General features: G+C 39.6%; 13 protein-coding genes across 24 annotated transcripts in view; 7 read left to right on the forward strand and 6 right to left on the reverse strand.

The window, feature by feature from the left end:
- The window catches only part of os9 (OS9 endoplasmic reticulum lectin), a 17227-nt gene extending 12788 nt beyond the window's left edge, over window positions 1-4439 (reverse strand). Inside the window, exons 1-2 of the mRNA XM_039796377.1 lie at window positions 4249-4439; window positions 3629-3811 (exon numbers count right to left, since the gene is read on the reverse strand). Coding sequence (XP_039652311.1) covers window positions 3629-3811; window positions 4249-4398 — 333 coding nt within the window. The 5' untranslated portion in view covers window positions 4399-4439. The remainder of the gene's footprint in view (window positions 1-3628; window positions 3812-4248) is intronic.
- Window positions 4440-5991: 1552 nt separating this feature from the next.
- On the forward strand, window positions 5992-23708 carry b4galnt1b (beta-1,4-N-acetyl-galactosaminyl transferase 1b). 4 transcript variants are annotated; one of them, XM_039798865.1, is made up of 12 exons: window positions 5992-6055; window positions 13291-13386; window positions 14688-14910; window positions 15025-15201; window positions 16138-16244; window positions 17193-17230; window positions 17326-17506; window positions 18602-18694; window positions 18832-19019; window positions 19107-19247; window positions 19426-19663; window positions 21469-23708. In XM_039798865.1, the coding sequence occupies exons 3-12, from the start codon at window positions 14696-14698 to the stop codon at window positions 21684-21686; spliced, it is 1596 nt and encodes a 531-aa protein (XP_039654799.1). In that variant the 5' UTR covers window positions 5992-6055; window positions 13291-13386; window positions 14688-14695; the 3' UTR covers window positions 21687-23708. The 4 variants fall into 4 exon arrangements, with proteins under 4 accessions (XP_039654799.1, XP_039654796.1, XP_039654798.1 ...); XM_039798862.1 differs by lacking the exon at window positions 5992-6055 and adding an exon at window positions 10266-10492; XM_039798864.1 differs by lacking the exon at window positions 5992-6055 and adding an exon at window positions 11820-11916.
- A 3027-nt stretch (window positions 23709-26735) lies between these two features.
- Window positions 26736-47424, reverse strand: arhgef25b (Rho guanine nucleotide exchange factor (GEF) 25b). Its single transcript, XM_039796823.1, has 16 exons — window positions 46936-47424; window positions 39067-39389; window positions 38876-38974; window positions 35875-36002; window positions 35476-35542; window positions 35204-35307; window positions 34127-34196; window positions 32720-32809; window positions 32528-32620; window positions 32158-32208; window positions 31736-31813; window positions 31444-31635; window positions 31182-31362; window positions 30886-31091; window positions 30653-30785; window positions 26736-27696 (listed from the first exon to the last, which is right to left on the reverse strand). Exons 1-16 carry the CDS (start codon window positions 47027-47029, stop codon window positions 27602-27604), a joined length of 2004 nt encoding a protein of 667 aa, XP_039652757.1. The 5' UTR covers window positions 47030-47424; the 3' UTR covers window positions 26736-27601.
- A 5001-nt stretch (window positions 47425-52425) lies between these two features.
- ankrd33ab (ankyrin repeat domain 33Ab) lies at window positions 52426-57368 on the forward strand. 2 transcript variants are annotated; one of them, XM_039796826.1, is made up of 5 exons: window positions 52426-52697; window positions 53549-53857; window positions 53967-54096; window positions 54342-54482; window positions 55528-57368. In XM_039796826.1, the coding sequence occupies exons 2-5, from the start codon at window positions 53594-53596 to the stop codon at window positions 56355-56357; spliced, it is 1365 nt and encodes a 454-aa protein (XP_039652760.1). In that variant the 5' UTR covers window positions 52426-52697; window positions 53549-53593; the 3' UTR covers window positions 56358-57368. The 2 variants fall into 2 exon arrangements, with proteins under 2 accessions (XP_039652760.1, XP_039652761.1); XM_039796827.1 differs by lacking the exon at window positions 52426-52697 and having other exon boundaries at window positions 53230-53857.
- Window positions 57369-58185: 817 nt separating this feature from the next.
- LOC120556934 (activin receptor type-1B-like) lies at window positions 58186-67737 on the forward strand. Of its 2 annotated transcripts, none has more exons than XM_039796824.1 (9): window positions 58186-58384; window positions 60849-61103; window positions 61669-61935; window positions 62074-62304; window positions 62452-62619; window positions 63280-63436; window positions 63886-64010; window positions 64136-64266; window positions 65155-67737. In XM_039796824.1, exons 1-9 carry the CDS (start codon window positions 58318-58320, stop codon window positions 65278-65280), a joined length of 1527 nt encoding a protein of 508 aa, XP_039652758.1. In that variant the 5' UTR covers window positions 58186-58317; the 3' UTR covers window positions 65281-67737. The 2 variants fall into 2 exon arrangements, with proteins under 2 accessions (XP_039652758.1, XP_039652759.1); XM_039796825.1 differs by having other exon boundaries at window positions 58187-58384; window positions 60849-61094.
- Window positions 67738-68278: 541 nt separating this feature from the next.
- Window positions 68279-75801, reverse strand: prkag1 (protein kinase, AMP-activated, gamma 1 non-catalytic subunit). Of its 2 annotated transcripts, none has more exons than XM_039796829.1 (13): window positions 75658-75801; window positions 73899-73950; window positions 73704-73804; window positions 72831-72912; window positions 72680-72738; window positions 72404-72449; window positions 72254-72308; window positions 71752-71878; window positions 71333-71498; window positions 71194-71231; window positions 70646-70792; window positions 70154-70253; window positions 68279-69968 (listed from the first exon to the last, which is right to left on the reverse strand). In XM_039796829.1, exons 1-13 carry the CDS (start codon window positions 75664-75666, stop codon window positions 69958-69960), a joined length of 993 nt encoding a protein of 330 aa, XP_039652763.1. In that variant the 5' UTR covers window positions 75667-75801; the 3' UTR covers window positions 68279-69957. The 2 variants fall into 2 exon arrangements, with proteins under 2 accessions (XP_039652763.1, XP_039652762.1); XM_039796828.1 differs by having other exon boundaries at window positions 73704-73822.
- A 272-nt stretch (window positions 75802-76073) lies between these two features.
- rhebl1 (Ras homolog, mTORC1 binding like 1) lies at window positions 76074-81518 on the reverse strand. The gene is made up of 8 exons (XM_039798914.1): window positions 81107-81518; window positions 79597-79668; window positions 79413-79480; window positions 78971-79053; window positions 78491-78547; window positions 78347-78394; window positions 77946-78027; window positions 76074-77844 (listed from the first exon to the last, which is right to left on the reverse strand). Exons 1-8 carry the CDS (start codon window positions 81156-81158, stop codon window positions 77752-77754), a joined length of 555 nt encoding a protein of 184 aa, XP_039654848.1. The 5' UTR covers window positions 81159-81518; the 3' UTR covers window positions 76074-77751.
- A 4281-nt stretch (window positions 81519-85799) lies between these two features.
- On the forward strand, window positions 85800-93574 carry LOC120557571 (zinc finger protein Eos-like). Of its 4 annotated transcripts, none has more exons than XM_039798051.1 (8): window positions 85800-85923; window positions 87096-87153; window positions 87251-87355; window positions 87667-87921; window positions 88204-88371; window positions 88468-88617; window positions 88921-89052; window positions 89601-93574. In XM_039798051.1, the coding sequence occupies exons 2-8, from the start codon at window positions 87114-87116 to the stop codon at window positions 90485-90487; spliced, it is 1737 nt and encodes a 578-aa protein (XP_039653985.1). In that variant the 5' UTR covers window positions 85800-85923; window positions 87096-87113; the 3' UTR covers window positions 90488-93574. The 4 variants fall into 4 exon arrangements, with proteins under 4 accessions (XP_039653985.1, XP_039653987.1, XP_039653986.1 ...); XM_039798052.1 differs by lacking the exon at window positions 85800-85923 and adding an exon at window positions 86014-86623; XM_039798053.1 differs by lacking the exons at window positions 85800-85923; window positions 88921-89052 and having other exon boundaries at window positions 86011-87153.
- A 56-nt stretch (window positions 93575-93630) lies between these two features.
- Window positions 93631-95551, reverse strand: LOC120557572 (40S ribosomal protein S26). 2 transcript variants are annotated; one of them, XM_039798057.1, is made up of 4 exons: window positions 95443-95551; window positions 94252-94429; window positions 94017-94147; window positions 93631-93725 (listed from the first exon to the last, which is right to left on the reverse strand). In XM_039798057.1, exons 1-4 carry the CDS (start codon window positions 95443-95445, stop codon window positions 93690-93692), a joined length of 348 nt encoding a protein of 115 aa, XP_039653991.1. In that variant the 5' UTR covers window positions 95446-95551; the 3' UTR covers window positions 93631-93689. The 2 variants fall into 2 exon arrangements, with proteins under 2 accessions (XP_039653991.1, XP_039653990.1); XM_039798056.1 differs by lacking the exon at window positions 95443-95551 and adding an exon at window positions 95150-95191.
- Window positions 95552-97293: 1742 nt separating this feature from the next.
- fkbp11 (FKBP prolyl isomerase 11) lies at window positions 97294-101257 on the reverse strand. The gene is made up of 6 exons (XM_039796396.1): window positions 100873-101257; window positions 100692-100754; window positions 98586-98673; window positions 98409-98442; window positions 98182-98252; window positions 97294-97543 (listed from the first exon to the last, which is right to left on the reverse strand). The coding sequence occupies exons 1-6, from the start codon at window positions 100996-100998 to the stop codon at window positions 97335-97337; spliced, it is 591 nt and encodes a 196-aa protein (XP_039652330.1). The 5' UTR covers window positions 100999-101257; the 3' UTR covers window positions 97294-97334.
- A 4263-nt stretch (window positions 101258-105520) lies between these two features.
- Window positions 105521-110663, forward strand: arf3b (ADP-ribosylation factor 3b). Of its 2 annotated transcripts, none has more exons than XM_039798848.1 (5): window positions 105521-105611; window positions 107275-107527; window positions 107636-107746; window positions 107849-107973; window positions 108518-110663. In XM_039798848.1, the coding sequence occupies exons 2-5, from the start codon at window positions 107380-107382 to the stop codon at window positions 108677-108679; spliced, it is 546 nt and encodes a 181-aa protein (XP_039654782.1). In that variant the 5' UTR covers window positions 105521-105611; window positions 107275-107379; the 3' UTR covers window positions 108680-110663. The 2 variants fall into 2 exon arrangements, with proteins under 2 accessions (XP_039654782.1, XP_039654783.1); XM_039798849.1 differs by lacking the exon at window positions 105521-105611 and adding an exon at window positions 106793-107084.
- A 2929-nt stretch (window positions 110664-113592) lies between these two features.
- Window positions 113593-133704, forward strand: erbb3a (erb-b2 receptor tyrosine kinase 3a). The gene is given in 29 exon segments (XM_039798378.1): window positions 113593-113950; window positions 120749-120906; window positions 121639-121825; window positions 122155-122280; window positions 122407-122472; window positions 122982-123100; window positions 123373-123514; window positions 124481-124594; window positions 125064-125181; window positions 125305-125378; window positions 125483-125573; window positions 125754-125771; window positions 126586-126803; window positions 126914-127046; window positions 127197-127290; window positions 127858-128012; window positions 128106-128159; window positions 128260-128401; window positions 128484-128569; window positions 128571-128721; window positions 129202-129387; window positions 129501-129656; window positions 129833-129908; window positions 130022-130168; window positions 130891-130988; window positions 131135-131329; window positions 131435-131503; window positions 131690-131951; window positions 132629-133704. Coding segments are annotated over 29 exon segments (4302 nt in total). The 5' UTR covers window positions 113593-113862; the 3' UTR covers window positions 133408-133704.
- Window positions 133705-137302: 3598 nt separating this feature from the next.
- pa2g4a (proliferation-associated 2G4, a) overlaps window positions 137303-141326 on the forward strand; it is a 10120-nt gene continuing 6096 nt past the window's right edge. The window contains exons 1-7 of the mRNA XM_039797315.1: window positions 137303-137515; window positions 138753-138881; window positions 139074-139179; window positions 140019-140088; window positions 140212-140304; window positions 140606-140669; window positions 140841-140919. Of these exons, the coding sequence (XP_039653249.1) occupies window positions 137434-137515; window positions 138753-138881; window positions 139074-139179; window positions 140019-140088; window positions 140212-140304; window positions 140606-140669; window positions 140841-140919 (623 nt within the window). The 5' untranslated portion in view covers window positions 137303-137433. The remainder of the gene's footprint in view (window positions 137516-138752; window positions 138882-139073; window positions 139180-140018; window positions 140089-140211; window positions 140305-140605; window positions 140670-140840; window positions 140920-141326) is intronic.

The following is a 141326-nucleotide window of genomic DNA, read 5'->3' on the forward strand; positions in this document are numbered from 1 at the left end:
ATGGATGTGCACAATATCCAAAATATTTACACTGCAAAGTTAAGTAATACAGACATACTAGCTTTCACACTGCAGCAAGGTTATAATGGTTAACGAAAACGAACGAAATAACGAAAACTAGATGGGAAAAAACATTGTCGTTAACTGAAATAAAAATAAAAACGAGGCATTACAAAAAAACGCTAACTAAACTAAAACTGTAATGTCTGTTTGCAAAACTAACTAAAATGAAATAAAATTATCGAGTAAATGTAAATGTCCATTTCCGTCTTTGTCAGTGTCTTTCACAGAGCAAATAACATATCTTTCAGAGTTGACATTTCCGACCTGTTTTATTCAGTCTATGCCGTAGACATATAGTTTCCGACTGGGAACCCAGAGAAACCGAGCTAATATAACCCCGGTACAGGGCATGGATGTGTGGGGCCAGGGCCAGACAGCATGACGGAGACAACCGCAGGACAGAGAACACCACAGGAGGGCTTTCACCGGCGACCCGATAGCTGCTGGTTAGTAAATAAGCATAACACCAAAAGCGTGAGGAAGCGTGGGTTAATATGTGTGTTGATACTGGGATGTCTAGCTACACAACTGTGGGAGTCGACTGACTTCAAAAAGTTCAAAACACCTGTTTATGTCTGTCTTCTTTAGTCTGTTGGCTATTTAGGTTTTTTCCTGGCACCGTTACTAACACATTTTGCACTTACTGCTGCGTCTTGTGTAGACTGTTTACATACAGTATCTCACAAAAGTGTTTTTTACATTTTAGTAAATATTTCATTATATCTTTTAATGGGACAACACTGAAGAAATTACACTTTGCTACAATAAAGTATTAAGTGTACAGCTTGTATAACAGTGTAAATGGACTGTCCCCTCAAAATAACTCAACACACAGCCATTAATATTGTTATGTTATACAAGCTGTACACAGTGTAATTTCTTCAGTGTTGTCCCATTAAAAGATATAATGAAATATTTACAAACATGTGAGGGGTGTACTCACTTTTGTGAGATACTGTATTTGTGCTCATCATCATATGTACATTTTATGTACTGGTGTTATTGTTGAATACATTGTGAATACATATTTCTAAAATTGTATGATGTTTTTGTTGAGTTATTATTACACAATACTTTTTTCTGACCTTTGTGAATCTTGCCCTCAATGAATAACCCATATTAGAAAAAAGACTAAAACTAAGACTAAAACTAATAAAAACTTAACTAAAACTAAGCATTTTCAAAAAATAAAAACTAAACTAAACTAGCAAAACCGCTTTAAAAACTAATTAAAACTAAACTGAATTTGAAAACAAAAAGTCAAAACGAAAAAAAAATAAAAACTAATGAAAAATGCTAAACTATAATAACCTTGCACTGCAGTGAATATTAAGTCACATACAGCATAGTCTATATCCACGAAGTTCCACTTCCGGGATTGCTCTCGTTCTGCCAGAAATTCCAACTGGTGTCACTCTTTTCGGATGTCCGTTTTCGGATGACACATTGCCTTCCGCTTTCTTTGTGTTGTAATTTTAAACTCTGGTCGATTTATGAGGACTATGTTTAATTGATCCTCAGATACAGTACAGGCCAAAAGTGTGGACACACCTTCTCATTCAATTTGTTTTCTTTATTTTCATGACTATTTAAATTGTAGATTCTCACTGAAGGCATCTAAACTATGAATTAACACATATGGAATTATGTACTTAACAAAAAAGTGTGAAACACGTCTTATATTTTAGATTCTTCAAAGTAGCCACCCTTTGCTCTGATTAATGCTTTGCACACTCTTGGCATTCTCTTGATGAGCTTCAAGAGGTAGTCACCTGAAATAGTTTTCCAACTGTCTTGAAGGAGTTCCCAGAGATGCTTAGCACTTGTTGGCCCTTTTGCCTTCACTCTGCGGTCCAGCTCACCCCAAACCATCTTGATTGGGTTCAGGTCCGGTGACTGTGGAGGCCAGGTCATCTGGCGCAGCACTCCATCACTCTCCTTCTTGGTCAAATAGCCCTTACACAGCCTGGAGGTGTGTTTGGGGTCATTGTCCTGTTGAAAAATAAATGATGGTCCAACTAAACGCAAACCGGATGGGATGGCATGTCGCTGCAGGATGCTGTGGTAGCCATGCTGGTTCAGTATGCCTTCAATTTTGAATAAATCCCCAACAGTGGCACCAGCAAAGCACCCCCACACCATCACACCTCCTCCTCCATGCTTCACGGTGGGAACCAGGCATGTAGAATCCATCCGTTCGCCTTTTCTGCGTCGCACAAAGACACGGTGGTTGGAACGAAAGATCTCAAATTTGGACTCATCAGACCAAAGCACAGATTTCCATTGGTCTAATGTCCCTTCCTTGTATTTCTTGGCCCAAACAAATCTCTTCTGCTTGTTGCCTCTCCTTAGCAGTGGTTTCCTAGCAGCTACTTGACCATGAAGGCCTGATTTGCGCAGTCTCCTCTTAACAGTTGTTCTAGAGATGTGTCTGCTGCTAGAACTCTGTGTGGCATTAATCTGGTCTCTAATCTGAGCTGCTGTTAACTTGCGATTTCTGAGGCTGGTGACTCGGATGAACTTATCCTCAGTAGCAGAGGTGACTCTTGGTCTTCCTTTCCTGGGGCGGTCCTCATGTGAGCCAGTTTCGTTGCAGCGCTTGATGGTTTTTGCGACTGCACTGGGGACACATTCAAAGTTTTCGCAATTTTCCAGACTGACTGACCTTCATTTGTTAAAGTAATGATGGCCACTCGTTTCTCTTTACTTAGCTGATTGGTTCTTGCCATAATATGAATTCTAACAGTTGTCCAATAGGGCTGTCGGCTGTGTATCAACCTGACTTCTGCACAACACAACAGATGGTCCCAACCCCATTAATAAGGGAACAAATTCCACTAATTAACCCTGACAAGGCACACCTGTGAAGTGAAAACCATTTCAGGTGACTACCTCATGAAGCTCATTGAGAGAACACCAAGGGTTTGCAGCGCTATCAAAAAAGCAAAGGGTGTCTACTTTGAAGAATCTAAAATATAAGTAATGTTTTCAGTTATTTCACACTTTCTTGTTAAGTACATAATTCCATATGTGTTAATTCATAGTTTTGATGCCTTCAGTGAGAATCTACAATGTAAATAGTCATGAAAATAAAGGAAACGCATTGAATGAGAAGGTGTGTCCAAACTTTTGGCCTGTACTGTATATGCAGGGTAAATTCAGACAGCTAGCTATTGGACTATCTGTCCAATCTGACTTTTCTGTTGAACGTACACATGTTCCACCAAAACAAGTTCCTTCCCGAGGCTATTTTGCAATGGCTCCGTGCGTTGCTTAGCACCACCATGGCTCCCCTCAGTGCTTAGCACCGCCCAAGACGATTGTGATAGGTTTAAAGAAATAACAATAAACGAGAGCACGTTTTTCTCCCATCCCGGAATGCTGTGGGGACTAGCCACACCCTCCTCCGCAGCGCTGTGGAGAAAGGTCTGGCAATGTGAGACTACTTCAGTGTGATACAGTTTGTATTAAAATATTACCTTGGATGGATAACAGTTTTAGTTAGTTTCTAAACAGCATAAGCATTTGACCATTGGATCCCACAATTAAGCAGTTGAGAACTAACCTTCACTAGACACTGAGCATTGTGCATTGGACTGAGTAGGTCTGGGATGTCAGGCCCGGTGTACCCTTGTGAGTCAGGCTCAGAGGCAGGGTCCTGATGAAACCGGACGGCCTGGGCTGGAAGTCGACACTCATACAGCTGCTTGTACTTACTGGACACCATCATAACCTCCTCTGTCTTGGTCTAAAGGAGAAAGACTGTCATGACAGCTGTAGCATCTGGAAGTGTGACAATGCCATACACGACTAGTATAGTACTTGAGTATTTTCAGTCTATTAACTAGCTGGTTTTGCTACTGTCTTCGTGGTTAGTTATTTGCAATCTAACGAAGTTTCAACTAGCTAAGTGGAAGTGAGGAAGCTGAGGTTGTGTTGTGACAGCTGTCAAGAATTGCTGCGTAGGTCACGTGGAAATCAGTTTAGCTTTGACGCTTCTTTCGTGTAATTTGCAAGCCAATTGTATGGTTACATTTTTAAATTAGATTTCTAAACTAACTAACTGACAGTATACTTATTACTCGCGTCAGTAACATTAAAGGAAGATATTGCACGCTAGCTAAGTGTAGCCTACTTTCTAGCTAGCAAGCTAACCGTTAGCTTCCCCCAAACACCTTCACTCACCTGCCCCAACATGACGGGATCTGGGAGAATTTGAATCCCATATTTCATCTCATTCAGCTCCTCTAAATTCAAGAAGGCTGGAATACAGAGGGGGCATATCAACAAGAAAGCGTACAATCTTTTTAGCCACCGTAACAAGGAAGCAGCCATGATTGACTCCCCTTGGCTTGTCTGACATCAACAAAACACAGAACGCCTGACCTGGTAGCAGTTGATTGGTCCATGTGAGAAGCGCTGCTCTGTCATTGGCTGATTTTTGTGTCTATCAACGCTTTAACATTTCTGGATAAAGATCCTCAGGCACAGAGTGAATGGGCGGCGCCTACATTGTGACATTAAAAAAGTAATAATTAAACGACGCACAGGTCGGCTGTCAACGTTTTCCTTAAAATAAACCAAAATAAACTCACACATTGGTCCAGAGCCATTGGGCATCGATAGGGCTGGATGAGGCGTATCACAAATTTGCCCAAATTACAATCATGCAGATTATTTTCTACTTTTTTCACCACACTACTGTTTTCTAGATTTATAAAGTCCACATTTTAAGTAGTATATGTATAAACGTATTCACCACTCATTGATACCCTGAAAAATCAACTCCTTCTGTGTGGTACTTTTGTCAAAATTTATTGTATTTGCATAATAAACATGTAGTAGCCTACTTACACATTCTCAAACTTGATACCAGAATATTAGGGGCCATCTGGGACATTACTCACAATTACATAAAAACAGCCTCTGTTTTATGCCAGTTTTTCTGAGATAATAACTCATGAGGTATGACTAATGAATTCAGGAAAACAGGCATATTTATTTGTTCTCAAGTAAATATGATATATAGATTGCAGGGGGAAAAAGGAGCTTTTATGAAGACAAAAGTGAATACAGACATGAGGAATCAGCAGGGAGAATGGGAAGACTGTGGTTTCTCAGATGGCCCCTCATACCAGACAGAGACATACACCAACCACTTTAAGCCTATGCACAGACGCCCACACCCACCCATCTACTCTCTCTCTCTCTCTCTCTCTCTCTCTCTCTCTCTCTCTCTCTCTCTCTCTCTCTCTCTCTCTCTCACTCACACTCACTCACACACACACACACACACACCCATGGCACATTGGTGAGTTATGTTTATAATATAAATGTCTGATGATGGAACGTAATTGCAAAATAGCTTCATGAATTTTCTGAAACCGTGTTATAGTTCATACACTGTTATCCCAAATGAGTTTCTAGTAAAGTCAATTGACTTTACTAGATATTTGCGTGAAAACCCGTTGCCTTAAACCGTCTAAGTTTTTATACAAGGTGAAACTTAACAGGTCAAGTTGTATCATCACAGATTGGTAAATTGATGCAGTGGACAAATTAAGTTTACATTAGTAGTCATTACTAAAAATCATTAGTAGCCTAAACTTACTTCACTTTTGTTCAATATAATTAATATGAAATATGCTGTACTTATCAAAACTATATAAAGATATCATCCTCTTAAATATATGTTTTTTCTTTGTTACAGAATAGTTTTAAGAACAATGTATTCTGTACATTAATTCCATTAAAACAGAAACAAGAACAATTGAAATTCCGTGATTTTCCAACGTTCTCTGCATGAATGTGATTAGCCATACACTACCTCACTCACGGATGTATTAAGAGAACGCCTCACTGCCCAGACCCCATCAGTCCCCACCCTGAACTTACCGTTGGACACGCCTCGGCATGAGACGGGACGGCTTAACATGGGACGCTCCAGGCTGCAGCCATACCCGCCTCCAATGACTGAGATACGGAGATACGGGTAAGTTCATGGGCGTCAGTTTGGTTTGAAATGTGCTGGGGACAGATATGCACATTTGGAACCTACATTTCCAGAAGTGCTGGGTACAATGACGCATTCATTTTTTTTTCTCTTTCGCGCAAGTCATGTTTGAAAGACGCTGTCCTGTAGCTTACTAATGAATAAAAACGTGGTTTAATGTACGTAAACAATGATCAGTGATTACCAAATTTTTCTCTCATATTGCTCCTTATAACCACTGAAAACTGTCAAAAAATCGAACCCAAAGTCCAATTATTATGGACGTTATCTGATGCGTTTCTGCTTCACATTTTCAGCAGGGCAGCGGAGCTGCTGTGGGTTGACTCCCACCGGTTCTCATAGGCTTTATACAGTCTACTATGGTCATAACGTGAACAAGCTTAACGTGGTTTAATGTACCTAAACAACGATCAATCATCACCACATTTCTGGTTAGATTTTTTTGACAGTTTTCTGTGGTCATGAGGAGCAATATGAGAGAGAAATTTGGTACAAGCTTTTTCCTCGCCATAGGCGCCAATGAAGAAGAAAATGTTTATCGTTGGATTTCGGTTTAGTTCATTTGACAGGCTTAAGTGATCATTACAAGATATGGTCATGATAAATTTGGTGATCGTTGATCGTTGTTTAGGTAGGCTACATTAAACCACGTTAAGCTTTTTCACGTTAAGCAGAATGTCCCGACAGGCATGCTTGTGATAGGTGCGTGCAGCAGCGCAGCAGCAGAGCGGCTGTATGTGCCTGCCCTGTGGGGATAGAGATTGTTGTGGATTTTTTGGCATCTGTCGCTCAAGAATTATATGTGTTATGGACTTTTTTTTTTTTTACAGTTTTTTCCAATTGCTAAAACACACTTTTGCAAACTAGTGTGGTTTTATCAAAATACTTAACACAATTCACAAAACCACACACCCAAACTGCTAAATATCTCATATATCTTGCAGAATGAAGCACTGCAACCAAAACTACATATAACATTATCAAATTCAAACTTTTGCACCACATGACACACACTTCATTCATATTACCAGATTTTTGTCTAACCAACTACACACTGTTGGCCATAATGAAAAGCACTCTCATCTTTAGAATGCTTTGCCATAATACTAAAATAGTTAAAATTGTAGAAAATTCGTCAGATTGTTCACATGCACAGACCTTATCATGGTCATTGCACAGACATTATCATGGTCATTGCATTTCTGTGCGTGATTTTTATTTTTATTCTTATGTATGTGTGATATATGTGTGTATATGTGTTTGTTGTGTTACAGTAAGGTTGTCTAAGCTACAGGATCCTAAAATTTCCTTCGGGATGAATAAAGTATCTATCTATCTATCTATCTAAATATTTGCAGATACACACACATGCTGTTGAAACATTTATGTTTTTATTTTTCACCAAATAAGTCAGTGCAACATATGCACAGCAGATATATTTACATAGGACTGAACAGAAATATGTTCACAACAAACAGTAAACTGAAAAAGAAAATTGCAGACAAAATATATAGAAAAAAAAGAGGTGCTCACATGTGGTCTTTTTATAGTGCTTACTTTATGATTGAAATGGTAACAATAAAGCATTGAGGTGATTGGCCTGGTGGCGCATATGTTGGCCAATAAGCTCATGTAGTGTCATTTTGAATGGCAGTGTTTAGAAATGGCAAACATGTGACTTTATGTCAGATTGTTGTGTCTTATGCAGAGAACCGTGTTCAGTGCATTTAAAAAGGGCCATTTCGAATTGCAAAATGTGTGTAAAGCAGAAAATGTGTTTAGACTTTTGGAGACTTGAGAAGAGGTTTTGCTCTCTGTGTGTCAGTTTAAATAATTGTGCTATGCATGTCATTTTAGTGTGTTAAGTACGGTGGCCCTGAAGTGCAAATCACAACGGCAAATAGGAAAACACTTCAACAAATCATAAAGCACAACGGCAAATAGGAAAACAAAACGGCAAATATGAAAACACTTCAACAAATCATAAAGCAAAACGGGAAATAGGAAAAAAAACTGGCAAATATGAAAACACTTCAACAAATCACAAAACACAACGGCAAATATGAAAACAAAATGGCAAATAGGAAAACACTTCAACAAATCACAAAACACAACGGCAAATATGAAAACAAAATGGCAAATAGGAAAACACTTCAACAAATCACAAAATTGCTGATTGCACAAGTATCATTTAAATGTAAGTATATTTAGTGTTTGCAGTACATGTGTTATCGCAGTTAATGTGTTACATCAATGTAAAGCTTAACGCTTTAATGCTGTTATAATTAGGTCGATACACCCCGAGCTAACGTTAAGCTAACTGAACCTATCAACTAGCTAACATTTAGGATGTTAGCTAGCTGGGTTGCCATCTTTTATGCCATTTGTGTTCGTAAAGTTTAATTTCCAGTGGCATTTTCATCTATTTTTATAAGCCGTTACTGTATATGCGTAACGTTAGCAGAGATTTAGAAATCGGTGTGTTTATCAGTTGTAGCTGCAGGATGGTTAGTGTTATTCGGGGCACAGGGAAAGTAAAAATAAAAAGCCATTTTGTACCAGTACAAAGGCTTAAAATATCACCAAACTTCAACAGTAGCATAATGAGGGTCCCTGAAAGGGCTAAGATGGAGCGAGAGTAGTCAATGCCGCAACACAGCCTCGTACTTACTTAATATTACTTAATATACTTCAACTGGTGGTGTACCTGCGGACATTGTGAAGCTATGGCCACCGGACAGGAGTGTCTGTGTTGCATGGAGTGGGACCTGTTACCTACTAGCTACTACTGGTAGCTCTCTCTCTCGTAGCGCTTTCATGGAGCTCCCGCATGTTAATATGTTAACAGAAGCATTTGTAAGTGTACAGACAGTTTATTGAACGAAGAGCTGCGGAAGCTCCATGAAAGGGCTAAGAGAGAGAGAGAGAGAGAGCTACCAGTAGTAGCTAGTAGGTAAGTACAGCCCTGTTTATCAGGGGAAATCTTCAGACTGTACAAAACACTCTTGGGTGTTGCGACGCAACAGGTCCCACTCCATGCAACACAGACACTCCTGTCCGGTGGCCATAGCTTCACAATGTCCGCAGGTACGCCACCAGTTCCCCAAAGTACGAGGCTGTGTTGCGGCATTGACTACTCTCGCTCTATCTTAGCCCTTTCACGGAGCTCCCGCAGCTCTTCATTCAATAAACTGTCTGTACACTTACAAAGTTCTCAATGCTTCTGTTAACATGTAGGGACCCTCATTATGCTACCGTTGAAGTTTGGTGATATTTTGAGCCTTTTTACTGGTACAAAATAGCGATTTATTTTTACTTTCCCTGTGCCCCGAATAACACTAACCATCCTGCAGCTACAACTGATAAACACACCGATTTCTAAATCTCTGCTAACGTTACGCATATAAAGTAACGGCTTATAAAAACAGATGAAAATGCCACCGGACATTAAACTTTACGAACACAAATGGCTTAAAGACAGCAACCCAGCTAGCTAACAGCCTAAATGTTAGCTAGTTGATAGGTTCAGTTAGCTTAAGGTGTATCGACCTAATTATAACAGTAATTTGTACCAGAATTAAAGCATTAAGCTTTACATTGATGTAACACATTAACTGTGATAACACATGTACTGCAAACACTAAATATACTTACATTTAAATGATACTTGTGCCATCAGCGATGCCGCTCCAACCATGGATGTCCATCTTAGGTCCGCCATTGTTTTTTTTAATGAGCCGGCAAAGCCGCGCGCATAGGATTGTGGGTGATTTGGGAGCGTGAAATCAGGAGGGTCCGTCCTCTCCTAGATAGGCCCTACTAACTATTTGCCATTGTGCTTTATGATTTGTTGAAGTGTTTTCCTATTTGCCGTTGTGTTTTCATATTTGCCGTCGTGTTTTCCTATTTGTTGTCGTGTTTTCCTATTTGCTGTCGTGATTTGCACTTCAGGGCCACCGTATTTAGCAACTGGAAAAAAACTGTAACATTCTAGTTATCTCTGCTTAATATGATCTGTGCACTGTAAGGCTGATTATTACAAACAACTAATGATTTCGTAATGAATATGTTTTTTAATAAAACATGAAATAATAGGCTACGTAGTGACCACTAAAAAGTTTAATTACAACTAAATCTGGGTTTACAGTGTATGCAGTTCATGAAGTAGGCCTATGTTGGCGTCGCATGTCAGAGCTGAGTGTTGTGTTGAGGTGCGGTGCTGCTGCTGCTACAGGGGGAGCGTCCGTCCACAGCCTGCAGTGCTGCGATGTGCGGCCGCCTTATTTGTCTCCTGGCAGCTCCATTTTCCACATCTAATTCCATTTGCAAGTCCACAGAGGAATACACTAATTAAGGGGGGCTACCTCCGTGCAGGCGGGAGGTGAAACAGCCTACACTGTGCGTCTTTGAACTGAGGTGAGCTCCCTGTTCTTATTTGTCTGGAATATTAATAGCCCTTATGTATTCTGCACGTCATTTTTATGGCATTTCTAGCTCTGACTAAACACTTTACGGTTTCTTTACGTTTCTTCTCTCTAAAACGAGAAGAAACGAGAATGGTGAACACTATCGGAGCCAAATAATTTTCGATAAAATGCCTGAATTTGAACTGCGGTCAAGACAGCCGACACTCAGATCTCCGTGATCACATCAGCCGACGCTGAAATTGTAGTGCACTCATATACTAGTAATTTTGGTAAATGCCTTTAAATGGAGCGGATCGACGGTCTTAGCAAAGTTAGCGACAAGAAAAACATGGGACTACTTTCGATTTTCAAAATAAGGTGTTAAGAAAGTTTATATATAAAGTACACCAAAATAAGATTATTGGATTATATTAACAATAAATAAAAACATTTTTTTACTGTATACATTTTTAGATTTTACAAAGTAATTGTCCCACATTTCTACTCTAAAATGACTTAAAATCTGAAATTGTAGGTGCAATAAAACGACGTTGCTCCATAATTCCAGAAAATGACTGATATATTTGATTACAGGACATCTTTGACTACACCCTTACTGAAAATCAAACATTTTTACTGTATAATTGTGGAGATTTTATCAAGTTAATGTCCAACATTTATACTGGAAAATTACTTCAAATCTGAAAGACCTTGCTCCATAATTCCAGACAATGACATGATATATTTGATAAAAGGACATGAGAGAGTAGCGTGCTGCAGATAATTGCAAAAAGCAACTTTTGTTAGCGACTGTGATGAACAAAGAAGGATAACTGTCATCCCAACATGCAAGTATTCTGTAGTATATGCCGGTGACTTTTTATAGCACCTCCAGTCTCATATTATTAGTTATTTCACGGTAGAGGTATGGGATTTTACTTTGAAAAATATCCATATTTATACAGTAAAATTGTTTGATTTTCGGTATGGGTGTAGTCAAAGATGTCCTGTACTCAAATATATCAGTCATTGTCTGGACTTATGGAGCAAAGTCTTTTTATATGACCTCCAGTTTCATATTATTAGTCATTTAACGGTAGAGGTATGGGACAATTACTTTGTAAAATCTCAAAATGTATACAGTAAAATGTTTTTATTTCTTGCAAATATAACCCAATAATCGTATTTTTATGTACTTTATATATACGCTTTCTGAAAACCTTATTTTGAAAACCGAAAGTAGTTCCATATGTATCTTACCGCTAACTTTGCTAAAACCGTCGATCTGCGCAATTTACTGTACCAAAAGTACTAGTGTATGAGTGCACTACAATTTCAGCGTCGGCTGATATGACCACGGAGATCTGAGTGTCGGCTGGCTTGACCGCAGTTGAATACAATAGATTTTCGTTTTGGAGAATATGTCTTTCTCATGTAAGGAATGTAATCGAAAGAAACATCAAGCTTTGAGTGCATGATTTTTTTTTCTTCTGCAGTCTTATTCACGACAAGGTAGGCTAGCCTAGGCCTGTCTAAAAGATCGTATTATCTATCACTCGCACTTAGGGAGGGTCCCACAGAGCTCTGCCTATGTCTGTACACAGCTCTCCTTATCTCCTCATAGGCTTGTTTTAGGTTAATTAAAAACAGCAGGGCAACTAATAGCTACCCTTTCGTTCAGATTCGCTGTGGACATTTTCTCATGATTTAGATCATCTCGCTCACCTCTCAGACCAGTTAGCCTACTGTAGTAATAATGGTTCCACCATCTAAGCTAATCATCATGCACAATATAAAGTAGCCTATTATCAGGGCTATAGCACTGCCACTATAAGGACTGTGGGATTGACTTAGCAAGCTTAACAGAACACAGTTCATACTTAATGTAAAAAAAAGAAGATAATTATACTCCTCCTTTACTTTATATTCTTCCTGTTAGGTTTGTATTAGCCTACCTTATGTTATAGCCTGAGCTGAGTAATTATTCAATATTATGTTTATCTGATCTCGGATATGATCATGTCATGCTATCTTTTTACAACAATCTGTTATTAAATGGTTTGTTTTAACCACTAAATTGTTAAAAGCTGCACATTTGAATAGTTTTGTGATGCATAATAATGGATTTGTATGCTTTTACATATTTTGTTATTTCATGCTCGTGCATTTCTCTGTTTGATGTTGCATGTGTTTGTTAGAGCTAAGATAATTAAAGATTATTAGTATACTGTGGCATACAGTTTATCTAGGATAGAGAAGGCTGAACCTAAAGGTCTGATTGTAAAGTGAATACAGTAGGCCTACAATTTTCTTCTGTTATTGGATGAACATTTCAGTCCTAATTCGTTGTGTACTCAAAATCTATTTTCAAGATGTAGTTTTGGAGAGACATCTATCTTATTTGATCTTATACAGACAGGACCACATCCAAATGCCACTCTCTTTTGAGTCTGCAACTGTGAAGGAAGTGACACTAGTGAGTTTGGTAAATATAAGTTAGGCTATATAATGCACATATGGTGTATCTGACATCAAAAGTGCTTTTAAAGCAGCACTTTGAGAAACCAGTTCCTTTGAGAGATGTTTAACTGCACACCACAACAGCCCAGCTAATAGGCTGCTTAGCGCTGGTTCTATCCTATTGATTTTTTTTTCTATCTTACCACAATAAAGCTAAATTGGTCGCCCCCTGCAGGATTTCCCCTGGGTGCTGTAGCACGCAAGCAGCTGATGAAGCGTATGGATGCTCGACTATGTTTTTTACCCTATATTTTATGATTCATTTGGCTTATTTCTTTTTGTTTCCAGATGGGGAAGGTGCTAACTCATTTCTATCTACATTGTTTCTGGAGATGCAAGTGCTTACTGAGGATGTCCTTTTACTGACTGGATAGAGGCATTTAGGTAAATTTCCTACTTATTAAACACATGTGTAGGTCTGGAAATAAAGAGAAGTTAAGGAAGTTTCTAATTGGGTATAAGATTTTAATTCCACAAACCATATATACATTTTTTTTTCAAAGATCAACTTTTTTTTTTTTATGCAAACACACAGAACAGAAACAGAAAAATACAAAATGAACAAGAACAAAAACCCTCACTCACCCCCCACCCTCTGCGGTCTCAAGGAAAAAAACGCCAACAACAACCAATAAACAAACAGAAATCACACCTTGCCTAGTCACTCTCCTCTAGTTCTTGTGGCGCTGAGGTCATTAAGCCTGGTATTTGTGCTGCTGCCCTTTCCCATAGGTAGAGAGCTCAAGCATAACTATATCCAGAAAGTATGCCAACCACTGTTTTATACAAAGCGAAAGCCAGCTGAGCTTTCACGCTGAGCTATCATTTTCTTAGTTGCAGTTGAGCCGGCTAGCCAAATTTTCCTCTGTCTCCCAAGCAGGTTTAATTTAGAGTCGTCGTTAAGTAACAAAACAATCGGGTCAGTAGGAATTCGACTAATCCTTTAACAGGAAAATCAACAAACCATTTAATGACTGGATGTGCCTCAAGACTGTTCCCCCATGGCACTCCATAACATGATCTTAAGCGAAGATAAAAGAAAAAGGATGTCCTGGGGATCTCAAAACTAGCTCTCAAGTCTTCAAAACTCAACATATCTTTCTCAATGAATAGCTGGTCTAAAGTATAAATACATCTGTCACTCTGTAAGATCTTTGCCCTTTTTGGGTATGACAATATACATTTTTTTTAACACTTATTTTAGGTGTTTGTAATAACTTGTAGCCTCAGATGGCAATTCCACATAGACAGTTACAGGAAGATGTCTGTGTGGACAGAACAATTTTGGTCATGAATGGTGCAAGCATAATTAATTAGCATTGTTATTACATTTACGTCACAGCAAAACAAACAGGAGTATATATTGAGAGATTGTAATGAAAACATCCCTTTCCTTAGGGTTGTACCTTTAACATCTTTCCATAGCTGAGAAAGAAAAACAATGGGAAATTTTGACAAAATTGAATATGATGGCTTTATGAATTGTTTGAAACCGACTTAGTGTTCCGGTTAGGACACTAGCGCAGCTCTAGAGCCTATGAGGAGGTAAGGTGAGCTGTGGACATGTGGATCTAGTACATCATATTAGCTTCAGCTGAATTTTAAAGTGGATCTCTCCATGGCAAGTGTGGACAGTAGGTATAATTACAACAATCAGTCTTTCAACATACATGTGTCTACGTCAGGTTTCAGGATGCGCTCCCTGAGAAAGACGGTGTTGCTCGCCATCCTAGTGTCTGTGGTAGTGGTACTGGCCCTCCTCCATTCGTGGCCCACTCGGGCTTACACCACAGTGGATGTGTGGCAGCGACAGGGGCCAATAGTAGAGAGGCATCTGGAGGAGAGGCTCCCAGAACCAGACCACCGATTAGGCAACATCCCGTTTCACGTGAGGGACAATGTGGCAAGGTAATTCATTTTTTTTAACCTGTTTATTTATTCCATCTATAAACTCCTCAGCACAACAGAGCTCAGCTAAAACCTGATTTCCTCACATTCATGTGTCTCCGATGATCCGTCCAGCTTGTTGGCACGTAACGGATGCGTATGTGAGGGTGAGAGTGGAGGAGTAAACCTGCCCTTCGCCCAACTTCTGTTCCCGCGGGTGTCAGCTCACCCGCTGCACACCGCCTTTGAGGCCTCTGAGCTGGAGGAAATGAAGAGGAGACGGGCCAAAGAGTACAAGAGTTTCCAGGAGAGGTAAGCGTCACCGTAAAACAAAGTTGTCAAATGTTGTTACCAGAAGAGATAATGATGGAATGTTATCTATCTAATTGGTGAAGTATTTAATGAAGCACTACTAGAAGGACAATCACTGAATATCATTTTAATGTGGCTTTATTTGATTAAATCCAGATTCAGTCATCTCTGGCTCAAGATCGCAACCATTCTGTCTCTCTCTCTGACATGGAGAAAATCACTGATACTCTCTTATCAACTGTCTCATACTATCTTTTGGTGCCACTCAGGAGTCATTATTCCATCGCAAAAAAATAGATCAAAATGGAAAAATCATATTAGTCATTTTCTTTTCAATTTCTTTTTCTTTCCTATACTGGATCCCCTTGATACCTTTTTAACATTGAAAGGTTTTTCTGCACAATATTTGTTTACACCCAAGAATACAATCACAAGGTGACAAAGTTATTAATAGCTGCTATTGAATTATCTCTGATGTTTGTGGTTTCAAAGAGCAAAACTCACTGGAAGCGTATTTGTCCACTTATTCCATTCCTGTCTACTGTATGTATGTGTTGCAATAATTATGTATCAAGGAATGGACAGAATCACTGAAATTGTCTGTTTACGGTACTTGCAAGTAGAGTCAATTGTACAGCACTCACAGCAAAGTACAGAAAAATGACTGACCAAAGCCTTCTACAACAGCTTTTTCTATCAGCGAAAATGAAGACATTATAGAAAAGAAGATGTTGTCTCCAACAAGGTCAGGAAGTAGCTCCCAGGATTTATCTTGTGAGAACGTCAGCAGCATTTAGGCTTTATTTCATGCAAACAGTTTAATATTTAACAGAAACAAGAAGAGCTGTTTAGTTTTTCTAACAGCTTGTGAAAGTATGTTGTCTGTAGGCTGCAGTATAAATCTTCCTGATGTTGGTCCCCCCTCCCCCCCCTCAGGTCACAGACACCTACAGATGTTCTCATTATTGCAGAGGCTAACAATCCCTTACAGTATCCAACACAGGGGGTTGAGGTACGACCCCTGAGAACAATCATCATCCCAGGTAAGACATCAGATAGAGTGGGACACGCGTTTAAACAAGACTTATTTGTTAAATTAGATTGTTTTCCAACATTTACAACTGGATGTTGGGGTAGCACATTGCTGCTGTATTAGATTAAAGGTCCCATGCCATAAACATTTCACTTAATGAGGTTTTTTAACATTAATATGTGTTCCCCCAGCCTGCCTATGGTCCCCCAGTGGCTAGAAATGGTGATAGGTGTAAACCGAGCCCTGGGTATCCTGCTCTGCCTTTGAGAAAATGAAAGCTCAGATGGGCCGATCTGGAATCTTGCTCCTTATGAGGTCATAAGGAGCAAGGTTACCTCCCCTTTCTCTGCTTTGCCCGCCCAGAGAATTTGGCCCACCTCATGGCTTTCAAACGAGAAAAGTGGCAGTTGGTCAAGGCCACACCCCCACCCTCCACCTTGCCACTCCCACTCTCCTCCTCAATAGCTACAGACACAGAAATGGCACATCCTAAGGAAAGCTCATTGTGGGACTGGCTCTAGTGGCTGTAATTCTGCACCAAGGCTGAATTTCAGGAAAGAGACTTCAGATACAGTATTAGGGGACCACTAAGGTCTATATAAAAGCATTCAAAGAGCACCATGTCATGGGACCTTTAAATTATTTAATTAAGGCATTGGCTGCTACAGCTAATAGATCATCAAGCTACTTCTTGATCCAACCTAGAACTGGCTCATGTGGCTTCTATCAGTTTGGTGTAGAAAAAGTCACACTGGATTTCACTTATCTGAATGAGATAAAGAGCATTTTAACATGTTTAGCAGAAAAAAAAAGACAAGCCAATGCTTAAAAAGTAAGTAACATACTTACATAGAAAGCATATATTTATTTTAATTTCTGCTGACAGGAAGTGGATTAAATTGATCCCAATGGGTCTAGTAGCGTATAAGTCTGTTAATTGTTATCATTATGCTTTCAGGCTTGGCCTTACACAGCCTTCCCAGAGAACACTACTCAGTAAGTCTTTCAATAGGTCTGTCTTTACTTTTACATATTTTAGATATTTGCTGGGCTTTTATCCCACCTATCCCTTTCTTTCCATCTCGCTGCAGATAAACATCACTGCCACGCTGGGAACGCTAAACGTGGCAGCAGAGGTGGACGGGATGAAAATCAAAGGTGATGGCGAGATGCACATGAGTCTGTCAAGCGGCCTCCTGCCCAACCTAAACCGACAGCTGCAGTTTGTCACCTACACAAACACACTGTTCCACCCCAACACAGCAGACACAGGTGAGGCCTCACACTAAAATCAGCTTTTCTTTGTCTCATTTTCTCTCTGGACTTTCTTATTCTTATTTTGTCTTTCTTTTAATTTGTACCCAAACCATTTCTGTTCTTTTCATGTACAGAATCAAGTGCTATGTAATCTGGGATTAGATTTAAAGCGATAGTTTGGAGTTTTGGGAAACAGGCTTATTTTACGGGTATAGAGTTAGATCAGTAGATCGATACCACTCTTACATCTGTACAGTAAATATAAAGCTACAGCCAGCAGCTGGTTAGCTTACACACTCATGTGTCACTACATATACCGGTCCACATTAATTCCTTTGTCGGATTGTCATTGTGTGCTATGTGGTGTTTTGTTGCCTGTTACCTGCCTGCCGAATTTACTACCTATTTAGGCTCTTACCACATGTAAACTTTATCTTCATTAAATCACTGAAATAATTATGCTGCCTCCTCAACTCTCTGCATTTGGGTCCAATCCCTGTCCCTGTATTCCCTGCACCATGACATTTAACTCTCCGCCAGAAGGCGGTTAAGCATATTTCCCAAAATGTCAAATAATTGCTTTAAAGATGTGATTCAGAGATTTAAATGATATCACCTAAAAGAAAACAGATACTTTGTTTTTTGGTCTTCTTCTTTTTGTCCTTTAATGTCTCCACATCTGCAGTTGGTCACCACATAGAGATAATCATCAAGGAGGATTTTTGGTGCCTGCTCTGCTGCGACCGCACTCTCCGTATCTATACTTGCAGAGATTTATTTCTTTGTGTAGAGCTGGGCAGCCAATCAGAAGGCCGTCTAATACTGTAATACAGCCTGCTTGTTTTGCTTAAAATTAATGATCACTAACTACAGTGACAAAACCTGAGGACAGGCCATGACCAAAGACCAAATTTACTGCTCTAAATTGTCTGTCAACCTGTTACACTCTTCAGCATGAATCTTTTTGTGGATGGTACTAAAATATGACATTCAGTATGTATAGATGTCTTACATCAAACAGCATATTAACAACTGTGGAGCCATTAGCCACAGTTAGATCCTATTACACTAATCAAATTTATTAAAAGTAGTTTTTGTTGTGTCTTTTAGTGCAGTTGGAGACAGAGGGGCATCAAGCCAGCTTCAGTATTAAGATTCGTCACGGTGTAACACCCAAACTGTATAACACAGGATCCAAAGGAGGTAAAACACAACACTATTAACCATGCCGTCATTCAACCACTGAACAATAAGCCTTTTATTTTAAATTTGTTATCATTTGCTTAAAATAAAAAAAGATAACTTTCCTCTAATGGTTCTTTGATCTTACTTCTCTGCAGAGTACAACATCAGTGCCCTCGTAACCATAGCTACAAAGACTTTCCTGCGTTATGATAAGCTTCAAGATCTTATCAACAGCGTGAGAAGATACTATCCAACCGTCACTATAGTAATCGCTGATGACAGCGAAAACCCCCAAACCATTTCGGGGCCTTACATCGAACATTACATCATGCCTTTTGGAAAGGTAGTGGGAAGTGCCAGACACATACTGAAGTATTTTAATTTCACATTGATGCTCTTTGGTATTCAAGCTCTGCGACATGTGTCATAGGGTTGGTTTGCCGGACGAAACCTGGCAGTCTCTCAGGTGACCACAAAGTACGTGCTGTGGGTGGATGATGACTTCATCTTCACAGCCAACACCAAGCTGGAAAAACTGGTGGATGTTTTAGAGAGAACCACTCTGGATCTGGTGAGGGATAAACCATTTGTTTTAAATGTCTGGTGTTTTTGCTGTCAGTGACATCAGTGTGTGTGTGTGTGTGTCTGTGTGTATATATATATATGTGTGTGTGTGTGTGTGTGTGTGTGTGTGTGTGTGTGTGTGTGTGTGTGTGTGTGTGTGTGTGTGTGTGTGTGTGTGTGTCCAGGTGGGTGGTGCAGTGCGGGAGGCCACAGGTTACACTGCCACCTACAGACAGACCATCTCCATTGAGTCAGGGGAGGAGGATGGTGACTGTTTACACATGAGGAGAGGATTTCATCACGTCATCCAAGGCTTCCCCAACTGTGTTGTGACTGATGGGGTCATCAACTTCTTCCTAGCTCGCACCGACAAAGTCCAGCAGGTCGGCTTTGACCCGCGCCTCGCAAGGGTAGCTCACCTGGGTGAGTACAGTGAAATCATTATTTTCATTTAATACAGTTAAGATGGGAGCGCTGATATGACTATATACAATGTAATATACAAATGTTTTAGCATTCCATGTTTATGACAATGAACTTAAGACATTTTCTTAATGCACACACACATAGAGAAGAAACATGATGGCGAATACACACATACTGTATCAGAGCAGGATGTGAAAGAAGCAATACCTGTGTCCCAATTCCACACTACTGCACGTACTGATTGTATACAGTAGGTATGTATTTTAAAAGTTTTCTTCATTCTGGTACTTTGTACTAAGAGGAAATTATACAATATGTGAAATTATGGATTTTAGTCAAACTGGCTTCACAGGTTTGGAAAGCCACTGCAGATTAAATTTACAGTACCAAGACAATTGTAATTGTTTTATTTTCATATTTTTAGCTGTTTGCAGCTCCATGAATTGTTTTGTGAATTTATTTTGGCACCATAGTTTCCATCAAAAACCTTAAACACCTTTAAAAAAAAATCAAGCAGTTAATTATGCAAACGTACATCTTTGATCATTTTCAATTTTGTCTTATTCAGTGTGTACGTCTTGCATTGCTAGTGCAACTTCAAAACCCACTTGGAATTTACTGAAAATTCAGTTTACTTGGCACATGCAAGATTCAAAAAGAGATGTTCTGTAGAGCTCCACTTAGGATCTGAAAAATGTAATGATGGAAAACAATTAGAACCAGCTGCATAATCATCAACGCTCGCTTTACAACAAAGTGTTTTAGTAATTTATGTTTTAAAGATTCATATCTTATGTTAGTTATTGAGATAGTATCATATACCAAGATAATTGAATAAATTATAATTTATTATATTATAAATAATTATTAAATGAAATTATACTGTGAAATTCTCTAATTAGCACATCCCAGAATCAGTGCGCTACTATAATTAAACTAAATGCATGCATTAAATAAAGTGTTTTTCAATTTAGTCCTTTAATATCCAGTTTCACACTTCTCCCCCCTTAGCTTTTAGGTTGTAAAAATCTTCCTATTTCCCCCTGTCTTCATGTTTTTATGGCTGCAATGTTCCAGCCAATTTTTATTCTGTATATATACTATAAATGACATATCTGGTGCCTTTGAAAACATTCCACATGAAACCTTTAATGACTCTAACCCAGTGAGCCCCTATTATGCTTTTGGGGATTTTTTCCCCCCATCTTTCAGTGTGTTATATAGTTTTTTGTGTATGTAATAGATGTATAAAGTACAAGAAAGCATATTTCTAATGGAGTTTCTATCCCACAGACAGCACTTTTTCTCAACTGCCTAAAAATGCCTCGCCCACATTCCTGTTTAAAAATTCCAAATAGTGACGTCACTGATTGAGAAAGCCAGCCCAGTTTTTCACATGTGCTGCCCATAGGTACACAGCCTGCCCAGTGGCGTGTTTGAATTTAGTTGACCAATCACAACGGGCCAGCTGACCAATTAGAGCAGACTGGGCTTTTCGGGAAGGGGGGCCAAGAGCTCAGACAGAATGTATCAGACAAAGGAGCTGCAACAATGGGCAGTATTAGAAACATAATATGTTTTTTAAACATCAAAACATGTAAACCTATTCTAGTAGACCCTTAGAGTAAAAATATGACGTTAAAAAGGAGTATAATAGGGGCTCTTTAAAATGAGTTGACTGGATGTGTGTATTTGTGTTATTCTTTTGAGTTGCTGTAACAAAGGAATTTCTCCAGTGTGGGATTAATAAAGTCTATCTTATCTTATTTGGCTCAATCATTTTGTTTGCGTTTATTTTGCAGAGTTTTTCATTGATGGCCTGGGTTCTCTCCACGTGGGCTCTTGTGATGACGTCATTGTCAACCATGCAACCAAAATAAAACTTCCCTGGGTCAGCCAATCAGAGAGTGACAAGACTTACGCCAAGTTTCGTTACCCGCCAGCCTCCTCCGACGCCACACACACGAAAAACGGCCTCCTGTTCTTCAAGAACCGATTTCAGTGTTTAACTCATAATTAGTTCCTCTTTACCCTGAGGGTTCCTCTGCTCCTCCTGAGTTGCCAAAGAAGTTCTCCTCTGCCCCGTTCCGTCAGATAAGATTTTAGACACACACTTTGGTTTGCCTTTTCTTGAAAATCTTCACAAGAGGTTTCAGGCTTCAACATAGAGATGTTACATTAGAGCAGTTTTTAGCATGTTTATTTGGTCAGTGCTAAAAAATAAAGTCCTGATACACTGTAAATATCCAGAAGCTGGATATGACCATCCATGCTCTCTAGAGAGTAGAGAATCAGCTGTAATAACAAACACAGACCTAGTTAAATGACTAATGCAAGGCTGTTTGTTTGTCAAATCTTATCTGGCTTTACATCCTTGAGTTGTTCTAACAGAGACTGAGCTTTGGGTAAACCAAACAGGTAGCATCTTTACAGTCTGACTCACTTCATTGTCATTCTAGGCTAACGTGAGCAGAGGTTCATGTGTCCACCTTCAATTTGCACTATCCAAAAACAAGACTGAGCTTGAAAAAGCAATAGTGACATCTAAGAGCCTGAGGACAAGGGGGAACTTTCCAGACAGTAACAATCCTGTAGACACAGCGCAGTATACTTTTCACAAATGCCACATGAAGAACGCATTCAGAACTTTTCCACCTGTGGTACCTGCGCTCTGTGACTGACTGGTCGTGCCAAAGGTTCGGCTGCTGGCTTTTGGGCGTTTTTATCACTTTGTGTCTTTGGTTTTGCTACCCCTCTTTAGCCAGAATGTGCCATTTGTGAGCGATCAATTACATCTGAGCAGGACAAACTTGCGATCCCATCACATCTGGTGTAGCCTGATCTGGGAGCAGCCTTGTTTTTGTCTTTCACTTTCAACAAACATCTCAAGAAGAGCAGCTCTTCTGTCCAGTGCACACTGATGAATAACAGTGATTCATTACATGCTCCCTAAAAACAAAAGTTGAATCAACCAAAGTGCATGTTTATTTTCCCTCATTATAAGAGAAGAAATGAGGAAAAAAAACAGGACATTGAGACAGAATTAATGAAAGTTTGGTGATAAATTAACATCTTAAAAAAAGTGAGTAGTCAGAGCATGAGAGGAAAACTGAGAGAGACAAAGTAAATGAGACATGGTGAGACGGTGACGTTTTTATACTGACTGTTTGGAGAGTTACTGTATGTCCGACTCATGCCTCAAGTGATGATGCTGTTGTTTTATACCATCGCCTTTAGATGGCACCCTTGTATCATACTATTGTTTCCTAATAGGGTTTTAAAGCTAAGTTAGGCTATTTTCTGGAAAAGGCCAAAAACAAACAAACACCATAATTGTAAAATACGGCCCTCCTCTTGCAGCTCTCTGCATCTGCATTTGTAGAACAGCCAATAGGAGCGCCCTCTCTCTGAAATGACCTGTCATTGGCCAATGTCTTCTGTCACAGGCTAGATTTTCTAAAGCCTGCAAAAAGAGCCAAGAGGAGGTGCAAAAGTCTATTTACTGCTCAGTCTACTTGAATTACGATATGCTCAAAGGGTATTTTGGAAGTTTTGCCCAATGATGCCAATAAAACAGTTGGTATTATTAGCAAAGAGGGGGCAGAGATGTATTAGCTGATGATTTTTTTTAAATCTTGAGAAGAATATTTTAAAACAATTTTATGTGATGTTTCTTTCCATTATGGAGTCTTCTTTTTGTTCACCTAAATGCAACATTCACTCTGTTCACCTCTGTAGACAGGGGTCAGAATGAAACTTCATCATTGACAGTATTTTAAAAGGCTTTTGTGTAGTTGTGTGTTCAAAAATGTGTCTCATGTTAGGAATTGTAACCAACAACTGAGATCTTTAGCTGAGCTGAAAACCTTTATTTTAAAACCAGTGATATTTATTGTGTTATTTATTGTGTTAACAGAAATTTTACTTGCCTGCTTCACCCAAAAACCACTGGTGTCAGTTGAATGATCACAGCAGTATGAAACTTTTTCAATTTATTTCAGTTGTTGACATATTAAAATGTCTGTGGAACACCTGTCTTTAATTGGCCCAAAATATGTTGTGCGGTTGGGATGGGGGTGATTTTTTCAGAGTCAAAGTTCAAATGCAGGTTATTTTTGCTGTGAGGCAACAGCTGTAACTACCGAACCACAATGATGCTCCTTAGTACACTATAATATAAAAAAACATTCAAAGGATATGAGAATTTTAGAAAATTTACAAGGACTGCATAGTATCAATGTTGGGCAATGCACAGAAGGCAACACATATTGTGTGTTAGAGAGCAGACGTGATTTAGAAGATGTAGGAGTTGTTAATAAAGCTGGGTGCATGTAAGCCTACACTACAGTATGGTGTGTAAATGAAGGTCTTTGGGACATAATGTTTCATACAGTCAGATATCCAACCACCACAGTGGCATTGGCTATACAGAGGATCCAAACAGCAATCTTCTGTTTGTTGTAATGTAGAACAGCAGACAGGTGTCGGAACTGGTGCCTCACTTTCTGGTGTTTGCTTTCTTGTTGTTTAAAAAATTAAAAGAAAAAAAGCCATCCTGCCTGGTAATTGCACTGTTCAACCACAACTCACCTTACATTTTATTAAAGCTTTCTACAAAAACAAATATTCATGATATAAAATGTTATATTAATAAATTAAGGAATTATCAAATTGACATTTTGATTCACCAAATTATAGACACAAGCATGAGTGTCTTCAATCTCTCCACTAGAGGATGCTGTATACCAACAGGTTCTCCGTTACGGAGTTGATCTAGTGCAAAGATCAGATTTTTTTGCAACATTTTAAAACAAAAATTAAAAAAGATTTGGCTAAGCCACTCTTGTTTTCTTCAAATACAAAACACATTTCATAATATACAATTAGCCTTTCGCCAAGCCCCGCCCCCCTTAGTTACTGTTGCTACGTCCGACAAACAAATGGTCAAACACGACCAGCGCGACAGATTGCCATGACGGGAGGAGGTATACCCGTGCGTCTCAGTGACCTTTTTTGGAGCAATACCTCCGCGATATCCTCCAGATCGAGGCAAAGGGGGTTACAGTATGCAGTAGAGGGATGTATTCAAATGTTCGACTTTGTTGTAAACTGACGAAAAATAAAGTTGGGGAGCTCAAAGACCCAACACACCAGCAGCTAATGTAGCTAGCATTAGCTAGCTAACATGTTAACTAATGTTGGCTAAAGCTAAAGGGCTCGTTAAACTTAGCTAGCTTAGAGAGGAGGTTAACTTTGGTCCAATTTGTATTCTTGCCTCTAGTTAGTAGATCTAGACAACACGGTAACTAGTTAGCTGTTAGCCTTACCTTTGAGCAGACGTATTTATGCTTTGTAATGTTCAACACATTTGTCCACACGGTTTTATCCATCGTAGGCACCGCTCACGTTGGCCCTCATTTATGAAACGTTTTCTCTTGAACGTGAACGATTTATTTGTACCATTGACCGAGTTATTTCGGCTTGTTTTTCCAGCCCCTCTGCTGTCAGGAGACCGGGTCCAGCACGGGGGCGGAGGACACGAGCTCTCCCGCAGCTGTTGCCTCGTTCTGACTCATGAAAAAAACGAGTAAAATAAAAGACACTGCATGTGCATAAACTCAGCTACTGTGTGTTTATTTAAATATAAGTACACCTACATGTAGGCCTAAGAGACTGCAATATAAGCCTGTATATTACTATTAGGACTATAGAATAGCTACATGTGTCAAGGATGTAGGCTATAAACTTCAGCTGGAGTCCGATTTACTACGGCAACACGGTTGACCGCATGATCTCTTTTCATTCCGCATTCTTTCTACAGCCTTTAATACCAGTTTTCAGGCTGCCAAATAGTAAACACGTTAGTACAAATGAATCCTCCAGACAATCTCTCGGGGTATCTAGTGTCCGATTTACAAACGCCGTGGGCGCACCGCTTCACCATCTTGCTTGTTTGTCGGACCTGCTCACATAGTAACGGTTGCTATGATGTGTGATTGGACAATGGCCGTTTTGGGGGAGGGGCCGGCGAGAGGTCAATTGACTGTATAAAGACAGCTGAGGCAAAGAAAGCCATGAGGACACCCTGTACAATAAGGTAATTGGGGTGTGGCAGTACCTCGGTCCAAGGGAACCAGCTCGGGTCGTGGGTTCAAATCCACGTGCGGACCAAGAACAGAGTGTGGAATGGTAGCTGGAGAGGTGCCAGTTCACCTCCTGGGCACTGCCAAGGTGCCATTGAGCAAGGCACTGAACCCCCAGCTGCTCAGGGTGCCTGTCATGGGCAGCCCCCTCACTTTGACATCTTTCCATTAGTGCGTGTATAGGGCTTGGGCATATGTGTGTATTTCTGTGTGTAATAACTAACAACAGAGTGAAACTTTTTTTTATTTTCCCTAGCAGGATCAATAAAGTATGTCTTAATCTTAAAGTGGCTGCTAACGTGGCTTCTGACACAGATTATGGTCAGAAAATTGACTTAAAAAAAGAGCAGCAGGCTGGAGAGGAGAATCTTGTTTAAAAAACATTTTCATGGTTTGCTGCAGTGACTTCTGCTGTCACTGTACAATTCATATCATCCAAAGTAGCCTAAATGTTTTAATGCATCTATTTATATTAACAGTACCCTGGGAAGATGAAAGGATTACTGAACAGTCCCAAGGGGCCCCTGGACCAATGCCTCTGTTTGAGGTGACTGTTACCATTTCTTGTTTGAATCAAACAACAAAGAGGCACAAATGACCACAGAGAGACAAAAGTGACCACAAAGAGATACAGAATGACTACAAAGAGGTGAAAAACAACACAAGATGCAAAAAGTTGCACGACTACCAAAAAATGCTAATCAGCTACCTAGAGACGCAGAACTAAGAGATCCACAGCGACTACAAAGAAACGCAAAACAACCACATCTTGCTCCCATGTAGGAGGGTTGGGGGTCCTTTGACATGTCTGTGCCCAGGGACACATTGTCTCACCCAACATCTCATGCAACACACTGCTAGCTCTGAAATATTTTTAGAAGTTTTTTTTTTTTTCTTCAAAAATGATGACAAATATCTGAAAAGCATTTCCCTTTCTGTGTGTATCAGGACACAATAAGTCAAAGAGCTTTATTGATATGATCACATATGAGATTATTTACATTCAATATGACAGTGACCGGTGAGCACCTTTGTCTTCCCTTTGTCCTTTTTCTGCTTGATTAGGATGTGTGCCCTGTGTGAGTTTGCAAATGTGTTTGGTTCAGATAACAGTAAAACAAGGGTTAAAATAGCCCACCAAAGGGAAAACAGCTATTTTCTCAAGGAACACACGGTGTTTGCAGGGAACACACAGACATACACAACTTGTATGGATTCAGACTCCACAGTGAAGCTGGAATCTGCAATCACTCAGTGATTTCAAGGATGCAGACATTTGAGAACACAGAGTATGACTGCATAAAGGGATTTGAGATTAGCGTTCTCAGGGGAAATAAAGTGTAATTGGTCCTTTATGAAAATATTATGATCTACAAAAATATTCATCCATGAATTCTAATGAAAAAAGTAAGAAATGTATACATATACGTACAATATGAAGTACAGTCTCTGTGGTTCTTCAAAACTGCATTTTCACACATTTCACCATCTGTAGATGTGTGCATGTGCAAATATGTATGCGCACACACACACACACACACACACACACACACACACACACACACACACAAACCAATATGATTATACAAGATCAAATCCAGATTAGGCTAAACCATGGTGGTATTTGAATGATATTTGTGGGGAAATTAAGGGCAAAATGTGAAGAACGGAGACACTGAGCTCTTGATGACATCTGTACAGGAGTGAAACAAACAATGCTGACAGATCATGCTGACTCAGTTGAGGCACTCCTACTGCAGAAAAGTAAAGTGAGTTTATTTGTCATCGTAGTTCATTTTACTGCTCGATCTCCTTCAGGTGATCCAGGTTGTTTGGTCGATGGGCACCCACGTTTAATGTGGGTTCCTGGAAACTGGAAGTCACACCCTGAGGGGAAAAAAGCAACTAATTAAATGTTTTTAATACTTGTGTGGTTTATATGTGCAACTTCAAATAGTAGACAGAACGTTCCTATTTTATATTTCCAATGTTACACAAACAGTTAATGGTAATGGCACACAACTCCTCATAAGAAATTCATCATTCTGTCCTTTTGGGTGGCCTAAAAGTAAATGAAATGTTGTATATTACTTTGTGAATTAACAAAATAAATTTGAAATACAGTACAGGCCAAAAGTTTGGACACACCTTCTCATTCAATGCGTTTCCTTTTTATTTTCATGACTATTCACATTGTAGATTCTCACTGAAGGCATCAAAACTATGAATGAACACATATGGAATTATGTACTTAACAAAAAAGTGTGAAATAACTGAAAACATGTCTTATATTTTAGATTCTTTAAAGTAGCCACCCTTTGCTTTTTTATTAATAAGGGAAAAAATTCCACTAATTAACCCTGACAAAGCACACCTGTGAAGGTAAAACCATTTCAGGTGACTACCTCATGAAGCTCATTGAGAGAACACCAAGGGTTTGCAGAGTTATCAAAAAAAGCAAAGGGTGGCTACTTTGAGGAATCTAAAATATAAGACATGTTTTCAGTTATTTTACACTTTTTTGTTAAGTACATAATTCCATATGTGTTCATTCATAGTTTTGATGCCTTTTGGCCTGTACTGTACATTAGCTAAGCTTTCAGATAAAATCATGATGTGATTCATTGGGTAATCACATCACCCAATATTAACATTAACAATCTTGACTATACGCTGCGCCAGTGCCCGGAGTTGAAAATCAACACTGGTTTAGCTGCGTCATCCTCCCCAGCTCCACCCTCTTGTCCAAATATGGTCACGTCCGGTAAAAAAAAAAAAAAAAGATGGCGAAGGCCAAATGGCAAACTCGTGGTTTACAAGAACAGCAGTCCACTTGGCTGGGTTGGGTCAGTGGGTAGAGCGGGCGGACACATACACTGAGAGGCTTATGCCATGACGCAGAGGTCCAGGGTTCGAGTCCCACCTGTGACGATTTCCTGCATGTGTTCACCCTTTCTCACCTCCCTGTCCTATCAAATAAAGGCGGAAAAACCCCAAAAATAATCTTAAAAAAAAGAAAGAAACGGCAGTCCACAATTGAATGGGTGACGTCACTGCTGCTATGTCCGGTATTGTTTTTTACAGTCTACGGTAAAATCCCATCCCACAAAAAACTGACTGGGTTTCCTTATTTCACAGGTTTTGACAATCCAGATACCCAAATATATAAGCACTGAAAATATGGGGTTTTCATGATATGTCCTCTTTAAATAATTTTTGTTTGGGGAAGCCACTTAAGGGAAGCAGAACTCACTGTTAACACATTGACATATTTTTAACAAAGTTATTACAGCTAACATGTTAGCAAACATTTGCTCATTTATACATTGAGCAGCTACGAAGCAACATAATCATTCATTTGGAGTTGAGTTTCTGTCCACCTGACAATTGTGAATCCATTTTAACTTTCCTTTAGCTCTGTTTTTGTCTCTAACAACTCCTGAGGGAAATATCTGACTCTTTAGTCTTAGTCTTAGCTCTTAGCTACTAAATGCCCCCACATGTTCACCAGCTAGTCGCTAACTGTGTCTTCTGTTTGGTGCTGAGCAGGTACAGTGAGGTTTTTAGAGATTTGTTCCCTGAAAACAGCCGCCTGTCGTTGCTTGAAACTAGGCTGATGAGAGCAGTGAGAGGGAACCAAAAACAGTAAAGTTGTGGGGTGTAAAACCAAAACAATGAACTGAAGGACACCAAAAAGCTCCATAGAGCTGAGGAAAACTGTGAGATGGAAATGATTTGGGCCAATTGATCAAGTGTTAAAATACTGATTAGTGCAGCTTTAAAAAGTATGTATAAGTTACAGAAATGTTGTGCTTCTCTAATTCTGACATGAACCACACGAAAAACCTCATAATTGGTATTGGATTTTACAGAAATAACATTATGGAGCTGTTACATAAAATGTCATGTGCAGAAACAGATGTTAACTAAGAAAAGCCAGAGGGATTAGCACCATAGGAAACCTGTCTGTACTCCTGCACCTAGAGCAGGATGTAAACACTGCTGATCCAAAAACACCAAGACGGACAACAATAGGACGAGAGCGACTTTGTAGAATCAGGCCAGATAAGCACATCTAATATGTGATCAAACCATTTCCTTCTCCTGGTGGAAGTCTGAGAGAATGAGATAAAACAGCAGGTCAGTGAGTTTTTCCATAAACTGGATGACTGAATAACGCTGGCTACAGATTAGGTCGACCTGGTTTGTAAATCCACGCAGAAACAACAACAGGATATTTGACAAAGGCAACCAGAGAGTAATTTCCCCTCATCGTCAGTGATCACGACAACAAACTGCCTCAGGCTGCTGACATAGAGATAACATCTCTATCTGATCCACCCAATGTAAAAACCAATGTTCATAATAATAATAATACATTTTATTTATATAGTGCTTTTCATAATATTTAAAGACACTTTACAGAGTTAAAAAAGAAAAAACACAAAAAATATAAAACATAAACATTAAAAGCATCTCTAAAAGGTGAGTTTTGACTTGTGATTTGCACAAGGACAGATCGGTGAGTTCTCGGATGTGATTGGGGCAGAACCGTTGGCAATGAGAGTCATTTTTGTATTAGTCTAACATTGTTTCATTAGGAAAACTCTACATTTTATACATTTAACCTTCACTGTATTTGGGTAGCAAAAGAAATCTTGGACATGGATATCTTTAAACATGGGTAAATAAAACCAAAAACTATCCTCATTACTTACCAGCCAGTAAGGGAAAAGTGTTTTTTGTAATTTGGGTGAACTAACCTTTTAAATTGTGATGTTACTACTTCTACATACAAATTGGGATACACCTTTCACCGCTGTGTGAAGTAAGACTGATGTACCTGCATGCTGTGCTGGCTGCAGGCCATTGGCTGTCCGGCGGGCGTGTCTCACCTCTGTGCACAAACTGAGCTGGTGGGGGGGAGAAAGTGGAGGGAGAGCTGTTCGAGGTGTCGCAGCACAGGGATTAGAAAGCTAGAGAGAGATAGAAGATAAATCAAAGAAAGAGAATGTCAGAGAAGGAGAAATGTATTAATGTACATAAATGTGCAAGGGAGCGTTGCTGCACACTCACCACTTTCAAGACCGGGCTGTGGTGTGGTGGATGCAGAGAGGGCAGGGAGGTGTTGCAAGAGAGCAGGCAGGGCTTCTGGCGTCGGTCCATGGATGCAGAGGAGTGAGGTCGCAGGCCAGATGCTGACGCAGTTGGAGACTTCACGTTCCTGCCCAGGCTGTTTGATTTGCTTTCCCTGCGTTGGTACTCTATTGGAGACTGAAGGGCTCCAGTGGACAGGAAGAGATGTCACATTACTCAAACGCACCAAACTCTTAAAACTGTGGTTTTATTGAAGAAACACTAAGCTCTGGTACCATTAAGGAAGTTCCTCTGACTCTCCAAAATCTGGACCACGTCATCAAACCAAGCTTGCTGTATTTCCAGAGATGATGCCTGCATGATGAAGCGCGTCACACTGCCATTAGTCCCGCGGGAGGTCAGAACCAGAGAGCATAGATCATTCTCAGAGTGCTCCTCCACGCCCAAACAGCTGACCTGAAGCACACAGGAGACTTGTTAAACATTAAGAAAAAAACACTAAACCAAAGATGTTTTAAAACGCAGTGTCATTCGCACCTTGATGCTGTTCTTAAAAGTGTACCCTGGCAAAGAGAAGCCCTTTTTCTTATCAATTGGCTCACTGAAGATGACCAGCTGCTCAAACAGAAAGACCCTCCTCTCCTTCGCTTTGGACGGTAAGCCGCTTTCCTGCTCGCTGACAGAGAAGGTATCCTGCTGGAGCAACTTCCCCTGAGCCGTTATTTTCCCCTGAAACAGTGTGTTCGTCACAAACATTGCCATAGACTGTAAGTCACCCTGGATATGCATTTCATCTGTGATGATGGAAAGGAAATAATCAGTATCTCACCTCAAAACCTTGGAGCCTGCCCACATTCATCATATCATTACAGCGTTTTGGCACAAAACACATCACCTCCACCGCCCCCTGATGAGAGAAATTGGATGGAGGAGAATCAGTTGAAGTCAAAACACAATTTTGTGTTATACAGACTCACAATAGCACTTTACACATTCAATTGCCAGTTCATTAGATACACCTAGCTGAAACTACTGCAGTCTAATACAAACCCCCCGCAATAAATCCTAATTTCAAGACGTTTGAAAGAACAGTTCAACAGTTCAATAAAAACTGAACCTTATAACCTTCATGAAGGTAGGATTAATTGCAGGACTGTTGTATTAGACTGCATTAGTTTTAGCTACTGTAGGTGTACCTAATGAACTGGCAGCTCACTGTATATGTATTCACATTAAGTAATAAGCTCATACCTGCAGCTCCTCAACATCCCTTCCAGCTTTGCTGTAGTACTTCAGGAAGTCCTGGGGTTTAACAGTCAAAGAGAGGTTCATTTAGAGTTTTAATAATTTTCAATAAAAAGGAAACAATACCCTCGTAATAAAAAACAAAGGAGGAAACGCTACTTGGATGCGACCTTGATGTGAAGAGCCTTTTATTATAGTGTCTACATGATTATAAATAAGACAAAGGCTATTGACTGCACACAGGTCTTCCTCAGAATTCGTGGGAAGACCGAAGCAGTTTGCCTTTTCAATTCCTCTCTCGCGGACATTGATTATATCTTTAATGTTGTGTAACAGTGCCATGCATGCAGATACACAATCATGTTAAACTGCAAACCTTCAGCAGTAGCTGATACTTCATGATCCTCTGAACAGGTTTGATAAGCAGATCATTGAGCTGCAGCCTGTGACCCAACTGCTGCCTGAGATCCTGTCAGGTCACAGAAAAAGAGAGAACGTGTCCTCAGTAAAAAATAAAAATCATTAAATAGCTCCAATAAAATTGACACTAGTACAACAGTTTACTCACCTCAAAGTAGGTCTCGATGTACTCAGAGACAATGTGTTCTGATTTTGGTTTGTTCTGACAGTAAACCACATACATGTGAAGACGTCGTTCCTGGAAAAAAAAGAATTAAAGAGAGAGAGAGAGAGAGAGAGCTCACGTGACAATTATTCCAAATAATTTGTGTGTGAGGGACAGTGACGAACGGACAGAGGAAGAATTAAGCCTCTGAGCTACTCTGACTCTTAGTTTCCTCTCGGTTTTCTTGTGTTCCCATTTCCTTCATGAGTTTTTTTGGGGGGGGTTTTGTTAAACCAGTGCAGGACCTTTGCCTCATTAAATAGTTCCAGTGGCTGACAAAGAATAGTTTAATTTGCCGTGGATTAATTGCCGTGCTACACTACACTGAGTGAAGTGGATAGAGGAGCTGAGCTGGAAAAGCTGCACCAAATCAAAATATTTTTCAGATTTTCTCCAGTAGTTTATTTTTCTGCTGTAACGACACTATATACTGATACCGATATGTAAAATGCCAATAAAATGTATATACTACCCTTTTTATGTTTTACAACATTGAATCCACGTGATCAGTATGTTTCAATTTATTCTCTTGTATATGTTTGTAATTCCTTCCATTCTCAATTTGTAGAGATCTGTTTTCACTTTGATATTAAATAGTTTTCTCAAAGTTCAGTTTTAACAACATAACATCATGACTTCGCGTAAACATACATGCCCACTTTCTTCAGCCAAGTGGCGTGTTATCTGTACGCATTTTGAACTATCCGCGTTTATGTCTACACCGTATACAGCGGACGCCAAGTGGCGTGTTATCGCGTAAACATACACGCCACTTTCTAAAGCCAAGTGGCGTGTTATCTGTACGCATTTTGAGCGCCATATACAGCAGACGGGTTGGGTTTAGTAAAAGAAGAAAGCGACGGTTGAGTTTACGAAATGTGACACGCGGGACACGATCCCCGGTCTCCTGGGTGAAAGTCCTTTGTTTGACCCATCCACCACCCAACCAACCACCCTACGCGGATTTTCACCTTTTCATACTACTCGCTACGCCGTAAATTAACACGCAATCTCAAGGTAATGTAAGTCAATGGAGGCCAAACGGCATTGATAAACACGCTAAAAATGGAATACAAATTGGCGTGTCATACATACGCCACTTCAGGAGATCAGTCTGGTTTTAAACAACCACATATAAAAAACAAGGAGGGTGTGAATACTTTTTATAGATCTCTGAGATCTGTAATTCCAGCTCATTTTCACACATTGCGCGGTTTCTGCAGAGCATCTTTAACGCTGATTGTCAGCTTTGAGAGCTGATGATTGGAAAACTGTTTATTCTGCAGCTGCACCTGCAGATGCAAGATCAAGACACATATGGATGGTGGTAACTCACTGATGTAGACTCACATGTTTGATGAAGAGCTGGGCCAGGCGGTCAGGATCACCCACACATTTCTCCAGCTCTCCCAGCAAATAACTGTGTGAAACAAAGCAGAGAAAGTCAGGCAGAAACAGTCATCCATCCACATACACACACACACACACACACACACACACACACACACACACACACACACACACACACACACACACACACACACACACACACACACACACACACACACACAGGGTATTTTTCCGAAAATTAGATGAATCAGATCCCGGGAATAGCTTTTTTTTTTTTTTTTTTTTTAAACCCAAGTAATGTATCGATATCATTCAAATATGCGTTCCCAAATCCCAAACTGACATTTTTATATATTATTTATATCATTATTAGGGCAAAAGAACACAGTTTATGTCCATCATCAATTGTCTTCATAAAATCTAGGCAACTCTTATAAAACCAATATTTTACAGAACTTCATTATAAAAACTAACAAAATCTGCTAAAGTAAACCATTGAATGATTCCTAAACCATTCTGTTAAACGAAATCCATTCTGTGACTGTTGAGATTTGTAAACGGCTGCAAATGGGAATAATCACTCGAAGTTAACCAAATATTTCTTTATTAGGGCAGGGCAGGCATTTCTCTTTTAAACACAAGTTCAACTAAATTAAAGAAAACGACCCACAGAAATGTACAACTGTGCACTGCAAAAAGACAGGGCCATATCCTATGTAAAACTGAATTGGGGGGAAAAAATGCCTAAACACAATATCAGCATTGCATTGAACTCGTGACAACTTAGGCTACATATTTCTTTTAGTTTACAATGCATTCTCACACTGCCCTTCTTTCTTTTTCTTCTGGAAGTGTGCTTTCAAGAAGCAGAGAGCGTCGATAGACTCTGCGCTCAGGCGGTTTCGGATTTTCGTGACAAATTGGCCGCAGATAGAAAAACGCTCTCTCTGCCTCCACGGATGTAGCCTACTGCTGCGTAATGAATTTAGTGAGCCTGTATTACCGTTGCTACGGTACGGCTCCGTCGCCTGCATCAACGTTACCGTATGACAACAATAGACGCGCACTCTGACTCACTTCTTATGCCAGTCGTAGATCTGGTGGATGTTTCCAAACACAATCCTATCCTTCCCTTTTAGGTCCTCTGGAACTACCTGATTGGCCATGGTGCCCATGTAGCCCTATACACACACACACACACACACACACACACGTGTCACTAATCAAATCAGAGTTTTGGATAGTCAGTTTAAGACGTGAATGTTGCAGAGTGTTATTGATAAAGGGAGCTCGGTAATGTCTAAATGTCATAAGCAGATTATTTACTAAAGACTGGAAAAGAGACATACCTGCACTATGAGTCCAAGATCTTCCACATACAACCTTTCTGTCTCTATCAGCTCTGTCAGCACATATCTGAGATAGAGATTTTGAAAACGGCAAACAAAGGACATTAAGAAATAGAAATGTACATTTTGACAAAATAGCCAAATTTTGGAAATATGCTTATTCGCGTTCTTGCTGATAGTTATGCCTATAGTCCACATGTACATGGGTATTTTTGTAAACAGTGTTTTCCTGTCTTCGTTCTCAAAGAAAATCCCATCCACACAAGCACTGTTTTGAAAATATCTCTGTCCAAAACGAAAGGGGTATCAATCTTCTTATCTAACTTTATGAAAAAAAGTGAATAAGAATGTTTCCCCAAAATGTCAAACTACTCCGTTAATGTAGAGGTCAACACCTACATGCTCTTTTCTAAGGCAATGTTTCTCTCCTCTTCGCTGTCCACTGTAGCAGACCACTGGCTGGCTGAGTCATCAGTCACAGTGCAGCCATCTTCCCCTTGGAGAGTGTGGATGCTGGACTTTTGACTCTAAAACACACAAACAAGACAGTACAGCTTTTGGTAAGCATCACTGTAACATATTATGTGAGAGGAGACAGACAGATCCTGTTCTGTAGGGCAGTGAGCCAGTGAAAAGTAAATTTTCTCTAGTACAGTTCTGAAGTATAATTTTGAGGTACTTTACTTAGTATTTCCATTTACTCCACTACATTTATTTGATAGCTATAATTACTAGGTACTCCTCAGATTAACATTTTTATTAGAGTTGTTATCAGTTTTACTATTGAAAGATTTGCCCTGTAAACCTCTTAGATGGTTTTTATTTTGAGGTTAAGAAGTAAAGTCACCCATTATTTAACAAGTAAAGCAACAAACTTAAATCATAAAGCTCCATCTACAGCAGCCCCTGACCCAGCCAGCACACATCTGTAGAAATATATACTGTAAAGATGAGAGGGTCCTGATTCTGGGGAACACATCAGTAGAACAATTGTATGCTCCACTCTGCTCTCCCCAAATCCCAAGTAACCTGAGAGTAATAATAACTTTTTAATGTCTCTTCTTGCTGCTCAGGAGACTGTTGGGCAGATACATTTGGAAAAGTAGAATGTGGCCTGACAGATGATGTGAATAATGAGCAACATTTTGTACAATTTGTCCAGTCAGCTTATAAAGGTTGGGGTAATTGACCACAGTATGGAAAGTTGTTATATAACAACTATCACTCCACACTTAAAAGCAGTATAATCTAATGTGAATCTGACTGCAATCCTCTTGACAAACTGTAGTCTCACCACATGTTGTGCTCTGCCTCGGCGCACTAGATGATAATCCTTCTGCTGTTTATTTTCCTCATTCTTTTTTGCTCTCTCACTCTGTCTGAGTCGACTGTTCCTTGTCTTTACCCAGCACACATCCTGCCTATGAGAAACATCTCAGGCTTATTCAAACTCCATGTCCACTCTGGTTCTGATCAACTAGTCAGAAGCCATTAAAAATAAGCTTAGCTTGCTTGTTGCTCTAAATGTTTCATTGCCTCTTACAGTAATTTCTCATCAGCTTGAACTCCATTAGCTTCTCTGAAAACGGCGAGGAGGTTAAAGGAATAATTCGGCATTTTGGGAAATATGCTTATCTGCTTTTATGCCGAGAGTTAGATTAGAAGATTGATACCACTCTCATGTCTCTGGGGTTGTAGCTGGAGCCAGCATCCGGTTAGCTTAGCTTAGCTTAACGACTGGAAACAGAGGGAAACGGCTAGCCTGGCTCTGTCAACAAAATCTGCCTACCAGCATCTCTGAAGCTCACTAATTAACATGTTATATCTCTTTGTTTAATCCGTTAAATGACAATTTACACTTTACAATGGGTTATGTGTTGAGCTATGTGCCAGAGACTCCAGGAAGTTACTACTCCCAGGCAATAAATAGTCAGTCATATAACTCCTTGTTAAAGAGTGACTTGTCATTTTTACACTTCGGTTTTTGTAGAGATTAGACAGAGCCAGGCTAGCTGTTTCCTTTTCTAAGCTAAACTGACTGGCCACTTGGTGTAGCTTTATATTTACCATACAAACGTGAGATTGGTGTCAATCTTCTCACCTGACTCCAAAGCAAATAAGCATATTTCCCAGAATGTCAATTTATTCATTTATAGAGATGATTAGGCTTCTATTTACCCTGACCTGGGCAGGACAACATTGAAGGGTTGAGAAGCTGAAGTAAACATAAAGATGCAGGGCTCTATATGTCTCAAAGGGCCATTGGACTGAGAAAGGCTAAAAGTGAGGTCAGTCATTTATCAAGCAGAACAATGTGAAACAATACCTACAGGAACTGGACCAGTTGACAGCCAAGGAAGGAAGGAGACCAAGAACTACAAGTTCATGTCGAGCTGTAGGTGTAGGTAAACCCATTCCAATCCTACAGCCAACGGCAGTATTTATGTTCACATACGGCCGGTGACCCTGGAGCTCCCCTAGGCTAATTAGCTCTCTATTGCTCAGGCTTCTTGGGTGTCATGACAGTACCCTCCTCACCCCCAACCCTGACCCTGTTTTAGCCTTTTACAGACTGCTTTGCTAGTTAATTACTTCCAGATGTCGTCTAGAAAAGCCCACAGAATTGATTCCACTACACAGGGCCTTTCAAATAGTATTCACTACATTGTAGGGTTATCAGAAGTCGTAAGTGCTTGTGTGTTTGTGTGTGTGCATAAACACAAAATATGCAGTAAAAGTATATGCTATTCACTTAGTCGAATGATGTGTGCAAATAAAAAGCCTTTCACATGCTAATACAACTGTACAGGATGTAGAGAGATGTGCACGTTTATAATTCATAGATGCAGTGAGAGTTGTATCGACATTTAGGTGTATGTGTTTCTGTCATTTATACATTATTAACTCATGAGACCTGCATTACTAAAGGGGTTGATGATGAGAGAGGTTCTACTGAAAGTATTACAATAACTGTAAGGGGAGTGAAGAATCCAGTGGTGGGAGCACTTTCGACTTTTAGTTTGCATTATTTATTGTTCATTTGTTTCTCTCAACTACTTTGTATTTTTATTGTCCCATCAGAAAAAAATATAAATTTTATACACTGTGTCATTTCATACCATTGCAGTAATAACCTGTACTATATGTTCCCCAACTTTCTTTGCACCGCAAAAAAAAATTTTTTTATGTTCTTGTAGACCGGATGACCAAGGTAAAAAAACTAACTTTTTCTACTTTCTTTGTTCATATGATTCAGTTTTCTAGTTCTTTAGTTCTTATATTCTAATACATCTTCATTTCAGGATTCATCAATCTTCAATCAATTAATCAATCAATCAATCAATCAATCAATCAATCAATCAGATTCACTGACAACTGTACTTTATCTACTGAGACAGACCTGTTTGTCTGTGCCTTGCAGGAGGTCAGATAAGTAGCTGTGACAGGGCGGCTGTGTAGGAGAAGGAGTTGCTGGACTCAACAGACTGTCTTTCAACACCTGTAGAACACAAACACAACAACCGTTACAAACAAGAACATAAAATGTTTCCTCAGGAGGTATAAATGTAGCCGTCTGTCTTTAGGTCTCACCGTGTCTCCTGACGAGAGGATGGCGTAGTTGTTGTGCGGTTCCAGAGGCCTAGGCTGAGTTTCATTGTGGGAAAAGAGCAATGGCGGTTGCCTCCTGTCTGACTTCCACATCTGCTTCTCGACTTTTCCCGCTCCTCCTCTGGCATCAGAGCTCAGCTTGCGGACGGGATTGGTGAGCCATTTCTTGAGGGCACTGACAGGGTGCCGTGATCCTCCAGACGAGGAGTGTGAGCAGGGGCTGGAACTGCCTGGGGCCTGGTGGGGCACAGGGCCCACTGATGGGGTGATACTGACGGTACTGCCTGCCACAGAGTAAGACTCTGCTGTAGAGAGAAAAAAAGAAAGAAAGACAGAAAAGGATTGGGTTAACATACAGCAACTAATTGTGGGGTACATCCTCTCAGGTCAGACGCTGCAGACAGATTTCTGCACAAAAATGTTGGTCAATTTCCTGTGTTAAGCCCTAACTGTAACTTTAGTAGCTGCAGCTACTGTACCAACCGGTCCTAAATCATTATAAACACATCTGTTCTCACGAGGAAGGACTCATAAGTTTAAGCAGAATTTATATAATGCATTTGTTAGACACTGTCTAAAAAAGAAAGTGCATTTAAACCAAAAATGTGATGACACCAACCAAAGGTCCATCACTGCGCTTTATACATTCTATGGCTTTTACTAAGCTGTGTAGAAGCAATACTGGACAATAGGCAGTACTGGACAATAGATAATAATAAATTAAATCTAAACTGAACATGGAAAGTCTTCTTTTTAATGCATTGACACAAACATAATTTGCATTTGCAGAGGTGCACCTCATGTTGTGACATGCAGACAACATGACATGAGTCGTTCGGCATTTTTTATTTATTTAAAAAGAACGCAATGCTGCCTGAACCTATATAGGGGTGGATATTGAACCACCAACCTCTCAACAATAAGATTTAAAGAATGCAAACTGGAATGATTTTATCCTGTCCTTAGTCACAACTAAACACGTCACATATGCAATGAACTGCCCTCATTCTACAACACTGGCACTGACACCCTTTTACGCCACAGCTGGATTTTTTTTTACAGCTTTAAGTCTCTTGACTATGGAAACTGGTACATAATCCTCTACCACACTGTTTAATCAAGCACCCTAACATTAACATTTCACTCTGTTCTGCTGATCGTAGCAAAGTGGAATCTTTCAGGAGCCTCATTTTGTCGTTTTGGACTCCTTCCAGAAGCCACTATTCCCTGTCAGCACATTTATGTAAGCTGTAATCATAATAACAAGCTTTCAAGAAGGCAGTGGAAATCTGGGTCAGCCATTTGCCAAAACTGCCTGATACTGCAATTAAACAAGATGCCATATTGACAGTGAAATACTAAATAATGGGTTTTTCTTCATGCTTCATTTCAGTTCTCCTTTTATTTCACGGGGACCAGCAAATCTTCAATAATTGCAATAAAATACACAAATATTACGTTTACTGTTCACAACATTGGTGATGATCATGTGTGATGATTTTTTTTTCAAATACGTACTGTATAGTTATAATGTTAATATAAAAATAAAAGAGTCTACAGCCATGTTAGCGGCTATGTGAAGCTCCATTACCAGTGCATATCAAAATGGCAATGCTGAATGTTAAGCAGGTGTGAGGTTTAGCATGTTCACCATTTTAGTCGAGCGTGGCTAACATTTGGTACTTAGCATTAAACACAAAGTACAGCATTAGTTTTGCAGATGTTAAGTTATAAACTAAAGTACTGGACAAACTCAAGTTATATAACGACCAAATGACTCATAGCAACGGCCCCGGTCCTTCCTTTCTAGCACCCTGGCATAAGCTTTCCCAGGGAAGCTGAGCAGTGTGATACTCCGATAATTGGAGCACACCCTCAGGTCCCCCTTTTTAGAAATGGGAACCACCACCCCAGTCTGCCGGGCACTGTCCCTGATCTCTGCGCAACATAGAAGATGCGTGTCAGCCAAGACAGACCAACAACATCCCTGCAATTAACCATAAACTGTCAGAAAGTCTGTAATTTAACTATAAAATTTATTTCTGACACCATAGCCTCAACTATGTGACTCAAATAAGACCATACCAGAACAAATTCTTAAGAATCAGGTTGGTGCAAACATCCACATGCCCACATACATACACACACACATACTGTATGTCACGTTGAGCAGAGGCAGGCATCTGGTCTCTTTGTTTTTCATCTATCAAGATCAGACCATTAACAACCACCTTACCATCTGTTGAAATGATGCAAAAAGTGCACCCTACTGCAGGGTTTTCGACAAACACATCAGCCTTTCCTATGAACTGACCCTTAATGGTCCGTAATGGTCATTGTGACATCCAAACCACTGCAGAGCTTAGCGACTCAGCTTGTCATGTTTGTTTGAGGCGCTTGTTATGTGTCATTTTCCCACAGAGCAACAGCTGGCCCACTATCCGGTCCGCAGGGAGTGTCAGCAGTCAGCCTGCAAGCATGCATGCTGTGAATGCATCCTCGCATGCAGGCTTTATGGACATCCAAATTATATTAAACATTGTCCTCTTGTATAAACGTTCTGTCTATGAAAATAGTAAATACTGGATGTTAAATTTTAAGAAAAACATTTTCTATGACCATTCACATTTATCACTGGGGCAGATTTGTGTAATTTGTCATGGAGGTGGTTTCATGTGCCACACAAATTAATTGATTAATTAATTAATGGCTGGATTAAGGTTGGGTGGGGTTTGATTCTCTTGGCTACCCCAGTGGCTCGGACAACACATCTACCCAGATGGAAAGAGATGGCAGTAAATGGGACCAAAATATTAGTGAAGGGTCAGTCTCTCCAACAGTAATCCTGTCTGTTGGATTATTACCTGCCTGGCAGCTCGGTGTCAGCAAATTGCACTACACTGTGGCTCACAACAGTTTCACATGTGAGAGTGGAATTAACAGACCAATAATAAAGCTGTGATGACACACCTATTCTAGACATGCAGGTGAGGAGAGATATACGTTTCTTAACTGTTACCTTTAAAACAATCCCGTTTAAGCTTGTTGTAGTCGTCAAAACCACAGTCTTTCTTACTAAAAAGTGACTTAGTATGACCTGCTCTCTCTGAGTATGCTAATTTTTAAGTAGTATGATTTAAAATGTTAGGTTCTTTAATAGTAAAGTGGCAGTTTGTCTGTTTGAGTAAAACGTTGTAGTAGTCCATCATCAATACGATGTGAGATGTAATATAATCTGTAATTTGTACAATCTCTGAATTGATGGGTAATTAGTAACCACTTAAATGATACTTTTGAATGACAACCAAAAAGTTTGACTTTGGTTTTCACAGTATTGTTAAAGGCAAGGTGGTATATTTACTGTTACAGCTACAATACAAAATCCTTCCACAAAAATAAACCTACAATATTTTATAATGTTAGGTGTATAAAGAGAAGAAACATTAGAGAAGCGATTTTACATCATGGAAGTCTCTCTCCCTCTCTCTATTAAAGCAGATGGCTAGGAGACAGTTAACTACATCTTCCCCCACTAAACCCCATAAATGGTCATGGTCAGCAACAGCAGGAATTATTGAGATGCTTCTCAAGCTTCAAACATAATAACGACACTTCACCAAGTCTAAGCATGACTAAAGCTTTACACATGTTACGTGCCAGGCCTTCATTTGTGTGTGTATGGCAGCTGAATATGTTTGTGCTTCATATTCTGTGCGTGCTTATCAGTGCTGATGTATGAAATTGTCTTTATTGGAATCAAATAGTCATTTTGGGGTTAAAAGGCCTGCTTCACTTCCTGTTGGAATACTGCCAAGAAAAATACTTTTCAGTCCAAACCGCTGTCACTAAAACTACAAATCAGTCACTTTCATGTCGTCTGCATCCACTCACTCCTAAACAGAGTTGATTCACAGTTTATCAATCCAGGAAAGTGATAGATTAATAGAATTTAAAATGCACACGAACATCAATGTGTCATCTTCTTTGCTCCACATTAAACTAATGAGTGGTTTCATTCCTAAACATGAGGATGGACTTTTAACATGTAGGAAAATGCTACATTACAGTTGCTGTCACCCTTTTAAAAGCCTCGGGAAACGGGTTGGTCACATACAAATGCAGAATGGAGCTCAGGGTTAAAGCAGAATATGATCAGCTGATCTCCCTGTGCATCAACTACTCACCTTTACACAGAGTATCTATCCAACTCCCACTCCATACATTCAAATGCTCCTGCTAACAGCTTCTACTTATCAGTCATTGGACTGTACCTTAATTAACTTTAAAACATTCGATCAGTTTTGCTGTCGCTAACTGCTAAGGCTACTTGCTACCCACTGGCCAGCTACCACAGCTGCATCATAAAATGGTTCAGTAAGTAATATCAAACTGAGATACACCAGGCACTAGAACACACATTTCATCATCTATGTTGCCATATGTCTACAGGTACCAATATAAGTGTATAAGTGTTTGTTCACTCTTTTTGTTCTTTGCTCTTAGCGTCTGTGACCTGAGCCATTATAACGGTGATTGTATTTGCTGGTAAACGGGAATAATTCTGATTAATGTCCCTTCACATCCTGTGTGTTGACAACTGACCCAGTTACAGTTTTCACAGTGTTGCAGGACATCTACTCCTCATGCCACCACATTCTTTTTCCCACAGCGCTGCAGGCTGCTGATGTGGCTTCTCATTTGTACATTGTCGCCATCCCTCATAGTTTTTGTTTGCTGCTAATCAAAAACCTCTCAGGCTCCTATGAAAACAGTTGCCTGCTGTGGCTGGAAACGATCTCCACACCAAAACAATAAGCTGAAAGATGCTAAAATCTCTGTAGAGCTGAGGGGAACTGCAGAGTTGGGTTATATTCTCTGTGAGTTAATTTCCACTAAAAACACTTTCAAATAAGTGATCATTTGATCTATTGTTGATATAAAAAAAACATTTGATTATAGCAGCAGTTTCTATTATTTTAGTTTACATTTTAATGTTTTGCTCTCCCTGTTTGATGCATTATGTAAAGCACTTCGAATTGCCTTTGCTCTAGAAATAAATTTGGGGAGGAGGTGACTGAGTTCTCAGTGTCTGACACTTTAGAGACATTAGACTCATGTCTTATTGTCTAATTGTGTGCTTTAATGATCAGGCAGTCCTGTGGTTCAGCGACAGTAATCCAGAAAAACACACAACCAACAAGTGCAAGATGGCTGAGCCTACAGATAAACTTCTGTATTTGTAGGTGATCAGTGGTACTAAACACTGTTGTCCTTGTTAGTCATCATATTTACTTCTTCACATACTGGCAATGATGATTTCACACACACTGGTGGACTAATGGACTGTTAGTCATGGCAGTTTCTGAGGAACAGTGATGCATGTGTTATGAGACAGTGAGACTGTTGGCAGGACTTTTAAGTACATAGTAATAAGTAAGCAATTCTATCTTATTAGATAAGTAAGTTCAACCAAACATACTTTATCTGGAGGCGTTTCCCTGCCTTTATAAATAACTGTTGGACATTGTGCTAAACGAAATAAAACACTCAGGACCCTATGTTGCACTCAGCGCAATTGCCTTTGTACACCGACGCATGTATCATTCCTATTTTGCACCCGACGCACAGCGGACTTTTCCCTCCACAGACGCACGTCGGTAAATTAGGGAATGTATTTGCGCTCCTGGGGGCGGTTCAGCGAAAAGAGGAGGCGTGTTCCGGCGCAAACGTTACTTGGTGCTATTCTGCAGTTTCAGAAAACAATTCCGCCACTGACCAGGAAAAACCTGGTCTAAAGTCAGTGCTGCTAGTCTAAAGTCAGTAGCGCGTTATTCAGATGCTATTTTAGGGGCGAATGCTCGGCCATAATGTAGCGTGTGCACAACGCGCATACACTTCTCTCATCTAAATGGATGCAGCAGTTCCCATTTTTGCAAACCATACATAATTACAAAGGAAAATATTACTGAAAATGCGCTTCAGGTGTTTGGATATATCAGGAGGCACTTTACAGTACAATCCTCAAAAATTCGCAGCATTCTTTGTGGCTTGTTGTGATTTACACAACATTTCTGTGAATCATGGATGTGTTGATGACATAAATGAGGAAATATTAGAGGACTTAAGGAGACGTGATGTTGAACTACGGCGGGATCTGGTCCGGGAGTAATGCGCGATGTCCTCCTGGTGGAGCGGGTGGACGGAGATGGAGTGGGGGGAAGAGGAAGGGGCACAACAGGTGCAGGTGGTGCGTTTGGAGGTACGCTCCATGGCTGTAGCAATCCTCTCCAGACTTGAGGAGATGCGCCCGAGGGGCCGCAGCAACATCGCCACCCGGCCAAGACGGGCATTTATTACTTTGCCGCATCTCGCATCGGCAGCTCCCGCTGGCGTGCGCCAGGTAAATCCGCCGTCATAATAGCAATCCGCCATGGAACAAGCGCGCCTGCTCTTAAAGGGAATGTGAGATGACGCTCTGATTGGTTTATTGCACGTTACGCCCAAACCACACCTAGCTACTTCAGACCAACCCATTTTAGATTTGCGTCATTTATCCCGCCGGTATAATAGCAACGTTTCATACTTGCGTTTCAGATCGTTAAAATAGGGCCCTCAATGAGAGAGATTGCACAATGAACGAGTTATAAGAAGGAAGTCTTCAGGGGAGGTAGAGGGAGACCAAAAAGCCCCAATAAAACAGGGGAGAAAGCCCTAAACCAAACAAGAACACTTGAAAATGTAAGAAAATGGCTCTGCAACAAAACTATTCCTGCAACCACAATAACAGAAAAAGTATGAAAGAAGAGAAAAACTGATTAGATGAAAAAAGAACTTGGCTGTAACTAGGCTTTCTATAAACACAAAGCAAACTCACCCACAGACTCACAAACACACAGAATGGGTATTTTTAGAGTCAGATGGAAAGAAAACACCTTGTATAGCAGCAATACTGAAAGAAAGAAAAGTGTCTGAGATGTTCTATTCACGAGATGTTCTATTCAACATTGCGATCAAAGGTGAGAAAGCAAGGCAACTAAATCTCAAGGCTGTTTTTATTTTTTATATATTTAACACATCTATTTGCAGGGCCTGTCAGAGAAGTGCAGCTAAGAGCTGTTCTGTAATCACCACCGGAGCAACTAGAACAACAGAGGATTTAAGGGTCGGGGCAGTAATGGGACGTGTTTATGTGGGTCTACCTATGTGCATGTCCAAAAGTTTGTGTACGTCCAGCTGCCTTTGCTCTGAAGCAGATTCACTGTAATTGTAGGGGTACAAAACCTAAGAAAATCCCACTGTTTTTATCTGCCATCAAAAATCCATCTGATATGAAAACTAACGCTACACAGGAACAAAGGCATAAAAGAGAAAGGTCTTTACTAATGTAAGCTAATGTTTCATTTTTTACGCCGTCACATATGGAGCCCCAAAATTAACATTTACTAAATGTAGTAAAAAGTCAACAGACTTTTAAAAATATAACAATATTGTTGATTAAATAATTTTAAAAAGAGTGTAACAAGAAGTATAAGGCTTTCTTATTTCCCTTCAACCTCCAATATGTTGATAATAAAAGAAGAAACTCTTGCTTTACCACAATTAGGGCAGAGTGCTTACATAAAAGGAAAAGTCAGGATAACACAATAAAGCCCTACTCTGTATGACTTATTTCTATTGTGGTCTCAGGGAATGGGGAGTAATTATTTCCAGTCATGCAGATTGATGTATATGACATATAAGTAACATCCAAGTGCATCTCCTACAGGACAAAACTTTTTATACAAGCAATAAAAATAGCTGTTTCATATAAGTAAAAACGTCACTTCACAGTCAACTACAGCATCTACGTACCTCTAACTTGAACAAAGCAGCAGCCACATTTGCTGAGCAGTTTTCTGAACAGGTGCTGACACCCACACCCTCGCTGGTGGTGACCCCCTCTCATGATGATCCACTCCTGCTGCTAGTCTCAAGACTATCAGAAGCAGACATCATGCTGGAGGGACATACACACACACACACACACACACACACACAAACACACAAACGCACACACACACACACACACACAAACACACAAACGCACACACACTATTCCTTCGGTAATACAAGGAGGAGATGGGAGAAAAAGTGTAGAGAGCGCTCCACAGTCATAGTCCAAATCTGCATAGATACCCCTGAGACAAGACGAAAAAATTCTGTTTCCATCCCATGATTTGAAGAATAACAGCAAAAAAAACACCAGAGAGACAGCACTCTCCTCCACTCTCAAGCCTCTCTGTGTGGTCAGATAGTGGCCAAAGATTATGAGATGGACCAAAAATAAGTGAGGGAGCGATAGAGAGGCAGGGAATGGGAGGGGCTGTGATGAGGGAGGGGGTGGTGGCTAACATGCTGCACTGCTATGCCATCATCTGTTTCCCAGTCCCACCGCCTCTAATTCCTCTCCACTCTCTTTCTGCTCCCTCTCCCCTCTCTCTTCACACCTCCCTCATCAGCTTCTCTTCTCAGTGTTTGCTCTGTGGCTGTGGGACCTTTAGTACACTGACAAACATGGCTTTTTCATATGAAATAAGCAAACGGTTTGACTTTCTCTTCGCCCATACAACAAAGACAACAACAAATTTAAATGAAATGTTATTGCATGCATTTACACACTGTACATGCCATCACAAGCCATCACACACTGTACATGCCTGCTGCAGATGTGCAAACATCTGCAGTAGGCAGTTAGTTTTTCTTCTTAATCTTTCCTTTTTGCTTGTGATACACTGGATAATCCCTTTTTATTTGACCTAGCCACCAACAACAAATTAACAAATGCAAATTGTACTGAAGGGTTACCCAGACATACTGTAGTTTTAGATAAAATTCAAAAATCATATATGTTATTTTAGAAGAGGTAAAAAAAACTCCCCTCCTAATCAATAAGGTAGTCTCTTTTGTCAACACAGGTACCAAAGCATTTCCTCTGCTGTGGAAAAACCAACATGTGGAAATATCCCACACACAGCAAACTGAGCTGGCAGGATGGAGGCAGACCGATTTAATCTCAAAGCCAAGATTAAGCATTCACGACTAGATGATCTTCTGAGCGCAGCTGTCCAGGCTCGTGGCAGCCGGCAGTGTGATTCAAGGAGATTTATGCATAAACTCATACGAACCCAAACATGGACAAAGTCAGTGAAGAAGAAAAAAAGACAGGAAGAGAAGAATCTGTCTCTAACACAGCTGCTGTGTCTTACACATATTTTAGACAACTTGACACACGCATGCACGCACGCATGCACGCACGCACGCACGCGCGCACACACGCGCACACACACGCGCACACACACACACACACACACACACACAGATAAGCACACATTCGCGTCACTAGACCAACACAACCCTGGAATCTCAATCCACTGAGGACAGATTACAGCTATAAAAATATCAAAATGCTCTTGCTCTTTTGGCCGTCGAGTTAAGCCTTTAAAAACTGTGCTGACACATGATCCATGTGAGCTGTAAAGCACTGATCTCTCCACAATGTAGGATTATTTTATCTGAATGCTTGTGTATATGTGCATGCACACTACTAATTAGCCAATATTTAATCATCAGGATAAAGTAGTGTGTGTTTTTTGTTTGTTGTTGCATTTAGTATTTAAAATCAGAAATGGTATCTATGATGTTTTGTGTGCAAAGTAAAACATTTTCAAAGTCTGATGGTAACGCTGCTCTTCCTTTTCATCAGATAGCTCCACACTATGGGTGATATAAGAGGTGCACACAACAGTAAACAACCATATTTCTTCAAAGTCACTGAAGACACGAGTACAGCAGATAGAGCCATGGTTACCTTTGCATCCTGCAGCCACACTGGACTTCCTGGCACACTTGAACTGCGTCTGGATGTCCTGATTGTTTTCATCCAATAACAGTTTCTCCGGGCTGGTGTCTGAAACCTTACACAAAAGACAGATTAAACAAGTTAAAGTTAAATTTTTAAAAAGTGTCCTCTTTAGCAAAGCCATTTATTTGTTGTTGTATTTAATTTGATTTGACTGTGTGACAGATTTAGGAGTGTTGGTAATAAGTAAGTAAACTTTATTTTTTAAGCGACTTTCAAAACCAGGGTTACAAGGAGCTCTACAGTACAACATTGAATACAAATAGAAAGTTCAAATTGTGAGATAACAATATAAAAAGAAACAAAAACAAAATAACAATAAAACTACAAAATAAAAGCAAACATAAAAGTTAAACACTCAAACAATCGAAATTGCACAGGGGGTCAACCCATTCCAGGACGAAGTGCTTTTGGAACAGGTGAGTTTTTAACAGCTTCTTAACACCATCCACTGACTCTGCATTTTTTTATAACTTGGGGAAGACGGTTCCAGAGGGTGGGAGCTACCGCTGTGAAGGCACGGTCACCTTTTGATTTAAGCCTAGATTTCGGGACAGCCAAAAGACCTGGGTCAGAAGACCTCAGTGATCTCGCCGTGGCCAGGGGACACAATAATTCAGAAATATAAAGTGGGGCCAGTCCGTGTACAGTAGTGCTTCTTAGGTAATCCAAAGAATTTTAAAAATCAATTCTGCATTTTATAGGTAACCGATAGATTAGCCAACCCTATGTCAAGTATTAGTTAAAAGACTAGGCGTAACAGAACAGAAAGAGTGATTGAGCTAATTATACCACTTTTCCACTCTATTTCACCTCTCTCTCCACCCCTCTCTCTTTCCTATTTCTGCATCAGCTTAAGTGGTTTCTAATCTTATCTGAGGAATTTCCCTGAGAGGACTAAACTGATGGGGAGAGTACAGGACAACATGAAATCCACAGCCAAAGAAGTCTGATTCTGTCTGAAGGCTAACAACATTTTAAAAGTGACTTCTAATCTATAAAACACTTAAAAACCAGGGCCCACACTGCTAAGAATTGACTTAAGACAAAAAAAAAATCTTGGCTCAAAGCTGCGCTTTAAAGTTAGTTATCAAGCATCTCAGTCGTAATTTAAGTGAAGTGTAGGACTATATCTTAAGTGTCAGTCTTAGCGATGATTCAGGACACTTTGCTGTACCACAAATGGGATTTTGGATGACAACATAGGCACGGATCAATCACTAGATAGATTTCCTTATTTAAGAATATTCTCAAATAAATTCACATTGAATGGTGAAATTCCTAAGAGGAGTTTACATTCAACACACATTTGACAATAACGATTTTTCAAAAGAATACATTATGATATACACATTGGAAATGAAAGATAAACCCGTTTTCCACCATGTCTCAATTACAAATTTTAAACCGGTGTGCTGTTTACTGACCTGCCTATAGCCTAGATTGTACGATATTGTATGCCTGCTCTGTCCAAATGATACCGATTGATTAACTGCTCGTCATCAAACACTTCAAAAACATTCTTCCTCTCCTGAAAGATTGGCGTATGTCTCTGTCTCCTCAATGCTATCTCAAGCCCCAACTGGCAACTCCTAACCACTTGAGAGACCTCTGGAGCTGTCTGTCTTAAATAACTGGGAGAGTAAGAGTGATTCTTAGCTTTAAGAAACTTGCTTTTATCCTTAAGTTTGAAAGTACGAGTAAATTTCATGTATTCACACCACTTACTTTGGCCACATAAACAGTAGCAAAATTGTGTCAGCACATGACAAGAGCACTATTACAGTTTTACATGAAAGAATATTGTCAATAAAAAAAAACTACACTTTATTAAACTGTATAGAGGGAAATATTTGACTAAAGCAAGATCTGACATAAACAAAAGCATACAGAATCTTCTTACTTTCAGGTGTGTTCTTCTTGTTCTGTGTTCTGGGTCTTACACCATTACATTTCACACAATTACAGCATGTATGTGAATAATAAAGAGGAGCCCAAGTTGATATATGCTAGCTTTTAGCATTGAGATTTGTTATTTCCATCACTTCACTTGTACCAAAGACACTCACTTTATCAACCCTGTATCCTAGAAGTTGTTCAGTCCTCCTATGCACTTTGCCAGTCTTCATTTTGCATCGCTTTCTCTTCCGTTTTTCCGAATGTGGCGTCCTTTCTGTTCACCTAAATATTTTCAAATGTAGTCTTCTCCCCTCATTTAAGCATCCTTGCCCGTTCCTTTGATTTTTATTTAATCAAAAGACAGAAAACAAGTTGAAAAGCTTCAGAAGAAGTCATTCTGCCTGACGTCCAACACAAGGATAAAAGTAGACAATCGACTATGCTTTGCTTCAGGTATTTTTCTCCTCCAGGCAGATGAGGACAACTGCTCAATTATAGTGGGATAAGAGAGGGGTCAATCTGTCTAGGCAGGTCCAGCCACGTCCCACAGGTCCCACAATTTCAGCCTGTGATCATTCCCAAAGCAGGAGTGTTAACTAACTCAAATATCTTCAGAAAAACTTAAAGTGCTTTATTATTGTTATTGAGTAGATCATACTGCCTATATGATTCCCTTGTTTTATTTTTATTATTCCTGTTTCATTAACTTACAGCTGTTATTCCAGTTTCTACACTCAGCCATGTCTGCACTACAAGTCCTGCAGTAAGACCAAACATATATTCAAATCCTCTGAGAATTCACTTCATATAGCGCAGATGCATTTCAGATTTAAATTAAGTTTATGCAGTTTGAACATTCCTAATATTTAGGACACATGTATAACGGCTCATCAGTTTTCACTCTGTTATGACCAAATTATAAAGTCTGAGATTAGAGCCTGTGAACTGGGTGAGAGATCCCCATCCTGTGGTAAATCTGAGAAACATCACTCAGCCTCGGGTCGACTGCCACTGCTGTTCTGTGAAATGACTTTTGTTGAGTCTGGAATCTGTCCCATCTGTTCAGAGCAGGTCGGTCACCCCTGATGGGATTTGATCATCCGTTAGTCAGTCTTAACTATTCATTATATTCCTCTGGCTTAAGCATCTTACAGTCGACATTTAAGACATTTACAATTGGATTAATTACTTATTTAGGGACGGAATACAAAACACTGTATGTGTTTTTTGTGCTTTAATAAGGGATTTTTTGCATAAATGCATATTTATTCATATTTAATAGAAGATGACGTGTGATTGTTATTCAAGTTTTCTATCCATGTTCTTCTGTTAATGTTCTCATTTGTTTTTTGAGTTTCCCATCTTGATTTGTTCCCTTTCATCAAATGTACCTGTGATTTTCCAAAAAGGGTATCAAAATTAAGACAAAAAGAGAGGAAAAATGGCATCTAACTTCAAGAAACTCTCCTTAGTCTAGCCAGATAAAAAACAAACAAGTATAAGCACGTAGTAGGGGCGACGCTGGTAACCCTTTCCATAAGCTGGTGTAAGTAGGATGAGCTAAGGACAGGAGCTGAGAAGCTGTGAAGACTGTGCAAAGACTCCTCCTCTCAGTTTTATAACATTGCGACAATATGTGGGATGGAAATGGGTAAAGTCCCTCTATTTACAGGCCCAGGAGGAAACTGTGATCTGTCGGCTGCTCTGAAGATACAGTAGGAGTGTTGGAAGAAGTCAGAAGTCATCCAACAAGAAGTCCAGAGCTGTGACATATGTGGATACATTTACATTTACAGCTGATTGATTACACTTTATGGTGAGTGTGTATACTTTATGTTGATACATCAGTTAGTTTGATCAAATAGATAGTTCTTACATTCTGTACTGATGAAGGATGCTAAAGATCTGCCTCTGAGTTTTCCCTTCTTTACTTTGGTTTCATGAACTGTGGTTGCACATTGGTCTGTGACATAAAAAATTTAGCAGCAGAAGTGCTTTCTTGTGCTATGAAAATAACTGGAAACCACTGCTTGTGATCCACTTTAGACATTTTTTATATTCCCAAATTGCAATTCTGTTGCTTTGATTTCAGTTTTAGGAACACTTGAGTATAAGTGTAAACATGTGCATGTGATTAAATACATGCTACATTTCAGTATACATTTGTTGAAATAGTCATGTTGGCTTCATAAAGCAGTAATAGAGCCAAAGCATGTGTGACTGAGGTTATTCTGAGGTGGGTTGTTCCTCATTTAGCCCTCCTGTTAGTTTAGCAGGGCTTTCAGATGCTGATCCAGTTACTCAACAGTAAAGGCACACTGAGCTCATACAACCACACCCACTCCATGACTCACAGATAACACACTCATAATGCCTGACTGACAGACTCATGTTTTCACTTTGTCAATCTGGCAATAAGCAAACTTTTGATCTTTCAGGGTGGCAGATCTAAAGCCTTTTATATACAGCATGTTGTGATGTTGTGAACAGCCTTGAAGAGATGATTTTAACTTGGCATTACGTTAATTACAGAGAGCTTTCCAGGGAGGAAACAAATTCATCCTTTCTGAGTTTCCATCTCTAGAACACACATGATTGCACCTGTGTTGCTATAGACAACATCCAGTAGTTTCTGACGACTAGGTTCTATTTTGGATTTTCTTGTAGATGTAGCCAAAGGACACAGCACCGTCTCACCTGTTCTACCGTTGAATGATGGCCACTGCAGCGAAGGACCCACACCTGGGCTCAGGCCCTGATGAGGACGACATGTCTCTGTCGGGGGACGAGTCCGATTCAGACAGCATCCTCTCTGATGACTCGGTGCTTCCAGACTACACGCCGGAGATAACAGACGGGCAAGCGGCATTAACACTGTATCGAGCATGTGCCCATAATGAATCCGTCGCTCTGCGGAAAGTTCTGGAGAGAGGGGTTACAAAAGAGGAGGTCACAGAGCTGGACATCAATGGCTGGGTGAGAGTTTCATTCATAATGGTGATAATTCAGCACATGTAAATCCTAGCTCATAATGTCTAAAACACTCCCACGGTCATTGATCCTTACCGTTGACTATTACCAACAGAATGGCTTGATGGTGGCTTGCTGCAACGGTTTCGTGGACATTGTATATGGGCTTCACACCTGTCCCTTTATAGACATAAATCATCAGGACAATGAAGGCAACACTGCTCTGATGATTGCATCCCAAGCAGGTAAGTCGTACCTACACAACAAACATTACCAAAACAAAACAAAGGTCAAGTTCAGAGGATAAAACAGTAAAGTACAACACAATTACGGTGTAAACAGACAGTAGCAAATATCATATACAGTACTATGTGACTTATATAGACTGAAAACTTTGATCTTGATGTAAACAGTCCAAACAGCCGGCTTTCAAATGTTACACATTTTCTGACGCACTGCTCATCTCTGAGTTCTGTGTTTTTATCTGCAGGTCATGTCAACACAGTCATGTATCTCCTAAACTACTATCCTGGTATAGACACTGAAATAAAGGATTGTCGAGGTTTCACAGCCCTCATCAAAGCTGCTATGACCGGCCGCAATGACGTCGTGGCTGCCCTGGTTATGGCTGGTATGGTTTTTTTTTTTATGTTTGTTTGCTTGATTTCCCATTTATTGTCATTTAGTCTTAGTCATTATTGCACAATGTATGCACTTTCTGGAAAATTACATATTATGACCTTGCTGGCATCATTCTAATATATCACAAAAATGAGACCTGAAGAGGTAATTTTATATTGTATTATATATTAGTTTATATATTAAATGTTTATATATTCATATATTTCTATGTTACAACACTCTCAAACCTATTGCATATTTACATATACATATACAATAATATTCAGTTGACTGAACTCTCAGGACTCCAGGCATTCAAAGGCCCAACTTTTATAAACACAATTTTTTGTCTTCATCCACCAAACAAACTTTGACTTTTGACAATGTTGCACTCATACAGGAGCTACTGTTCTCTGATATTATCAGTATATAACAGTAACAGTATATATTATTTTTTTTTAAACACACCTGACAGTAGCTCATTAACCAGGACTCTTACAGCTCTAAATAAACAGTTACAGCACTGGTGATTAGAATAGCTGAGCCCACAGTTTATCTGTCCATATTTGAAGTCAGCTAACTCCTTTCGCGAGTGAGCGTGCCAGTAACGGCATACCGGTTTAAGGGATCATTCTGAGGACATTATCGCATCTTAACACACCCTCCAGTAACCTCGACTTAGTAGTAGTGCAGGCTGGTTGTAGATTAGCCACTTGCAGAGTTATTTGAAGACTGCACGTTTCCAATCTAAAATCTCTGCTAGTCATAAATCTTTGTTTAACATTGCAAATAATGATTTTTTTCTTGATTGAATGTATATATTTTTATTTTTATATTTTTTTGTTAGTTGATTAATCCTTTAGTCCGTGAAATGTTTAAAAGCACAGGAAAAAAATTGCATTCACAATTTCTCAGAGCCCACAGTGATGTCCTCCATTTGCTTGTTTTGATTGATAGAATAATCGTACAGCTCTGCATTGCAGCTAGCGCTGGACGATATGATCTGCATCATAGATGTTCTTATGATTTCTTTGCTCTACCATCTTTATTTCCAGGGGCTGACATACATGCAGTAGACTCCACAAAAGGAAAATGTGCTCGGGACTGGGCGCTGAAAACAGGTCGCTATGAGACCCTTTGTCATCTCCGCCGCCTTAATAAGCGGCCAAAAGCTGTGCAGTTCTGTGAAAGTTATATCCCTGAGTGGCCTGAGCTCAAAGAGAGGGTAGCCAAGGCCACAGCTGGGAAAAGTACCACAGAAAAAATCACCCAGCGGATCAAAAACGGATTCGGATTCAGATTTCCTCATGACCCCGAGGACAACGGAGCCTTGGACCACATGGTGCGCATGACCACCAGTGTCCACAGTCCCCTCATTTCAACTGGATGCCGTCCACTCTGCCCTACAAGCCCTCCTGAAGTGGGGAAGAGGCGCATGGCTGTGCCAGAGCTGATGAAGAAACACACAGATAAGGAATTAGAAGAGAGCTCAGTGTGTCACAGCAACGGCTCAGTATCAAACATCAATCTCACAGTTCACTCTGCAGAGTCAATCTCTACAACGTGCTGTGCGGAGACTGGGCGGCGAAGCAGCATCCTCTCATTGGCTTCCACTAAAGTTACTACTACATTCATTCCACGCAGTATGGCGAGAAGGAACAGCATATTCCCCTCTGGCTGCATCCCCAAGATCGACATCAGCAGGCCTTCAGATGCAACGCCAAAGAAAGAAAAGAAGAAGAAGAAGAAGAAGAAGAAGGAAAAGGGTTTCCTGGAACCACCCAAGTGGAGGTACAAGGAGATCAAAGATGAGAAAAAGAAAGCTGAGAAAGAAAAAGAGAAAAGGGAGAAAAGTAAAGAAAAAGACAAGAAGGCCAAAAACTGAGCGTTTGAAAAAAAGGGGTGTTCTGCTGTACGAATCATCCCTTTTTAAAACAAAATGCTTTTTGTGTACAACTCAGGGCTTGAAACTTCCAAACCAAATATCTTGGAAATATTCAACAAATATAGAACCTATGACATAAAGGTGAAATAGGTAAGAGAGGAGATTTCTTTTCTTCCTAAAATTGAACGACAGAGGACTTCAAACGAGCACTGCAGAGCCTCTTTGGGAGGAGTTTGAAGCTTTTAGCCTCTAATTTGTGTTGAGACAAGTATATTTTGAGTTAGGATAGAAACAAAGTTTATTTTTCCATAAATATATACAAAATGTATAAAATCCCATTTTTGTATTTAAAAAAGGCTTTTTTATGATTATGATACAATGCATAAAAAACATATTTACTGATTCAGTTTCACATGTGCTAAATCATTTCTGGGATCTACCTCATCATTCACATAAAGACCAGGCAGGCAGGCACAAACTGTATAGTACCTGCATATCTGTTGTATGTAAATATAGAAACACATAGCTACGTCATAGCTCATTTGTGTTGTTATGTAATATTGTTTTATGTGTTGTGTATTTCTGTAAATAGCTAGCCAAAAACCAATTGTAAATACCATACAGTATGGCAAACATGCATCACAATGTGTTTATTAAAGGTAATTCTAGTTTATATTGCCATTTTCTGCCAATAACATATTCATATATATCCTGATTTTATTAACTCTAATTAGAAATTACAAATAAATATAGGACAGTGAAGGTTTCAATTCAATCAATTTATTTATTCATTGGTGTTGCACTAGTCAATATTTTTATATTAACAATGGATCGAATGATGTAATGTGATGAACCCACAAGGAGTTACCACCAAATTCAGCACGTATAACATTTAACAGCTAAAGAGCCAGACATATTTCTCATGGGTTTGTGGAGAACAAACCAGAGCTGAAAGAAAAGTGAATATTGGATTTTCCCATGAATGCTAATAAACTTTATAAGGTGATAATACCTGTATGTCCATGTTTTATTTTCAGCTTGTTCTGCTGCCCTGATTGACCGAAAATAAAAATAAATTGGAGATTGCAGAATTAATGTTCAAAGGCTGAAGGCAGGTCAGACCAAAGACCATAACTGAAGACAACAATCCCCTGTCATAGAGTATGATACATGTGCATCATATTTGCAGAAACAGCCTTTCCTCCATTCATCTAATACATTTGGGGATGATCTTACAGCCTAATGACAAGGAAAGTTAGCTAGGACCTGGTGTTGACAAAAGGCCATTTGTGAGAGACCTTTGTGACCTGATATGTATGCATAGGCATAACGTACAGATCAAAACTGGACTTTTTCTTAAGTTTTTGTTCCATTTCAATGTTTTTGTCGCTTTTTTAAAACGTTTTTCTTGCTTTTTTCAAAGTTTAAAAAAAAAAAAACACATGCAGACATGTCCCGGGACCTCCCTAGACAGCTGGAGATCTCAACCCCCAATGTTGAACCCAAAGTTACGCCCTTGTATGTACAAGTGGTGCTCATAAGTTTATGAACCCTATTCCTCTTTTTAGTCAACTTTAGCATGGGTTCATAAACTTATGAGCACCACTGTATGTATGTATTGGTCTGTATTGTGTTGCATATCTATCTCTCAATGTCTGCTACATCCAGTACATCCTCATGATGTTGACCTTTAGCCTACATGTATGGATGACCAAAAAAGATAGATAGATAGATAGATAGATAGATAGATAGATAGATAGATAGATAGATAGATAGATAGATAGATAACTCACCTCTTTAATCCGCAGTCTGTGGCTGTCTATGCTGCAGCCTGCTGGTGGAGAATGTTAGTAAACTGTTCACTGACAGCCTGGTTAGCTGTCATCATCACGCCTCGCCACCTCTTACGTTAGCTAGCTAACTAAATGTCTTAATGCGATGAACCGGGAATTTATTGATCATGGCTAACCTACGGATTTCGTTAGCTGCCTTGGTTGTTCAGGTCGTCCTGTACAGAAACTGCGAGGGTGAGTGACTTGTTTGTTTTGTTCATAAGCTGCTGCCGTCATCAAGGCGAAAGAGTGTGGAGTTAGCTGTTAGCTGACGTTAGCTAGCCCATAGCCCGGGACGACACATTAAATTGACACATAGACATTAAATCAGACTTCATGTGTACAAACCTGGCAATTATTTAAATACATTTCATGTAAATGTAACAACACGACTTCTCACCGTCTTCCTATCGCTGTCGGAGCCAGATAGGCTGGTCTGAAGTAGCTCTGTGAATTATTTAGCTGTAAACAACATAGTTTGACTAGCTAGCTAAGCCTCAGCTTTTTGTAGTCATGGTTATTTAACTTGCACAACTATAGAGACGGTTGTCACCGCTCTGTACAATATTTCCCTAATATTTTGTAAACGTTTAATTACCTATTTGTGTCACAGTAATGATATCCACATACACTTGACATGTAGATAATGATGCCATGAGGCTATTATGATGTGTGTGTGTGTGTGTGTGTGTGTGTGTGTGTGTGTGTGTGTGTGTGTGTGTGTGTGTGTGTGGGTGTGTGTGTGTGTGTGTGTTAGTTAAGATTGCAGAGTGCTCAAATTTTAATGTATTTACAATGGATGTACTCAAATTACAGACATTAGTAATCTCATATCTATAGCATCCAGGCACAGATATGGAGATGATTGTTGCTAAAAAGATAGATATTACATAGATGTTTAATATCGTGTAATAATACAACAAGTGTTGTAGTTGATCCAACCAACAAAAAAATATATTTAAGGACAAATATATTTAAGGAATAGTTGCCACAGTATAAATGGTATACATCATCAAATCCCCCATAGGACAAAGTTATGTTGAGAAATGTGGAAACTGTTCCTTCTCCTTTTTTTCTGTCAATACTACCTGTGAATAAGTGCTAGTAGGAACACATCTTAACTATACAGCACACTCCTTTGAATTCCAACACAGTGCACTGTGTGACTATTGTCTTCAAAAAGTATGGAACATAAAGTTGTTACTTGAGTTGTTAAAACATCTCATCTGGTTGTGTTTTGGTTGAAAACAGAAAAAGATCACCTTCTGCTCAAGCAGCTGAATTCCAGTGGTGATATGAACTGTTGTGTACTTTACAAGGAAACACGTTTTTACATTGTGATGTATTATATTTTAACCACTGAAATGGTTTTGTTTTAAAGGTAAACATTCAGAAAACACCTTTTTACTATTGCCTTTTTTTTTTTTATCCCAAATTGAACTGTAGTCAGTCAGTATCTTGGCTGTATTTCTTCTCTAAAGGTGTTTTTAAAACATTCAGCTCAATGTGGATTAGAGTTGTGACATTTATAGCTATGGAAAGTCTGACATGTCAGTCTCATTTCATGTTTAGTCAGAATTTTCTTCCTTATTTCTTCTCTGGTTGTTTTGTTTTTCGTATTTGACCACCAGCATCTGTCATGTAGGTGTTGGCATTGTATGAGTCAGCACCACAAAGCACATTATCTCTACATTTCCCTTCATTTGATGTAGATGGCACTAAAGTTCAGGTGCATGTGTGTGGGTTTTCTAACAAACACATCCAGCACACAGGCTCTCTAGCAAGGTTGTTTTCTAATGAGAATTCAATGGGGGCTTTTTCAGAAAAACTGGAATGTGACATCATTTCTGTGTCTTAATAATCTTTGCAATACGTCACTCATCTGAAAATGTTCCTTTAGTACATGGAATATTTAAGGGGCGCTGCTGCATAATTTTTTTACTCTCTAACCTTGTCGGGTAGCTTCCTCAAGCGGGTCTCCCACAAACCAAACTAATTATATTGAGATCATCTTTAGCGACCAAAAAGTTAGATGCCACATGCCAAAGAAACCACAATAGAAGTTCATCACTGACAAAGTATTACTAGTTATTGGCCTTTATGTTTTTGGGCTTCATGTAAGGATATGTTGCATATTGTTTGTAGGGGTGTAACAATCGCTGATCAAAAATCCAATATTATTTTTTTTTTTTTATAAATTTGTTTTATTCACATGACATGAAAGGGGTGAAAGAGAGTGGATGACACCCAGCAAAGGGTACATATCATTGTTAAGATGCACTCTTATTTTGAAATTTCCACTATATTAATTAATTTAATTTAAAAAAATGGTTTGTTTTGTATTTAAATGGCTTTTTAGTTGCTTTTTGTGATTGTGTTAAATGGGCATATGATATCGTCTCATGTCGATCGCAGGCCCTTGTTTGTAAGTCCATAGCTTATAATGTTATGTATGCTGTTACTGTTGGCTGGTATTGCCCTCTGCTGCACATGATGTGTACTGTAAGTTCCGGCACAACTGAGAAGAAAATAAAGTATTTTGCTCATACATTTGATGAGCAATGATGATGATACGTTTTGTAAAGTCCAGTATTTTGTAATTCTGCATACTATTTTGTTTCACACTGTGTTGCTTCTTCTGCCCTCTCCATCCCTGCAGCTCTGTGGTGTAACTGCACCACTGCCCAGTGCGAGAAGACTGGCTACCAGTGTGAGACCGATGGAGCCTGCAAGGCCTCCACTTCCTTAATTGATGGCCAAGAGCAGCACATCCGTATCTGCATCACACGGGACAATCTTGTGCCCCCCGGACAACCGTTCTACTGCCTCAGTGCAGAGGGCTTGCTCAATACCCACTGCTGCTACACAGACTACTGCAACAGCATTGACCTCAAAGTACCCTCAGGTGAGAAAGGTGAAGTATCACACAGCATACACAGTACGATTGGTACATTTAGTGCTGCTATCACCAAGTGTCTGACGGTGACCTTTAAAAAAGGTGTGTCTTTACCTGGAGTACTGTACCACCCATCTAACATCCTCTCCTTACAGCAAACCCCAGGCAAAAACATGTTTCCTATTTCTACACAGTTTTGTGACTCATGGTTCCTGGGAAGATATGTTTCCTATGGTATTTTGGACAGTGTCCAAATACAATATTTTGCAGAGAGTATGTGGAGAGAAGGTTCACATGCATAGTGTGGATATCTTCATTAAAATGGTTATATGAGAATGGTCAAGAGGGAAAAGTAAAACACTAAAAGCCTTTTTAGTGTAGAGAATTGAGAATTTCTTTCTTAAATAACTGGGGATAATCAAAAGAAGTTAATGCAAGAGTCAAATGTTGACTAATTGTCTGCTTAGCCGAAAGCTTTATACTTTATACTCTTGTCCCTCATGGACACAAAGCAGTTCATATCAGGGAATCTGCTTATATGTGCCGGATGTTGCCTTTTAATTCTTTGCTGTTCTCTTTTCAGTCACAACTCAGTCAGGACTCGGGGGAGGCTATGGCCCTGGTGGGACATGGGTGCTGGTGGAACTAGTCGCTGTGATTGCAGGGCCACTGTTCCTGCTGTGTCTGCTGCTGCTGATGTGTATGTTCCTGTATCAGTACCACCAGCGGGCCTACAGCCACAGGCAGCGATTGGAAGTGGAGGACCCCTCCTGTGACCACCTCTACATGGCCAAAGACAGGACCCTGCAGGACCTTATATACGATCTGTCCTCATCTGGTTCAGGCTCCGGTCAGTGCACAACGTGATAATTTAGCTGCAGACCAGCCCTCATGTTCTAGTTTACACTGGTTTGACTTTTTCTTTTCTTTTTTAAATCAAATTAATATCAGAAAACTGCTGATAACTGTTCTCATCTTTTCTAAGCAGGTCTGCCTCTGTTTGTCCAGCGAACCGTGGCGCGAACAATTGTCCTCCAAGAGATCATTGGTAAAGGGCGTTTCGGGGAGGTGTGGCGAGGACGTTGGAGGGGCGGTGATGTGGCGGTGAAGATCTTCTCATCCAGAGAGGAGCGCTCCTGGTTCCGTGAGGCTGAAATCTATCAGACCATTATGCTCCGCCATGAAAACATCCTGGGCTTTATAGCTGCTGACAACAAAGGTTGTGACATCACAACATGTTGAAGAATGGATGAATAATTCGCAGATTAGGGTTATTGATGTGTGTGATTTGTTTGTTGTGTAATAATTCGTCATCATCAAGTAATAACATTTCTTGTGTATCACTATATTTCTGTCTCCTGCCCAGACAATGGCACTTGGACCCAGCTGTGGTTGGTGTCGGACTACCATGAGCATGGCTCTCTGTTTGACTACCTGAATCGCTACTCTGTCACTACTGAAGGAATGATCAAACTGGCACTGTCAGCTGCCAGTGGCCTGGCACATCTGCACATGGAGATTCTAGGAACACAAGGTAACAGCAACACTTTTCAGCACTTTTAGTGCTGGTTGTAATTATTTCTTATTTGAAACACGTTCGTTATGTTTTCTCCCCACAGACTAGCACAAGGCCTCTCAACTGACAAATAGATAGAAATGGATAAATAAATGATGTCCTTGAAGACATTGTTGTATTATTGAAGTGGTGTCTAAATAATTGCAAGGTTGGCTTATGCATTGAAAAAAGATGAATAAATGGTATACCTGTTGAAAAATAGAGACAATGAGAAACCAGTGTGGTGAGATTGCACTTAATTTCTAAATGTAAATAATTGAATGTTATATAATTTGTACCTTTGGTATGGCCCAGGAAAATAGTTTTTGCTCTCATGTCTAAGTCATCTGAGGTTATATCCATAATCTACTGGTTATCTTTTAAAGCAGTTCACTACATAATCCTCTGCTTAACTATCCGTCATGGAAGATTAAAGTTTAGGACATTTTGTTGCACAAAAAGAGGACTGTTTTCTATTTTTGTCAACCAAACTGATGCCCCAAAAAGGAAAATTGCATAGCTAGGTGTAGTTTCTAGTTTTTCATAAAAGAGAGTTTAGAGTTGACAATGACATGTTCAAAAAGTAATTTAGAGATATGAATTGAAAAGTGTCTGAAGTGTACATTTATGTTTTGGTAGGAAAGCCAGGTATCGCGCACAGAGACCTGAAGTCCAAGAACATCCTCGTGAAGAAGAACTGCACCTGTGCCATCGCTGACCTGGGCTTGGCTGTCCGTCATGACTCTGCAACAGACACCATCGATATTGCGCCCAATCAGAGGGTGGGCACCAAGAGGTCTGTGTCGATATTCAGATTCAGGTTCAGATTCTGTTTTATTGCCATTAAGCAGGTTTCAAGTACAGAGCTAATTAAATGCAGTTAAGCATCTAAGCAGAAGTGCAGGAATATCAGTGAATATATTAAAATGTAGACAGTAGGGATTGCAGTACAGGTATGTACAGTATGAACATCAACGAATGAACAGTTGGATGATATATGTACAGAACATAGTTAAACAGTGAGGTTGTTCAGATATTAACAAATATGAATAGTGCAAGTAACATGGTATATGTACAGAACATTGTTAAATAGTATGATTACATTGTTAAATAGTATGATTATATGCACACCTGCAGCAGCTGACCTGATAACCTCCATTCTCACAGATATCTTTGACACCTTTCCCAGAAAACCCTTGAACTCAGCACATAATTACAAACTGGGATTGTTTTTACATCCCTCAGGTATATGGCTCCAGAGGTTCTGGATGAGACTATCAACATGAGACACTTTGACTCATTCAAATGTGCTGATATCTATGCTTTGGGGCTGGTCTACTGGGAGATTGCATGCCGCTGTAATAGTGGAGGTCAGACTCTTTTGTTTTTACTCTGGATACTCAACCTGTGTTCTTTGATTTTTTTTTTTATTGATGTTAACAACTGAGATCACAGCACTGCTCTAACCCCACATAACATTGTCCTGGGTTATCAGGTATCCATGAAGAGTACCAGCTGCCCTACTATGACCTGGTACCTTCTGACCCTTCCATAGAGGAGATGAGAAAGTTGGTGTGTGACCAAAAAATACGACCCAACATCCCCAATTGGTGGCAGAGCTACGAGGTATAAAAATGATCGATTAAAGCTTAACTTTTGTCTGTTTTTTTTCTCCTGTTTAAGATCTGCACTTACACTGTGTCTTATTTTTTAAGTTTTGGTCATCATTCATGTCTAAAATCAGAACATTGCACTCCTCAAGTTAATTTCTGAGATCTAGGAATGCTGTGAAATCACTAAAAAGAAGTCTAAGAGGTTATCAGGTTAGTCCCCCAGGGTAAAATTATTTATATAATATATATGGTTAAAATTATTACTCAAAAAATATTTGTAACACTGTCTATCGACTGTTTTCCTGTGCCATGAGGGATGCACATTTCGGGTTCACTTGTTCTCAGTTAATAAGGCTAAACTGATGGCCTTTTTACAACTAGAGCCAGATACATCAGCCAGTATTACTAGATTATCGGTATCTATTATATTAATTTCACATATCTTGGTCACATTCTTTCTCATTAGAAATCTTTATGTTTAAATGATTTTCTTATGTAAAAAAAAAAAACGTTTTGCGACTTGCGACTATCAATAATCAGCTTTAAAAAGCAAGTATTTGTTGGGCTTTGTTTACAATCTGTCAGATTGTCTGACATGTTTCTTGCCCAATCGGATTTTCCAGATCTCAGCAATGACGGCCAAAGCTGCGAAAATAAAACCAATGATGGAATAAACTGATTTGTCCATTAAAGCTCTTTTTGTAATGCAATTTTTATGTTTTTATTTATATTTTCAAGCAAAATTAGGGGATTGACATTAGCAACACAATACTTGTACAGGAACAGGGTATTTCAAACACTATACATACTGACTACTTGAGCTACATTTGTATCATCATAATCAATCATACTGTATTGTAAGCTCTTAATCCTTATTTGCTTTTCCCCACTACTGTTCCAGGCCTTGCGGGTTATGGGCAAAATCATGAGGGAGTGTTGGTATGCTAACGGTGCTGCACGCTTGACGGCCCTGCGCATCAAGAAGACCCTCTCCCAGCTCAGCGTTCAAGAGGACATTAAAGTCTGAGCAGTCAGCAGAGCGCTGAGAAAGAGCACTGAGCAAGAGCCGACTTCAGACTGTAGGACACTGAGAGGAGGTGGCGGGGCCTTCTACAAAGAACGCACAGAGTAAGAGAATATGATGGAGATTCGCACTTTGTAAAATATTACTACATAGACATTCCTGCCAGTTTTGAAGCCACTTGATTTTTGACAAACCCTACCTCGCTTACCCAGCCAAACTACCAAGAACACCTTTCCTGTCCTCAGCTACTGCTGCCCTTGTTGTTCCTTTCTATATTCCGTACTATTGAGGATCCTTGGATTTCCTGTGTACTTGTATGCAATCGATAACAGGATAAGTAATTAACCATTTAACATTTTGAAAATCAGTTGCTGATATTTCCTCAAAGTCTCTTTGATCACAGTCACTTAATAGTTAACAAACAGTATTTTGCTCTTTTTGTCTTTGAAAGGGGGCAAGCTGGGAGGGTTAGGAATGTTTTTAACTTACTTTTTTCTGTTATTTAAATGACTAGATCTTGTGTGGCTATTGTGCAGGTTTCTCTGTCTCACCTACAGCATACAGGCACATCACAAACTGCTTAGAAATCCTTGAAAGACAATAATCCATCTGGTTCTGCTACAGCTGTGTTGTTGAGTTGTCTGCAGATAACCATGTAAGCATGTACAAAGCAGTTGAGGAAGTTTGTGTAAATGCAGCCCATTTGCTTTCAACAAGGTGTTTTAAGACTTTGAAGTCACTGGAGCGTAAGTGCAACTTGTCAAACATGATTTGGCCTTTGGACCACTTGCCTGGAGCCCTTCCATAAGCTGTTGTAAACCTCAGGTTTTCCTTATGTTTTTGTCAGTTTAGAACCATGTTAACCACGTTATTTACAATGTTAAATACAAATGTAGGATTATTAAGCAAAAATGCATTTCACTTGGACAGTACATGTAGAGCAACCGCTGCCAGGCACTTGATTTTTTTAGCTGACACACTCGCTGGCTTCAGATTGGGACACTTCTTGCAGAAAACACATGTATAATATTTAAATGGTTGTATTCCAATCTGATTGTCTCTCGATAGACCATAACCTGCCATGAGAGTAAACATTGCTCCAGCCCCTCAGATAAACTGGTATACACAACATTCTGATAAACCTTTCGCCCTTTGCAGCAGCCAATACTATTTACACTGTACTTTAAATACAGGGCAAAAATGTTTTATTTTTAATACACTAACTTCAGGAATCTGAATAATAGTTTGTTTTTATGTTAATTTTTGTATATTGTCAAAGCATGTCCAATGTTCTTTTCCATTCAGGGTGCATTTTCCCTGGCCAAGTATAACTACTGCACATACAATAGCTTTTTAAGGTGATACTTGTGTAAATAAATGTATGTTGGTACTTAGGTTATGTTTTAGATGGTTAAATCTTTTATATCAGCTTTTTGGTTGGTTGGAAGAAAATTACTTCTGTCTTGACTCTTGCTGTAATATTTGACCTCTGAAGTGACATTACTGGATGTGTCAGACACACTGCTGATGCTGACTTTCTCCTATAGCCCTCTACTACTGCAGAGCAGTATTTAATTCTTAATCAATGTTTTCCCCTCACAACTCCTTTTGTTCACCATACATTACCTCCTTAATGTGCAAATTGTATGTGGATTGTTTCCATCAAGCTACCATTGTCAGAAACCACTGTCTACATTTTATTTGTTTTCAGGAAAAAAGCTGCACTTTTGTCTTTAGCTGTAGCCAAATTCAATAGGTACTGTCTGTGTGTAGTCTTTCCCATGCTATTTATATTTGTATGCTGTGAGTCTATATAAAAGCCTGAAAGGCCACATGTGCACTACTACTGACCTTGCAGCATTAAAACCAAATTGTTGATGAGAACAACAATGAGAATGTTTATACAAATCATGCCAACCAGTTGCAGTACAATTTAACTGGAAACTGTAAAGAGAGTCTGACTTTTTCTTTGAGAGAAGAAATGTTGAAACTAAATACTACTAAAATGTCTCAATGCTGTCTCACAAATGTGTTTGACCAATACTTAAAATCACTTGCTCACTGCACTGTATTGTATTAGTCTAACAGGATGTTTGTAAGAACGAAAAGACTGCCCTTGATGCTGTTGTTTTTGACTGTGGAGCTCTACTGTTTGATAGGTAGTGTAGTGTTAACCATATTTATACACTAAAGGGGCATGCTTGTCAAATTGTATCTGCCTTACAATGTATACAAATGCATAGTGTATTTAAGGTTTTGATACCTTGTTCAAAGTATACTCATGGATAATTAGGAGGGTGTGAGTCAAAGAAATTAGGTATTATTCTACAGTTTGTGACAACTCCCAAGTCTCTGTCAGGTCATGGCAAAGAAACAACAGCATCTATGTAAAAAAAAAAAACTTCAGGACTTCAATCATGTACCTTCTAATATAGAGTAATAAATGCAATTGTTTTCCAATGTGGTGTCCATTTATTTTATGTTCTTTCCTCTTGGCCAACTCCAACTTTGTATTAAAAAAAAGCTCGCCATATGTCGGTTCCAGGTGATAAGTCAGTGTTGTTTAGAACTTGTTTTCGCTGCCCCCAAGTGGCCGAAATAAAATCAGTTAATTCTAGTTTAATAAGAAGTTGTCAATGCCATCACATCAATGCTACCCAGTTACATCCTAAGACACAAGTTATATGCGATATATAAGATTTGTGCATTTAACTACTACATGGGCATTTAGAGAGTCCACCCAGACATGCCCTATCTCACAATGTTAAATATTGAGAAATTTCCCAGTTGGGAACTCATTTGTGCGATTATTCTGACACCACATGAATGCAGCGCATATGCCCTACCTCGCAATGTTAACAGAAGTGGAAAATAATTTGTGTATCCCTGCTACAGCTTTCCACCAAGTTTCATGATCATTTTTTTCTGTAATCATGCTGAAAGACAAACAAACCAAACCGAAAAGCATAGCCTTCTTCGGAGGTAATAATACCATTTAAAACAAACTCTCAAAGAACCTTTATTGCTCATTCTTTCAATCATAATCTCAATGCAGATTACTACAAAAACTGTCCATTTACATACAGTTGTATGCATTCAATTTCATGTATACCAAAACAGAAAGTATGACATTTTCCTAAGAAAATGGTAAGGAAATGCTGGTCTTGAGTGATTTTGATAAAGTCCCCTAAACACAATGAACAGAAAAAGGTTGTATAAATGCATAAAACTTGATGTTCAGGCATGTCATCACTGACTGTAACTGACATCAACATAACACTAGTTAGAAATCCGAAAACAAACAATGCCACAAAAACCATTGGTTTTCAAGTAATGGGCCACTTTTCCAAAAACTGATGAGATTTTGCAGCATTGAAGCAATAAGCAATTCCCTTTAACGCTAATGCCAAAACCCAAAGTGTGAGTAACAAAACAGGCAGAAAAAAAGGTGTCTTTAAAGTAACATGTACAAGCCATTAAACATTGTGTTTATACATGACAACACAGACAAAACATAAAACCCATAATATCCATGATACAGCACCATTTGTCGTCTCTTACAGCAGATTCATCAATGCTGTTCTGGACTTCACAAATGAGGTTGTCTCAAGAGCCTAAAGTGCTCTTTCAGGTTTGCTGAATTCTCTGCACAATGGTAACTGTGGTAACTTTATTTAATTGTTGACAAATGTACATTTTGGAGCAACAGGTCTGAAGTTGAAACTTGCAAAAGTCCTGGCTTATTAAAAATTTTGTTAGACCATGACCAAGATTTTCAAATAAAACTGACCAGTGCAGACTACTGGCCATCTCCAAGGTATAGTGTTTGAATGATAAATTAAGCTAGATAATTTTTACAATATTCACACAGAAGTAGCATGTAGCTAGGTATGTATGTACAGTATGTACCAGACATACATACAGATAAATACTTCTGTAACCATATGACCATCAATATGCAAATTGGTAGTTAATCAAGGTTAAAAAATGATTTAGAACTAAATTTGTTAGCTGGATAACAAAATAATTTAAGCCAGAAAAAACCATCCATACTTATATGTACAAAGAACAGGCCTTAAGCAATTGTCAGGAACGTGCCAGAACAAAAACACACACTGAATGTTAATCTCAGAAAGTTACACATTGTTTAAAATGACCCTTACATAGGTTTTATGTGCATCTAGATTTCAGTCTTTTTATAGAAATGAAATGCTGCCAAGAAAAGGCAACACGGGTATAACAGTTTTCCTTTAGCTTGTAACTGATTACATCATTTATACTATTGGGAAAACATTTTTAATCAAAGCATTAATGGTCCTCCTCTATATAGTTAATAAGCACTAAGGTGGGAATGATGCCTTGTCATCCTGGGAGGCTACAGCTCCTCCTTATAGGTCTCTTGTGCTTTTACATCTCTCTTGGCTCTCTCTCGGCTTGGAATTTGGCTCGATTTACAGGAGCTTCTGTAAGTCAATTTTATTTTGCTGCGTTGCTAAAGCTTCATATTTCTGCAGCAAGGGAGAGATCACCATGTGTGGATATAGAAGGTCTGGTTACAGGAGACAGGTGATGATACTTCAATATAATGTCAAAAATTCCCCTCTCACATGCCTTTTCTTTCTCCCTTTGCTCTGACCTCCTCTTAAAACTGTGTAGCCTTTCCTTGTTTGAGTTACTTCGTCAAGCTGTGCCTGTGGACAGAAAAATCAAATCATCACTTATTTTACCATGAACATGTTTAGGATGTACAAATAATCACACTGCTTTTAATACAACTGCTTTTAATAGTACTTCCTGTATTTACAATATGATGTTGCTTCTATTAAAAATGTGTCAGTTCCAAAAAATCTTGAGACAGCTACCCAACTGTACTTACCCTCTTCTCCATCAGTCAGCACTAGTGCCTGGAGAATATCTGAAAGGGAGACAATTCCCTTCACCACATCCTGCTCGTCCACCACCACCAGCCTGTGCACCTGAAGGACATACAGGAGGACCATCAATGTCACTTTTACCTTTGTAAAATAGTATTTCTACCATAGCCAGAAGAATGTATAGAGTAACTGTCAGATGCCATCAAACTATACACACACAGCAGCATTGATAACAAGAGACAGAGTAGCTAGGATTCCTTGGAGTTTTTATTTAAATGCAAAAATTGGAGAAAAGACGGTTATGGCTTTGTTTGATGTGTCCCTCGATTTAGGACTTTGATTGAAAAAGAAGAATAAAGTGTGGAGGAACATTTCAGACATTGTTCATCATAGGCTATTCATGTTCATTACACTCTGGACAGTAATAGCCTAAAAGCAACAGGGGGCAAACCGGCCACAAGAGACTGTGACACATAATGACATCCAACTCTCACCTCGGCCTCCACAAGTCGGTTGATGATGGCCTCCAGGGTCTCATGCCTGTGGCAGGTCAGCACTCCTTCAAAGTACTGAGAGCGGTGCTGCAAGGCTTTGGTCACGGTCACATCCAGGTTGTTGTATGTCTTCTCTGCTGCCAGGTTCTGTATAAACACAGGCCTTCAGGTTAAAATGTTTCATCATTACGGTTACATTTTTAGCCAGTATAAATGAATATCCCAAGCAAGGCTGGGTAAAATATATCACGCTATATGTCATTATACATCCCAATATTGATATACAGTATATGGTGATACAGTGCATGGCATGGGATAATTATCTTAAAGCTTCTCAAATGTGATGATTTGATGCTTTTATTTGTCATATCTGATTGTTATCTAAATATTTTGGGGGTTTGGACTGTTATAATGTATAATGTTATAATGACTGTAATAAAGCAAGCAATTTGAATACATCGTCTTGGGCTTTGGGAAATTAAAGCAGGCACTTTCACTATGTGCTTAAAAGCAACAACAAAAAAGGGAAAAGACAGATAACAACTTACTATAACATCAAATTTTGAGTAGATATCCACCACTCGACCTGCAAGAGAGGCAGCCTATCAGTACACAAACTAAATTCAAGAGGTCTCTGGTCACTAAATGCAAAATCAACAAGGATGTTATTTCAACCAGCCCACATACCTTTGTCATCCACAACGGGGAGCGCCGACACTCGCTGCTCAACAAAAATACCCAGCGCCGTGTACAGCGGTGTGTCTGTGCGGACCACTGCTATGTTCTGGAATGTTCCGATGTTCAGGTCCTCTAAGGTTTGTCTCAAGAATGAGGGTTTTGGCATCTCCGATATCTGAAAACAATAACAAGAGATTGTGCACACTTTATTTAAACTGTAGGAGAATTGATGCCTCTGTAAAAGAGTTTTATAATTTACCATGTTCCTTAACTGTAGACAACTTCTTTACTCTGTACTAGACATCTGCCGCGTTATTAACAGACTCAAACAATGAAAATAATTTAAAGTATTCAATGTAGTAGTAGTAGTAGTAGTAGTAGTAATAGTAGTAGTAGTAGTAGTAGTAGTAGTAGTAGAGAGGGCTTACAAAAAGCTTCAGGAACTTGAGAATCCTCTTGTGTGTGAGAATATAGAGTGTGTTCCCGGTCAGGGGGTCGATTACAGGCAGTCTGTGGATCTTATTCTTCAGCAGTGATGATACTGCATCATACAAACTGTGACAGAGAAGTTTAATTTTTATTAATAGCTTAATAAAAAAAAGGAAAAATAGCTAAGAGATAGTAACTAATGTTAGCTCATCAACTGTTGGTATCTTGGCAAGAAAGTTAATAACTTCAAGTGTTAAGTGAAGCATTTGTCTGATAAATACTATGTTTACAAACATAATCGTAATTGTATTTGCTGGGAATGGGCCAACTTTAAAGGGTTACTGCCACAGTATAAACCATCAGATGCCCCATAGTTGTATGTCCCAGCATGCAACATTTGTGTCTTCAGAAAAGTGAAGTTTGACACCAACAAGAAAATGTAGATGCCTGGAAGTACTACTGTCAAACCAAGCATAAATAAAAAAAATAAACAAAACTCACCTTGCATTGGGAGATATGCTAACCAAGGGCTTAAAAGAGTCTTGGAGGTACAACTCTATTATAAACAAGAACAGACAATAAAGTCAAAACCTTCAAGATTAGACGAGTCAATGAAAAAAAGCACATTACATATTAATTAAACTTTCTCACCTCTCCATGTTTCAATTTTGTGTTCTTCCAACTCGTATATCTGAACCTAAAAGATAACAAAAGAGAAAGGGTTAACCTATTTAAGATGAACTAAGAAAGAAATCTCAATACAAGCTCAATACAAATGGAAAAGGAGCATGGGCACATTCAGCAACATATTAGTTAAAACCCTACCTTATTACAAAATAAGCCTGAAGTTCAACTTTAAGATTTCATTTTTTACACCTTATCTTACAATTAAAAAGGACTAGAACCATGTGGTGTCCACCATCTTACCAATGGAGATTTGTAGTAGCGATGTAGGATGTTAATAAAGTCTGTGATGGTCAACATGCCTGTGGAGATGCATGAGGAGAATCAAGTCAGTCCTTTTATTTAATTTTGTTTTACATAGAGTGAAAGTGTGTCAAATGAAAATTGCCCTTACCAACAAAGCACTGCTTCTTGCTGTCCCACAGGGGCGCCGCTCTTACCCCATTTGAAACAAGAGCAAAAAATGCCTTCTTGACCTGTAAAATGAATCACACCCGACGTCTCAGTCTAAATTGGCTAATCAGAGCAGGGTTTTCCCTACTATAATAAGGCTGCGGCACAACGCCCAAGTAGGCATGGGCCGGTATACGATTCTGACGGTATGATAACCTTCAGCAAAAATATCACGGTTTCACGGTATTGCGGTATTGCAATTATAGCTTTACATTTATTTTTATTTTTTAAATGTCTGGGTAAAAAATTAAAAACAAAATGTCATTGAACACAATGTATTTTATTTTTAAAACACACTGCAAATTGGCAAAGAGACGGATTACTAAAGTGCAGTTTCTCTCCTTGACCACTCACAAAAAACAGCTCATACCTTTGGAACGGTATTACTGACATTTTTTGTGGTTTTGACCACAAAACCATGACTTTTTCAAACCACGGTATACCTTGAAAACGGTAACCGGCCCATGCCTACATCCAAGCTATTTTGAGCACCACCTACGCTAAATGAATGTAAAATCAATGTGAGCATCATAACTAACCTAAAGACTTTTCTCAGATCGAATGATTGTCCCCAGTGGACCAGTTTTGTCTTTAAGCTTTTTGAGGGTTATTCCAACATTTTAGACACATATATGGTAATAATAATAGTCCAAAATGATGTACCATTGCATTTTTGTCAAATTGGAAAAGGTAACCTTTTCTTGAGGGAGGACCCCTATACCCACCACCAAATAAGCACCTTAGTCTCCCACAAACCTTGGGAAAACACTGCAGAGATATATTCAATTTTCTTTATGTAAAGCTTTTGTTTTACCTGAAGTGATGTATCAAACACAACCAGTTTGGAGCTGGTAGGTACGAGGTCATAACACCGGTGGGACTTCATAAACCTGGTGTACACATTGTGCTCTGGGTCTGAAGGAATAAGAGAGACTATTAATGACACTTGCTTGATGTTTTTAAACATCACTGTTTCTCAGTTTGGTCTCATGAGATTAAAGTAATTTACCCTCTATGACTGGGTCATTTTTGCCCTCAAGATCATCAATAGTCACTGGAATCTGAAACAAAAAGATAAAGGTCAATAAATGTCAGTTTGTGTAGGCGACCTTGTGAATATTGAAGCTCTATTGTTATACAAAAGCCTGCATAACATGGCTAAATAATCCTCAGCCTAGCTAATTTATTGATCCCATCAGTGTTATTATAGGTAGAAGAATTTACTGGCCCACCAAGTGAGACTATAGGCAGTTAGGTACAATCCTTCACATGGTTAGTGTATAATGTTATTATTAGGTTCATTTTATGATGGTTCGGGATATGTTTCAGTAAAGTAAAGTGGTTAATGTATGAATGTGTAGATATGTATGCATGCTAAAGCCAGATTTAACGATACACGTAATAGAGTTGTGGCCAGCGTGTAATCCCGCAGAGGTGTCAAAAATACTGCCCGCGAGCCAGAATCGGCCTGCCAAAGGGTCCAATCCGGCCCACCGGATGACTTTGCAAAGTGTGAAAACGGCAGAGAATTTTTTTCAATAAAATACACTGCTATTCCTATGTGAACATTTGTTCTTGTCAAAAAGGAGAAAAGTGGACACACAGTGTATGGTTTTTCAAGAAAATGGACCAGTTTTTTAGTCGCAGAGGTAAAGCAACTGTGTTTGGCGTGTTCAAAGCACTTTTCAGTGCTAAAGGAATATTCGTCGCCACTATCAGACTCATCATGGCGAAAAATACAAAAAAAACTGAGAACAGAGACGATACATACATTGTTGGCAGGTTTGAGGAAACAGCAGTCGGTTTTAAGTCATAGCCAAGAGATCAGCGATGCAGCTGTGAAAGCTAGCTAGCTACCTTATTGCTAACGAAATAGCATCTGCATCAGTATCAAAGCCATACTCTGCGGGTGGGTTTATGAACACATGCTGAACATGCAGAAATCGTGTGCCCTAACAAGCGAGCGACTGGCTTTTGGCAACAACATCAGCCTGACGAGAAACTCTCTGTCCACTTGAGATTAAATTGGCGTCCCCATGAACTAAAATGAGTTTGACGCCCCTGGTGTAACGTTAGGGTATTCATAAATGTCTCACCAACAGGTCCACTGCATATTAGGACAGACATGGCACACAACAGCTTCATTGATAATGACTTCAATTGTGGGATGTAACCATAGACTGTATGGATGTAACTAACTAATAGCTGTTATACACGGAGGTCAGCTAGTACTTTAATTCAGCTGTTATAAAGATTATTTTGACACAGCTGCTATAATTTAACGGTGCCCGGTTGCCAAACCGACAGACAGTAGCATCGCTGTTGAAGTTATGTGCAGGCTGAATAACGCAAACGTTACTTTTAACGCAATAGTAATAACGTTAACTTAGCTAATCATTATCAGTAAGCTAGCGTCACTGTCTGTTGACATTAACGAACCAGTCGAGGTGACTTTCCATGTCAGCTCTGGCTTTTGCGTCGGCTACCCTGGTGAAGCATTATATGACATAACGTTAGCTACTGTCTTTGTTTAAGTAACTAGCTAGTTTAAGTAACTGTACACCGATACCTGGGCTGAAACCAGTAAAAGAAATATGTGCCAAGTTAACGTTACTAACAAGTGCGCTAGCCTCAGAACTAGTTACTCTGCCAAGAATGAGCTAACGTTAGTTAGCTGTTACTGTTAGCATGCTTCGGAAAGTCACGTTAGTTAACTTTGTTAGAAAGCTAATGGATCTATTGACGCTCAAGTTAGCTACATAACTTACACACTCCATATTCCTTTCGCCGTATCACCTTCCTTTGCCCGGGTTCGTTTACAACACAGGATGTTGCAAAACCATACAGGTCTTCCGCTACAACCTGCATTGAGCAACATGAATGGCTGTTGAGTCGTAACCGTAGTGCATGTAGTGTTAACGCACCACAATTTCATGTCAAATGTAGACAATACATTAACCCCTATACTATGATGCTGTGTATACCTACGTACCTTAAGTGAATTTACAGTATAGCCCTCTTAATACATTCATGAATATAGCCAAAAGACAAATGACCAGTTGTTGTAGTACATCAACCTATGTATTCTCCCTGTAAACTGTGCAGTAATATACTGAATAGGCAACTATTTTGCTACTGTTAGCTACCTAAATAATCCAACCAAAATCAGCACAATGACACATCAAATGAGTAACAGATTTATTTATATACAAAACTGTTTACAGCAAGATTTCTGAATTAACATTAACCCACAAGGGGGTACTGGTGTTCAGGTGCACAACACCACCTGTAACATAGTATCAAGTCAACAGATGGGAAGAAAAAAAAACAAAAACACTTCAAGAGCACCTTGAGTTATGAAGGGAAGCAGATGGGGAAGTTTGAGGAACTATAAGGCACAAGACACAGCATCCCCAGCTTCTGGTCAACCACCATCAATCAGTCAACTACTTACTCAGCAAAGCACTTGATAAAAAAGTTATAATTACCCACTACAGGTACAACATGAGGATTATGGGTTTGTGTATGAGAGTGGGGGGTCTTTGTAATGCTACAGGACCTAAGAAAACCAAGTCATTTGGGATCTCAAGCATCTTGACGGTAAACATGCAAGTCCACAATATGCAATATAAATGAAATGCATGTGATCCTGGACTGGTTTGGCTTGCATGAACCATCAAATCAAAACCATGAGCTCAACAATTAGTTAGCCAACTCTGTAGCCTTTAGCCATTTAAATAATCTTACGCAGTGTTAAAATGCAATTTAAAAATTGCAACTCAAGAATGTTCATAATTATAACGCAGTTATAAGAATATATTCTACTTAGGATATTGAACGGAGAGCAAACCTGCACCACTCAAAATATAACCAATAGCATTAAATCAATTTCTAAGATTCTATTATATTGTATAAAAAGGCCATAGCTGGTAAATACCTAAGATCTAGCCCAATCTATACTAAATTTCTCTGAGGGTTATCCAAAAGAGAACATCTTTATTACAGTCAATAAGGAGAAATTAAACTGTAGAAACAATCAAAGAGTACTAATCTGCTTAGCAGAAGAGCTTAAAATGTGAGTTGGTAGATACAAAAAGATTCCTCCATCACGAAGACAGTTCAAGATTTCATTGGTGAAAGGTACCCGATGATGAGTTGATAAACAATTACAGTGAGAACTGAAATTTCTTATGTGAAATCTCATTCCAGGGTGTTCAAGGAAATCCACCTTTTGTGAGATACTGACATTTTATCACCACATTTAAAGCAATGTGAACTGTGACTCTCCATCACTGTAAAAAAAAACAAAAAACAAAAAATAAAAATAAAAAAACTGTTGAAATAATACCAGTCCTTAAAAAGGTTATTAACCAGCCCTACATGTACATTAACTCAACTACTCATGAAATATGAGACATAAGCCAATGATGTCTCAATCATCAGATTTACAAGTAGTTATTACCATAATACGTTGACAAAAACATTTTATGCAATAATTGGGACCAATGTTTGGCAATATTATTTTGTTTTCTGGGCATTTGGTTGAACTCAAAGTCAAGATTTTGCCCAGTTATAGATTACATTTCATTCAATATTTAAAGAAAGTGTTCACCGACGGTGCATCTTTGTCTAAAACAAAGATTAGTCTTGCTCTGAGAACATTCTCCCTGTGGTTACAATTAGTTGGATGGTTTATCAAATGTCTGGGCAGTTGCCTTGCTAAGTAAATCAATCTGGTATCACAATGGAGCAGAAAAGTTCAACTGCAGTGTCTTGGTGTCGGTGAGGTCATGGTTGGCAAGCTGGTGAAGTTGTGCCTTCTGTCTTCAGCAAATTAGCTTACGGATGTCCTGGATACAAATTTACATCACGGCGCACTTCTTCTCCTCTGGGGGTGCATTTCCATCAGCTTTCTCCATCTCCAAAATGATCCGCTTGAAAACCTCCACAGCTGTCTGCATTGCAAGAATATTGTCATCAGAATTTGAAATCTGTGTCTGAATTAGTATGTGGTATGCATCGATGAGCTGGTATTCAAAGAGATACCTATCATTACCTCATTCTCCTTGGCTGAGGACTCCATGAATGCAGCACCCCAGGAATCAGCAAGTTTCTTTCCCTCTTCTGGCTTGATAACCCTGTGAAAAAAATAAAAGGGAAGCTTCACTTACTGAAAACAGAAGACACCTTTTGTATTTGTACTTGGCTACAAAGGCATTCCATGTTAACAGGATCAATTGACTGTTGGTTTTGCTCTTTTCAGGGGATTTGTTGACACTAAGAACAATACAGAATATAATTCTACTTAGCCTTTAACTTCTTAACGCTTGTCATTAAAAATGTATTTAATGTTGAATTATACGGAGTGTTTAAGACCAAAAAGTCTGACAGTATTATCTGTGTTATTTTTAACCTGACAGTAACAGTTTATATTCAAGATTCAATCATCTTAATTACCTTTCCATGTGGAGATCTTTTTTGTTCCCTACAAGAACAGTTGGGACCCTGAAAAGAAAAAAACCCTGGTTGGAAAAATGATCTTAAAAAATAAGACAAGACAAATATTGAAGTGGGGAATTTTAAAGATCCAACTGAACTTACTGAATCTTTCCAACCATGTCTAGCAGCTTGTCGTGTAGAACCTGCACAACTTCAAAACTGAACAGACACAGAGTAGTCAGTATGCAACTCTAACCTGTATGTTACTTACTATTATAATACATAATGCCAGTCCAAAGAACCATATGCTTTGGCATATTTGGTTAAAGCAATAGGCAAACAGGCACCCAATGAAGTTGAATACAACACCAACAAAATGAACTACTCAAAAATTGAACATTATAAACCCAGTTATATGTCTATTGTATGACATTTAGATAACACTGTTGGTATACACAACAGTGGGTTTAACCCTTGTAAATCTTTGTGGTTTAGGATTAATGTATCATGAACTCTAAAAGTCTGTATATGTTAGAACACAACGCTAGCGTTATAGTGTTGTTTACGTAATATATAATGTTTTTAGACTTAACAGTGTATGCCTCATTATTCATACAGATATGAAAACAACCATCCACTCACCTTTTATTGGAAGTCACTGAATAGACAAGGACATACCCATGGATGTCCATTGAGTGGGATTGGTGAAAAATGGAGTACTCATCCTACAGACAGAAGGGAGGTATTATAATCTCAAACAAGACTATAGCTTCTGAAATAACTGGCACCTGTCAATTGAATAGACTTGTCAACCTGACATTAGAGTACATGTCATAATACCAGCCTAAGTTAGCAAAGTTAAAGTGAAGTAATATGGGCAATGAGGCAAGGTAGATAGCGCAGACTTGTGGCATTAATTGGCTGACTAATGCTAAACTGGACATTCAAGTGTCAATCAAGTGTCTTGCTTAACACTAGCACAACAAATTAACGTTTAAACCTAGAGATTAACAGATCAGACGTGTTGATTTAAAACCAAAAGTTTAGTGCCTGTGTAAGATATGGTGGTAGAGGATCAACTTACTTGTCCAGCTGTATCAACCAGCTGAAGATTGAAGTCTTGACCGTTCACGCTGACCAATTTGTTAAAGGCTGGGGAGAGGAATGGACCAGTTATACAAAACATTTCTTTACATTACGGCAAATCCATTGTCACTTTTTTTCTTTTTGCTGCAATATCTTATAAACAATCTAATATTGACACATACTGTTTTCGATGGTGGGGTCATAGGAGTCAACAAACTGTCCTTCCACAAACTGTATTGTAAGAGATGACTTTCCTGTGCAGGGCAAAGAAACATAACATGGTTGTTTTACTACAATTTTAACACAATGTTAAGCCTAGTCTCTCTCTCTCTCTCTCTCTCTCTCTCTCTCTCTCTCTCTCTCTCTCTCTTTCTCCCCCTAAGTGTTGTCTTTTCCTAGTTTTAAAGGCTGCATTACAGTAAAGTGATGTACTTTTCTGAACTTACTGGACTGTTCTAGCTGTTCTATTATTTGCCTTTTCCTCACTTAGACATTATGTCCACATGACTGATGATTATCTAAAATCTAAGTGTGAAGATATTTTGTTAAAGCACCAGTTGTCAACCCTAGAATATCGCCGCAATATCGATAGAGGTATTTTGTCAAGAATATCGTGATATCGGATTTTCTCCATATCGCCCAGCCCTAGTTAAGCCATTACCAAATTACCTCTGTAGTATGTAGATAGGCTCCCACATTTTGATAGCTGTGATTTTGGTGTACTGAAATCTGTGAGCTGTCAGATCAGAGAGACTCAATTAGACGATATCGACCAAAGGACCGACACATATTGACAGGCGAAGTGATAGTGCTCTTCAGATACACTTCAGATTCTGCTACCAAAGCCATCAAAATGTGTGATCCTCCGTGCATCTATGGGATCATTTTGTTTCTTTACAGCTTGAATCTGTGACCTTATCTAAATTCTATGGAGGCACTTTTGGTAATGGCTGCTATCTAAATAATAAAACATCTGATAAAGTATATAAACGTTTGCAATGGCCACACAGTTGAACGTTTTGGTTAATACAGCTAACACAGAATCTGATTGGTCATATATTTAGGGCAACATCGGCCACACAAGTACATTTAATAATATAAACGGCTGTGTATTAACTTGGTAGGAGTTCGAATATGGTTAGCTACATGCTGACTTCCTTTAATTGTGGACATTTACTAATCGATTAATTTGATTAATGGATATAGCTAGAAGACCAAAAAAAAATCCAAGAGATTAAATATAAAGTGTATAGACTTATTTCCAACATAGTTCCCGATGTAATAATAATAATAATAATAATAATAATAATAATAAAAATGAAAAAACGGACCGAAAAACAGACATAACCCAGAAACCCCTGACATTAACTAACGTTACATACTTTTGTTAGACTTGCTGGACTAAAAGTTTCGACACAGCACTTGGCTCTAAACCAGGATGTCACCGGCTGAGCTAACTTTGTTTTCACAGAACACGTTACAACTAGTAACAAATGGCTATACAACATGGTGACGTTGATTTTAGTGTGGTTTAGTAATCAACTGCTCAGCAAACACACGAAGCACAAAGAAACATAAACACAGGTGATCTAGCGTCACCGGTGTTCGTGGGATACACTTAAGAGGAAAACAAAGCGTTAGCCTGTTAGCTGACTAACATTAGCTGTGCACGAGCTCGTGTGCTTTACTCACCTACAGACCTGTAACCTATAACAGCAATCTTTCGATGTTTTGGTTGAGGCATTTTGGTGAAATCGTTGTTCAGTAGGTTTTAATAATGTAACGTTAGTAACTTACGCCACCTAGGTTTACTATCGAAACAAACTTTTATCGCCACATTCGTAGCACATCACGTGACAACAACAAACTTTTCGGAGCTGCTGCTTGAGCTCTCTGCTGGGCCTCGAGCTGGAAGTTTAGAGTTTAAGTAACGTTACTTATCTAAAAAAAATATATATTTTTATGTATCTGATATTGTTATCGATATCGACCGATAGTTTGAAACGATGAAATTTTCGTTACAACTGAAATTGGAATTTAAAAAAAAAGCTCCCTCCTCAACGCGGTTACGATTCGCAAGTCAAACTGACGGAAACTGTCATTGTGTAAGCACACCGTCGTAAAACCAGTGAATACGTCATGGACATGGACATGGACTATTTGTACAGTAGAGGTCACCCTTTGTGCGCCTCTTAATACATCCATGTTTGTGCGTCCCAGTCAGGCAGCATGTTTCTGATAGCCAGTCTTTTTAGACTACATATTTGTATGTATATATATATATATATATATATATATATATATATATATATATATATATATATATATGTATATGTGTATGTAAGTATCTCACGTTTGTTCTCTTTCGTCATCCTTTTTCTCACTTGCACTGTCTTGTTCTTGTTCATGTAGCCTATGCCTATTAAAATCAGATACTCTATTAAAACTATTAAAATCATGCTAGACTTGGAATGGACTCATGGGGAATGGGCTTTCTTTAGCCAAATCAAGTGAATTAAATAACCCCAAGGAATAAAAATGTATCAGTGAATGAAAATTCTCCACTTTCTGTTTCGTTTCTGTTTCTGATATCCCATATCTCATTCCTTTTTACTCATTAAATTTGTGCTATTCTGTTGGATAAACTTGTCACTTCTATCCACACACTATCCTCATTTTTACATATATGTATATAGTGCTTTATTCTATTTTTATTTAGGCCTATACATCCAATCTTATCCCACATCCTATTGTCATTTAATCTTATTTTATCTTTATATGACTAGTGCTCTTATTGCGATTAGTGCTTTAATTGTTGAGCTGACCTGTTCTCTCGTTCAACCCATTTAAGTTTACCGTTGACCCTGCATTAACCTATGTGATGTGGCCTCATTGGCCCCAACAAGAATGTGGCCCCTTTCTCTCACAAATCTATGCTAATGATGTCACTATGGTCTGGACCAGTACATGTACTCAAGTACTATACTAAAGTAGACATCTGAGCTACTTGCCACTTTCTACTTCTACTCCACTACATTTCAGAGGGAAATATTGTACTTTTTACTCCACTAATCTGACAGTTTTAGTTACTAGTTACTTTTAAAATTAAGATTTTTGCACACAAAACACATAGTTTATAAAATACAATGTTTTATTATAAATTAAAATACACAACAATATATAGGCCTAGTACGGCTGAAATGATTAGACAATTAAACACTCAGTTGATTGACATGACTGTTTTGATCGTTTCCAGTTTCTAAAGCGTGAGGATTTTTCTGCATCGAGTACTTTTAAGTACCTTTTTCAGATGATACCTACATACTTTTACATTTTCAAAGCAGGACTTTTACTTGTAACAGAGTATTATATACAGTATGGTATTAGTACTTTTACTTACGGATCTGAATAATTTTTCCACCACTGAGGACTAGGCACTGGTGATTGTTTCAGTGTTTACTGGTAAGCTGTGAATATGCTTTTAAATAATATTTTCAGCTACTTCTTGTTTGTGAATTAAAGCGTATTTGGCTTAAGACACTAAGTTTACATTCACACTGCAGGCAAAAGTGGCTTAAATCTTTTTTATAACAATGTGAACAGCACAAATCCCATGGAATCTGATCTTTTCAATTACGATTTTGATCAGATAAATATCAGATTTTTTGCAATGTGACCTCAGTCTGAACAGCCATATCACAATTCATGTCATTCATGCAATTGTTTACCTTAAATCACTGAACATAATCTTGTGTACACACACACACACACACACACACACACACACACACACACACACACACACACACACACACACACACACACACACACACACACACACACACACACACACACGTTTTGGAACACCCCAATTTTTCCAGGTTTTTATTGAAATTCATGCAGTTCAATGTCTTATTGTACTCTGAAATGAAAGATTAGAACAAATGAACAATTTAAGTTAAAAAATAAATCATGCAATCAATTTATAAACCAAAATGTATTCTAAATGTTTGACTCGTCAAAGTAGCCCCCTTTGGCAGATATAACAGCTGAACACACTCGTGGCATTCTTTCTACAATGGAAATCAAATATTCTTCAGAACGTTCCCATAAATGTGTGGCACTTGCAGGTCACTTTTCTGTCCAGTTGATCCCAAACCAGCTCAATGGGGTTTAAGTCATGGTGACTGTTCTGGCCACTCCATGTTTTTGGAGGTGTGTTTGGGGTCATTGTCCTGTTGAAAAATAAATGATGGTCCAACTGAAAACAAACCGGATGGGATGGCATGTCGCTGTGGGATGCTGTGGTAGCCATGGTTCAGTATGCCTTCAATTTTGAATAAATCCCCAACAATGTCACCAGCAAAGCACCCCCACACCATCACACCTCCTCCTCCATGCTTCACGGTGGGAACCAGGCATGTAGAATCCATCCGTTCACCTTTTCTGCGTCGCACAAAGACACGGTGGTTGGAACCAAAGATCTCAAATTTGGACTCATCAGACCAAAGCACAGATTTCCACTGGTCTAATGTCCATTCCTTGTGTTTCTTGGCCCAAACAAATCTCTTCTGCTTGTTGCCTCTCCTTAGCAGTGGTTTCCTAGCAGCTATTTGACCATGAAGGCCTGATTTGCGCAGTCTCCTCTTAACAGTTGTTCTAGAGATGTGTCTGCTGCTAGGACTCTGTGTGGCATTCATCTGGTCTCTAATCTGAGCTGCTGTTAACTTGCGATTTCTGAGGCTGGTGACTCGGATGAACTTATCCTCAGCAGCAGAGGTGACTCTTGGTCTTCCTTTCCTGGGCCGGTCCTCATGTGAGCCAGTTTCGTTGCAGCGCTTGATGGTTTTTGCGACTGCACTTGGGGACACATTCAAAGTTTTCACAATTTTCCAGACTGACTGACCTTCATTTGTTAAAGTAATGATGGCCACTCGTTTCTCTTTACTTAGCTGATTGGTTCATGCTATAATATGAATTCTAACAGTTGTCCAATAGGGCTGTCGGCTGTGTATCAACCTGACTTCTTCACAACACAACTGATGGTCCCAACCCCATGAATAAGGGAACAAATTCCACTAATTAACCCTGACAAGGCACACCTGTGAAGTGAAAACCATACCTCATGAATCTCATTGAGAGAACACCAAGGGTTTGCAGCGCTATCAAAAAAGCAAAAGGTGGCTACTTTGAGGAATCTAAAATATAAGACATGTTTTCAGTTATTTCACACTTTTTTGTTACTTACATAATTCCATATGTGTTCATTCATAGTTTTGATGCCTTCAGTGAGAATCTACAATGTAAATAGTCATGAAAATAAAGTAAATGCATTGAATGAGAAGGTGTGTCTAAACTTTTGGGCTGTACTATATATATATATATATATTTTATATATATATATATATATATATATATATATATATATATATATATATATATTTCTTAAACAGTGAGCATAAATATATCTTCACTATTGTATTGTTCTGAGATTTGTGATGGTAAGTCTGTGTTGAAGGTACTACCAGCATGCAGGGGCATTCACTCCAATAACAGCAACTGCACTGCTGGCACTAACATTTACATTTACTTTAGTTAACATTTGCTGACTGGTTATGGAGCTTCAATAGTTTTTGAGTACCAATCAAAACAACAAAACTGATTACCAAATGTTTTGTTGACTTATTCTTTGATCAGATATTCATTTAAAACAAAAAAAGGGGGTTCTGTTATTCCATGTTTTGTGCTATGGAAATACCTAATTTTGGTATGATTTTTTTGGGACCAACACTCTTATTATTTTATTGGGACTGGTACAATGACTGAACACTGTGCTTAAAGTCACAGAAACATTTTATTTATTTTATTTAAACACTGGATGAGTTCCTCTTGATGCACTGTAAAGACTCTTTTGTGACGTCATCCTGGATTATAGCATATTATATGTATACTACTGTGTGAACTAAGGGTAATATGTCGCAAATTTTTCGCACCAACCTTTGTCACCTAAGAAATTAATGACTGCCATCCTGGTGGCTCTTATTATAATTTTGTTATATACAGATACGTGGTTCATGTAAGGCCACTCATTGCTGTTGGTTGATTAGCAGCTAGATTTGGCATCTAACCGGAAATTGTTTTTCTCTTAATACATCCATGAAGTAAAGGTAAATGCTGCCAGGAGATGAGTATTCCCAGAGTGATAGAGAAAGACGTCCCAGGAGGGCGAAGGTATGTCCCGCCCTACTCTGCCTTGCTCTGTCTCTAATTGGCTTACCCTGACATTCTTATCCTAACCCTATCCAATCCCACTCCTCTTGCCTAAACCTTACCAACCCAATCAGAGCAGGTAACGAGTATTAGCCAATCAGAGGAAAGGTAGGGCGGTTCATGCCTTTCTCCATGCCTTCGCCATCCTAGGTAAAAAAAATTGGCTACCAGAAATGCTGCCGTCAACAGGCAGATGAAAATACAGAATTACCTTACTGGAACGGTCCTGGCAGGGACAGGTAATGCAACAGTTACCGGGAGAACCGGACAACTTTAAAAGTGTTTTTTTTATTTTTATAATTGACGTCCTCCGTTGTGTTTTGTTGTAAAAGTCAGCTTTTTAGGCTTCAGGGAGAGCAAGCTAGCTAGCTAACCACTAGCTGGCTAGCCATAGCATTTGGGAGGGAGTGGGTGCCATAGCAACCATTTAGGAAACATTGACTGTGGTGGCTAGCTAGCTAAGATACTTCATGCTAACGTTGGTTTGTTGTGCTAGCGATAAACAAGACGTCGTTGAGACTTCAATGTCCAATTTAGCGTCAGTCAGCCAGTTAATGTCACAAGTCAGCATTATCTACTTCGCGTCATCGCTGTAACTTTGCGCCATGCTTTTTATTAAGCTGTGGAGGATGGCAGACTGTTGTAACCCTAGACATTATGTTGAGTTTAGCTAACTTGGCTAACGGTGATTTCCATCACATGCAGTAAGCTAACGTTAGCCACCAAGGCCGACCCGTTAACTTCGGCTACCTGAACCGTTATGTAAACGTCAAAGTAACCGCTCTCTCTTTCTCGATTATAATCTGGATGTCAGAATGATGTGATCTCAGATGAGTCTAACGCCAGATAAGCTTAACATTAAGTTACTTTATTAATGTTGTCATGGGCCAACCTAAGCTAATTGTAACCGAGTCAATCAGCTGATCTATGGCTGCTAAGGTTAGTGTTGGTGCTAACTTAGCTGCTTGTTAACTATTTTCTGGTATGATTAATTAACCTACATCAGCTAATCTTCAGCACATGTGTTGTTATCTTTAGGAGCTAATGTTACAGTTAAATATCGGTGCAGTTCAGAATGTGTGGCTTTACTTAGCTAACGTTACATTGCACCGACAAGTTGACTATAGTTAGCTGACATTCACGCTAGCCTTCAGTGTTTTGTTTTTTGGTCATTCAAAATGTGTGATACAACATTTTCGTATTCTTATCCCGAACCTCTCTGAATTAGGTCTTAAGCGATAACGTTACCAATTTAACTTGGCGTGCATCAGGGGTTTTCATTTCATGTGATGTCAAATTGGACCTGTACCTGTAACTACTGTTTGTGATGTTTTGTTATGTTTTAATGAATTGGGGCCTTAGTGAATGTGTAAAAGAGATAATTCAGTTTCTGACACAACTGTCATTTTAGTATTCAGCCTGAACTAGTATGGATGTTGATGACTGCAATGGCCGGTCTTGCATATCAGGTAGGACTGTTTTTCTTTTCATCACAGATATACTTACCTTCAATGGTTGGCATGTTTTTCAAATGACAGATCTTGCTTTTTTTCATTTTGGTCGCAGCTAGTGGAGACTCTTCAATGGAAAGAGAGTTTTCTGGGGCCCTTGGAGGTCCAACAGTGAGCACCCCTAACAGCAAGGAGACCTCCCCTAGTCGCTCCCTCAGTGGTCAGTGAGTAAATATGTGTGAATCCCACAAAACAGACTATGTAATGGTTGTTACTTATTACACAAATCACTTCTTTGTTTAGCTCCCATTATATAATGGGACAAATCATAGTAATAGATAATCTTAATGTCAAACGTTTACAAAGCTTGTGCAAAGGTGTACACACAATTTTATGATTATTTTATTATTCAGATACACTTAATAAATTGAGTTTAGTTACTGAGGCATTCCTACTTTCATCATAGAAGTAATGGCATGTAAGCCTATGCACTCTTTCACGTTCTTTATGTCTGCTATTGTGCCTCTGTAGCCAACTCCATTAAAGTGGAGCTGTACAGTGATGAAGACCCAGGTCGCAGTACTGAAGATGAAAGAGGGGAGCGGGTAGACGAAGGATGTCTCGAGCAGGGATCTGAAGCTGTCGGAGGCTACAGGGAGCTCACCAATCCTGAAACCATGCAAGCTGGAGCCACCAGACTGCCTAATGGAAAGCTCAAGTGTGACATCTGTGGAATGATCTGCATTGGGCCTAATGTTCTCATGGTGCACAAACGCAGCCATACAGGTGACTGATCAGTTTAGTTCAGATAAGTCATCTCTGTGAAAAAACATCCATTCAGTTTGCTTTTTGGGAAAGAGATTAGGTTAGATACAGAATATATGTTTGGTTTTGGTATAAGAGAAAATTGTCAGTGCCACACATTCTCTTAAAATCACCTTTTTTTTGTGCCACTCGGGATCCAATCTGTTCATACAAGTGATTCTTGCATAAGGCCCAATGCGGCAGGCACTATAGATGTAATAAAACGTATAAAAAGTTGGGTTGACAGGCTTGATCTATCCCCAGGTGAGCGACCATTCCAGTGTAATCAGTGTGGCGCCTCCTTTACTCAAAAGGGTAACCTGCTCCGCCACATCAAGCTGCACTCAGGGGAGAAGCCCTTTAAATGTCCGTTCTGCAGCTATGCCTGTCGAAGACGAGATGCGCTCACTGGCCACCTTCGCACTCATGCAGGTAGTACAGATTCAAGCCTGATCGTTGTTTTATTTTTCTTATGATCATGTACAATGATGTGACAATAAAAATGCTATCTTCCCACTTTGTCCCCAGTCTCCTCTCCAACTGTAGGAAAGCCGTATAAGTGCAGTTATTGTGGCCGTAGTTACAAGCAGCAGAGCACCCTGGAGGAGCACCGTGAGCGCTGCCACAGCTACTTACAGAGTCTGGAGTCACAGCAGCCATCCAATGCACAGAATCCAGGTACAGTTCTATGGCATGCATGGAGAAGCAGTGTCAGGAGTAAACAACATTTTCTCCGATAAGACAGTAACCAACATCATAATATGGTGTCGTAAATCAATTTCCAAAGGGATTTTAGTGGCATCTAGTGTAGAAATGTAGTCTACCTTCTTAACAAGGTAATGCACACAACCCTTCACTTCTTTTCTATCCAAACGTTGAAAACAAGCATCCAACTTAAATATTTGGGATAAATGCTGTCTAGGTAGTAAGACCCCCACCACCAAAAACAATAACGTTATAATTTGTTTGTACTCTGTGCAGGAGAGGAGATGAGAGAGCTAGAGTTTATACCAGACTCTCTACTGCAACCCTCCTCAGACAAGATGGCATTTATTGATCGGCTCACCAACAGCATCACCAAACGCAAGAGATCCACACCACAAAAATTTGTAGGTGAGCATTTGGTCTCCGTGTGGACAGGTTGAGGAAACTGAAAGCGGCATTAATTGGGTGAATTGGATACCACATAGTACTCATCTTTTTGTGCAAGTGATGTGACCACGGGCTTTTGCAATTTAATGTATTAAAGCGGTACAATTTGCCATAGATTCCAACCAAATGTCAAAGTGAATTTAGGAACTTCTGTGCTTTGTTTTTGGGGTTTATTGATTACATTTGCACGTAGCTGGTGCAGGAGAGCTGTCGTCTATACAACAGTGAATACAAGATCAGGGCAACAGTATAATTAAATGGTTACCAAGTGAACAGTGATAGACCTTATTGTCATAAACCTTATTATACACAAAAGCACCATCATTTTTGTCCTGCAACTGAACTTGTCCTGAACTCAGTCATCATAACCTCCAAGCTAATTATCCAAATAACTTGGGCAAGCTGCCTGCCGATGTATTATTTTTTTGTCTTATTTTAAAACTTCAGTTTTGACGTCTTCCACAGACTTTCATAGAACGCTATCATAAGATTGTGTTTCTTTATTGCAGGACAGAAGAGCATACGCCTTAACCTTGCAGATGCACCTTATGAGTTCACCACTGGTTTGGATAAAGATGGAGAGATGAACGCAGGGGACCTTGAAACCCCGCACTTTACTGGTCTGGGAGGAGAATACGCAGGCGTAGCAGGTAATGGAGGAGGAGGGGTGTCAGACACACTGAGGCCTCTACACCTTCCCACCACTCACCCTTCATGTTTATCAGAACTCAGGCCGATCCACAGCTCCATTCACACCTCTGTCGCTCTTGGCCCGAGGCTGGATTGTACAGGGACTGGAGCTGGGCTGGGAGCTGCGGCTGTAGGGGGGAGGGAGGCGGCAGAGGGCCACGAAGACCTGCCTGCTGGTCGCAGTCACGCACCCTCACCTAACAACGGTTGCCAGGACTCTACAGACACAGAGAGCATGCCAGATGAGCCTTGCAACAGTACCGCTCCGACTCCAACCCTGCACAGTAACAACGGCCATCATCTTCACCACTCCAACAACCACCACCCAGCGCCTCATCCCGTTGCACCCCACAGGAGTCGGGACAGACGTAGTCCCAGCCACGCCAAAGACAGGGAGGTGGAAAGAGAGGATGGAGGCCCCTCAGCCCTTCCACCTCCTGCCCTCGCGCCAACTCCAAGCTCACCCACAGCGCCCTCCTCCACCTCCAGGGAGGCGTTTCGGGTTGTAGACGGGGAAGGGCGAGCTGTGCGCTCTTTCCGTTGCGAGCACTGCCGTGTGCTTTTCCTGGACCATGTCATGTTTACCATCCACATGGGCTGCCATGGTTTTCGCCAGCCTTTTGAGTGTAACATCTGTGGCCACCGCAGTCAGGACCGCTATGAATTTTCTTCACACATCGTCCGTGGGGAGCACATCCTTGACTGAGGACAAAGGGTGGTCAACCTGTTTCTCCTAGAGCTATTTTTACACTGAGTCAAGGACCTGGCTGGGTTTGGTCTGCACACAAGCTAAATGAGACACAGATGACATGAAATTTACACGTGTATATACAGTATATATATATTTCAAACAGGCACTGGTACATTTAGCATGTACCAGCATTAATGGCAAGCTCATATGTGTGTTTTCTAAAATTAGTATAGTGGTCCTTATTTTTAATGCACTTTGAACAAGTAATCAATTTTAAAATGCACTTTTAATTCAATGTATTCTAAAGTAGATTAAGAGCTAATGCACTTTTTCATCCGCAGACGTGCCTTGCTCCAAAATTCAGGATTCAAACCTGATGCACAAATTACAGTAGACAAATCTGACTTTTGTGCATAACCTGAAAACTGTCTCTTCTTGTGCACTTTAACAGAGATAACATAGTTTTTTTCCAACTTGGGGTTGATTCTGTAATAGATTGCTTTATTATGAGAAGTGCAGACCAAACTCAAACCAGGTCCAAGTCGAATAGATGTGTTTGAGGGGTTGTCCTTGAATTAGAAATGCACTTTTGTTTTTAACGTGTGTGTGTACGTGAGAGAGTGAGTGAACGTGACAGACCCTGTGTTTTATGGAAGTACATTGAATACGTAAAGTGGAAAATGAAGGCCTGTGTGAATGCCGTGTGGGGCGGTGTATAAAATGTTTTTTCTTTTCTATGACTGCTTTTGTTGCACTGATACCTGCCAGAATACTATGATATATATTAAACTATTTTATGGAATACATTAATGACCTGCACATTTCTCTCAATGTGAGAAAAACTGATGAAATGTTTTTTCTCACTAGGAAAGGACAATGAGTATCACTGCCACAATTTCAGAGAATTCTGAAGAGGTTAGGGTCTTAACAAGTTATTAACATTTCCCCTTTCATAGCTACATCAAACTGCAAACCAACACTAATCTATTTATATTTGAAAATGATTTTGGTGTTAACTCATTGTATTGTGCCTTTCTTCACCCTGATCACACCTTGTTGACCAGACTGAAGGACATGAGCTACCAACTGTCATATCTTGAATCAGATCATTGTGGGTGATGTTAGAGATCATGAGTTACAAAATAATTTACCTAAGTTGTTTTCCAGACACAAGTCTCTGGCTTATAGCTTTGCACAATATTTGTATTCTCCTATTCAACAAAAGTTGGGTTGATTTTCATTGTGTTGGCAAATAACCAATTCTGCTAATTTATCAAAGACTAAATGTGCATATGGCATTTCGCACATGCTGCTGTTATGTCACGAATGAGTGCAGTGTGGAGTGGTAGCTTACTACTGTCCTCAAAGGTGTTTATTTAAAAATGGGTTCCGTCGGTTGTGATAATATATCCTGTCTTGGTAAAATGGTGCAGGAATGCATAAGAGCAATGTGTCAGAACACTGTCAGCTCTTGGCTCTGTCTTCATCTGTGACATGATAAAACAATTGAGATAGTTGTTGTAGAAACTTGTTTATATTTGACTCTACACAATGTAAGCACAATAAGTTGTACTGTTAAGCAGGCTAACTTGTTCAGTCTACATTACAGAATGGGGTACAAAATCAATACCTAGTGTGTTGATAAACAGGACATTTGGTTAAACCAAAGAACCACTACTTCCTACTGTTGCTCTGTCAGTAAAACCTTGTAGATGTTTGTTTTTTCCAGGAGTTCTCTCCTTAGTTTTGCAGAAGACGTTTAGAAAAGTAATTTGGGGTTATGCCTTCCAAAATAAATATAAAAGAATTGTTACAAGTTCTTAATTGGAGCTGCATTTGTTCTGATTGAAAGCTGGTGTTGACAAAGTCACTTGTACACAATGCACTGTGGCAATCTTACCAGTACAGAAACTCAAAGTTGTAGTTTCATTTAATCAAATTATCTCATAAGAATAGACGTTAAGTCATGTTGGGAAAGAATTTTTGTAATCAAACGTGTCACCGAAGCTTGTAATTTCCCTGCAACCTAATCTAGAGAACATTGACATCGTGACTTTAAATTATTCAACACCAAAGTTGTCATTGCAAATCAAATTGTCATGCCAGTTTGCATGGGCAAAAAGTGCTTTAACCAACTGAATACATCTTACTTCACTGTGTAGCCTATATTCTGATTTAGGTAACCGCTTGTATACACAAAGGCCCAGTTGTGATTCTTCTCGTGTTGGTGTGATTTCTGTGTAGACTTTACAATTGTGCCTTTGGCTTGAGGTCTTTTGTGCATTTTGTTATCTCTCAACAGCAAAAATACTCGCATTTGAAGTGTAAAGCTTGGCTTGCCAATTAATCATGTGGTGCAACTACTGCACATTATAAAAGGCTCCATATTATTTTGGTCATCTTTAAAAATTGTATAAAACCACCAGTAATTAGTGACAGTGGCCAGAATCAAGTTCATTTTTACAGGTTCAACACATCAACCATAAAAAAAAAGGACGTCTGCTAGGAGCCAAAGAACTAACTAGAGATACAATGTGTAAAACTTCCTGTAGATGTGAATCCTCAGCCATTTCGTTGACCTCAAGTGTGACAAATACTGTACAAAAAGTTACTGATTTTGCAAAATCCTCTGCAGTATTTGGATTTTCTATTTGAACATTCTGCATCAAAGAGAGCAAACTCACCATTCACAAGCTTAAGGTTTGGGTGTAGATTATTTTTTATTTATTCATGTTCAACACTAGACTATGTGCTTCTAGACCTGATGCATGCGATTACCAATGCTTTTTGCTCCTCAAACTACACCCTTTCCATTTTAAACAAAAGGACAACCAAATAAACTGTCTACTCTAATTTCAGACTATACTTCAGAAAACTTCTGTTTTGTGTTGTTTTGTGTTCAAATGTTTTTTCTTGCACCGTTTGCCTCAGTAATCTTTGTTAACCTTCCCGTACTGATAATGGTCCAACATTGCTTTAAATAACTGCAGAGCCTTTTTAAAATGTATCATATTGTAATTATGCATTTGTGTAATTCAATCTTAAACTACTGTAAGTTTTGTACTGTAAGAAAGTCTATTCCAAATAAAATACTTGACAGGCCTGTCTTTCCAAAAGCTACACAATTAATGGTTAGTTGGAATAACGAACTTCACACATTCAAGTTTGTAAAGACTTGAATTTATTCTTCAGGTGTACAGCATCTTCAAATTCTGCTTTACATAGGCTTTGGAGGGGCTCTTGGTGCACCGGCCTGTAAAAATGAAAATAAAATTTAGATTATCTGATAGACCCTGCTCACTGTGGACAATGTGACATCAAGTGTAAATTAACATTAATGGCTGTGTTGCATTCAGGTGTGCCAGTTCCAATACCTGAACTACTGACTCATCTGAAGGTGACAAAACTACCATCAATGTCATTAGTTACACCTGTCCATTTCCAGCTATGACTAGTCAAATTATCCACTGTGAAATCGATTTTGTCAAACTTCAATGAACTGATCTGACAGTTAACAGGGCACAGTGCAGTAGAAGGTACTTACAGCAGGCCTGAATCTGGGTGGTGGGGTGCGGTCTTTCCTGGCCTCACAAGAGCGGTTCCTCACCACCTTACTGTGGATAGCACAGCTGACACAGTAGTGCAGCTTCACATAAAGTTTGGGCAAAACATAAGCTGCAGAGTGAACACAAATGGAGAGAGGTTCAGATGAGGCCAAGCCACCAGGGTCAAAAGACAACTTATGACATAAGACATGAAAAACAAACATGTGCACTTACAGTCAAAGACACTGGCCTCTGAGATGTCTCTCACGGCTGCCGCCTCCACGATATTCCTGATGACAAACTTCTTGATGGCCTTGTCCTTGGGGACACAGCGTGCACAGTTGGTGCAGCGGATGGGCTGCACATGGCCACGGCCCTTCTTGGCACGACCGTTATTCCTCCTTTTCTTGGTCTGCAAAACAAATGTCAGTTAGAAAGAGATACAAATTACAGACCCACAACTATTTTCTTTGGTACAGAACAAAGTGTCAGCAGCACTGGGCATCAACAACTGCCAAGTACCGAAAACTGGCATCAATATATTACGTGATTAAGCAAAGTTGTTGGTTGGCTGCTTGGGTTTAGACAATTGTTACGTTTAAAAGTTTAACTCATTTTGATAAACATCTCTTTAAGATGTATCAAAACATTAACGTTACTGTATTAATATACTCGTTTTTAAAACAGTTAAAACAATACCAGCTCTACTAACAGTCCTTTACTGGCAACTGAGCAAATCACTGAAATAGTTGCAGTCTATTTCAATTACACACATCTTTCCCACGGGCTTTGAAAAGAGTACTTAAATATTAATTTGGTCAAGAAAATTCGAGGATATCAAAAGACCTACCCCTACACTTCAGTACAATTCGCCATCCCAATTCATAATAACCGACAGCATTATCGGCAACCTTTTTTTTGAAGGAGTGACTAACGTTACTAGCTAGCTACGTTATCCATTAGCTTCTGCATCTTGTAAACCTAATACAGGGGATCCTCAAATGCATGTGGTGGCTGCGGTGTCTCATTGCAACACGTAAAAAAAAAAAAAAAAAATTTAAAAGCACCCCGTCTCATTTCACTGACGCATTAGTATATACCATCGTGAAAAACTAAGATATAATGAACCCACATTGCTTCGTTGTGTTTCTCCGCACATTTACAGTAACATTATCCTTCGCTAGCTAACTTAGCTAACGTCAGTTCACAGGAACACATGCACAAAACGGTTAGCCTGCTAACAGTTAGCATTAGGCCCGGAATAATTTTTTATATATATTGGAGTGACATCTAACGACTATTCCACACGTTGTGGTTTAGCTATTTGAATAAAATACCTAATACGAGCTAATAATGTGTTATTATTCGAATAAAATGACAGTTAATTCTGGTTTTGCCACACGGGCGCCACTGCAACACACTCACCATCTTGCACGGGAAGCTGGAAAGAGGACCGGAAGAGGTTGTACCGCGAGAAGTAGTGCCAACCGCTCCGCCCTCGAAATATTTTTCGAAAGAAATATTTTCTTACTTTATTTTTATTCTGTACATAATTGTGTGTTGTAATTATGTGTTTAAATAAAAACATTACATATATTTTATTCAGGAAAAATAATATCAATATTCGTTTTTTCGCGGAGGGTTATCAGGGTAGTTGATCCAAGCGTCACCGGAGTGAGCGGAGTTCTTTTGCTGCACTTAGGCCTACCTGAATCACTTCTCTTAATACATCCATGGAATCACATAAGCAGTGCCATCGAGCCACGCCTTATATTAAAACGAGCCCACCTATGTTCTTCAACTTTCCAGGTAGACTTAAAAGCATATATAAAGTGTGTAATGTTATATGGCAAAACAATACATTTTAAAAAGCTACTGTAAATACTTGGCTTACAAAATATGAAAGGGTGACTATATTTACATGCATTTGCGGCTGAATTATTGTACAATATGTTATGTTTATTACAAAACTTTATATTCCAAAACATACTATGATGTTAAGAATGTATTTTTCTTACCATTAATATCAACTGCAAGGTATGAATATTACTTTTTCAACTTGAGTCAGACAACTTGTTGAAAGGGAGTTTGGGACACTGTTGTCACAGAAGTCTGCACTGCATTTTAACACCAAAACAATATAACCCTTAATATACCTTAATATGTAAAATGTATGTCATTGAGGAAAATCAAACAGACATAATCTACACTGCTATGGATAACCTAACTAATCAAGTTTTAAGATTTTCTGTTGAAATCAAAGCCTGTCTGGAAGGTTAAAAAAATATCCAAAATTCAATGCTATGCCTTCAAAAATGTTGGAAGTCATCTATGTGACTTGTAGTAAATGGAATAAACATAAAAAAAACTGCTTTCGTTTTTTATATAGGCCTATGTTTTGCATGTGGCCTAGCTTGTATTAGCAAACAGTTACAGCTTAAGCAGAAGAGGTTTCATTGAATCAATTAAACTACATATTTTTTATAAACTGTGAATTTTTTTTTCATCCCGTTATCTAACACGAGTCTCTGATACCTCCCTCTCCTCTTCAGCTAGACCATCAGAGTTGCGCTGTAGATCCAGCAGTGGTTCAAGCTTTAGCACTTGCATCAGGTTCAAAAGGCTCTGTGGAGTTGCAATAAACTCACAGGAGATCATCAGATTGCTTTTAAGTCACCTTGCTACAGTGACTATGTTACTATGTATTGTAGTGCTGAAGAGATTGACATACGAAAGGAAAAGCTGCAGATGTAATATTTTAGAAGAACTTGTCAGTTAGCATTACAGCTTATTCATTGAGTTATTTGTAAAGTGTCTCCTGCTGATCTTCTTTCAAAAAGGGAGGGAGAGTTTATTTAGCTTAATCCCTCAGATGACGCACCCATCTTCTCCAAAGAATATCTCTAAGCAACACGCTCTATAGTCATGTTTCTACATAAGGCTATTACTCAATGGTGTTCTTTTGACATTTACATAAAAAAAACACCCAAAGAACAGGTCAATTAAGCAGTCTTCCAGCTTTTCCAAGAGTCCTTGGACTTTAACACAATGTCCTGTTGCGGTTTAGTATGTTTTGTACCTCTGCTTGTGCTGGTAAAAAGATTTCCTGTTGTAAGGTTTCCTTCTCTGGTAGTTTCGGCCCAGCATCACTGATCAGAGATTTACAGACATAGAAATTAAAGGGATAACTGCTGTATTTTCAAAACACCTTAATTCCAGTTGTTGAAACATATTAAAAGCATGGATTAATATGAAATAAACATTAAGAACACAAAATACAATTAAAAATTTTATTTAAATAAATCTGTGCCTTGTCCTTATTTCTTCTTGCTCTTCTTATCCTTTGCCTTCTTTTTGCTAGGCTTCTCGGCATTGGCCTTTTTGTAGAGGTAAAGTCCCACCAAGCCAAGCAGAGTGGGCACGAGAGCCAAACACACAATGGGCAACACGTCGTTGACCATTTTCTGCCACGACGTCTGCTGTGTCAGAGAAAGCACCTCCACCTCGAACTCAAGGGCAGCGTCACCTAGGACAGATCAAGTTCACGTTCAATGTTTTGTCACATCAGGTGTTGAACAAGTTTGTCCTTTAATTTTTCACCCATCCCACCCATGTACATGAGAAAAAAATTAGGATATGAAATAGAATATACAATATTACATAAAATAAAAAATAAAAAAATAAAATAACCTCAGTAACGTATATTTTATTTTGCGTTGTCAACAGATTCCACGAAAAGAACAAAACTGATAATGAATTGATCACACTAACAAATATAATAGACCTGTTCATTCTTCTGTGCCCTGTACACATTTAAAACACATCAATGAGCCACACCGCTGCACTGGGTGACACATTCCTTTATTACAAAAAAAACATGGGCACTATAGTTTATTTTGAGGCATTCCCACATACACCATCCTGCTGCAGTAAATACTCATTGTTGGGTATCAAGCTGCAGCCCCAACAAATGCACTATTTACTGTAGTTTAAGAAGTTATTGCTAAAACTGCTGTTTTAGAATATGGATCTTTTTTTTATTAAAATGAAACTGAGTGTGTGTGTGTGTGTGTGTGTGTGTGTGTGTGTGTGTGTGTGTGTGTGTGTGTGTGTGTGTGTGTGTGTGTGTGTGTGTGTGTTGATTTGTATGCATGTGTTCCGTACCGGGAATCGTAGGAGGGTAACCTTTTTTTCCATATGCAAGGTGAGATGGAATAGTGGCTTTGATTTTTTGCCTGAATGAGAGTAAGAGAAATACAAAACACATTTAACTGAGGAAGCATTTATCAGAGTCCATCACAAAACTATTAACTGCGTGGTAGTTTTTGTATTGAAAAGGTAAATATATTGCTACGCTCTTTCTTCTCAACGGACCTTTGTTTTTCACTTACCCTTCACACACGCCAACCAAGCTTTGTTCCAAACCTGATAAGAAAATCACACAGAGAAAGTCAATCGGCAAAGTAAGCACATTCTCCGGCACACAACAGGCTGCAGTTATCTCTCAAACGTCAGCAGATCAAAGTGTCACTGACAGAGCAATACCAAAGGATTTACTGTTAATTTACCAGCAATAACTGTCCTCTTCCCCAGCTCGACCACAAGAGGGTCCATGGATAGCGATGAGTCGATCACCTTTCCATCCATCAGTTTACCCTGGACAGTTAAACACGAGGCATGATGAGATGATGACATGAAATAAAATTATTGAGAGAAATTTCACAGCTTGATTTGTTTAAATGTAATAATACTCAAGTCATTTAAGGCATACTTTATGTAGGTGGATTTGACTCTTTTTTTAAATAAATAAATAAATAAATAAAAATCCTTTAAGATACATGTAATTAATACTTACTAGATGGTGGACAACCTATGTTAGCATTTTTGATAAACTAAAAAATAAACTCTTAGTGTATATCACACTACTACTATACACATTTAAGTAAATTTACTTTCTTGCTACAAGTCTGTCGTCTGTACAGTAAAGCCATCGTCTGCACCAGGTTAGCTTAGCTTAGCACAAGGACTGGAAACAGGAGTAAAAACAGCTATCCCGGCTCTGTCCACACTGGATTTGTTACTTTTGGACAATACCAAGATACCTGTTTCCCCCGTTTTTGGGCTTCGTGCTACGCTAACCTGCTGCTAGGTCCAGCTACATTTAGCTATATATTTGAGAGTGGGATCTATCTTCTCATCTAACTCTTGGCATGAAAGCAAATACACGTATTTCCCACATTGTAATTGTAATCAATTGAAATGATTCCTATAAAGATTAAAGGTTAAAGTAAGGACTAGGTATAAGTAAAGTTATATATATATTTATGTAATACGAATGGATTAAATATTGATTAATTACACACCTGTAGCAGACAACACACTGTATATGTGTGTGGAACAGTAGCTGTGAGCGATCAAACAGTGTAGTTTTATGCTCAAAACTCTTTCCAGTTTAGCTGTCGTTTTAAGCTTTAAGAAACTTTATCTGGCAATTTCTATGAGACAATCTTTCATTCAGTAGTAATAGTTTGCCTCACATGTGTCATTTGTTTCAACAAAAAGCCAAATCATTAAATTAAAACTAAATAAAAAAACTAAAGTAATTCATCATATAGAAAGCACTCTGAGAAAAATTGGGCTATTAATTAATGCTTTATTAGTGGCAGGTGCTTTGGAGAGATCAGTAAGTTATCCAATGTGTTAACAGATCCAGTATCCAAGGCAGGACAAAAAGACAGTATGTTTTCAGCTACAGGTGCCTAATATCAGCGATCAAGATCTAGGCCATTTTCAATTGCATTTAGGTCAATTCTAAAATAAAATAAAACTTTACAAGTTCACTTATTCCCTAATAACATTGTTTAATTCTAGGATATATTTATTTTGATGTAATTTTATTAGGCCTATGTTGTGTTATAATAGTGATGTTGTAACAATTATTTACGTATACAAATATTTGTAATATACTGTATATTTAATATGAAGAGTTGCCGTTTTCAAGGTAATTAATACTGAATAAACAATGATCAAAACATATGGCATATTTGATGTCCCTTTGTTTATACTGTGTATCAGCCCCAATTTGTTGCTCTCATGTATGACCATTACATTTGAGTCACAGAGCTTCTAATTTTGTTTATTGTAAATACCCGGCACTTTCTAAATTTTAAAAACACAGAAGGTCGTTTAACAACACTTTAACATTAACTGACATTACACAATTTGGTGCTGTGTCATGCAGCTACAATTCATATCATACAAGTACGTTTTTAAATTCCTAAAGATCAACATATGAGGACTGAGCCTCCGGTAGGCTACTATTCATGGATGAAGTTGGAGCTTATTGCTGACGTGTTGCACCGCCCCCATCACTCCATAGTAAAAGCAGAGGCCAGATAAAGCTCACGATAATGACAAATAAAACACACCGACAGACAAATAACCACAATCTGACCCCATGTACAATCGGGAAGACATTTCTAACAGCTGCTGACCGCAGATCTGCGTGTTTTCATAAACGCACAAACACAGCGGTGTCCACATGGTTCATGCAGACGGTGCCACATAGACAACTGCCTTCGTCAGCAGCTGGGCCGGTTTCCCCTACATGTTATTATAAAATGCACACACAGCCCATTGTTTTATCAGTTTCAATAACTGTGCCTCTGTCTTACCGTGTAGTGGATTTGCAGCGTGTCTCCCATTCTGGAAAGTACAGAGCAAGTTTCGGGTTTCACCTTGAGTCAGAAGAGTTAACTGTTAACACTGTTGCATTCATTTGGCAGAGGTTCTTATTGTGTTAAGAGCTGCTGTTACTGCTGCAGTGCGGCTGTGTAACACATGTGTCTCACTCACCAGGGTCTCCACCTGCAGCTCGTCGGCTTCATTTTCTTGTCCCTGTGCGAGTCTACAGGTGAAAGCTGCGAGCAGAAGCAGGAAAACGCAGCTCTTCATTGTAAACTTCTGGAAGACAGCTGCCATCAAACACAACAACTTCCGTGTAGGCTTCGAACTACACACACAGCAGCGGGGAGAGAGCTGCACAGACTGTCTGTCCCTGTGTTCAAAATGGCTCAGCACCGAGTAGCCTAATGCTGATGTGTTATAATGCAGTAGAGATAAGGAATCGCGGCCCGTGGACGTTGTCCCAACACCTGGGTCTCCCTCCCTGAAGAGCCCGCCTCAAACATTGCGCCCGCCCGCATCCCATCAGGCTGCCGGGGATTAGAAGCGGAAGCGGCGCTCTGCACAGGCGCTGGGGGCGGTACTGTGCAGCGTCTGCCCGGCTCTGCAATATATGTCAATGGGCTCTGCTGCTCCATGCTTGTGACTGTCAGGAGCAGACATCCTCTGTTAATGCCTTATATACTGTCTATGGTTAAAGCCTGCTGCACAGACGCCACGTCGCTGCTAGTAAGCCCTCTGGTCCTGACTGCAGAGATGTGAAGATGATAGGTAGCAAGCAGTTCTAGCCTGGAGATGATACCAATGAAAAATGCCCCACGAAAACGTGTTTTCAAAAGTATTTCTCTGTAACTATTTATGGCTAAATGGGCAAAAATAAGTTCAAGTATGGAAAAAAAAACAACGTAATTACTACACTAAAAAAATACTGGGTTATTTTATTAACCCAACCACTGGCTGCTTACCCTATTATGTATATTCAACCCATATTGGGTTACTTTCAGTAACCCAGTTGTTGGATTAATGGTTTTGGACTTTGCCTCAATCTTCCTTGATTTGAATAACCCAACCAATGGTCATTTTAACCCAGTGGTTTGGTTACAATCAAGTTTGGGCCCTGACCCTCCTCCAACGGTCTTTTTCTTTTCCTCTGAGGCGGGAGACCACTTTTGGAAACGTTTAGTTAAGGTTTGTCATTTCTAATTTTTTAGAACACTATCTGTCTTCGACAGAAACATGAGCTTGCTAGTTGTTAGTTATAATATATATAATAATAATAATCATTATTTCCATAACGGGACAGCCTGTAGAACTTTACTTTACTTTGCGGAAAGCAACCGTTTCTGCCCCTCTAACGGCTACCGCCGATGCTAATTAAGCAAACAGCTAGCAAGGAGCTATGCTTATACTACAACATTGCTTGCAGTCAAACAGCAGACTTTAGCTCTGGTTACTGGATGACTTTTTGAGTGAATCAACACTCAAAAAGTCATCTGATCTGCTTCATCAGGACTGTGTGGGTGTGTGATTTTATCAGGTTGAGAGTAGCCTAGTCAGGCAGCAAAAGCAAACAGCCCCACAACTGTCAAATGTTGCTAAACTGGGATTGGTAGTGGCAGTACATTACCTTTTCCCAAATGAGCTGGCTTTCTGTTTAAGACCAAAGTAGGCTAATACATTAACAGCCAAAGCGGATTTGTGTTCATGTGTGACCACATTGAGGATCTGAGAAAAAAAATGTTCAGGGCCTTTTAAAATCATCTACAGTAACTGTATGAAAATCTTCAGAAGAACTCTAAATACAGTATGTAAAACAAAACACACATTGTGTTGTCACATACAAAGTCGATTAATTGTATAGTCAACAACATACATAGCGTACACAATATATGATTCTTATAGATTTATTACATTTAGTAAGAAAAATCACTTAGTTTTAGTTTCAGTGTAATGTACGAGTGCTGTCAGAGTGGAGTGGAGAGTTTCTGCCTGACAGGAACCGGTCAGGCAGAAACTCTGTTACTTGTTAATAGGGTCATGAAATGTCAGTGTGGCATGCTATGGTCATGTATAAAGCAAAGAAGAAAAGATAAAATATAGCTTTATTAACAGAAGATTGAAAATGATAAAACACTATGTACACATTTCTGAACTACAAGTACACATAACTCAACAACCCAGAAAAATGTTCATCTCACATTTAACAGGTTGTTTGTACTTTTAGGCATATATTAGTTATTCATTTGTTTCTCAGAAACCATTGAATTTATATCAGAAGTTGTATAAAATAAAAAAAATGTGGATTAGCATAAATATGAAGTTTCCTCTTTTATTATCCCTTCAATGCTGTACAATATGGCCAGACAGGCAGATATGGCCAGACAGGCAGATATGGCCAGACAGGCAGATATGGCCAGACAGGCAGATATGGTCAGACAGGCAGATATGGTCAGACAGGCAGATATGGTCAGACAGGCAGATATGGCCAGACAGGCAGATATGGTCAGACAGGCAGATATGGTCAGACAGGCAGATATGGCCAGACAGGCAGATATGGTCAGACAGGCAGCATTGTAATTATGTCACCCGCTAAAATTCTGCTCAAACTCAGAATCATGCACGCCAAAAAGACTGACAGGGTAATCCCCAATCTGTTGCAGTAAAGAAGAAATGGCATTTTTGGGACTCTGTTCATTTCACCTCGTGAACTGTGTTGTTGTTGTTGTTGTCGTCAACAACCAAAAATTACTCCCACTTTCCCTCACTTTATTTGCAACAATTACCTGAAAATTACAACCATTTAAACCACCAACTGTCTCAAGTCGTCTGTTTACCAGCAAGATTCTGTTAAAGCATCACTGGTACACATTGCAGTATGTGTGCCACATGCTCATGTATTAGACAATGGATAGTTTTTCCTGCAGATAAATTAGTTTGGTATTAAGCTGTGTTAGATGGTGCTAACTAAAACAAACCTTGGCTGCTCAGTGATGCCATGCTGCTAGCAGGCTTGAGCTCTGTACTACTTATTTATGTCTGACCACTGAACTCTGGTAAGTAAAGTTGTCAGTGTGTTAAAGAATTGTAAATGTATGGTCAATATAAACTTAAATGGCTGAAAATGCAGGAGGACAAATAGCAGTGTGATCATGTAGCCTACATCAAAAAGCTGTTACATTGCCACACTGAAATAGAAATGAATGACTCATCTTTGTGTGCATGTTTAAGATCAAACCTGCTTTTTCTCTCAGATCACAGAAGTAGATATGGGAGTAAAGGCTGGTAAAACCACAGTATTTAAATAAAAAAAAAAAAATGATTTGGCCCCATCGCCACTTAACTACTGCATCAAAATTTCACGTAGGCTACAAGTAGGTAATAGATTTTCTGCTGGTAAAAACATGTCATTATGATCTGATCTACCATGAGTCATATCGCAGAGCGACATACAAAAAATCAAGACTACGTCGCACTGAAATGTTCTACCATCTATGCAATACTGTATGGTGATGGCGCAGTGGATATGTCACATGCCTTTGTGTCCCTGAGCAAGACACTTAACCCCTAGCTGCTCCAGAGGCGTGTTACCTCTGACATATATAGCAATTGTAAGTCGCTTTGGATAAAAGCGTCAGCTAAATGACATGTTATGTTATGTTATGTATAATTGCATGATCAGAATTGCATAACTTTTATCTGTGGATGACAAAATAGCAAGGGTTATGGAATACTGAAGGCCAAGTCACTATTTCCTGAAAACGTAATAACTTCCCATATACAGCTCTAAATAACAGAAATTTCAGGCTTAGAAATACAGACATGCGGGGGCACAGGCCCAAAGCAGAGAGAGACGTCTGACCTAAAATGTAAATGCGTTAAAAAAATCAAATAATAGCAAATAAACTTTCTAGGATCCGTGATAAGCATTATGCTATCTGAGACAAGCTTAAACATGTTTGCCTGTGTTAACAAGAGCACAGGTTTTCCTAAAGAGATTTAATGGCCCTGCACACCCACACAGGTGTTTTCACTTATTCTTATTGATTAGGCCTCTGCTCAGGTTGTAAGCTTTGCTGCAAATTATGTAAGGTCACTGGGCTCTATGTAGGCCTGGCAATGAGAATAATAAAGGTGTAACGTATCATGCACCCCCCCTCCCTGTTTGCACCCACTTTTGCACAAATAGGGTAGGGTCCTTATGCATCTGTGCCCAGGGGGACAGTAGTTATTATTCCGTCACTGTATTAATACATAACCTCACTGTATTCATTTATAATGTAACATTATAGCATGACATTTGTGTCAATCGTCAAGCACAGGTGACTCCGCGTGGTGGTAGGGGGCCCCAAAATCAAATTCTGCTTAGGGCCCCCAAAAGGCTGGTGGATGTCACACATCCACCAAGACCTGAGAGGAGGTCTGATAAGCCAGGAAGTGAAATCACCTGTGATGGTAGACCATGGGTGTGCAGGACCTTTAAAAACAATGGTCACGACAATACATTCAGGTACCTAAAACCTGCTATTTTTGGTTAGTTTCATCAGTCAAATGAATGTCAAAAGGAATGTGAGTATTGGATGTGTTGACAGACATCATCATCATCAAGGCCAGACCAGTCACTTACCTGTGCAGACCCAGTTTTACTGCGACTGATATTTTAAAAAAAAATGTTTTAAGACAAATCAGGACTGAGGTGACAATGTTTCAAAAACTGATAGAAATATGCCCAATTGTTAACAAATTGACAAATAGGGTTCTTCAGACGTCCTTTCAAAACAAAAAACATTATGGTTTGGATTTGACCTAAAATCTCGCGAGATCTCGTTTGCTGCTGAGTTCCTAGTTTCCCTGGTTGTCCCCCGGAAAATACCGTGAGACATTTAGTAACGTTAGAGGACTACTCGGCTAAGGTAAGTGAGGATACTGTCACCACCATCAACCCAATAATATACACGCAAGACGTGGCAGGTTATTGAATAATGGTGTGTTTGATGGCTGACCTGCGGTGGTTGTGTTGCCTCATTGTTGCCCGGGCTGAAGCAGCGGAGGGCGACTCGCTGGCAGCAGGATGCCCGCTGAGGCGATAAGCGGATGGATGAATGCGGTGGGTCGGGACAGCAGACACGCTAGCTACCGTTACGTCTTAGCGACTAAAGCTAAACTCTACTGATACATGAGCTTACAACACATTAGAGAATGATGATACTATCAAGCTTGGTAGCCGAACTAGGTGTGAATCTTTAGCTAAAGAGGAGATATGTGCAGGTCCGATGTTAAAGTCAGGATCGCCGTAACGTTACCGTATAGCATCCCCGGCTAACGTAACCTGAGTCACCCCGAGTTGAATTAACATTATCAGGCCGGCATATCGTGGCCCTGCAACCACAAAAGTCACCAGAGCTCATATTTAAACCTGTAAACCCATCTGTGAGAGCTGGTGTCAGGAAGTGACCTGCAGTGTGGTGATCCTCTTCAGCACCATGGACAGGGCTGCAGCTAGTCTCTTATCTACTGACGACTTTATTTATATCTTCTTATTTTTTTTTTACTTTATTTGAGTCTCTTATTTCTCTAAATCGCCCACTGGTGTTCCAGGATAATCAAGTCAGTGCACATGATACGGATATATACTTTTCCACATTGAAATATAGCTAGTACACATGCTTTATAATTCATACAGAGTATGTGCAATCACTGACATTTCACATAGCACAAACCCCACAATATATTACAATGTCCAAAGATGTGTACATAAATGTGTAGACCACAATATATCAGCGTGGTTCCAGACCTCTGAATGATGTTAAATTATTTCAGCACTTCAAATCATGAAAATGAATCAATCTGATCCTCAGGCTAGTAATATGTGCCTGAAAGGTAGTAAGTGGACCTTCAAGACCTTAGATTATTTTGTGCAGTTCTGCTTTTAAGAGTATTTTTGGACAATGGACTAGTATTTTATTGCTATGCTCTAATGACAACTATATCTGCAAAACATTTTTGGCCTCTCACAATATTCAGAATGTACAGCTAGACTGCAGGCTTGTGAAAATGTGTTCTTTTTTCCCTGTTTCAGGCTAGGTGGCTTTGTGGTTGGAGTTAAAGTGAATGTGTTCAAGCCAGGCCTGGTAATATAGGACATTTTGCATGTGCTCTGAGGGCTTGGCGTTGTTGCAGAATAACATTTGAAGGAGAAAAAAACAGCGAGGAGGGTCTGAACAGATTGTGCTGCAGCCTGTAGTCATGGCACCGACATGCTTCTCCTTCACCCTCTGTGTGATGACTGTTGGCAATTAGCATAGCTTGCACCTTTCTTGGGCTGTGCATGTAGAAGTGAGAGTTTCTGGCATAGTGGTGCAGTCTTTTAAGAAAAATAAAAGCAGGTAAGCTGGAACGTTCCACTGATTGTAATTTAACAAAGGCTTTATAGACAGTTGAGCTTATTAATACTCATTTCTTCATTCATGTTTGTGATTTAGACCACCATCCCTTATTTGATGTTTACCTTGCAATATAGAAATGCACATAAAAGAACTACTAAATGGTTAGGCTATGTGTTCTGTTTCTTTTCAGCCCTCCTTTATAATCTGTCACTGCTGGACAAGTGAAACTTTGCAGGAAGGCATCTGTAATCACAGCTGTAGCCACGCTCTGAAGTTTAAGGACTTCATCTGAATCATGGGGAACATTTTTGGGAATTTGCTGAAGAGCCTCATAGGGAAGAAGGAGATGAGGATCTTGATGGTGGGGCTTGATGCTGCAGGAAAAACGACAATCCTCTACAAGCTCAAACTGGGGGAAATAGTCACCACCATCCCAACCATTGGTAGGTGCACAGTTAAAATGGCATTAGTTGTAAAGCATTGCCATGCACACTAATAAGTGGACCACTATGTTTGCTTTTTACGTTGTATGACCCTGCTCTTGTTTTCAGGGTTTAACGTGGAGACGGTGGAGTACAAGAACATCAGCTTCACTGTGTGGGATGTGGGCGGACAGGACAAGATCCGCCCCCTTTGGAGACACTACTTTCAGAACACACAGGGTGAGAAGAGCTGGAAAAAGGGTAACACCAGCAACTTTTCTCTTCTCTTCTTTTCTCTTCAGAAATTTTTTTCTTTTTTTTGTGTTCCTCTCACTGTTTCAGGTCTAATCTTTGTGGTGGACAGTAACGACAGAGAGCGTGTGAACGAAGCACGAGAGGAGCTGATGAGGATGTTGGCTGAGGACGAACTGAGAGATGCAGTCCTCCTTGTGTTTGCCAACAAACAGGCAAGAACACACACACACACACACACACACACACACACACACACACATACACACACATATTATACACAGTGCATATACATGAATAAACAGTAGGGTTGTAGTGGAGCTTAACTTGAGAAATTCTATAGGCGACTGATGAAAACCTGCTCTGGCTTACAACCCTCTAAGTTTTTGTACGTATACACATAAGATACATGTTAATTAGTGAGTTTTAGAGGTGCTGGTAGGAGGATTCTGGACAGAGCCAGGCTAGCTGTCTCCCTCTGTTTCCAGTTTTTATGCTAAGCTAAGCTATCCCCCTGCCGGCTGTAGCTTTATGTTCACCATACAGACATGTATTTCCTGGAAAAACAATTTAAACGATTGGTGTCAATCGAATAATCAATTAATATACACACATATCCACAGTAAATGCATACATACATATTTTGAACCAAACAATAAAAGAAGACATCAGCCGTCTTTAGGGTCACACAAAAGCATGATCACTGATCCTTGACTTCTCACACTCTTTCTCCTCACTGAACTCTCGCCTCTTTGACAGGACTTACCGAATGCCATGAATGCTGCCGAGATCACAGACAAGTTGGGCTTACACTCCCTGCGCCATCGTAACTGGTACATCCAGGCCACCTGCGCCACCAGCGGCGACGGCCTCTATGAGGGTCTTGATTGGCTGGCCAATCAACTCAAGAACAAGAAATAAGAAGAAAACTGGAACAAGCAGCCACACCCCTCTAAGTTTTCGTTTGTTTTGGGAATGGGGAAGCGTAGGTACAGGGGTTTTGATTAATGGGTGAAAATCAAGATTCTGGCTTTGGGGAAGATTTTAGGCTTTCGTTTTCAGTCTCTTGAGGTTCCTAATAGTTTTCAGGGCTTATTAAAAACACATTCTCATGTACTTTATATTTAACCTCACGCACACACACACACACACACACACACACACAAATGCACACTAACCGTAAGCAATCACAGCAGACACTTGCTTCTCCTGTGTCCACCTCTTGTATTTAGGTGCAATGTACTGTATGTTCGTCTCTAGGTGCTGTAAGAAGTCATGTGTGACTCCACTGAGTCAGCAATGAGTCAAATATGACTTTTTGTTGGTGTATGTCTTTTAACTCATCTATGGACTTTCCGTCGTCCATAAAAAGAATGGTTGTGTGTCAGTTACACTTGTTTTTATTTTTTTTTCCTAACAGGGCCATGTTTGGAAACAATCACAGCTGGCAGATTCATGTGACCATAATTCTACCTTCTAATTTGTGAGCAATGCTGAGACACTTTAATACTTAGATAAAGTGTGTACGTGTGTGAGCGTGTCCATATTCTGTATATGTTTCTGCAAGCGGCCCAGTCAGTATTAATCATGAAAAAGACAACAGGACTGGAGTTTTCCCTCTCACACGTCCTCTTACTGCCTCATTTTGGAAATCTTTTTGATATTTGTGGCATGTTTCTACTCCCCGTATGGCAACCCGAAGTCTTGAAGCAGCCCTTCACAACACGTTCTCGGCCGCCTGAGTTGCATGCGTCCCGGTAGATCTTGCTGACATTGTTGCATACTTTTCCATCCTCGGAGCTGCATGCATGTTGACGCTGTTTGTAGATTTTTTCTAACTGCAATCATCGTGTTATGATGCTGTTTACAGTAAAATGCAGAAACCACAAATTCCTGCATTTAGTTGTCAACATGCGCTTAATACAGTATAGTCAGCTTTATGGTCTTTTTTTTTTTTATGTGAAAGCAGTATACAAAACACAACACACATGACCTGCACAGCTGCTGCTCATCTGCCTTCATGTGTGTCCATATGAGTACTCAAACCACATCAGGCTTCTCTCGCTTTGTGTGTTTTTGTCTCAGACTTGCATATCGGGGGATGGTAACTGTGTTACTGAATGTGAATATTGTCGACGAATCTATAAATGGCTGTAATATTTATTTAACATGCATATTCCTTTATTTCAGTGATAATTATGTAAAAGAAAGCAGGGTAAGCAGATCAATTCAGTCATCGGCACATCCACTACTCACTATTGAACAGCAGACGAGTTACTGCGTCACCACAGATACCAGCAGAATCCACAGACTTCTGTCAATAAAACAACTTCTTGTGTGCCATACATGGGTACTACTACTCATGTACCAGTGACCGTACAACATACTGTAAATCCACTTCACTAAGTTATGAGTGCATTGTTCATATTCAGCATCTATGTTAAATCATGACTTTGATCGTTTGGGTTTTGTGGCCTTAGGTATTTAGTGATGACTTCTAATTCATTTCCTCTCAGCTCGTTCAGTTCTGATTTCGAGCCACATATATTTATCTATAAAGAATAATTTACAGATTTGCTCTCTATGCCCTCAAAAGCACGGTGATTAGGCAAAGGTTTTGTCCTTTTGTTTTGCCAGTTTACTTGATTCATATTTGGCGGTAGATTTCCTGGGTTTTCCTTGGGTTGTAAAGAAACTTTGATGTAGACTTTGTCTGTGAAACAATGCTAATCTGTGCGAACAAAAGAAAATGTGAAAAAAACATTCTGTACCGTTATAGTTACACAAGTAGATTTTAAAACGGTGAAGACCATGTTTCAGTGCTGAATGCAAAGATACATCCTGTATGTGATGTAACAACAAACAAAATCCTGCTCTATTACAAATAAACCCGTTTTATGTATGACCTGTCTCATTAACTGTGAGTGAGTGTTACTGATGGATTTCATATACATATTTATATTTTATATTCATGTTTACAAGTGACTGAAAAAGTAGAGGAGATATTGCCGGGAAAAGCTCCCACCAGAAGAGGGCAGTCTTTAGCAGTTCAAAGCACAGCATAAAGAGCACTGTCTACATTTTATAAATCAAAGTTGTTTGAAAGTTTTAAATCTAATTTATCGGTTTGATCCTCTTTAACAGACTCAGCATTCTTTTATAACCCTACTTCATGACTTTTCTATGAGACCCAAGCTGTAAAACATGGATACATACAGTAGCCTAGATGTCTGTCTGCTCTAAATATTGTGATTGATTTTGACAGTATTTTCTTTTTCCAAAAATGACATGGAGGAAAAGAAAATGTTTGGACTTAAAGTTATTATTATTATTTACATGTGCAGCAGTGCGGTCTGTGGGGCCCTGAATGATGAGGAAGTAAAGCCAATGTCAATTAAAGTCAGTGACTATAATGCCAGTATTTCTCAGACTTGCGATGTCCTTGCAGTTGGCAATTTTGAAAAGAAAAAAGAATAATGACTGAAAAAATAACAATTTTGCCACCAGAATGTATTCCTGGCCGAGTGGAGAATACTCTTACAACACCTTTTAGACCAACACAAAAATTTAGGACATGCAACTGTTTAGATTAAAAAGCTTTTCTAAAAAAAATAAAAGTAATAACAGTTTTGAGTTAAGCATGGAAAAATATCCCTATATTATTTGAGGGTGAAGTCTATTTGGACTATATATTTGGACTATCAGTATCTCTAAAGTCTCAACCATGGCCATGTATATCTGATGCAATTTCTGTATTTTTATAAATTTTACCACAAAACTTTATAATTTTGATAATTTTATAATAGTCTGATTATGGCAACCAAGTTATACTTTATTCTTCTTCAGTTTGCTAAAATCACGATTAAGTAGGAAAACACATATTTTGAGTACAGCCTGTACATTTGGGTCAAATAGACTTTCCTGATCCTGTGTACCTGTTGCGGTGTGTGTGTGTGTGTGTGTTTGTGCATGTGTGTTTGTGCGTGGGTGTGTGTGTGTGTGTGTGTGTGTGTGTGTGTGTGTGTGTTTTAACTGTGCTCTAGTTTGTTATTGAGAATAAAAGTGCAGCCACTATGCTGCTGTTCTCCTGCCACAGCCATTTGTGATCTTACAATCTTTTTGTGTTTCCCTGAATTTCTTGGCTGTTTCTGTGAAGAAATACTTTTGAAAATGACTTCCTTGTAGTGGTGAAATATTAACTATTTGTCTTAAACAGCCTTTTAGATTTCAAGTGACTTCTTTTCTGACTGAAAAACAAGAACATGGCTCTTTCTCATGAACTGGAGACATTTTTTTGTCAGATATAATACATATTCTATGTAAGTTAACCTGCTAATATGGAAAAACAGCAACTTTATTTTGTGTTTATTGTGTGTGTGTGTGTGTGTGTGTGTGTGTGTGTGTGTGTGTGTGTGTGTGTGTGTGTGTGTGTGTGTGTGTGTGTGTGTGTGTGTGTGTGTGTGGACACGTACATTTGTGTGACTGGGGCTGCAGGCAGAGCCAGTTTCTACAGAGCAGTTCAGCTGGCTCGCCTACTCTTACAGGTAGACACTGTTTGCATGAAGCTTGAGTGACACCTAACATGACAAGAGATAAGATTTTCTAACCGAACCAGATATAAGTCTGGCTTTAAGAAGAACACTTCCTTCTGTGCAACTTTGGTATACACAAATCATTAACAAATTAGTCAGTAAATCAGTAAAATCTTACAGAAATAAAATGATAGCAATAAAATAATCTCACATTTCCAGGGCACCAGCATAAAAGAGTGGAGGGGTCGAAGGCCAATTGATGAGACAACAGATGTAAGAAATATTGCTGAGGATCATGTGTGACTTGACACATATATAGGAGCAGGAGGAGAAGTGTTTTTTAGAAGGAGTTATTTGTTGTTGTTTTAACAGGACAATATTAGAGGGGGTGTAGTTGCTTCGGTCCATTCTTTGTTAAAGGTTATGGGCGGGAAAGAGCAAGTGACTCACCTTTTCTGACCGTAATGATACGTCCACTCCTTATTTGCATTTTCACAATGATTAAGTGCACTAATGTAAATGTACTGCATACACACTGCACACACAGCGAGTTGCAGTTTTTATTTTTCATTTTGCTTTGCTACACAAGAGTATTTTCCCTGTACCTTTATACATTTGGAACATCTACTTCTAAGTTATTTCTCTCCTCTTTGTTTTTTCTGGATCTTCCCAGAGCTAAACTTAAAAAGATGTAAGACCAAACTTTGCTGTCTTTGCATCTAAACTTTTAAATAGTTTACCCCTCACTAATAGTATATAATAGTATATAATATCATCAAATTATATTTTACATTTCTTTGCCTTTTCTTTAAGTGTTACTTCTGTTTTGTAAATTCAGTTTTGTTGCTATTTCTATTTTTGTAGTGCAGTGTCATAGCTGCAGTGGGTTTTTATTTTACCAAATGAATCCTAAATACTGTTTCACACCTCATTATTGCCCTAAATCATTGACCTAAATCAACTAGGGGAAAAGCATGTTTTGAAGACTCCTGCTCCTGAATGCATCCATTCATGTGTTTCATGGCAAAAAGCATACAGTATGTATGTTTATGTTTATGTTTATGTTTTCCTATATTGTTGTAAGAAAATGACATTTAAAATGTGCATCTGCATCTTTTAAAGGGGATTTCACGTTTGCATTGGGCTTCCAGGTTTTGTAAGTCCTGTGGCATCAGGCTGGGCTGGGCCCTACCAGATAAATCAGTGCCAGCGAAACAGTCGCTCCCGCCGCTGATTGGCTGCGCGCTGCGCTCCAATCACAGCGCTGTATTGATTCCTCTCACACGACCGGAGCGGTCGGCTTGTAAAGTTACGGCTCAGTAAAATATCAGAAAAGGGAATACACGAACAGGTTTTCACTACAGCACGGATTTACTTCTTCATTTGAATACTAGAAGAAAGCAAAGGAAATAAATAAGAAAGGGAATCTGGATTAACTCAACAACGTTTCTAAATGGACTCTCTTGGATTGAAACCACCGAGAACCATTTATTATGAGACAAGGACACGCTTCTTATTAATGTGATGGCAATTTTTGTTTGAAACGTCACCATCTTGGGAATTTGAGTGAGGATGACCGCCCTCATGAGGAAGGTGCAACAAGTGCTGTGCGTCCTGCTGCCATGCGCTCTTCAACTCTGCAGCGCACAGACACAAGGAGGTGGGCTCGAACACACACACACACACACACACACACACACACACACACACACACACACACACACACACACACACACACACACACACACACACACACACACACTTTTCTGTCAAGAATCATCACTTTTTATACTCAACTATCCCAGAATATATAGAGCTGTTTACTCCAGGTGCTATAGGAAAACACCTGTCCTCCCTCACAAACCGCAGTCAACAGAACCTGTTCCGCACACGTAAAACTTGTTTGCTGTGAGTCACCTGCACCTCTCCCACGACTCTCTGTGTGCTTTATCATGTTTGTCTCAATTGTTTCAAGGCTTTGCGACAGAGGAGCCCAACCTTACACCGCCTGTTTACTGACAACCACAGTCAGCTCCTAAAGATCTTTCCTTTAAAATAGACTTTACCTCTGATAGCCTATGTCTATATCTCCATTTTCTCAGTGTGGTAGGATAACTATTCAGATGTATTAGTTAGTCCTAAGTAAAATTATTAATACCACAATATAACAATTCTCAAAAGTCCTGCTTTAGTGAGAGGCTGCAACTTTAGAAAAATGATAAACAGGGGGTGGCTTCTAGCTCACCCAGTAAGAGCGTTCGCCCCATGTTGGTCTGTGTCCTGCAGCGGCGCCTGTTAGAATCCGACCTGCTGCCCTTTGCTGCGTGTCATCCCCCATTTCTCGCCCCCTTTCATGTCTATCCATTATCACTATATAATAAAGGGAAAAGCCCCCAAAAAAATAATCTTAAAAAAAGAAGAAGATGAATACACACAGTAAAAAAGTGCAGTAGGTCTACTTCCCACTATAATGAAGTGAATTAGAAATTAGATAGAACTCCTTAAGTGTGTCAAAATTGTACTCAACCAAAGCACTTAAGTAAATGTACTCAGTTACTTTCTACCACTCAGGGCAGTGACGTGTTTGAGGCAGAGTGAGGTGTTGTTATTTGAATCACAGCAAGACTCTGTGAACTTTGTCCTCTTATTGTGGTCCCTTGTGGAAGGGAATCAAGTTTGAGAAAAACAATGTGAAGACGAGACGAGATCATCAAGAGATGCCTCTGGCACCTCAACGAAACACTGAAAAGATAAAACCGCTTATATAATAAATACAGTGTATCACATTTATTTGACATTCGAGAAGCATTGATGCAAACTTTTCTTTGTTCAGATTTACTGGTCAAGTCCTTGGAATTAAACTAAAGACATTTTCATGAATTTCAGAAGTATATTTTGATTTCAAAGTGTAATTTTCTTAGCCTAGAAATCTAGATGCACCCTAGTGGCAGCAAATGTAATTTGCAGCCAGGGCCAACATCTTCATGTGGGTCTGGCTTGTCAGGCTATAATTTTCTCTCATCAGAACTCTTCAGCCAGTTGTTGAACAGGATTTTGTGGAAACCAGGCAGTTATAGAGTTTGCAGCTGTTATGTTGATGTATAAAGGTGGACCAGTACGCCAAACTTTGTATGAACATAACTGGCCAGTCATAATAGAAGCATGGGTTTGATTATTAAGAGAAGATGCTGTTGACACAAAGCACAAGAGGGACACTACTAATACTAATACTAATACTATTGTTGTGCCAACAGGAAGTGAGTTTTTATTCCATAAATATCCTCATGGCAAAACAGTGCATTATGTCGGTTTAATGTCTCAGATGTTAAATATGTAATGTATCAGAGGGGGCTCAGCTTGTAAGTGTACAGCACCTGAGTGTAAAATTTGATTTCATATCTTCCAAGAAAACAACAATAGGTGGTGCCTTTTTAAATTACTTCTGTAGTTTTACAGGTGTGACTTCCAAATGGAACACCGATGTGTCCAAAAGCAAATATGCGGCTGCTCCTGTTGCCAAAGTATGATGTAAAGAAAATCTCTGTAACGGCCTCATTCTGTTCACCAAAGATTGAGCAGTCCTGCATGTGTTGGGAACACAGAAAATAAATCTTCCAGTTTATCTGTACACAACCTCTGGCTGTGAACTAGTGAATGCACCACAGAAAGAAATAGTTCATGTGATCAGGTGTCTGTCTTTGTGTTTGCCTGTGTGTGTGAGTGTGTACAAGCTCACTTGTGAGGTATGCAGTAATCTTTTGCACATCATGTGCCAAGTTTCTGTTTACCTTTGTAAGTCATTGTCTTGACTGCTTTAATAAGCTTGTTTATCTCCTCCTCCCTCTTTTCTTTTCTTTCTCTCCCTCTCTTCTTTTTGAAACCCTGGTAGTAGACAAATGAAAATAGCAGCTGAACCTGATCCGTGTTGTGTTTTAAACATGTGTTAGGTTACACTTTAGTGCAGAGGACAATGAGACCATTTTGCTCTGAGTTTGTATGTGTATGTACAGTATGTGCTGTATATGATGATTAGTCGTGGAATATGTAGGAAGGCAGACATACTGCAGTGTCTGTAAAGAGTGAGGATACACAGTGTCAGTGCAGACTGATAGAGGCTGGCCGCACATCTTGATGTACTACGACACTTTACTCTTTCAAAATAGGGCCATTGTGTGCATGTGTGTGTGTTAATGCGTGTGTGTGTGTGTGTGTGTGTGTGTGTGTGTGTGTGTGTGTGTGTGTGTGTGTGTGTGTGTGTGTGTGTGTGTGTGTGTATTGACTCTAAACCCTCCACCCCATTCCTTTTTTCCCCATCATCTATCTGCCAACACTGAAAGTCCTCTTTTGACAGAGAAAACCCACTCAGCCTGTTGTTTCAGCACTTCCACAGCTGCACCTTGTGCATTGTCTGTATGGTTGACATACCATTTTGTCACACACTGTATTGCATGTGTGCACACTGGTTTGTCCCCCTCTAGAGTGGGTTGTACTTGAACTGTATGCATACTGTACGTACTGTGGCATGTGGAAGGTTCTTGAATGTATGCGTGCAGATGTTCATAAGTATTTCTCAACAGGCAATTAAAACAGTGTAGAGCCAACAGCAGCAAGTCATGCACTGATAGCTTAACTAAGGTGGGGTAGATAAAGAGCTTCACCCTTGAGCAGCTCATAAACTGACATCAATTCCAATGAATGGCTTTTAATAAGTCAAGGTTTATGAAAGCAAAGTAGTCATTGCAACTCATAACCCTGACAAGGAGCAAACTGGGGAATCTAATATATAGAAATGGCCCATGCATAGTTGTGAATGTTAAAGCAAGCTCATGTCCTGTGTCATTAAAATAGTACTCCAGTGATTTCACTTCTTAAAGTTGATTGCCAGCAAGAAACAGATTTAAAAAAAAATATGGTCAAAATTGATACAGCAAAAGCCGAGATATCCCAACCAGTACCTCTATAGCTCAAGCTCCAAAAACACTTCTCTCAATGCAACTTATTAGAGTCTTTTGTTAGGCTGCATTTGTGGTAGGCCTGTATTGTAAAGACCTTAATTATGAGAAAGTTCTGACAGCTCTGATGTCTTCCAACGGTTAAAAGATAGACTGGTTGAAAATATCTGCAACACAACCTTTGCTGGCATTTGCATCTGAATAACATATTAAAGTAATAGTTTGACATTTTGGCCGGGGGCAGTTACCAGGGTCTGCGCTGGTTGCTTGGCAACTGCGCATTGCCAAGAAATAGTGCTGCACATAACCCACCATTAAAACAGTGATCTGTCATTTTTATATTACAGGGTTTTGTACAATATATATATAGTGTTTTGCTATATAGCAATATACAATTTAATGCCAGAAGTTGGATTTTGTTACCCTCAGACAGACACTGGCTAGCTGTTTCCCCCTGTTTTTAGTCTTTGTGCTAAGCTAAGCTAACAGGCTTCGACTGTAGCCTACATGGCTGCTGGCATGGCGGACAGTCGCTCTAATGTGATTAAGTATTTAAGGAGTTGAAGTTATTCTTGTCATTTCAACTTTAATCTCGACATTTCGACATTATTCTCGAAATGGTATTTCACCTTTATTCTCGTCGTGTTGACTTTATTCTCGACATTTCGACTTTATTCTCGAAATGCAAAATAAATAGAAATTTCCCTTGATGTGGCCCTACTGCTCCATCATACCTTAAATCCAGATTACCGATGTGACAATGCTTATTTTCTCAAACTTTAATAAGCTCCCTCCAGAGACACAACTACATTATACAAATGCTTTCAAAGGCTGAGTAATACTCCTCCTGATGAGTAAATTGATCTTAATGTGTAAAACCAGTGGAGAGCCTCTTTAAAAGGTCAGTTCACCCAAATCACACACAAACATATCTTCCACTTTCCACTAGTCACAATGACACAAAACCTGGACAGATAGCGAAATGTGTGTTTTTGTGATTTGAGTGAACTGACCCTTTAATATGATTTGGTACAGAGCCAGTTCCTGTGAACCCGATGTTCTCAGAAACACAATAAAGTGACTCTTATCAGGACTTTATGGGCCCATGCTCGCTGCATGCATCACACACGCACACGCACACACACACACACACACACACACACACACACACACACACACACACACACACACACACACACACACACACACACACACACACACAATCATTAGCCTTTTTTATGCCCTTGTTGATCCTGTTGTTCTACTGGGCTCTATCTTGACTCTGATGTCAGTAGAAGGAATGTGTTTTTGAGTGTGTCGAGCGTACATCATGTGTGTGACCTGTGCGTGAGGGTGGTTTAACAAAAACATTCCTAAGATCCTTACTGAGTACAACAAAATCAACAACCAGTCAACTCTCAAGAGTTGTCTGGTTGTTGTAAACTAAGGTTAAAGAGTTCACCAATGAAATTGAGGTGAATGGGATTTTATTTGTGTTGCTCAAAGAATTAGAAATTGCATCAACAAAATGTAGAAACAGTGTCCTAATTACTTTGGATAATTCACACACCTCGCCGTAAACACTTTTCATTGGAACCTTGGAACTTCTGTCTGAAGAAAAAAATAGTCCCTGAATGAAAACTGTTGACACTGTATTCTGTGGATTATCCAGAATAAATGTGACACTATTTCTGAAGCGATATGTTGCTGTTGATTTTAATTTTTCAATGCTTTGAGCCCTTTAAATGAAATTTCATACCACAAAATCTTGACGAATAAAACCAAAATTGTCAACATGGTAGACAAAATGTGTTTTTAGATGGCAGGGAATGAGCAACATCTTTGTGAGTGCAGATTTACACTTCATGGACAAAAGAATTTCGATGCTTAAATGCTTCTGTAAAAGCATCTGCTTTTCTGGGAAGGAGCCTGGTGGCAGCGATTTGCTCCCGTATAGCCACAAAAGCATCGGTGCAGTCTGGAACTGATGTTGAGCCATAATGCCCGGCTCACAGTTTGGTTTCCGATTCATCCTCAAGGTGTTGAATGGGTGCAGGCCAGTCAATCTCTTCCACACCAAACTAGAGAAACCATTTCTTTATGGATCTTACTTTGTGCAAGGGGTTATTGTCATGTTGAATCAGATCTCCCCCTAACTGCCACTGTTGGAAGCACATTATTATTTGAAATATCCTTGTATGCTTTAAAATTCCCTGGTGGAACTGAGATATTGTGTTTGTCACAATGTGGACATTGCACAAGTTCCTGTTTGTATTTTTAGGCAAAGTATTGACATTGAGCTCAACGGTCATGTTTAATTCTCTGTCCTCTCTGTCCTTCCCTTTCTCTTATTTTCTCTCTGCTGCTTCTCTCCTGTCTCACATTTGAATAGCAAAGCAGACTTCAAGTGACGCTGAATGGCTGAACTCCCACAGACCATAAACAAGGCCTTGTATGTTTGCCTCAGAGAAGGAAATGCCCTGCGTACAATCCTCAGCTTGTTTCACACTGTTACAGTACATTCATTGATATTGTGCGAGCAGAACACAGTGTTTTTTAGTAAGTTGCATAAAACAGTCCTTATAAGGGCTTACGCTGTTCCCTCGTAAATGATTTACAGCAACAGAATATGCATAGTTTTATTTGTATTGTGATACCATTGCAGGAACATCATTTAAATTCTTTCTTTCTGCCCTTTGTGGTACTATACTCTTTTCTTCCCATCGATGCACATACTATAATGATACCGTTAAATTGTCTGTAAAATGCAAATTGTGAAATAATAATAATAATAATAATAATAATAATAATAATAATAATAATAATAATAATAATAATTGTGATACTGTACAATTGTCTGTAAAATGCAATGTGTGAAAGAATGTTTGTTAAAGGATAAAGCTGCTGCTATTCAATATTTTTTGTTATTGACAACAAATCCCATGAAAAGACCAAGTATTGACCTTATCTAGACATGAAGCGAGCCATACGGCGTACTGTGTGTTCCAAGGCTGGATTTTTAGTTATTAGCGTTGTTACAAATGTCAATGGGATTTTGACCTTTACTGCTGAAACAGAACTCAGAAGTTCCAGTTTCACTTTGACTCTCTATATACTCGCATTTAAAAAAAAAGGCCACATAATTTCCCAAAACTGCTGGCCACTATAGTTTTTTTCAAAATAATACTTAAACAGGAGTAAATAGTGAATTTTTTAGAAACTATTTTCAGCCGGGATTAACACACATTTTGGTGCTCTACTGAGTATTTACGGCAGCAGGACTGTGTGTGTGGGATCAACTAAAAATGTTTGGACAGCAGTAGAGGAATAAGCTACCAGGCTTTGGATACGATGTGAAAAGGATCAATTTATTGTTGTTTTTGGTATTTACATGAGATTTGTTCACAATAAGAAAACTAAGAACTATCACCAGACCTATCCTTTAAATCTGTGTATCTAATCTAAACACATTAACATTAACAAGAGTTAATTCTTCACTTTTCCAGTGGTTGTATGTTCCGGCACCCACAATGGTCTGAGCACGACAGGAAATTCAGAGGTCCAGTACAACTTGATGAAAGAGATGTACACCGGCTGTGAGATTGTGATGGGCAATCTTGAAATTACCATGATGGAGCACACCAGAGACTTCTCCTTCCTGCAGGTGAGGCTTTGAACACATGGAGGCATCACATATAGAGAGCTAGTCTCGCTTTGCCAGACCTTCCTCCACAGCACTGAGGGTGTGGCTAGTCCACAGAGTATTCCAGGATGGGAGAAAAACATGCTCTGGTTTATTGGCATTTCTTTAAACCAATCACAATCGTCATGGGCGGCGCTAAGTACCGGACACATGGGAAGGACCTTTTTTTGGTGGAACACGTGTACATTCAAAAGTTGTTTTAGTCGTGCAACAGAAAACTCAGATTGGACAGGTAGTCTAGCTAGCTGTCTCAATTTACCCTGCAGAGATCTGTGGAGCAGTTAATCATAGTCCTTATAAATCGACCAGAGTTTAACACTACAACACAAAGAAAGAGGAAGGTAATGGAGCGTATGTGTCACTGAGAAAAACTGCATGGTAACCAGTCTAGACAAGGATATGGATTTACTTGATGCCAAAAACAATGCCACGTCTGAACAGTTTATCACTCTCTGTAGTGGATGATGTCTCTGTCTCAAATTCACAATGAGCTCATTTAAGTCCCCCTCCCTTTCTAAATCAGTCACTGCACTACCGTCATGGTGACCGGCAACACATGCAAAACACACCTTGCTGAGGTTGTGACTCTGATTACTATGACTAATAAAATCAGAGGATACCAGAAGGAGTTTTTTCTCAACTCCTGTATGTTATTTCATTTCTCTTCCTCCTTTTGTTTTTTTAACCCTTCAGTCTATCAGGGAGGTGACAGGCTACATCCTTTTAGCCGTCACCGAGTTCAGCCGTCTGCCTCTGGACCGCCTGCGCGTCATCAGAGGTACCACGCTGTATGAGGACCAATACGCTTTGGCTGTGATGCTCAACTACCAGAAGGACGGACAGCATGGCCTTCAAGAACTGGGCCTGACACACCTCACAGGTACACAAGAAGTCAGTCGGTTAGTGTGTTTAAGTGTGGGAGGCTGGGGTGAAGCAGATAAGGCTGTGACACTCAGTTGGAACTCCCACACCCACACAGTGCAGCCACACCTTCACAGTGCCTGTCGTCGGTGTGTGTAGTCACAGTGATGTGAAGCCCCTGGAATGTCTCAACTGCCAGTGTAACATGAGCTCTAGCACATTATACTGAGTTTGTACGAGTCGTAGTAATCAGCAAATGGCAGAGCTCGATAGGATGAGTCATGGGCCCGTTGGGGCTTGCTTTGCTAATTGTCTCTCCCCGTTTAAATGTTTGTGTGCTGCCCACAGAGATACTGGAAGGAGGAGTCAAGATCATCCAGAATAAGTACCTGAGCTACGCCCCGCAGGTGAACTGGCAGGACATAGTGAAGGATGGAACAGCTCATATTATGTTCGAAGGCAATGGGCTTGAAAGTGAGTGGGAAGGATGATTATTACATATATGAGCATCGATTACCTTCCATTTTAATGTCAGACTTTTGTTATGGTCTGCTTTGAAAATTCAAAAATGCATCTACTAATAAGACATTTATATCTTAGAGCCTTGTAACAAAGCATGTGGAGACCTTCCATGTTGGGGTCCAGGAAATGACACTTGCCAGATCTGTGAGTGACATCAGCATGCCTTTATTTCTCATGCATCAACTCTGTTCTGTTATGCGGTGGTTCCCAAAAATGCGTTGTGGCATTTTTTATTGTACATTTTTACCACATTGAAAAATGTTAAGTTTTTACGCATCAAAACAGAAGAAATAAGAAATAAACACTGAAATCACCATATTAAAAAACATATTAAATAATGAGTTGTCATAGTAACACACAAATCCATGCAGTAACATAGCTTAAAACTGCAAATTTCTGTTTTTCTAAGGCCTGTATTATTCTACTTATTATTAATGTCATTTCATATATGCCACATATCGTACATTGATCACATTAGATTTGTTGGGTCATTGAAAATACACATAGCTGGAAGCACCTGTATATGAGCGTTGTGTGATTGGGCATGGACGGTAAAATCACTATGAAGGGGTGAATTGGTTTAGTTTAGTTTAGTAGTTTGGAACCACTGCTGCAATAAACAACAAATTAACATACTCTCAACTCTCTTTCAGTGACAAAGACTGTGTGTGCCCCTCAGTGTAACAGCCGATGCTTTGGTAGAAACCCGAGCGACTGTTGTCACAGTGAGTGTGCCGGAGGCTGCTCTGGAGCCCTGGATACAGACTGCTTTGTGAGTCTGCTGCTTCGATAGGCTTTTTAATGCAGAGGATATTTTGATGTTTCACAGTGGTATTCTTGACACTGGCTGTCACACTGTCACGGCTAACTGTTAGACTTGAATAGAACAGAGCCAGCATTAATGTTATTAGACACACCTGTGCTTTTCCTACTTTGACAAGTCAAGATGCCTGTTGTGAAAAAGGTCTATCATAGACATAAACACACAAAACATATCTATAAGCTGTGTGGCTGACTGTGCTGTCTGTATATGACGTTTTACAGGCTTGCAGGAACTTCAACAACTCTGGCGCCTGTGTGCCTCTGTGTCCCCAGACCATCATCTACAACAAGCACACATTCAAAATGGAGCCCAACCCCAATGCCAAGTACCAGTATGGCTCCATCTGTGTGGCCCAGTGCCCCAGTGAGTCACACGCTGCCCTATATGTTCACACAGACTCACAGTTATATACCGTTGCTGTTCTCCCAATAGCAGCAATGCAGTTTTTATTTTTATACAAAATTTCGTTCAGCATTCAAAGCTTTTTCTAAAGCAGCAGTTGCAACACTGTCATAAAATAGGCTACGTCTTGTTTCTTAATCTGCTCATGTATATTTGTCTGCTTTAGTGTTGTTTGAAGTCCCCTTCGAGACACTTTAAAGTTAAAGTATGTAAAAATATTTTTCTTTAACTTGGTTTTCCCACATCAAAAGTACAAAAAAAAAAAAAACTACAAGAAGATGCTGGAAGCGTATTTATTCTTTGTCCCTCATTGAGAAATTCTGGATCTGGCCTCGAGCCCCGCCCACTTCCGCTGATCATGCCACGTGGAGACCATATAGTTTATGGTTGAGCCTCGTTTGGTGACTGCATTTTAGAATCTACCTTACATTGACCGGTAAAACTGCAGGAACTGCAAGATGGCTAGAAAAAAAATGTAGAGATTCAACCATAAGCCTACATGTTTGAGATTCAGGCCGGGTTGGAACCCTGCAGGCGTAAAGCCATCTCCGCAAGCTTGCGATCTGCAATCTGTCCCAAACCCAGTCAGACCCAGATTCAGATGAGGAGTCTGTTATGGACAAAAAACGGCAACTAGCAGATGTATCAGAAGTGTAGTTAGCATTTCGTATTTGTTGTTGTTGTTTGTTACCTTGTTGGCTTGTAACTGGCAGTGGCTGAAGCAGCTATGATGACACATGACAGTGGTTTTGCTCGCTGTAGTGACAGTCCGCTCTGCACTGGGGGTTTCAGGCTTTTAGACAGCAATAGGCTTACAGATTAGTGACGTTGCAAGTTTATCTGTGCAAAGTTTGTCACAAGTCATGAGTCAAGGTCAGACTTTTAGTGGATATAAACATACAAAAAACACTGTTTTTTTTTTTACAGCTAATTTTGTGGTGGATGGCAGCTCATGTGTGAGCAATTGCCCGTCTGATAAAATGGAGGTGGAGAAAAACGGAGTGAAAAGTTGTGAACCCTGTGGAGGCCTCTGTCCTAAAGGTATTTAAGACCATTCAATAGCTCCTTCACAATTTATTGAGGGCACTTGTTGTATGCAACTGAGAAACAAGCTAAGCTAACAGTGCCCCACTCTGGTCAGCAGTGGTTTTATCCTTTATAATGTATACAGTATACTCTGTTGCAAGTAAAATTTCTGCATCTTGCATTTTATATTATATAATATGTGTAAGCAGCATGTATAGCTGGTCGAGGTGGAACTGATTTCTCCAAATGTATTTAATTTTAATTTTTTTTTACATATGTTTCGTATGTAAAATCTTGATCCGTAAAGTAACTTTAGCTGTCAAAGTAATTACAGTAGAGTAAACAGTCTAATCATGTGTCTCAAAATTAGAAGAATAGTATATGAGTAAATGTTCTCAGGTACTTCCCAGCACTGCTGGTTCATTCTACCTGACTTTATATGTTCTTGACCTTTTCTTCCTCCTCTTCTTCATCTTCCTCGCAGCTTGCCATGGCACAGGAAGTCCAACCAGACAGACTGTAGATGCTCTTAACATTGACAGTTTCATAAACTGCACTAAGATCCAGGGCAGTCTGCACTTCCTGGTGACTGGTATCAAAGGGTAAACGGATACTAGTTGTAGTTTATAAGATACAACAGAGCTTTTACTGTATTTAATCAGTGCTTTGTGGATGCTTTTTGCAATAGGTCTTTATTTTTTCATCTTTTTTTTCTCTGTTAAAAGTGATGATTACAACAATGTACCAGCCCTCGATCCAGAGAAACTGAAAGTCTTCAACACTGTGAGGGAGATTACAGGTGTGTGCGTCTGTTTAAACTGTCAGCGTACTTTGCTTTTCATGTCACATCACAGTGTTTGCAGACTGGTTAAAGCCTCTGTAACGCAATGTCTTTATTTTCAGATATCCTCAGTATACAGTCATGGCCTAAAAACATGCCTGACCTGTCAGTCTTCTCCAACCTCCAAACAATTCAGGGCAGAACACTTTACAAGTGAGCAGTAGTTGTTTTTTTCTCTTTTTGTTGTAACATTGTTTTTGTGTCTCTGGTTGACTAAGGTCGCCCTACTATCATGTTGTTCACTGCATTGCAGACTTTAACCTTCACTGGCATGAATCTGATTGTCTTGTATCTCTTTGCTCCCTTGTTGTACCTCAATTTTACCCCATGTAGAGCAGTGACTTCTAAAAGGTACAGTAAATATTTTACATGCCCACCTGTAGTCGCCTCTTCATGCACAACCTATTATATATATTATTCTTACAGGGCATATTCAGTACTGGGATTGTGTGAGTTGGTGGTGGGTGCAAATCTTTAATGAGTTCACATGGTTTTCTTGCATGCTCTTCGCGATGAAAATTGATTAGTATTTTGCTGCAAATTATGGAAGAAAAGAAAGGCCATAAGGACTTTAACCTCATAGGCAACTTAAAATCCTTACTGTGAAATGTAATCACTTCTGACTACTTACATAATGTTGAAATTTAAATACCACAGAGTTTATATTCAGTCGTGCAATTTAAGACATGATATTAGAGGTTTGATTGTTTTTAAGGTTCACAGATTAATCCAGAAATATAAGTGTCCACTGAATTCAAGTCAAGAAAATAAATCACTCGGGATACCAAGAATAAGCAATCAAGCCTGAATAAAATCAGACCTGTGTCCGATCAGTTTATGTTCTGTAATTGATACTTGCATTGATATGATCCAATAGAAGTTCACATGAGTAGGTGGAAACCCTGGACACTTGAATATTTTTGAATTGTGAATTTTGTCTGTATGAATTTGTGAACATTAAACCTTAATCTGTTTTTGAAATTGCAAAACTTTAAATAACCTTCTGAAAAAAGGACTTCAACCCTCACAGATTCAGAATGCTTGTTTTTAAAGTAAAATACTTTTACTACTATTATAAAGATCTTTCTTTGCTTCCATAGTATTTTAAACAAAATCACAACTATTAATTCCTTTCACAACATTTATTCACCATTTACAATTTCAGGGGCTACTCTCTTCTGGTGATGAAGATCCCCTCTTTGACCTCCATGGGGTTACGCTCACTACAAAAAATAAACGACGGTGGCGTCTACATCACAGGAAACAAGAAGCTCTGCTACTATGACACTGTTAACTGGACGCGTATCATGACCAGCAACTCTCGCCCGCAGCGACGCCAGAAGAACATCGACCTCAAGGAGAACAGACCAATAAATCAGTGTGGTGAGTGAGGGTCCAAATGATCCTCCCTCACTGAGGGAGAATCATTTTTAACCATCTCCCCTGTCAGTGTTTATGATGATGATAAAGTATTTTTGTTGTTGTGTGTGCAGTTATTGAGGGCCATGTATGTGACCCCCTGTGCTCTTCTGATGGCTGCTGGGGCCCGAGGCCAAACCAGTGTCTGTCTTGTAAGAAATACAGCAGGGAAGGAACGTGCGTGCCAGACTGCATGTTCTTAACTGGGTGAGTCTTTACAAAAAAAAGAATACTATGAGTAATAATATTTACAGTGTTTGCCTTAATGTGAGTAATGTTTGCTGTGGCGTATCTGTATCCAAGTGTTTCAATCTTATCTGCAGTCTATTGACATATTTTACTTCTCTCTGAATGTAGGGAGAGGCGGGAGTTTGCTACTCAATCAGGAGAGTGTATGGCATGCCACCCTGAGTGTAAGGTCCAGGAGGGGAAGCAGACCTGCACAGGCCCGGTATGATTTTCTTTATTCAGTGACTAATGTCAAACAACAGTCTCAATAGCTGCACTGCTTTCCAGTATTTTTTTACAAAACATGGTTCAAGGTTCTTTATTAGTCATGTGTACAACAATAACAGAAGTAGGCATTGGCAATGAAAATCTTAGGCCTCAAGCACCTTCAACAATGATCATTAAATAACTAAAAAATAAAATCATGCAAGTAAAATCTAAATCTGCAAGTTAAGATATAAGGCTAAAATACAAACAAATAAAATATAAATGAAGTAATATAATCTGTGTAGACAGTATTGCAAATCAATACAAACTGGATGTATAAAATAATTCAGTAATGTGTATGAGAGAGAGAGAGAGAGAGAGAGAGAGAGAGAGAGAGAGAGATTAAAGGTAAAGTGATGTTCCAATCTCACGAATTGTGTCGTAATAACTTTGTGTGTGTTGCTGCCACCTAGTGACATAATTATATTCCAATTATAGTTCCACTGACTTTGAACCATTTATGTCTGCTTTGCCGTTGTCTGTCAACTACTGAACTGTCTGAACTATCCCTTTGTCTGTTAAGGGAGCAGATCAGTGTGTAGCATGTGCCAGGTTGCAGGACGGTCCACACTGTGTCTCCTTGTGTCCTGAGGGCGTGATGGGAGGGGACGAGGTCATCTTTAAATACCCCAACAAGCAAGGCAGCTGTGAAACATGCCACATCAACTGCACCCAAGGGTAAGATACGATGAGTAGAGCTCTCGCTGTGTGTATTCATATGTAGATTTGTGTTTTTTTCAAATGTACCTATTTTCTGTGCTTTGTGTGTAGGTGCTACGGCCCAGGAATTGGAGACTGTGTGGGGTCATCTCGGTACATTTCTGGGTACGTTGCTCCTCTCAATCTGACATATTTTAAAACGTTTAGACATTTGACTCATTATGAAGTCATGTGCCATCTTTTCTTCCTATTCATCTGTCATCAGACAAGCGACCACAGCCATCGTACTGGGAGTGATTGCCATCCTCTTCGCTTCATTCTCTGTTTTTGCGCTGACTGTTCTGTACCGCCGAGGCCTTGCCATCCGTCGCAAGCGAGCCATGAGGAGATACATGGAGAGCGGAGAGGTCAGTCAGAGTCTGACATCTTTGCAATGCTGGTATGCTTCAGTTAAAGTTTGTTTTAAACACATGATCTGTGTGCCTCCAGAATTTTGAGCCTCTGGATCCTGGAGAGAAAGGGTCTAAAGTCCACGCTCGGATCTTAAAGCCCACAGAGCTGCGTAAGATCAAGCTGCAATGGTAGTTTTTTAATAAGTCTGTCTGTAAATCTCTTTCTTATTTCACAGGGCATTTGGATCCCTGAGGGCGATACAGTGAAGCTTCCTGTGGCCATAAAGACTATTCATGATCGCTCCGGACGGCAGACCTTCTATGAGCTTACAGAAGTAAGGAAATGACTTAAAGGAACATATCTTTTGTGTGTCTACTCACCAGGCTTGAAAGGTAGTTCTGAAAGATGTATAGCTTGCTACTTTGAGTCATGCAAAAAAAAAGAAGGAATATGCCAAAACTTCTGCAGCAAAAACTGCAGCACTTCTCTGCTGTTCTGAGCTGATAATTTTTCCACAAAATAGCTCAATTTATTAGCTTTATTTATTAAGATTAGGATTATTTATTTTCAATATATTGAACATACAGAAAAGTCTTAAATTGCAGGGGCTTGAGAAATGTAAGATGTTTATATGGACATTGTAATGTTTAATATTCCCCCTCACTGTGGAATCTTCACCTCCATTAAGAAGCAATGAAGAACTGAATATTTGATACTTCAAAGATTTTTAGTAAAATACTCCATTAAAACCTGAATCAAAGGTTGACTTTTCTATTAAAGATTCATAATGATTTACTCTAAATGTTCACTGCAGCACATGATGACCATTGGAAGCATGGACCACATTAACGTTGTCAGGACCCTGGGTATCTGTCCCGGTGCCAGCCTGCAGCTCGTCACTCAGCTCAGCAGTCAGGGCTCTCTGCTGGAGCATGTCAGGAACAGCAAAAACAAACTGAGCCCGCAAAGGCTGCTCAACTGGTGTGTTCAAATCGCAAAGGTAAAGGACCAACCTTCACCGTTGGTGTCTGTAGGCTATATTTTAAAACCACTGTTTGGTCTATTCCACTGATATCCCAAGCGCTTAAAGGTATTGTTGTCCTTTCTCATCAGGGTATGTATTACCTGGAGGAGAACAAAATGATCCACAGGAACCTCGCTGCCAGAAATGTGCTCCTGAAGAATAATTACACCGCCCAGATCTCAGACTATGGCATTGCAGACCTACTTTACCCTGATGACAAGAAGTGCTTTTACAATGAGGTCAAGGTCCGTAGCTTTGCAGAAAAGATACGATACTCAGTAATAGGATCAAAGTTCATTAAAAGAGCCTTTGAATTAATTTATTTTTTCACACTGCTACTGTTTATTCACATGAACTGAACACTTATTCTGTTGTTTCCACTAAAGTAATCAATAGAGACATTCTCTGTTTACGTCTTTAGACACCAATCAAATGGATGGCCTTAGAGAGCATCATGTTTCGCAGACACACACATCAGAGCGATGTCTGGAGTTACGGTGAGTTTTAAAGCAGCTTACAAGTACCAGTTTGGGTTAATATTGAGTGTTTATTAAAACAGTAGTGCAGGTTTGGATGTTTCAGCTGTACTGAATTTGTGATCTTCATTTAGGTGTGACGGTATGGGAGATGATGTCCTATGGGGCAGAGCCGTATACTACGATGCGTCCACAGGACGTTCCTGATCTGCTGGAAAAGGGCGAGCGTCTGTCCCAGCCTCAAATTTGCACCATTGATGTCTACATGGTCATGGTTAAGTGTGAGTGCCTGTCTTCTAATCTTCTTTTACATCTGGTCTGAACTACAAAAAACTACAGCAGTAATGCAAATGCATGCTTTTTAGCCATGCTAGCAGCAGGCTCTCCATCACTTTGATTCAGACTGAAATACCTCAACAACTATTGGATGGATTCAGATTGACATTCATGGTCCCCATATGATGAATCTAAATGACTTAGGTGGTTACCTGACTTTTCCTCTTGCAGCATCATGACGTCCATTTATTTTACTTTTAGTAAAATGTCTTGAATATTAGTTGGCTTGCCATGAAATCTGGTCAATCACTGGACATTCATGTTCCCCTCAGGATGAAATGTAAAAACTTAAGTGATCTTTTTTTCACCTAGTGCCATTATCAGGTCAAAATTGTATTTGTCAAATACTTGACCACATTCTTGCAAAACTAATGACTTCCAGTTTTGACTTTGTGTTTAGAGCAAATGTTAGCATGCTAAGACGCTGCCCTAATGATTGAATATGGTAAAACATTATACCTGCTTAACAGCATGTTAACATTGTCTTCATGAGCATATTAGCATGGTGAGCATTTAGCTTAAAGCATCGCGGTGCCTTAGTACAGCCTCATAGAGCTGCATGGCTTCAGACTTGTTTATACATTTTAATTAGTTTCAGATGTTCTTTATTGTGCTCTAGATCCATAGAAATGAGTGGCAAACTATAGCTCTTAATTTTAATTTCCAGGTTGGATGATTGATGAGAATGTCCGTCCAACATTCAAAGAGCTGGCGAATGAATTTACCAGAATGGCCAGAGACCCGCCTCGCTACCTGGTGATCAAAGTAAGAAAGGCTGTGTTTATCAGTAGCCACCATAGCACTTGTTTTTTTAGTTTTTTTTACTGTAAACAGAATATTCTGTGTACTGTGGCACTTCAGTAGAAGCGTACATGCAATATGCTAATTTATGTCTCACCTCTTTCCACCAGGAGGACTGCAGCCAACAGGACTCGGCCCCGGATGAACTGGCCCAGCGGAGTGCAGACCTGGACGACCTGGCTGATCTAGACATTGAGCTAATGGACAAGGAGGAGGAGGGGGTGGTAGATGGTATGACTCCAGCCCCCCACTACTTGTCTCAGGCCAGAAGCTTTAGTCGCCTCTCCAGGATGGACACGCACAGAGTAAGAGATGCCTCTTCCTGACAATTTTATGGCCAGTTAATATGTGGAAATGTCTTTTCTGTCACCTCCTGGATTTAAATCTCACGCCTGTCTTTTCTTGTATAGGTGGTTATTACTTCATCAAACCTGGCTGGATACCTGCCTATGACCCCAGGTGTTGACAACCCAGGACAGGTAGCTAAAAGCGCTTTTGCTGGGTTAAGCGACTTTGTATATAAACTGTTTTGTATTTTTGTATGTACATTCAGTATAACTGAGCATAATTAAGACAAACAATTGAAAGATATCAACATCCTCCTACATCACATTCCTACTTTTGCCATTTCACTAATGCAGGTCTGTTTGCGTTGTCTTATGTAGGCCATGTGGCAGTCGCGCTCTCGACTAAACTCGGCCCGCACTGTGTCTGAGAGCTCAGAGGGCTGCGGCACAGCAGTGGAGCTGGAGATGAGTGAGGACTTTTCCCTGACAGGGAGCCTGAAGAGACGACGTCAACGTGAGGACAGCGCTTACATATCGCAGAGGGACAGCTTGTCCGGCGGGCCACCAGAGACTCCATCACCAGATATGGAGGAAGAGGACCAGAATGGATACGTGCTTCCTGGAGACAGCCCAGAGAGAGGTGATAGCATCATTCATATTTGCTGTAAATTGAAATGATATTGTCAACAATCTTTCCTGGAAAATGGGTCTACATGCCTGGTTAGTTCTGCTGCGTCACAACCACCATTTTATGAACTGAATACAAAACAGCCAGGTTAATACTATTTTCCTCATAGGTCCTACCTAGTCTCGCTTTGCCAGACCTTCCTCCACAGTGCTACGGAGGAGGGTCTGGCTAGTCCACACAGCATTCCGGGATGGGAGAAAAACGTGCTCTGGTTCATTGGCATTTCTTTAAACCAATCACAATCGTCATATGCGGCACTAAGGATCGGGAAAAGCCATGGTGCTGCTGCAAAATAGCTTCGGGAAGGAACTTGTTTTGGTGGAACGTGTACGTTCAAAAGTTGTTTTAGAATGTACAGAAAACTCAGATTGGACAGATAGTCTAGCTGTCTCGATTTGCCCTGCAGAGATCTGAGGAGCAGTTAATCATAGTCCTCATAAATTGACCGGAGTTTAAAATTCCAACACAAACAAAACAAAAGGTAACGGACATTCGGCTGAAAAGAGTGAAATCCGACGGAATTTCCGACGGCAACGGAGCAATCCCCGAAGTGGAGTGTCATGGATATAGACTAGGTCCTACCTAACACATTATTCTAAGGCTAAACTCACATTTTTCTTTTCTTTCAGATACCCTACTTTCCTCTCGAGCCTCTCCTGGCAGGATGGGCAAGTCTCATTCATCGGGCCTCCTCATTGACCCAGATGAGGAAGAATATGAGTACATGAACAAGCAGACATGTCTGACAGCTGTCTCACCCAGGCACAGCAGCCACTGGCCGAAGCCGAACAAGAAGCGCACCTCCTCTGTATCGTCAGCAGTGACAGCATGCTCTGGTGACACCACATCATCTGTGGAGGTCAGGGGAGGTCACACACTGAGCAATTACTACTCTGATTCAGAGCAGCAGGAATCTAATGAAGTTGAATATGAATACATGGACATCAGGGGTGAAAAAGATAAATGCCCTCCAGTGCCTGACCCTCCTCCGACTCCTACACCAGCAAGGATGGGCAGAGAGGTGGAGGAGGAGGAGGAGGAGGAAGAGGAGGAGGAATATGTGGACGACAGTAACTACCATTACACAAACAGACAGCCAAAGCTGCGTCAAGCTCTTCGAGACAGGAAGGAGCTGAAGATAGAAGGAGGGGACGAAGGTGAGGCGTATGAGTATGAGGACATGGACTCCTTTGCTGCCCTGCGGCCTGGAGATTCTGTGGTGTACCACAACCTGCAGAGGGAGGGGGAGGGAGCAGTAGGGGGCACAGAGGCACATCGATCTGGCTTTGAGTCCTATGTAAAAGTGCGAGCTGGAGTCGGGGAACCTGCAGCTGGCGACAGATCTTTTGACAATCCAGACTACTGGCACAGCAGGATGTTTCTGAAGCCCAAAGCAGTGCCTACATGAGGAACATTTTAAATCTCACGAACTTTCCTCTGAGACATATTCATGAAGGACCTGAAACAGGAAATGCAATCAAAGCCATGTTAATAATGTAGCCTATGACACCCAGCATGTGTGACTTTTTTACACCTTTGTTTACTGTTACAGGCTGACGTTAGGTCTTGTATTTAGGCCTATGATTTTAGGGCATTTCCAGAAATAATAGCACTGAGTGTTGAAAACACTAACAGAAATGAACAGATTACAAGCTATATTTTTCTGTTTACATTCTGAAAATGAACAAAGCTTTTCTTGAACAAATGCATTTGTTTGGAGTGTTGGATGTTTTGAGACCTCTTTCAGTGTTTCCTCTATGTTGATTGGCAAGTGGCGGTCCGCCACGGTTAGATTTCTCCCGCCACGGTTTCAGAAATGTACAAAAAGCCGTCTATCGGCAGTGATTGTAAAGAGCACGTCGACGGAGAATAGCGCGGACACGCGCTTCACAACGCGAGTGGGCACGCATGCCACTTGGAGAAAAGTGAGAAAGAAAAAAGAGACAGGCTGTCCGGAGGGTTGAGATGGCATGTGTGCATCCTTGAGAATTGTAAGTCGTATAACTTATGTTGTCAGTTAATTTAAGCCTGTATTATTCTATAGTTCTTGCACATTTTTAGTTTCACCTTCACCTGCTAGCTAAATTGCACGTGCATGGCTGTTAATTCAATACAACGCCCTTGATATCATATCATGGCATAGTAGGCTAAACCGTGATTATTTCATACATTAATGAAACATATTGGGTGAAATTCATTCAACATAATTCACAGCCAAATAACAATTAAAAGTACGTTATTTGAACATTTATAACCTAACCTAACCTGGCACCGCCTCCGTTTTGGTGTCTGCTGCGGTGCGCAGCGCAGCTCGGACCGTGCGCCGCTGCCCTTTTTTTCCTCCATAAACTCCGCTCTCAGCTCCTCTGCCAGTTGCTGCATGAACTTCCTCCAGGACATTTTACAGCTGGTGCACTCCTTGGAGAGGATGTGTGCAATTATTTCAGCCAGTTGTAGCATGTATAAAGTTATATGAACACGTAGACAGCTACCGTCCATCTACGTGCACTGCGCCTTTCACAGAGCGCCCGGTGCTTTTCTTCTGATTCAGAACAGAGTCCATCCACGCCGTGAGAGAGATCTTCAACCACGCAAAAGATTAAAAACAAAACCGCGAAAATCCGAGCAGTCAATGGCCAAAATAGGTAAAAGTGATTGTATTTTCTTTGCCTTTTGTGTAATGTACAGTATAAAAACAAATTTAAATGAAAATACAGACGCTTTTAGGAAAATTCAGGTACCAGCATGATTGTATTTTTTAATTTACCAAAGTTATTAGGCTACACATATAAATTTCAAAACTGTCAAAATGACCGTCCTGGCCGTTCTAGTGTTAAGGAACAGGCCACAGGGGGACCATCTAGCAGCATGTATGCTACTCCGCATTAATGGGCCACCTCTTTCTGAATTCTCCTATAACCGAGCCTTGGAGTTATTTTTCCAAAATCCAAGAAAAATCAAATGCACTCAGCAAGGCTGCCAACTTTGCCACTGAGGCAAATATGCAATTAGTTTAATAATGAATGGTTTCATACTATAGCCTACTTTGGGTTTTGTTTTTTCTATGAAGAATTTCTTGTAAAATTAATTTTGTAGACCTACAGTTCCTCAGAAATACAGTGCAATCAAAACGAAATGAAAATATGCCTCATTGTGTTTGAATAGAGGTGAATAAATATATTTGTTTGTGTTGCAGCGAAGTGTCAGTTCCGTTTAATACGTAAAACATTTGGCGACGGGGCGCGGGACTGGGGTGGGGGGGTTCCGACAGATCTGCCCCCACTGCTAAAAAAAAATCCTAGAGGAAACACTGTCTTTTAATAATGATACATGAAATAAATTTTCTATTCATTAAAATATTTTGAAAAAGCTATTTTGAGGCACCAACTATTATTTTATCTAAGCAATATAACATAATCATGTGTACAATGTGTGAAATGTAGGTTATGTTCCGAATGAAAAAGTTAATTCTGGACCTTTTCAACAATCTAAATGTTTGGTCAATGTTATAGACATTTAGTGAAGCGGTTAAATCTTCCCCCCCTACAATATTCTGACCTCAAAAAATAAAAAGAGGCGGTTCAATTCTGTTCTCTTCTATTGTTGTTGCCATTATAGGGATAAGCAAACGCTTAAAAAAAAAAGCTTAACACATATTTTTCCAAATAGTGTATATGTATAACAGGACCAGATTAAACACCATGGAGCCTGGGGCAGAAATGAGCTGTGGCCCCCAGTGGCCCAATATATTTCTCCTGCTCTCTATGAACTGTATTTAACTGGTCACTAGGCTTCATTATATTTTATCTAGCACCAGAAACCAGTATGCTAGAACACTACCTGCAGTCTCTCATGTTACAGTAACTTGTGTTTATTTATTTAAACACAAATGTAAGTTGGAATGTGTACCTTGTAAATGTAATATAGATATTGTGATTTAGTAGTGCATATTCCCAAAACAAATGTGCACTTAGTCAAATTAACCAGCTGGTATACAGGGAATCTGTGGCTTTTGGGCACCTCAAGCTTCATGGGGCCCCAGGGATTTACAGACTTTTTCTTGTTGGTAATACAGCCATAACATAGCCTATACCTTTTTGCATCTCATGGGGGTTTCAAGTGGATAATGTTTGCTTTGTCACTGGTAGTATCCCTAAATAATGCAATACATAATTCTGTAAATTAGGTGGTTTCCTGTAAGGTTTCTCCAGGTTGTCATTACTGTCATGCTTTAAAGGTTTATGGTAAACGGGGCAGCTACTGTAGCTTATGTAACCTTAAGGTGCTGACACACCAACCCGGTTATCGGACGTCGTCGCACAGTCTGACGAGGTCGGTGACTCAAGTCTGTTCGGTGTGTTCCGTGCTGTCGTCAGTCGGAGGAGACGTCAGCGTTCATTTTGATCGATTTGACTTGTTGAATCGGCCAGTCGGACTCAATGACCAATCTGATTGGTGGAGTGCTAGCCCTTGACTAGCAAATCAGTGCACGAGAAAACCGGAGCTGACAACACCAGTATCTTCTTATTTCTAGCCATTGTATTTTCTTCCATTCAGCGAGTAATGACAACAACGATTCTTCTTGACTACTATCAACACTAAACCTTTGAATGCATATTGTGCATTTTTGTGGATTTTGTCCCCCTTCTGAGGTTCTCCTGTGTTTTTTAACGGCAGTTTGTATCCAATGTGTTGCACTACAGCCAACTACTGGTGCTACATTCCACCAACAGTGTCCAGCCCATCATTCAAATTCAAATTCATTTAAAACATGTTCCACATTTCCACTAGGAGGAGATTTTTATTGGCCAGTGTAGACCTATGTATAGGCAGGAGGAATGATTCCTATTTAAATGTTCATATGAGCACCTAATGTTTTAAGACAAAAATTGTGAATTTATCTTTTAATACAACAATTTAAAATTGATTAACAACGACTTGATAGATATCTCACTGTAGCCAGTGACAAATTATATTTGAAAGAGCATCAATCATAGACTGTTAATATTAATTTAAGTCAGTGGCATCAATGGAATTTCTTTGGCGGGTCGGGGTCTCTGTGACGTCGTTAGCGTCACGGTGAATTGGAAGCATAGTATATCATTGATTGGAAGGGGCTTGGAGGGCAGCGGGAGCATCCATGTTGATGGCGAAGGCATAGCCCGCCCTACTCTGCCTTTGATTGGCTTACCCTGGTACGCTTACCCTAACCTAACCAATGTCACTCCTCATGCCTTAACCTAATCAGAAGGCAACGAGTACTAGCCAATCAGAGTCATAGTAGGGCGGTTCATGCCTTCGCCATCCTAGGAAACGCAAATTGTCCAGCGGGAGGCCGGGGTGTTAGCTTAGCAGCACGTCAGAACCGAGCTCAGGGGAACTGTCTGTTGCCTTTCAGGGCCGACTAGCGACTGAAACTTCACTCACTGCCAAGATGTCCGACGAGGAGCAAGAGCAGACCATAGCTGAGGATCTGGTGGTCACCAAGTACAAGATGGGTGGTGACATCGCCAACCGTAAGTACAATTAAACGGTGACTGGGTGAGATGACCTGCTCTATTTGGCCTGTCGTGCAACCAGCTAACGTTAGTTTCCCCACACAGCAGCAGCCATGTGTTTTACATGCGAGGCACACTATGCTATCCTAACTGGGTAGCTGTCTAGCTAGCAGCTACAGCGTTAGCTAATGCTACTGCTGATTAACATTGATGTTATAACGTTAGGCTTTACCGTTATTGGAGGTAGCTGTCTGTCTGTGCAGATATCGTGGGATGCTATCTAACGTTAGCTAACCAGCCAGCCCAGCATGTTATCAGTAACGTTACAGTCCGCTAACGTTAAACACGAAACGTTAAAAGATAAGCAGGCAGCCACTTTTACAACGTTACATGCTCTCCTCCTTACACCACCAGGCGGAACTCTTTGCGTTAGTTTATTCTTAACTTTTGATGGTTAACTAGGTTATCTGTGTAATTCACATAACTGACAAGCTGATATGTCTGCTAGAGGAATAATGTGAAGTCTTACTCTAACGTTATTCAGATAAACGGGTCTCTCTTGAGAATGAGACCCTGTGTTAACTGTATAAATTAAGGTTAAATAAATAAAATCGTTGTCTCTGCAGACCCAGTCGTTTGACCTTTTATGTGTGATTTATCGAGAATACTTAGTCGTTCACTAATAATGAAGGATGCCTTTTTATTAAATTAGCGATATGAATGAAATACTCGGTCAATGTCTATGATTTTAAGTTATGTATTGTAATGTAGTAATACCATTTTCAGGAACTCTTTCGAGATATAAATAAATAAATAAATAAATAACTAGACCGTAATCCAGCACTTTAAATACTTGGCAAACGAAGTTATGTCAGCATTTTGATCAACATGGTATTAACAACTAATATTATAAAGCATTAATATTGATTTACAACATTGCCTGCTGGTATATTAAAGAAGGTGTACCACAGTATACACAGTAACGGTACAGCAAAATCACTGATGACTGACAAATCAATATCGTCCTATAGTATATGTGGTCATATCACCCAATGCTTTTTAAAACTTTGCTTTACTGCGCACACTATCACATAGAGATCGGCAATATTGACAGATGTTAGACCGATTGGCATCGCTCTAAAAACAATACCTAATATGATATCTGGCAACATATCAATACTACAATGATGTATCTACATGCTCTACTTTGTTCCTCTTCTGCACCTCTTAATCATTTGCTGTTTGTGTCACCCAGAGGCTCTTCGTCTGGTTGTGGAAACAGCCAAGCCTGGGGTGTCGGTGCTCAGCCTCTGTGAGAAGGGGGATGCCTACATCATGGCTGAGACTGGAAAGGTCTTTAAGAAGGAAAAGGAAATGAAGAAAGGTGAGCCAAAGATGGTACTAGTGAGTCTGTTGTTAATCGGGTGAACTGAGGTGGACCCATTAAGAAGAGTCTAGATGCAGTCTTGCAAATGTTTGATCAAAGTGTCACTCCCTCCATCCTTGTGTACTTTTCTCACTCAAATGTGTGGATGATTTCCAAATGAAGACTTGGTGGTTCTCTTCCCTCTTCTAGGCATTGCCTTTCCCACCAGCGTCTCAGTCAATAACTGTGTTTGCCACTTCTCTCCCCTGAAGAGTGACCCTGACTACGCACTTAAAGATGGGGATCTGGTCAAAATGTAGGCACCACGCTCTGCAATGTTCTTTGTGTGTCTTGAGTCTCCCAGTGTGTTGTCCTCCCCTCTTTCTATGTGACATCTTGACTTGTATGTGAGGTGTTTCTCTTGGCTGTTGACTGTCTGCTTCCTCAGTAAGGTCTCGTCTTCCTGTCTGTCCTGTGTGGCAAACGACAAGTAAGGTTGGACATTTTTAGAACGTTTTTTTTGTTGCAGTTTTCGAAGTGATATGTTGGATTTTAGCATTGATGGCCATCCATCTGCTCAGTCCGATTCACAATTTTCTAATGCAGTGTTGTGCTTTGAAAAAGAAAATCAGCTCATCTTATTTGTTGTATTGCCACATGTGTTTTTGTCCTCTTGTATCGTCTTTGTGCTGTGTGTGGAGCTGCATTGTTTTAAAGAGGTTTGTTGCTTGTGGTGATGTGGTTACACAAAAGGTTTGTATGTTTCTTACCTTTTACACACTAATAGCCTAACCTTCTGTCTGTTCTATATATTATAGTCTGTAATGCTGCTCCCTTGAATTCACAAGTCCTTCACTGTATTCCAGCTGATGTACAGCCTAAGAAATTCTCTGTTTAATGGCCATAACAAATTAAAGTGATGTATTATTGTCTGACCTTATTTTATTGTTTAGTCTTTATTAGTATTAGTTTCCTAAGTGGAGGAGGAATGTTGATATTTTGTCCTCCCTAAATTGATTTGATTGGTTCCTGTATCAACGTTAGTAATCTTAACCGCTGGGTGGCAGTTAAATTTGCAATGAATTTGACACATGATCGATTTAATTTGTATTATTATTATTTCACACTCTCATCTCTTCCTCTTATTTTGTGTAGAGATCTTGGGGTTCATGTTGATGGCTTCATTGCCAATGTTGCTCACAGCTTTGTGGTAGGAGCCAGTAAGGTGAGGGCCTTTTTTTTATTTATTTATTTTATTATAAATTAAATGCTGCTTAAGTCCCATTTTTGTTTCCTCTTGTCATATCACTTCTTTAAGTCCTCTTCTCACTGTGTATTATTTCTGCAGGAGAACCCCATCACAGGCCGGAAAGCTGATGTAATCAAAGCGGCCCATCTGTGTGCAGAAGCAGCTCTTCGCCTTGTTAAGCCTGGTAACCAGGTACATGGAACCACTTCCTCCCAGTCTTATCCATGTCAGCCATAATGATGAGTTAACTTCTCTACAGGCGTTGGCTCTGGCTTATTAAAAGATTTAGATGAGCCTTCAAAGTAAAAAAAAAAAAAAAAAAAAAAAGTTAAAATTCTGACTTGCGTCGGTGTGTGAAATTCATCTTCTCCTAAACATTCACTGCAGATCCTTCATCGATAGTTTTGCTTTGCTGCTCTTCCTCATTTTAATTGGTCAGTCAGTTCAAAACTGTATTTAGTATTTGAAAGTTTTGCATTGCTCTGTCTTTCAGAACAATCAAGTGACGGAAGCCTGGAACAAGATCGCTCAGTCGTTCAAATGCTCACCAATCGAGGGTGAGTGTGTACCCAACGTTTGTGCCTCTCAGTGTGCCATGTCATGAAAAAAGGCATTCAGGAAACCCACAATGTGAAGACAATGATTCATAACATGCAAGTGAACGGTTTCGTACAAATGGCTCACTTTTTCCGTTTTAATATTTTTCTGCCTGGCTCTGTGTTTTAAAGGTATGCTGTCTCATCAGCTAAAGCAACATGTCATAGATGGAGAGAAGACCATCATTCAGAACCCGTCAGACCAGCAAAGGTACATTTATTCACTTTTTGCACATACCGTAGGAGGAAGGGAGAGTCTAGGGCTGCACAATTAATCGAATTTTAATCACGATCACGATTTTGGCTTCCCACGATCAAATTTGCGTGATCGAGCGATATTTAAAATGCGTCATTCCCTTCATAAAACAGTTTTTGCAAAGCCAATCTAGCGCTCCATAAACCACTGTCTGATCTAGGGTTGGGCGATGTCCCTTAAATTGGCAGTTGACGATGGTTACAGGTAAACATCGTGATCGTCGTCGTCGGTAGCGGTATGTGCCCTCTGTAAATGGTGCCCTGCTGGTAGGTTTTACAACATGACTTACTTTCACTTAAGTACGGTGCAGTAAAATCAATCAGATGTCCGTGATCTGCGTAACGATAGTACAGTGGGACGTC

Source organism: Perca fluviatilis, chromosome 4 (genome assembly GCF_010015445.1).
Source record: "Perca fluviatilis chromosome 4, GENO_Pfluv_1.0, whole genome shotgun sequence".
Classification (NCBI taxonomy): Eukaryota; Metazoa; Chordata; class Actinopteri; order Perciformes; family Percidae; genus Perca; species Perca fluviatilis.

Bases quoted from the DNA above. Each gene is read 5' to 3' on its own strand.
- prkag1 (XM_039796828.1), bottom strand. The intron at 71,879-72,253 runs GTGAGTTTTGTT...TCTCTGTCACAG, and splicing joins AGCATATCTCCCAATGCAAG to TTTGTATGATGCAGTATCAT. The intron at 71,232-71,332 runs GTATGTGGGCTG...CCTCTCTTGCAG, and splicing joins CCCCGTTGTGGATGACAAAG to GTCGAGTGGTGGATATCTAC.
- fkbp11 (XM_039796396.1), bottom strand. From the start codon at position 100,998: ATGGCAGCTGTCTTCCAGAAGTTTACAATGAAGAGCTGCGTTTTCCTG. The intron at 98,674-100,691 runs GTAAGACAGAGG...TTAACTGTCCAG, and splicing joins CGCTGCAAATCCACTACACG to GGTAAACTGATGGATGGAAA. The intron at 98,253-98,408 runs GTAAGTGAAAAA...ACTCTCATTCAG, and splicing joins TTGGTTGGCGTGTGTGAAGG to GCAAAAAATCAAAGCCACTA.
- LOC120556934 (XM_039796824.1), top strand. From the start codon at position 58,318: ATGGCTAACCTACGGATTTCGTTAGCTGCCTTGGTTGTTCAGGTCGTC. The intron at 61,104-61,668 runs GTGAAGTATCAC...TTCTCTTTTCAG, and splicing joins AGTACCCTCAGGTGAGAAAG to TCACAACTCAGTCAGGACTC. The intron at 62,305-62,451 runs GTTGTGACATCA...TCTCCTGCCCAG, and splicing joins TATAGCTGCTGACAACAAAG to ACAATGGCACTTGGACCCAG.
- arhgef25b (XM_039796823.1), bottom strand. From the start codon at position 47,029: ATGAGAGGGGGTCACCACCAGCGAGGGTGTGGGTGTCAGCACCTGTTC. The intron at 38,975-39,066 runs GTGAGACCTAAA...TGTGTTCTACAG, and splicing joins TCCTCTCGTCAGGAGACACG to GTGTTGAAAGACAGTCTGTT. The intron at 27,697-30,652 runs GTACATCAGTCT...TTTTCCCCTCAG, and splicing joins GCAGCCAGCACAGCATGCAG to GGTGTGACTTCCAGTTTCCA.
- b4galnt1b (XM_039798865.1), top strand. From the start codon at position 14,696: ATGCGCTCCCTGAGAAAGACGGTGTTGCTCGCCATCCTAGTGTCTGTG. The intron at 16,245-17,192 runs GTAAGACATCAG...TTATGCTTTCAG, and splicing joins GAGAACAATCATCATCCCAG to GCTTGGCCTTACACAGCCTT. The intron at 19,248-19,425 runs GTGAGGGATAAA...GTGTGTGTCCAG, and splicing joins AGAGAACCACTCTGGATCTG to GTGGGTGGTGCAGTGCGGGA.
- ankrd33ab (XM_039796826.1), top strand. From the start codon at position 53,594: ATGATGGCCACTGCAGCGAAGGACCCACACCTGGGCTCAGGCCCTGAT. The intron at 53,858-53,966 runs GTGAGAGTTTCA...TATTACCAACAG, and splicing joins AGCTGGACATCAATGGCTGG to AATGGCTTGATGGTGGCTTG. The intron at 54,097-54,341 runs GTAAGTCGTACC...TTTTATCTGCAG, and splicing joins GATGATTGCATCCCAAGCAG to GTCATGTCAACACAGTCATG.
- arf3b (XM_039798848.1), top strand. From the start codon at position 107,380: ATGGGGAACATTTTTGGGAATTTGCTGAAGAGCCTCATAGGGAAGAAG. The intron at 107,528-107,635 runs GTAGGTGCACAG...TCTTGTTTTCAG, and splicing joins CACCACCATCCCAACCATTG to GGTTTAACGTGGAGACGGTG. The intron at 107,747-107,848 runs GTGAGAAGAGCT...TCACTGTTTCAG, and splicing joins CTACTTTCAGAACACACAGG to GTCTAATCTTTGTGGTGGAC.
- LOC120557572 (XM_039798056.1), bottom strand. From the start codon at position 95,176: ATGTGCGGAGAAACACAACGAAGCAAT. The intron at 94,430-95,149 runs GTGGGTTCATTA...TTTGTTTTGCAG, and splicing joins GAGAAACACAACGAAGCAAT to ACCAAGAAAAGGAGGAATAA. The intron at 94,148-94,251 runs GTAAGTGCACAT...TTCACTCTGCAG, and splicing joins AGAGGCCAGTGTCTTTGACT to CTTATGTTTTGCCCAAACTT.
- LOC120557571 (XM_039798051.1), top strand. From the start codon at position 87,114: ATGGATGTTGATGACTGCAATGGCCGGTCTTGCATATCAG. The intron at 87,922-88,203 runs GTGACTGATCAG...ATCTATCCCCAG, and splicing joins GCACAAACGCAGCCATACAG to GTGAGCGACCATTCCAGTGT. The intron at 88,618-88,920 runs GTACAGTTCTAT...TACTCTGTGCAG, and splicing joins ATCCAATGCACAGAATCCAG to GAGAGGAGATGAGAGAGCTA.
- rhebl1 (XM_039798914.1), bottom strand. From the start codon at position 81,158: ATGCCTCAACCAAAACATCGAAAGATTGCTGTTATAGGTTACAGGTCT. The intron at 79,481-79,596 runs GTATGTGTCAAT...TCCTCTCCCCAG, and splicing joins TGACCCCACCATCGAAAACA to CCTTTAACAAATTGGTCAGC. The intron at 77,845-77,945 runs GTAATGATAGGT...CTTGCAATGCAG, and splicing joins CCTCAGCCAAGGAGAATGAG to ACAGCTGTGGAGGTTTTCAA.